Raw genomic sequence first — 144179 nt, 5'->3', positions numbered from 1 at the left:
AATGCTGTATTTTGCTGTGCATACTTGCTTTTGTCCATCCTTGTTGAGCACTGATAACAACAAATAACTTTTAATATATTATTGAGCAGGAAACAAAGTGTACCAATGTTTTTTTTTATTTTTTTTTAAATAGCAAACAGCTTTCCATAGTTAAATTGCACACGTATTGTTGCCGTTTTTCAACATGAGTAGGAACAAACCCCAATCCAAGCCATTAAAATGGAACAGAAAGGAAATAATTATGTTAAGAAAAAGCAAAACCAACCAACGCCCCCCTTCCCTATGTCTGGTTTAATATACAGTAATGGTAAGATTTAATTGCCAGTACCGTAAGTTTCCAAGTTCTTGAGAGATGTGAAGTGCACTTTTCCAGATTTGATAGTTCAACCCACTCCTGGAGCAATTTCACAAGTGAACGATGACTGAAGAAATAACTACAAAGTGGGACAGATTTGAAACCAGACTCAAGTTCTGTCAGCGCTATATTACATCCATTAGTTTTGACAGAACTTAGTAGTAAATTTATGAACCCAAAGCCTAAAACGAAAGCATGCTACCCATTGCAGTGTGAAATCCTGGATGCAATACAATGTGTAACTTGCTATAGAAAACAGTATGTTTACAGCATAAAAGCCCTCTGCATAGAAATTACTCCTTTTCACTCTTCGGTATCCTGTTAGAATTCTCATGGAATTGTAGTTCTGTCAGGTGCAGAGATGTAATTGACAGATTCACTGCCATTCACAGAGTTACAACTTTTAGAGTTCCTTGGTTGGGAATTAAAGAGGCTGAATTATTACAGAGGCTTTACATTTGTACTATAGCCATTCAGAGAAAGCTCTCGACTTGTTCCAATAGCAAACTGGCTTTGCTCCATAGTACTTCACTTAATCTTGACAGCAGCCGGTGGTCCAAAATGCTGACATTATGTTTATTATTACTATTACTTTCCAAAAAGAAGAATGGAAGCAGACTTTTCAGCAACAGTCATTCCAGAAACACCGACCAGTTTCACTGGCCTCTGCTTCTGCTGAAAAGACCTGAAACAAATTCAGGATTCTAAATTTACAAAATAAACACTAGTTCGATTACCTAATTAGAGCATTTAAATTAGAATATACAACTGTCACAGGCTTCTAAATTAGGTTGGAGTCATTGTATATAACCTACAGAAATCAATAGCAAAGCTCCAATTAATTTGAATATAAAGACAGCAAATGTACATAAAGTTGCAGCTTTAAACATCCTGCTAAACTACATTGCTATGCAATTATTGGTAAGGGAAAGGTAAGCTATTATTCAGATGAATTAAATTAGTTGCTTTATGTGGTCATGGGTGGGCCTGCATTTTGAAGTGCCATATCCTATGGTAAAAAGCATTGGGCTGGACCAAGCCAGATCCAATGTGTATTAACTGACATCAGTAGAAAAGTTAGTTAAACCAACAGGATTTTAAAAGACTAAAATCTGTATAGATCACAATTATTATTGAATCAATTTCAAATCTGAATTCATGGAATTACAATATTCCTAATTTTAAATATGACATGCTATTCCTCAATTGTTTGAAAACTGATGCTGTACAGATGGTCCATTTTGCACATAAATTCCATTTTCACATTAGTTTAAAATTCTGTTATTCCATCACTTACTAAAATAGAGGTTTTCCAGCAATTCCATTTTTTAATTTTTAAAAAATTATCTTCTGATATGGTTAAGACTGCTCATATTGTTCACAACAGCAAAGCTTCTTTCTCATTCATATATTCCCCCTTCCCTAATTTTTTTTAAAATTCCAATATTTTAATTATCAGTAAGTTGAGTAAATTTGATTAAGGATGGGGGTTAGAATCTGAAAATAATAGCTTGAATTCCAGATCAGTCCTCCCCCCGCCCCAATAATGGGGATACCTCTGATGCTAAAATATCCTCCAATTTTTCCACAACAAATAAAATTGTGGGCTGGATCTTATTCAATGCCAGGAAGCATAATTGTTTTTACCAACACTATTATTATCAGCGATCCCACATCTGTTATGAAATAATAGGAATGTACTTCACTCTACAGTGACCATACTTTTTCAGTTCCTTAGACCTGTGGAAGCAATATATTTTAGAATTGGCACAGCCAGTTTCTTAAAATTGCCATAATCCTTGATGACCAAACGATCTCGAAAAGTCAGCTACTGGAAGCTACAAAGAATAAATGTAATGCTGAATAGGGTGAAGGAAAATATATATATATTTTTGTACTACCGATTCCATATACAAACCAGGGAAAGTTTATTTCAGGAAATATTTCCAAGCTTTTTCCATATGCTTCAAAGTTGTTCTAGAAGAATCATGAGCATGTACTTTATTTCCTTTAAATAGAGACCTAATTTGGTCTTGCCCAGAAGCGCAGGCCACAAAAACCTGCAGACTCTTGGAGGCTACATCAAATAATCTCTGAGGATGAATGCAGTCTAGAAGTTACCAGTTGGTCATCCATTTTCTTCTAGATTGCTCAGTACACATTGAGGAAAATACTGCATCTCCTCCAAATACAATCTACTGACTCATGCTGCATGATCAGAAACCTCAGGAGAAATTGTGTAAAACAAACTAGAATCACATGCACATTTATTGTGCATGCCTCACTCACACTTACTCTCCAGCTGATTTGAAAAGGCCTTGAAATGTCTAGAGAGAGAGACATTGAGAGAGGGATCACTGTGAAAATAATTGTTTTGTAGTGCTGAAGGTATTACAAAATAATAATACATTTTTCTGTGCAGATTTAAATGTGAGTTCAGATTAAATGTGAGTTGTGGCACAACACAAAGTTCTAAATGTAGATTCTCTGTTTCTGCAGAAGATAATACATGTATCCATGATGTGGGCAATTTCTAAAATTAAGAGCATGCGAAATATTCAAATGTAGCTCTTTCATTCACATAATCTAACGGGCATGTGTTTTTGTTTTCTCTGTACAGATTTGGTCAGAAGAGTGTTTTTATCACACATAAATCATTGTATTTGCTGTAATGTAGCACCATAACCTTTGCCCTGAGGATGTGACACTTTCTACACCAGAGGTTTGTTAGGACAGACTAAGTGTATGAAAATATAAATATTTCAAAATGCATTTTGTAGCACTTAGGTTAACAGCTTTAAAGTAATGTAGGCAAGAAAAAAATGGTGCAAAATTTTTCAGTGCTGTAAATTCTATTTGGACACTGAGCCTTAACCTGAATGGACCCATTGAACAGCTCCTTTAAAAAAAAATAACCTCTGTGAAATACCATTGTGGTGTCTCTAATAAGGCTATGACTTTTCAAGACATATTTTCCAAAACTACCCTAAATATCCTCATTTTACTTTATTTGAATACATTCAAAGGCTGTTATGACAGCTGATTTTAGGTGCAAAGTGCCTAGTTGGATGACAAGAAAGTTCAGTTCTAGATCAAAAGCAAAAGTAATTTCATCAGAGTGAAGTTTTAAGTTGTTCTTTCTTTTGTATTTTCTGCTATACGTATAGTGGTCTATAGTGTTCCGCTTTAGTCTAGAAACCCCAAAGAACATGACAGTTATGAATTGTTTTGGTTTGCTTAATCAGTTCTACATTGCCACTGGTTGGTGAGTCACATAAGACAAGGCATAACTTAAAGCAGAGAAATTAGTTTTAGCAATTCTGAGGGTTGACCAAAAGACAAGAAAATAGAGTCCTACATAATCAGTCAGCTGAGCTGACGATTGAGTTGTTGAAGCATGCCATAAATCCTTGCATAAGCTTCTACTTATAAAAGGGCATAATATTTTTAAAATAAACGTTAACATCCGAGGGTTTACCTACTTTGACTTTTATGTCTAGGTATTACAGCGTACAGAGTCAGTCAAGAAGTATTTTAGATACAAAAATAAGTAAAAAAGGAACATCTAGAATAAATCAAGTCCCGTGTATAGATTTTTTAAAAATCTAGTGGCAGATGTTCCCACTGACGTATTATATTTCCTTCTGAATAACAAGCATTTGATACACTTCAATCTGAATTTCCATTATTACAAATACTCCTCCCTCCCTCCCTCCCTCCCACCCCACCCCAATACTCTACTGATTGTGCCTTCTGTAGCTAAAAATATAACTTCCATTACAGGTCTAGAGATAGATAATAGCTTCTGTTTTAAAAGCTTGAAACAATTTGACTTACTGATTTATTTTAGAGCATGTAAGTTTTAAAATCTAAATTGATCTAGTGTGGTAGACAGGTGGTTGCAACTCCTTGAACAGAGATGGAAATTGTACTTTCCTGTTAGATTGTCCCATGTTTTAACTAGAAATCTTCCCTGGGAAAAACACTTACCCAAGAAAGGAAAGAAAGAAAGAAAGAAGAGGAAACGGTTAGATGATCTAATATACCCTAATCACCAGAAAAGGCCTGCTCTTCCAACCTCTTCAAATAGCCTCCCTTCTCCCACAAAGAAATTATCCCCTTTTCATTTCCCTCTAGCCCCAAATAGAAAAACCTCTATTTCTTTAAAAGAACACAAATAGACAATGTATTATTATTATTTGTTATCTGTTGGGGTGTAGTGTTCCCCATAACAAATGAGTTACTTTTAGATACATCCAGCCCAATTATCCAGATCTTCTTTTTCCCCCATCCTAACTTTTCAGTGAGACAGTGGGTCCCAATACTAAAGCTGTCTCATTTGTTCATGGATTCTTCCTTTTGTCAAGTCCTGCAGCTCTGGGACCATCTTGTTCTTAGAGTTGGTTAATCTTGAACCTTCCAATCAGGGAACTGTCTTTCATTAAAGACAGCCAGCATTGCTCCAGTCATTCATTTCTGTTTGCAAAGAAGGATCATTGAGTTCAAACAGTGGATCCATGTTGACAGAATTTGAGAGGTAATCATTTCTCCCTTCATCCCAGGGATGCTGAAGAAAAGAAGTGGCAATAAATGTTTCATCAAAGTCCAAGCTACTCTGGTTAGATTCTGTGAGCACATAATCTTGCCCAGCTGGGCACCACTCCTGTGGGCAATCAATATGTCTTCCATGCACTGTCAAATCTACATCCCTGGTTATTGGGCTGATTGGAGGAGTAATTTCCAGATCCTCAAAGGTAGAGAAATCACCATTTAAGGTGGTATCAAAGATAGCCTCCCAGTCAAAATCACCTTTGAGAGAGCCAAGCTCTGTCTGTTCTTCCTGAGTAAGCATAGGGGAGCTGGAGAAGCGGGCTGCCTTGTACATTCGTTTTGGCAGCGGCTGCTTGCGTTTATGGCTCATTTTTCCATCGGCTGGGTTCCAGTTCTGGTCGCTGGTCACTTCTTCAAATTCTTTGAGCAGCTGCTGGGATTCTACATTGATCTTCAGAATGCTGCTGGTTTTCCAAGAAGTTGCTGATTGGTGAGCTGAAGAACTGGAACTTGCCTCCTGCTGGATTCTTCCAGTGAAGGCTGGATGTATCTGCACAGGAGGCATCCTGCGTTTTTTGAAAGCTCCATTCATCAGTCTGTCTGCATACTGAGGATCAATCTTCCAGAAACCACCTTTTCCTGGTTCATCTTTCTCTCGTGGTACCTTGATGAAGCACTTATTCAAGGACAGGTTGTGCCTAATGGAATTCTGAAATTTAAAAGGCAAAGCTTAATATGAGTTGCTCTGGAAAGGGTGTTAATTTGTAGTGCAAGTCTCTCTACTGACATGAATGCAGCTGAATAGACCCGTTAGAATTACTATGTTCTGTTCCAAAAGAAAGATGGAACACTGAAATTGTCTACAAACAAAGGCAGATCTTGTGCATCAATTAACAGGTATAATATTCGTACAGTACCAAACTATAAGGATCTGAAGATCATTGTCTTTAAGATTACACAGGATATATTTTAATGTATGCATTAAATTCATACCAACTGTGTTTTTAGTGGGTGCCCTGCAAGTGAACAAGGGTAAAGTCAGAAAAGGCCATTTAGCTGTTGAGTAAAATCTCTTGAATATTGCAGGAGCTGAAATTAAAACATCTCAGGTAGATCCAGAGCTATTTATCCTCTGATTCAACACTAGTGTGACAGGGAGTCCATTATGTCTCTGAGGAATTGGCTCCCCTGTTGAATTGCTCTTCTGCTTAAGACTTTTTTTTTTCAGATGGACTTGACTTTTCTGTAATTTAAATTTCTACAAGCCTTATTAAATGAAAAATAATTGGTATATGATATACCACTAGCAACTGGTGAAAAGTTTAATGTTAAACAAAAGAGAAGTTAAACAGAATATTGGGATCTAGTCTTTGTCTGCTTTCTATTGTACATGTAGGATGGCTTTCCCAGATTGATCCTCTTAAAATGCAAGTTAGTAATGAACTATGGGCAAAAGACATTTTCCACCTGAATTATAAGTTAACTCTTTCAGTAACCTTCAAACCTTCACTAATGTCTCTAATTCTCCAGAGTTTTGAAAACCATTCTTCCTAAATTATAAGTTGTTTAAAAAGATTAAGCAACTAAACAAGCATTGGAATTCAAATTAGTGACTTGAGACAAATACTGAATTATAAAACATAACAAGGATCTCACTCTTCTCAATCTCATCTTTCTAATATTAGACTGGCACTGGTTCTCTTATCATTCATACTGGCAGATATATAACTTTCAGCTAAATAACCCACTCCTACATTCATATTTTCTAAATATAATTATACGGTTGTATGTTTCTGGACTTTATTGAAAAGAGGGTGTGTGTTTCTTTTTTTAAAAAAAACTCCCTATATTTCATTCCTTGCTAAAAAGTAAGAAATGATTTAGTGCACAGACATAGGAATTGCAGCCAGTATTTTTTTTAAAAAAAAATAAATCAAGGTTGTGTTTACATCTTGTAACTTATGGAAAATAAAGCATCAATGAGTTTTTTTTTCCTTTAATGGACCCTAAAATTGCATGCAAAAATAAAACTAAACCACGATTTGTTGAATAAGCCAGTGCCAATCTGGCAGAGAAGTAAAATAATTCTGGTTCGCCTGGCCAATTCTTGTTTTGTTCCCTTTTCTTCTCTTCTGCCAGAACACAGATGCTTCTCTACTTCCCAGCAGCAGTAAAGAACTAGTCTGCCAGTCTGTGTGTGAGAGGTGTTTTCTGTTTTTTGTATAGTGAGCTCTTTGCTTTTGTGTCCCTGGAGGTTTTGTGTGTGGTTCTTCATTTAACCTCTCAATATGTGTGAGAATGCGGCTGCCAGACAGAATGAGAAATTTGGGAGAAAAACAAGAGGGCTTCCTTTATTTTCAGGAGCGGGTTTCTCTGGTGGCTAATACGTACTGCCACGTCCTTCTCTATTTGGATGAGAAACATGGGTAGAAAATTAAAATAATTAAGACAGGATCCGGGGTTTCAGATATTACTTGCTACGGTTAAATTCGGTCAATTTCAAGACCAGCTTTGCTGAAAAAACAAACTATGGTTTGTTTTATCTTCTAAGGTGGAGTCATAAAAATCACATAACGATTATTCCCTCACTAGTGCCATAAAGCATCCTCATAGCATCACCCAACTGTGATTGAAGTTATATAATGCGTGTCCTTGCCTTATTTTGTCCCAATGGGAGACCCTAGAAGATGCTGTAAATTGCCAGGGAGAAAATTACTTTAGTCAAAACAAATCTTAGATTAGTGCCCTGTATGAGTAAGGGCTGTCTGTTTTCTGGAGTCACTAATGAATTCACGGTTCCTGTTTCATTGATTTTAGGTATGTATAATCATAGCAATTTACAATGGAATGGAAAACATAACCTTCATTCCATACCTTCAGCTCTGGCAAAAAGCGACTTCCTTGCTCTTATCACAGTGCTAGAGAGTAGAAAGACTAGCCAAATATCCATTACAATTCCAGGATAGACAGAAAGCTGGCTTTAGCTGATTCTGCCCCCACCCCAAAATACATCTGGGCTGTGGCTGTGGCACTACATATAAGAACTAAGTACTGTTGAATTCACTTTAATCCCAGACAGATACAGATGGGCCCACGTAAAAAACACTTACTTTACCCCTTGCTTGCCTATTGAATTATATCTGCACCCCTCTGTGCTTCATCTCAGACATCCAGATATCATCTGATCATTTTGTTGAGCTTTGCACAAAATGGTGTTCTCGTTCACAATCAAAATGAAAAATCATAATGATCAAGAACATCGATGGAGAGACCGATCCTCAAACGAGACATTTCTAATTTTACAAAAGAAAGAATGTGTCCAGAGTGGTGGAGCCCAATCCCCAAAGAAATTCAGTTATTCAGTAAATAACTTGGTCTTTCAGTACACAAAGCCAGGAGGGTGTTAAGAGATTGGATATGGTGAAGGATTGTGTGTGGATTTTTTTTTAAATGTTGCCTAGATATCTTTATGCTTATTCATCCATAATCCTTATTGCCAAAGAGCAAAAGCAGGACTTGAATCCCTGGAGGGCTAAATAAAAACCTATTCCTCCAGGCTGAATTCCCTGGGTATCTTGGCTCTTTTCCAAAACATACAACTGACTCCCACAGGAATCTCCTTCCATCTTCCCCCCTGCCCTGCTTATGGGAGGCCTGACATTTTACTTGGAGTCTGTATTTACAGGAATGGGAGCTAGTGAGACGGGTGAGAATGTGGACACCAGTGGAGGGAGACAGGGAGAGAGAGAGAGAGAGAGAGAGAGAGAGAGAGAGAGAGAGAGAGAGAGAGAGAGAGAGATTCTTGCAAACAAACTTATCTTGGATGAGTTAGAATTTATTGTATAATGAAATCTTATAAGGGTCAATGAATACTCCCTTCCCCTGCCTTAGAGTCATTTCAAATCTGCTGGGCCGTTGGAAGCTGCTTGTGCCACAGCTAATTAATATTTTTTATAATTTTCCATGCAACTATCAGCCAAACCACCTGCATCTTTGCAAAGAGATACCGAATGTTATCTGAAAGGAAGGAAAGAGAGAGAAACAGGTGTCTAATCTAACAGGTTGCACATACCCATAAAATCAAGCTTTTCTTTCCCTTCTCTCTTAGCGCTCTTAGAGCTCACTTACTTTGTTTATTCTAAAAAAAACAACATAGCATCTCTCTGTTCTATGACAATCTCATGGGGAGCTAGAAAATTTAAACATCTGGCAATATGCTCAAAAACTTGGTACTGTACTTCATGTTCATTAATTTTTAGCTTTGCACCCTTTACTGATATTCTGGTTGCGGTTGCTGTGTAAACAGAATATAAATCCATTATTCTCAATTTTGATTCTGAAAACTTGGGTCAGCCATTAACAAAAATCTGAGTCCCTCATTTAGTCACACACGCAATAACTATGGGTGCTTTAGGGGAGGTTTGCATTATTATGATTTCATTCTGCCGAGTTCATAGCTACTTTATAGGTTGACTTCCAGTTCTCTACATATATTTATTTTTAAATTAAACTGTTGGCATCAATTAAATAATTTTGGAATACTGCAACTGCATATTCCCTTGCTGCAAGCATATTAATGGTGCTTCTTGAATTGAAGTATCTATGCATATTCTCAATCATTCAGGTCATTTGTCCCAAAGGTGCTTTTCCAAAAGGCAACTGGACTTTCTTGGGGTTTTTTTGTTTTTGTTTTTGAAAATGTCTCACTTCTCATCCAAGAAGCTTTTAGAACTGAAGAAACTTCTTGGATGAGAAGCAAAACGTTTTCAAGGGAAAAAACACAAGAAAGTTCATTTGTCTTTTGGAAAAGCACTTTTGAGTCTTGAATTGAGGCTTACTGTGTTACCTAGGAGCAATACCAATGAAATGTCCAAAAGATGTTGTCTTATACTTCAGAAAAGTATAAGAAAAAAGTTATTTTCAAAGATATTTTAGAATTAATTCATATGTGGCATTGCTGGTTGTGAGAGAAAACAGGTTAAATTCTGTATAACTCTGTTGCTTCAACAGAGTGGGATGAAAACTATTTTGGAGTAATAAGGTCCTTGAACATCTTAATCTTTTAAAATTCCTTTTTTTTTGCATTCCTAACCATGATGGGCAATAAAATTAACACATTATCAAAATGATATTAGAATATTGTTAATTTTAAAACAAAGAATGTGAGTGTAAGAGAGAATAAAATAACTGTTTATACTGCAGTTATACTGCATTTATGTATGTATGTATGTATGTATGTATGTATGTATGTATGTGTCTGTTATGTATCTATGTATCTATGTATATCTATCTATCTCTATCTATCTATCATCTATCTATCTATCTGTCTGTCTGTCTATCTGTCTATCTATCATCATCTAATTTACACAGCCAACTAACACGCCAAAAGTGACTATGGGCGACATATAACAAAGCTAAAACAGTGATTAATAATACTTATTATGTGTTACATGCAAGTGTAAATATTCAAAACTGTAATATTATGAAAAGGCTTTTTCAAGAATACACCAGATTTCCTCTAACCCTAAAAATGTATTATCCACAGCATTTATTGTAGTTTTCCAACAAATTACTGAAAAACCAAATTATGTGACTCCAGAAATTTCATCAGATTAACATTTTTATCATTTAAAGATATATAGCATCTGTTCATATTTAATTTAATTTAGGTTTAATTTAGGACAAATAATGGGGAACTGGTATACTCTAGACTTTGGGACCAAAGGGTTAGGGGAGCCAAATGTGGAGGAGGGCCAACATAATCTGGATGTTGGCTGTTAAGATGTAAGATGTAAGAACCTCTGTACTCAAGAGATCATACTTCATTTGATAATGGTATATTTTGTTGAGACAGCAGTATACCTAGAATTAGATAAGTATATATGTTTGCATGTATAATCCAAATGACAGCAATAGGAAGCTGCTTATGGACATATCAGGATATAGAGGGACACAGAGATGAATGAGCAGAAAGTTGTTTTTAAAACTTTCTCAAAGAAATGCATCCTTTCAATAGATCTGAAGTAATGTCAATCAGCCCAAGACATGACATTCCTGTATAAGTAGATAGATAAAACAAATAAATTATTATAGATTTATCTTCTAAAACAAACTTACAGGAACATATATCCCAGTAATATCACTGAATAAGAACAATTTACTGACATAAATGTTTTATATGAGGACTCTCTACATCCTTCCTCCCTAGTGGGAATTATAACATGAAGGAAAACAAGTGCATATATGAAATAGTTATTTTGTGATCAGGGCAGGAATTATTCAGTACATTACAATGAGGTCACTACTGGAAGCGTAGGAGCAACCATGGAATAAAGACTGACTATAGTCAGTTGTTAGCACTTCAGAAATTGGGTTGATTTTCAACTTCTGTGAGGGGGTTGGGGTGAATTGCAAGTGCTGTGTTGGTATCTTTGGACAGGCAATGAAATTGTATTACTTAACTTTGATATCTTCACTATAATATCTAGAAACTGACTTACTACTAATCAGTTACAAAAAGAAAATGTTAGGGTTTTTCTCTGAGATTCTCTGCTATGCTTCAATGGCATTTAATCTCTGAGATTTAACATTACATCCTAATCTGTAATTTTACAAACACAAGGGAAATCAGAAACAAGAATGCCTGAATGAAACACATTTTCTTTTGGTTGAGATTAATTGGGGATGGTATTAAAATTCTTTTTTGCTTGTATGATGTTGGCTTTTAAGTATCCTACTTCAACTGGGAAATGTGGGCAAATCACAGGCAGAGATCATATACACTAAACTAATTTATACGGTATTATCATTTGTTTGGCTTTGCTGTGCATTGTTTGAAGTTAGCGGCTCGGATTTATAAATTATGTCTTAAAGTAATGTGTAAATCCATAATGACTTATTCAACAAACAGTGAGTTTAGTGTGATGCTTGAAACAATCTACACTTTTACAAGCATTGAAATTACAAATAAACATCATGAAATGTACCATTTCTCCTTATACAGCACTCAGCCAAAATTGAATAAGTGCATTAGAAAAGACCTAGTGATTACCCCTTACTTGATCTCCCCTGGTTTTCCTATTCACTTCAATCTTTGGCTCAAATATATTTTAATAAATCACATAGAGCCAAATACAGTATTAGGTGTGCCAGCTATGGTAGTAGATTCAAAAAGAATATGACAGATTCCTGTCTGTTCCTTCTGAGCACTCCTAATTACTGGCTCTTTAATGGAAGTTGCTATGATCAGTACTGACATAAGATTCAACTGTAAGTTCAGTTGGCTTCTACATGGAATGAGGGAGGGTGCCATCTTGTTTTCTGCTTCAGGAAGCAAACCATTTTGGGCTGTTCTTGTGTCTAATAAAATAGCCCGTCACTTCTGTTCGTTTCTTTTCTCCCAGTATCTTTTCTCACTTGCTTATTGCTAATTCTTTCACATCTTTCTTCATCTTCAGTCCTGTGAAACACCAGATGGCATCCAGCTCTTTGCCTTGTATATAACTGATATAGCCAGAGCTTTTGATCTTCCCTTTCCAATGGATTAAAGGAAGCGGAGAGGGGGGGGGGTGTATGAAAAAGAATCTTCCTTAGGTCAGGTTACCAGTTAATGTGTCCTTTCCTTTCGCCTGTTCCATCCCACTCCATAACCGGTAAAGAATGGTTGCTTTAAAGCTTTCTTGACTACAGTGGCATTAACCTGGTTTCTTCTGTTTATGACAAACCAAAATCTGGAGTATAGGAATTGAGCATTAGAACCTGAATATGGACTGCTTTCCATAACAAATTGCCACTTCCAGATTCTTATGGAGAATCAAGATATTTCAAGATAAAGCAGTATGTTAATGGCAAAGCTCACAGCCTTCTCTTTGGGCCAGTGTAGTATCAGCATTCAAAACCCTAAAGGCTCTAAAAGCATTTTAGTTAACATTATGGGTCAATAACCCTTCATAAAAAAATATAAATACCTCTGGAACTGGCCTCTTTTCTCTGTAGATAATTCTCTTATTTTTTGGATCTATATTTGTGACTGAATGAATTAGAGCCATCCAGTGTATGACAGAGAGGTAATAGCCTCCAAGCAATTTTTAGATGCACAGTATCTTTGATCAGGTTGATATGTTGTTCTAAGCTATAATATGTAGGTTTGGGGTTCAGTGTATTGTGTGTACGTGGCCAACATGGCTATAAATAATAATTTATGGTGCAATATCTAGCATGTCTCCAGTAAGCTGTACTTTGTCTACTAATCAAAGACAATTGGAGAAGAAATCCACAAGGTCCCCAAGAACTGTTCCATTGGCTTAAGACCTGCTCCAGTCTTTGCATCTAGTTTGAATGCATTCCAACAGAAAGGGAATCAGAACTGAAGTGTTCAAATTTTGAAACTAATGCTATTAATATTTGCAAGACTTAAAATCTTGGTTTGCCTCCTATCCCAAAATTCAAAACATGCAAAAAAAGTCCTATTTTGGGGGATCCCACCTGCTTTCGGGCCCATAGAAGGAAGGGTGATGGGCCACATTTTTTGTACCCAATGGTAGCTCAATAGGTGGATGGAGTCTAAGACATACTGGCCCATACTATAAATAGATCTGACCACTGTGAAGATTATCTAATTCCTTAGCCTTTTGTAATTTTTTTTAAATAAACCATATTTAATCTACTTAACTTTTGTCTTGTCCACTACATTTCATCTTTCCATTTTTTTCTATTCATCCCTCCTTATTTTCTCTTACACATTTTCCCCATACATTTTGTATACTTCCTACAACAGCCTTCCCAAGTAGATTGTGTATTATGGGAGTTGTAGTTCAAACGTGTGGACAACTTGGGGAAGGTTGTACTTGAACACAATTTTTATACTGGCATTCTAATTGTGATTCTGTTTTCTATAACTACAACAATTAGCTTCTGAATAATCCACAGTGTTTGTCCTTTAGTGGAAAGATAGTAGATAACCTTTAAAGGAAGAACATGCCTGTTTACATTGTTCTGTTTTCTCATTTACACCAATCTCTTGTGCTACTAAGTGCTTACTCCAAGCAAAACACTTCAATAGGAAACACACCAAGTACAGTAATTGTACTCAAGGGAGAAGGAAGCAGAGAAAGGTTCAGCACGAATACTAAGTGCCATTGGTTGCTTTCTAATGTCATGGTGGGTTGTCAACAAATCTATTCTTCTCTCAGAAGAGTGTCCTACAGCCAGAAAACTTAGCAACATGGTTCTCATATAAAATGGCAAAACATGAAAAAAGAAAGATGTTACTTTTTGAGGAAACTTGATCCAAAAAATAAACTGCCTATAGATCTACCATAGTTGTTTCTGAAATCTCTGGACATGTAATTTTAGAAGTTATTCTTAAGCCCCATAAAATGTTAACCTGATTTATCTAGCATGCAAAGGAATTACACTGAAAGTCACAGAGAAATTGTCAAAAGAATTATAATAAGCCATTACTGCTGTTGGATGCATTTTGAGTGAAAAGCTAGTCATTAATTCAAAACTGATATAAGTATGCAGGCACTATAACTTCCCATACATAATTAGGTTCCTTACTCAACAGTTGCCAAAACAGGAATTTTCCTAGTTACCTACCTGCCATGTAGGGTCAGCATGCCGGAAATAGCAGAAATTATCAGTAATCCATTTATAGATGTCTGAGAGGGTGATCTTTGTTTTCTTGCTTGCTTCCATTGCCATACAGATGAGGGTAGCATAAGAGTAAGGAGGCTTCACATGAGGGTTGGTCTTGTAATCTATGTTTTCTAGTGGCTGGCCTTGTAGATGTGCAGTCCTGGATGTGGAGGAGGAAATTGGCTTGCCAGGGGTATGGGGCATTCCCATGCATGCTGGATCACCAGCAAGGGGGGAACATGGTGCAGCCGAGCCAGGTATTTTGTGATAACCATGAGGATCTGTACTGCATAGGGAAGAGGATGACTTGCCCATGTTTGCATTGATGATGGAGAATTCCTGAAGCCACTGTAGGCTGGTCAAGCTGTCGTCCAGGTTGCCCGAATCCATTATGCTATTGTCTTGACTTTTTTCTTCCTCTGACTGCATATTTAGCCAGCTGTCAGTCATTCCAGTGGAAGCCAAAATAGGCAGGTCCAACATTCAGGAATTGTGGGAGAGCAGGAAGGGGGGATTGGAAAAGAATGGGGAGGATGGGTAAGGGAACAATCCTGAAACAATAACATGAAGACGTTCAAGGTCCCTAACCACTACGCAGCACACAGATGTACCCTTGAGCAAGTTACTTCCCAACCAAACATTAAAAAGCACAGGAGCCAAATATATCCTGGATGTAACCCTAGAGAATGGAGTCACATCTATCAAATCAAATCAAATCAAATCAAATCATTCTTCTCAACTATAGCAGCTTGTTTTATGTAGGCCACAGTGGTGATAAATTGGGTGGAATTCGCCCAATCCCATACACACACACACACACACATATATATATGTTAAATGCTTGTTAACTATTTAGATTACCTTGCTAGGCCCCAAACATGGGACAAATCTTTATTATATATATATAAATTGGATGGAGATATGAATACATATATTTAAGACAGCAATTCTAGATACACTTACCTGGTTACAAGCCCTATTAAATGCTGAGATATCTATTTCTAAGTAGATATGAACAGGACTACACTACAATAACAGTAATAATTGATGAACATATCTTCCACTATCCAAATTAATAAGTACTGGGTGTATAAATTCTTTTCACAATGGCTAGAACTGCCAATCCTATCCTGGGCATACATATTCATATGGGAAGTTTTGTTGTTGCTGAAAGTACCTCAATACAGAAAAGTCTGTTGAACAGACTGAAAATTATTTCCACCGATGATATGAAGCTAGACAATTTAAACAAACTAAATCATCTTAGTTGGCTTACAGATTCTTATAGATTTTCTGGGCAATTTTAAGGGGGTACTGATATAGGTTACAATCATACAATAAATTGGGAGGATCAACAACATATAAGAGCAATAAATACTTGTATTTAGGTGTCCAGGGTCCAGAACGAAGAAATGAAAACCGTGCCAAACACCTCCGTGTTAAAGACATACAAACCCAACCCCCCAAATACACTACCAAGATCGTTACCTTAAATTAATGTCTCATCCACTCCCTTGAAATGAAAGTTTTTCCATATGATGACTGGGGACCCGCGATCACAGTTTGATGCGGTGGATGTGGGAAGGAGAATAAGGCTTTCCCAATATAATGGGAGATCGAAACCTAAACGTCCCTCTTCTTAGCCAGCCTAATAAATAAATAATCCCGTCATCTTACCTGCTCCTATGAAGAAACCCCACTGCTGCCAAACGTTTACAGCTAAACGAGAGGGGGGGGGGGCTCTTCGGTGGGGTAACGAAGAAAAAAGGGAGGGGGAGAGGGGGATTTCTACTATTCTCCCGTCGGATAAATTATTAAAGCTGCCAGAGCCCTTTTATCCCAAAGGTACTGTGATTTGTAAGCAACAGAATGACTGTCAATAAGTAGCTGCTCGAAAAGGCTTCTCTGGATGCCATGGAGACGCTCCGCCTCTATAAACAGCTTCTGCCCTTCTCATTGGTCCTCGGGTCTCCATGGAGAGCGCAATCATTGACAGCCCCCCCCCCTTCCCGTTTCTCTGCTCGGTTCTACGACTTTGCACCAACTTTTGATCCCCCGTAAATCTTCCCTTTCTCGCTTTTTATTTTTTTTGGAGGTTGCCGGTTAATTTTTAGTTGCAGGTGGGGGAAGAGGGCCGGACTCCGAAAACCCGGAGACCCGAGTTTGCCCGGGGTCACACGTTACCCTGACACGTGAATGTCGCTCCCCCGTTCGGACGCGCTCGACAAGGCGGAGGCGTGCGTGCGTGCGTTCGTTCGTTCGTTCCCTTGCTGAGAGAGCGAGGGATTAGTCTGTGGTCACTACGCCGAGAAAAGGGGGAGGGGGGCGCGCTTGGAGCTTACTGCTGTGAGTTTCATGAAGACAAATTAAAGTCCACTTGAAACGGCTCCCAGATGCCCATTATTATTCTTTGGGTGGCGGGGGTGAAGGGGCCCGTCTGCCAAGAACAAACAGCCCAACAACCAGAAAGATCCACGCCTTGGAAAGAAAGGGAACCATTTAAATCGCCTGTTCCTTCCTCTCAAAACTTGGCAACCCCAGCCTCTTAACTAGCTGTTGCTTTGCTCAGCCTCCACGGGAAAGGACTGCTGTGGCTTCTCGCTTGGTTTGCTTGTTTATTTATTTAAATCATCATCATCATCGTCACCGTCACCACCACGATCTACTACTAACTAGACCAGGGGTCTTCAAACTTGGCCCTTTTATGACTTGTGGACTTCAACTCCCAGAATTCCTCAGCCAGCAAAGCTGGCTGAGGAATTCTGGGAGTTGAAGTCCACAAGTCATAAAAGGGCCAAGTTTGAAGACCCCTGAGTTACTAGACAGTACTTCTGTCTTGGAAGTTGTCTTTTCCAGAAGAGGCACTGTAGGAAAGGTAGAGGACATTCAGGGGCAAAGGTTTCTCCTGCTCTTGAACTCTCCCCACAGCTGCTTTGACAGTTAGCTTTTCATGATTCCAGGGACCAAATTCTTCCCCTGCCTAGACCTTAAGGGGCAGTTAAGGGGCACTCATGCCCTGGGGCAGAGCCATGGGGAGGAGGGAGGACTATGCCAGCCTCCTTTCTCCTTTCAGACCACTGAGTTGGACCTGCAACTGCCTGCCTGACCTTTGTGTAACCTGATCGGTGGGGAGGGGGAGAGGTGAAACCAGAGCTCAGGTAGAATTGGGGGAGGGAAATGACAGGCCCTCAATCAGAAAGATTGCAGCATCTTTCCCCCTTTTTAATTAAGAGGCAGGGGTAGAAATCCTTCTCTGGGGCCTCCTTCTTTGTCTCTCTCCCCTCCCCCCCCCATCACCTTTCTCTCCTTTGAAAGAAAGCATAATCAGGAAGTATATTAGATATTTATCATGTTCTTCAAGAAACTGCCGTCAGCTTCTAGCACCAGGCCATTTTATTCTCCCAACTTCCCTAGCTAAGGAAGAAAGTTCTCTGCTGGAGCAGCCTTTCCAGCACTGCTTCTACAACACTCTTCTACTTTTCCTGTCCCTCAAGTCTTGTTTAGTCACACAGGCTGCCTTTGATGCAAATGCATTGTCAAAACACATTCCTGCAAGAGACATTGCTCTACAAAGGGAAGAATGAACTTACCTTTTCCAGTTTACCTGTCGCTGTGATGAGTTTTTGATGATGAAGGGCCTTTTTGTGCAGAAAGAGACAGTGGTGACATCATGAAATCCAACTAGTGGGATCCAGGCACTTCTGTTAATCAGTCACCTCTTTTGCATTCTTTGAAAACTCTGTATTGGCATAAGGATGGAAAATGGAGAAACAGAAGCAGTCCTTCTGGGTAACAAAAAATGAAAACGAGAACTCCTTTTTTATTATTAGGTTTTTATCTCACCTTTATTTTTCGTTAAGGTGGCATATATACATAATACTCCTTCTTCCTCCTATTTTCCCCACAACAACAGCCCTGTGAGGAGGGTTAGATTGAGAGAGAGAGGGACTGGTCCAGAATCACCCAGCTGGTTTTCATGCCTAAGGCAAGCCTTAGTGAGGCCTCGAGGTCTTCCAATTTCTAGCTTGCATCTTAGCAAAATCTTTCTTGGCTTCCGATTACCAAAATATGAATTGGGGCATTATAAGTATACAGTAGTTGTGATTCAAACAAAAGTTAGGGGAGCCCAGGGTCAAATTCCTAGATCAGGGCTTTTCAACCAGTGGTACAGGTACCACCTGTGGTACATTGGCACCTGGCAGGTGGTATGTGGCCATCCTAGAAAAGTGATAGCGGGGGGGGGGATGAGCTGAACCGGTGGCAGCACCGCACAAGCCTGAGCGAGAGATGGCTGGAGCTGCAGGGCTATCAGGGCTCAGTGGAAGCACCAGGATCAGCGCCAGGCTCCAGCTGGAGCTCGGCTTTGATCTTGGTGCTTCTGAGCCTAGAAGAAACGCCAATCAGCTGGAATGTTGCAGCATCTCCAGGGTCTTGTGATTTACATTCAGATGCTTGGCAACTGATTCATATTTATGATGGTCACAGTGTCCCAGGGTCATGTGAAGTGACCAAAACCTGCTGCAACCACCTAGCGGGGGGGGGGGGGAAATAAAAACCAAACACCCCTGCACCCCACCCCTGCTGCCAATCCTCAACAGAAATGCTCACAACAATGAAAACCTCGGACAGGAGGAAGAGCACTGCCGGGCAGGTGGGCAGTTGTCTTGCTCGGTTGTGGCTTGGGGGGAATTTTTTTCAGTGCCATTGTAACTTTGAACCGTCACTAAGCGAACTGTTGTAAGTCGAAGACTACCTGTACTTCATCACTATTTTCTTTTTCTTTTTTTTTTTTTTTGGTCATCAGGTTTTCACACCTTGCTAGGCGACTGGTGGTACTCGGATGTTACCATATCCTAAAAGTGGTACAGTGGGCGAAAAGGTTGAAAAGCCCTGTCCTAGAAGTTCTTTCTCAACCGAACCTACCTCACAAATAATACAAATGAAAATTGCACTCTTTTGTGTTCTTGGAGGAAATATAAGGAATGAATCCAAAAGTCAGAATTACAAAGCATTGGGAGGCTTCCCTCTGGTTTGGGTTCTGCTAACACAAAGACACCCTCCTGCACTGATGTAACTTCTCTGCACTACTCCTGGCATTTGCATACCATCCAGCTTACAAAAACTTCAGACAATGCCTCTCTCTGGCGGTTACTCATTTTGGAAGCTGGCCCAGCTCAGCCGGTAAAGAAAGGTTGCAGCCCTGCCATTTGGTCACTCCCCCAAAAAACGATGTAAAATGTGAGGGAAAGCTCACCCTTCTGCCTTCCCCATCTCAAAGTGAAAATTATGTGGACTCAGGTCTTTGTTGTTGTAAGAAATGGTGGGTTTCATCTCTCATGGGCCAGACTTCATGGAAATTTGGGGAGTTAAAACTTGGGAGAGGATTCAGCATCCAGGACGGCTGAGCCACTGTCTCAACTGCCTCCCAGTTAGAACCTGTCTTATGCTAAGGCATTCACGGCTTGAGGTTCAAGCCAGATGAATCTTCTTTTCATTTCATTTATATAAAGGCAATGATTGGCACTTGAATTTTATTTCAGTACTGGGATGGGCTTAGCGCCCTTCAGACCACTTCAGGAGATTAGCTGAAAGAGGATGCAAAGGTCTGTTCATTCAGGTGTCATTTTTTCCCCCTTTGTGCCCCTTCAAAATTTAGTTTTTGCAGTAGCTATCTCATTCTTTTTAATAGTAGGCTAGATTTTTTTAAATGGCAAGAAAACAGATGCTGATAATTTTGTTGTCTTTTGAATTAATAAAGCACAGTTCAGTTTGCAGACGGAGCTAGGGTTGCATGGTAAAAGGAAAAAAGAAAACATGTACTGATAGTCCTTGACTTATGGCTGAGCCCCAAATTTCTGTTAAGTGAAACATGTTAAGTGAGTTTTGCCCCATTTTACGACCTTTCTTGCCACAGTTGTTAAGTGAATCTTTGCTTGTTGAAAGGTCACAAAAGGTGATCACATGACCTTGGAACACAGCAATGGTCAAAAATATGAATCAGTTGCCAAGCATCTGAATTTTAATCATAGGGATGCTGCAAAGGTCGTAACTGTGAAAAACAGTCATAAGTCAATTTTTTCAGTGCCGCTGTAACTTTGAACAGTCACTAAACGAACTGTTGCAAGTCAACTACCTGTACTTTTGATGTTGTGGTAGTGTTAATTTTGCTATCAATATTGCATATAAGAATTAAATCGTTAAGCTGCACTGCTTGCTAATATGCAATTGAAACTGTTTATTTTCAGAATTATGGTTATTCATAAAATGAGAGCAAAATTAGTGTTGGCTTCCTTGCTTCCTTGCAGTTTACATCAGGAGTGTCCAACCGTGGCAACTTTAAGACTTGTGTTCAACTCCCAGAACTCCCCAACAAGCAAGGTTGGACACCCCTGGTCTACATTATTTTAGGTCAGAGAAATATGCACTTGAGATTTAAACATCACCCCTTCTTTATCTTGCATTCTTCAGGAAGACTTTATGATGCAACACATAGGCACACCAGTGAAGCCCCCAGACTTTGTATCTCCCAGCAGCCTCCCTCTCTCTTGGCTATGTTGATTGGGAGAGCTGAGAACTGTAGATCCACTCATCTGGAAGGCTGCATGTTTTGGCTTCCTTTTTGGTCAGGAAACTATGAATCGTGAAGTTGATATCGTCACCATTACCTTCTTCATTTTCTTTTACACTACAACTTTTCAGACTTTGGTCTTCCTGGCTTAACGTAAGAGGTGCTCCTTTTAAAACTTAGCATTATACTTGCAGGGGAAATTAGATTGGAAGAAGGACCATACCATTTGGTTTTTCTCTGTTATCCCCAACTGCAGCAGGAGGGAATAGGGACATTTCACTGGCCTGGCTGAAAGAACAACTCCTGTCACTGAACTGTACCCAGTTAATCATTGTGCAAAAATCACTATAATTGAGGATTACAATTAGGAAGTGATGCTAATTCTTTCCACCTTTTCCCTGTTCCTTTTTCCTTCCATTTCATATTTTTTTAGATTATAAGGCTGCATGAAGGAACTAAGAAAATAGAAAAATGGCATAGAAGTGTTTTAAAGAAATCACTTCAAGTTTCCTTTATCTTTTGCAGTGCTGACAGAGACTTCTGGGAATTGGAGTTTAGCAAAGTTTGGAGGGATTAAAAAGCGCCCACTTCTCAAATATTGTAAATAAGCCTGTATAATGAGAAAAAAAGTTTCCTGAGAACACTGAAAGAAAAGCTGCATTCTTTGCAAAGTACCACTTAATAGTCCATGCTGGCTAGAGACAACTAAAATGGATTGCTTCTGTTAGGGATTGACAATTACCACAACACACAATTCTTAATATATTTGTAACATTAACTGATTAATTCAGCTGGAGGTGGGCAGGGAGCATTTAAAAATACAAGGCATTGTTGGGGGAAAAATTAAGACTTTTAAAAACTTACATATCCTATAGATTGGAAACGCCTAAATTTGGCCCAACTAGCTTTTAAATGTCATCATCACCCACATGAAATAGCATTTTTTTACTTCTCTGTTGTATCTTTCTAAGAATATCATAAGCCTAAGGATGCATAATTCTCTTCCGTATTGCTCTCTATAGGCTAAATTTCCAAGAAAAGATGGCAAGTATTTGGCTAAGAGTTTATTTTTCTTAATCTTTAAATCTCTGTGACCTTAGTTTTGAACGTGTTCCTTCATATTTTATTCCCTAGCAGGTTTTCTGCTAATAAGAACAGTCTCTTAAGTTCCATAGTCTATGGAGAACAAGCTGACTTGTTAAAAACTTATCTCCCTTGCTGCTGTCCTAATTCTGTGCAATTTTTCTTCTGAAGGAGCTTTGTAGTATGTTTTCAGAGCAAATGTTACTGCTTTTTCTCTTAGGGCAACATTCTGATTCTGAAGGAAGCAGTCCAACTATTTTAATTATAGCTTAGACCTGCGAGTCTCTGTGTTGCATTTTATGAATTGTGTAAATAATTTGAATTAATCCCCCCAAAATAGTTCCCTATGTGAAGCTGCATTGCAGCAGCTCCCCAAATCTTTGTTAAAAAGTCCGGTGGACATTGGAAAAAGGGCTGAATACAGCAATTCTCTCTTGCATTTGAATGTCCATGCAACTGTGCCAGCAACAAGGAACTTTTCATTTTGAAAATGCAGAAAGTGTGTACCATTTTGAATGAAAGTTGTTGAATAAACCACGGGATCTCCTCCCTCCCACAATCTTTTATCTTTAAAAAGCTTATTTTTGTCTCTGCAGCCTTTTGTGTAAGTCAAACCTCTTTCTCTGGAGTAGCAACGTTTGGCTCTTGCCTGCCCTCTCCTGGTTTTCAAGCCTTATTATATCTCCTAAATCAGAGGTCCCCAACCTTTTGGGCACCAGGGACCAGTTCCCTGGAGAGGCTTTTCCACCGACCAGAGGATGCATGATTTTGTGTGCTCCCTGTATCCCACAGATGGGGCTTTGATTGTTTGTGCAGACCGGTTGCTGGTAGTTCTAGGTTGCTTCTCTCCTTGATTAGTTTCCATCCATTGCTTCTTGTCCTGCCTTCAGATGCTTTGGAGAATAGCTTGACTCCCTCTTCTTTGTGGCAACCCCTGAGATATTGGAACACTGTTATCATGTCCCCCCCTCTCATCCTTCTCTTCATTAAACTAGACATACCCAATTCAAGCAACCATTCCTTATATGTTTTAGCCTAAAGAGAAGCAGATTACTTGGTATCTGTGCACAGATGTCAGTTGGAAGGATTCAGATTTGTTAGGCACTAGGAAAAGATTTGGGTCAAGCAAACCTGTGCTAGAGAGAGGGGCTTTACTTGAACTGAAATAGAACAAAAACTTACAGATACATAACATCCAAAGGCTGGTAAAATAACCTTTTAAATAAACCATGAAAGAAAAGTCAATTGGTGTTGGGCAATATCTGGCTTGGAAGAGTGTAGTTATGTCCCAAAATACTGTAACAGACAGACCAATGTTAGATATGTTAATTGGTGGACATATTACATGTTTAAAAAGCAAATTATTCACTATTGATTATTTTGAAAGGAGCTGGAAATAAAAATACCAACATTATAATGCCTATGTACAAATCCATAGTACAGTGTGCCTACATCTGGACTACTGAATACTTTCTGGTCACCATGTTTGAAAAAGCAATTAATGGAGTTGAAAGAGAAACAGAATTCAACCAAAATGCTCAGGTTAGTTGCACACCTTTTTTCTACAAAAAATATTGGAATGTTTGGGAATCTTTAGCTAGGGGAAAAAGTCGACTTGGGAGGGAGGTGTATATGATTTGTGGAAATTATTAGTCAACCCGTTGCTATAGCTACTAACTGATGGCTTTAAAAAGAGATTGATAATCTATCAAAGGTTTTTGGTCTTTAAATTTGATGTTACTTCAAGACTGATGATAACATGCTTCAACATAGAGGTAATCCCCAAGTTATGAACGTTCCCTTAGCGAACATTTGAAGTTACGTGATAAGCACCCCTAGTTTATGACAAAGTCCCCAAATTACAAATGTTGCACCACAGCGGTTGTTCACCCTTATGAACGACCGCAGAGGCACTGCAACATTCACCATGGCTATTCCCTTCCCCCCCCCTCCCCTGCTCCAGGTCTCCCTAGGCCTATGGATACTCACCTTGCGAAGATCTAGAGCAGGGGTAGGCCACCTTGGCTCTTTTATGACTCATGGACTTCAACTCCCAGAATTCCTGAGCCAGCTGGCTCAGGAAATCTGGGAGTTGAAGTCCATGAGTCATAAAAGAGCCAAGGTGGCCTACCCCTGATCTAGTCTTCGCTTTCTTGGCTGTTTTGCTGCTCCAGGCCTTCGGTGCATTCGCAGAGGATGGAAGCCTACAGTACTGCAAAATCACGTGAGATCAGTGGTGCGAGATCTCACGCTACTGATCGTGTGTGATCTCAGAGTACTTTGGCCTCTGTTTTCTGTAAATGGAGGCCTGGACGAGATCTGTGACAAAAGGCTTTGCAAATGGAGGTAAGGGCTGAAACATTGAAACCTTCCCTCTGTTTGCAAAACCTTTTGCCATCTTTGCAAAAAGCCTCTGCTGCAGAGTATAGAGCTCTGGGTTGACGCATGTGTCACCCCTGGCCTCCATTTTGCTAGCAGAGGCCTTTAGGAGAGGCCTCTGCCACCCAGAATGGAGGTTAGGAGTGGTGGTCGCGGGCTCCGGAGGTCTGTTCTTGGCAGTGGAGGCCTCTTCCAGGATAAGCACTTTGGGGCCAGTGGACGAAAGCTTCTGGGGGCCATGATCTCATGCTCAGGTACCTATCCGCTATTGCAGAGAATGGGTACCTGACTTCCCACGAGATCAGGGCATCCAGAACCTTTCAGGCTGTATTTGAAAAGTGTTTGCACACCAACAGGTTTGAAGCAACATGATTTCATTGACCCAAACCTCAATGTGCAAACGCTTTTCTGTGCTGAGCCCGGAAGTCTTTGGAAGAGACTCATCAAGGCTGCCCGCCACTCCAGAAGTCAGCCCAGTGAGTCAGAGAAGCCGAGCATGGTGGGCTCATCCTACTCTCCCTCTCCTCTCACGGGGAGCAGACAAAGAAACAGGCTGGAGAGGAGACAGATCTTCACAAGGTCAGTGACCCAGCATGACAGGATGGGGGGTAGAGCAATTGTGGGGATCCCAGGGGAGGGAGAATGAGGTATTTCAGTGGGTAGTTGGCATGTTCCATTACTAGCCCTACCATGGCTTTCCCCACCCTGAGATACCTCATGGTTACTTAACGAGTCACGCATTTGCCCATGCGTTAAATTAGTGAATGTGTGGGCAAAAGCAGGGAGTGATTGCATTCAAGATACGAGATTCACTCCTACAAATCCTCGAGTTACAAATGGAATGGGCAGGCCCCATTACATTTGTAACTCGAGGACTATCTGTATCACCTGCAAAGGAACAACTGCAGTGTGTATATGTGTGTGTGCGTATGTGCGTCTTTTTCCAGCAAGGACTCCTGAGGCATCTGGTTAGCCACTGTGAAGAAACAAAATGCTGGACTAAACTGGGTTTTGTTCTGATTGGGCATATCTGTTCTAATGTTCCTGAATGTGCTCCTTTATATCAAAGCTCATCAAGAAATTCTAGAATGTCTCAGTTATTACACACATGGGAAGAACTGGTCCTGACATGAAAGAACAATCTACAGCAGGGGTCCCCAATCCCCGGTCCGTTTCATGCCAGAAACTGGTCCGTGCAAACAAACGAAGCCCCATCCACGGGATGCAGACAACACGCAAAAACACACCCTCTCTGGTCCGCAGAAAAACCTCTCTCCACAGAACCGATCCCTGGTGCCCCAAAGGTTTGGTTCAGTATGCCTGAACCAAAATGTGTTTTGAATGTTTAGTCTATACAGAAAACAACACAAAACTAGTTCACTCAGGATATAGACTGAAATCTGGTTGCTCCATGCCCAACCATTTGGTAAGGTAAAGATGGGGGGAAATCCAGGAGTGTAGCAGGAGCTGAGGGGAGGCAGGAAAAGTGTTGGAAAGAATATGGGGCAGGTAGGCCAGTAAAATATGGTCTACTGGGCAGGTATTCCTTACTGCTGAGATCATCTAGTATATTGGAGACCACGGCTACAGGAGGGAAGAGAAGGAAAGGCACATGCTGAAAACAGTCACGGCAGCAACACTGTGGTAAATGAGAAGAAAAAGCACTGGGCATACTGGCAAGTAGTATATGTGGTGCTGGGATATTGGCTGTAGCTGAGGAGGAGGAGAAGAGTTTCTGGATGATCAAGGCATGGCAGAAAAGGAAGATGGAAGCGCTGGGAAGATCAGGGCCATGTAGGCTAGTAGACACTGCCATAATGGGAGGTGCTTAAGAGAGGTGGTGTGATCGCATTGACACACATGGCTCATGTTATTATTTACCCTGCAACATTACTTGAAAAGTTTTGCTTTCTTTCTGAAACACAGAACTAAAGTCTTTGGGATTTTGTTTCTGATGAACTGTGATCAACCCAAAATAGTTTGGCAGAACTTTCAGGATGTGGTGGTTTGTTCTGGGTCTGAATCATTATGTCTTTTCGATTCTTTTTCTTTTTAGAACTTTCTAACTCAGAGATCCTGCCAAATCTTAAGTGTTCGAGCTTTTTGAGCTAACATTTCCTGAAATACTATATTAATCAATGTACAGGATTTCCTTTCTGAGTACAAGCTAATAGCCTTGCAATAGCTATCAGAACTTTTCATTTCTTTGAGAATGCTTACTTAGTACATGAAAGTGTGGCTAAAAAAGGCAACAAACTTCAAGCATGACACAGGAAGCAATAGAGAGTACCCTGAGACCAACATACATCTGCTTAACATTAATCTTTAAACCTCTGAGTCTTTTCACAGCTATAGGAGCAACTGTGAGAAATAAAACACTGAAAAAACCTGAAGGTAAAACACTTTCCTTGCCCCCTCCTCAAAACAGACCATTCCACTCAACAGCTTTCTTTCCATTGTAAACAGTTTTATTCACTCTTTAAAAGAGTCATGCAATCCTAAATACATATTGCATCATTGTCATTGAGGTGCACACAAGTGTATCCAGAGGGCTTCATTCTTCATTGCCCAGAGTCAAATATAACTGCAGTCCTGAGTGAGGTTCCACTTGCTTATCTGCTTCCTATTTCAGATGGGCTCAATTTCTGCATGTGACAATTTCTGTTTTCACAAAAACAAAAACTGGCTAGGAGGGGTGCATGAAACACGGCCTTCGTCCCTGAGAGAAAAAGGCTACAAGAGAAAGCTACATTTTAAAATGGCCTTGCTGGGCCACTTCTTTCCCCGCCATTCGATTACCATTATTACAGTCCTTAAGGAGATGCCTGACCACACATTTCAAGAGTATCGGTGAGAACAGAATAAAGTATATACATATCGCCTAAGCCAACCCCATGATCCTTGTCAATATTTGTCCTAATCACAGGCATTGTTTCAGTAAATGGATATTTTACTGGCATACTACATAAAAGGTGAGGTAAGCTTGAGAAAATGCACTTTTGCCTAGTTTTCTAAATGAAGAATGCGAACAGTTGGACAAAGTCATGCTCATAGGACAGAATACTTTTATGGGTGTTCACCAGCTGCACCAAACCATGATCCACTTAGTCATTTCAAGGGACACTATTCTGAATGCCCCTGAAGCTCATTCAAGCTGAAAATAATTATCCAAGGTTTTATGTTAGTTTGTTGCTGCTGTTGTGGGACTTTCAAACTACTATCAATATTGTTCATAAAAATCAAAGAACTAGGAGGGGCCACTGAGTCCATCAAATCCAACCTCCTGCTCATTGCAGCAGTTCTTGACAAGATGGCTGTCTGGCATCCACTTTGCACATGCAGTAAAGGGGAACCCACCACTTCTTCCAAGCTTTTCCTAATGTTCATAATTACAAGTTCTGTATTCTAAAAGGATAATGAACAGAAATCTTCTTCTGGGACATCCTTTCAGGCCTTTGAGGATGCTCTTTTCCTCCTAGTTATCTGTTCTCAAGGTCAATCATTCTCTATTCCTCTTTTCACAGCTCTTCATTTCCAGCTTCCTGGTCATTCTCATTGCTTTCTCTGAACTTATTGCATTTTATTTTAATCATTTAAATGTTCGGTATCAAGAACTGGAATTGATAGTCAAGATAAGATCTGACTATAATAAAATGGAACAATTACTTCCTGCAGTTTAACAATTTGATACTTACTGTATACTTACATAAAATCTAAAATTTATGTTGCCTTTTTTGCAGCAACATCACCTGCTGCATAAAATTTGTGACAACAATATTAAATTTCATTCTATTATTTTGTGATCCATTATTTTTCTTACTTTCTTATTATCTATTATTTTTTATTCATTTCTGTAATCCATCAAGATGGTTCTAAGTCTTATTTCTATCTTTGAAGATGTTGTCAGTAAGTCTGAGAAGCATTGTATGTCCAATCACACTTGGCTAATAAAGAATTCTAATAAAATTTCCACTTCTCGTTCCAGTCATTTACAAAAATTCATTTGATTTGATGTGGAATTATTGCTGGATACTCTTAAATATGATTTTAAAATCAACTGTTTAATTATTATACAATTAAATCCACAACTAACCAGTTGGCTAATCAAAATGTCATGGGGTACATTTTTTTCAAATTCTTTACTGAAATAAAGAATACTAAACTACATCTGTGGCATTTCATGTTGTAGCAAGGTTGCTACGTTAGACTTCTTGACAAATCCAAGCTGGCTTCTGGAAGCATTTTGAAAACAAGGTAATTACTGGACCAGTCATTTTACAATCTGTTGTAGAATCTTCTCAGATACTAGATTGACCTCTAGTTCTCTGGGTCCTTCTTTCTTCTTTTTGAAGAGGCAAACATTTATTTTTCTCTGGATTGCACATTATCTGATCCCCAAGATTTTTCAAAGATTACGCACTATCATCAACCAGTTCCTTTGGTATCCAAGGATAAAATTCAACTCATACTGGATTAGTTTTCTTATTCAAAAATAAGAATGTTTCTTTTGCTCTCAAACCTCAATCCTGTCACTTTGTTCTGTTCTTCACAATTGCTTTTGTAACATCTCCTTGTTGGAGAAGATTTAGTCAAAATAAGAGCTGAGTAGTTTTGCTTTTGTTTCCTTTTACCATTTTTTTCTTTTTATTGTTTAGTTAATACGTATTTAAACTCAATTAGGTATTTTTTCATTAAGTCTTCCAAGGATGCAGTGGAAATGCTGTCCATGTAGCAATGCACACATTGGTTCTTATGTGACTACGCAAAGTAAGGTATGATAGTACCTGAGCAGATTTTCATTTTTAACCTTGAAAAGAGGATGAGGAATGATGCAGAATGTGACGATGTACACTTTGTCTCCTTCCCTTGGAGGCTATGCAAGATCATCATCCAGAAAGTCTCTCTTGGAAAATAACTATGTCCCTATGAAGAATTGTCAGTTACTATAGCTTATTAACAAAAGACCTGGAAGCAAGGATTCAATGTAAAACGAAGCAGTCCACCATCATTATTCCTATGGAAATTATAAATGAATCCTTCTCACTGAATTATTAATGGAACTAGATTGTCTAGCTGTAGGACTTTATGGTTATTTTATGGTTAATCTCCTATAGGTAGGCACCCAAAGATAGGTAAAGCAGCTTTAAAAAAAACCCTAAACATCTACAATTAGTAGTCTTGCTCCTGCCACGTCTTCAAAAATTGCTTGAATGCCATTTATGTCCATAGTTTCAGTAGTCCAGTAGAGATCCTATCTCAAAAACTGTAAAACTTCCATTAGTTTTAATGCATATATTCAAAAATAAATATATTCAAAAACTGTAGGCCCCAAGATACTGGAGATTCACCAGGTTGCTAGTAATATGTTGGGGAGGGAGGAAAGGGAATTGCAGCATGATCATTACATGAACAAGTAAAAGAAATCACATTGCTGCTTTGGTATGATTTTCATATATTCGTCACCAAGGGAAACATGTTAACATGTTAATTAACAAATGCATAATGAAAGACATCTTTAAAGGGTTTTTACCCTTATAAACAGACTTTTAACAACATGCATGAAATTCAAGTGACATCACCATACAAATAATGCATTTAATATATCTCTCAATAAATTGCTATTTTATGCCAGTTCTTTTTATTTTCCCTAGCCACATTTTCACATATAGTTCATTTTCTTTTCCTCAAGGAGAGGGACATCTGTGTGAATTTTCATACAGAGAAATCTCCCTATTGAAAAGTTTCAATTAGAGCTAGCTACACTACCTATTTATCCACTTGGAGAGAGCTGCTAGACACCACTTATTTCTTTACCAAAGTATTGTTTGTACTGAGCATGTTAATTCCCCTGAAACAGCATTGTGTCTCTGTGTTACAGCCCACAATTCAGCCCAGATCTTGAATAATCTATAACTGATATTAGATCTTTGGCATTAACCCCTCAGATGTGGCTCAGAACAGCTAGCTGAGTATGTTTGAAAGGTAACTAAAAGGCTACAGGATGAAACTGGAATAGATAAAAAGGCAGATCATTATGTTTCTTCTCAAGTCAGTAGGCATTAGGTGATATCAAATGCATTTTATCATTCCAGGTGGAGAAAACACGGTGCTCTGCCAATGCATAGGTTTGGAGGTGTGAATTTGTTTCTGCATACATTACATTTTCACAATCACACATTCAGTATGTACATGCTAAGAATTTAACAGATAATCTGGCATTAATTCATAGCTAGCAGAAGGAACCCAGTGTCATGACAATCACCAAACAAGTGTTAGATTAAAAGCATAAAAGAAAACAATGATTACAAAGCGGGTTGAGTTGGCAAGATAAAAATAGGAGAGGGAGAGAGAATTTATGGAGACACCAATCATCAAATCCATCTCAAACTCATTCATCTCAAGTTCATTCATCCATCCTCACTGCAAGTTCATTTTAACACAAACCATCATCACAAACCATTGAATTAGTGATTGTGTATGCTTAGTATTATGTATATATTTAAAATAGGTATCGTATGATCTGCGGTACTTGATGAAGTTTATACCCACAGCTTTGCTGCTCTTCTTTATGTTATTGTGAAGATGTGTTTAATATCATTATTCTCCCTTTGAAACATAGTGATATCAAGGACAAAGAGGTCCCAACATACACTGCATATCTTCAGCAAAATCCCTTTCAGCATTATCAGAGAAGGGGTGTCTCAGCGTTTGGCCGTGGTTCTGACAGTTGTCAGCTGATGATGGAAGATCTATGACAAAAAAAGCAGTGGAAAATATTGTGGATGTGAGCTCAGCCAAGTTCAGAAATAGCGTATCAGCATTCCAGAAGAGGCAATATCCATATTTACACCTTAAATCTCAACAAATATCAGGTCAATTACATTATTTAGTACTGCCAGTAAGATTAGTATCACTCTGTAAAATATTACATATAACTTTGTTTAGGTTTTTGTAGGATTCTACATTCCCCTTCTTATGTTGGCACTTATTACAAAACATTCTATTAAATCAAATGCTTTTTAAAAGGCACATTTACATTTTACTACCCCTAGGACCAACTGCTAATCTTCCATTTTAAAAAAGAGTAAACAGCCTAACATGCTTTCAAGCCTTCCACTTGGTCATGCTTGCCAAGACATATTGACAGGTATGCCAACATAAAATACGGTAGCTGGTTTTAGGAACTTTGCTATGGTTTATAGAAGTTACTTAACTAATACAGAGGAGTTATTAGATGTGAAAGTGGAAGCTGCTATTATTCCGAGGAAAATAAAGTGCTTGCAGATATTCATGCCCAAATATCCTGTACAAAGTGTTTCCAAGCAAAATAGGTGGAAAAGAATATTTATCTATTCTGGCTAAATCTCATTTGCTGCAGCCATTCCTAAGAGGCAGAACTTTGCTTCTGCTTTGGAGAAGAGGAATACTGTTGCAGATCCTTGATAGGACTCACTAATTTAGCCCTTTCCAACTTAGACTCCTCTAGTTGGAATCAAAACTTCTAGTAATTCTACCAAAGATTACCAGGATACTGGCTTGGAATGTGGGGAACTGTATCTGTGCCATATTGAGATTACACCAGTCAGGGAAAGGTGAGCTAGCTGAATAACCCAAATAAAAACAGCACAGCAGCAGCTATATAGATTGATACCAATTTACACAATAGCAGATAGACAAGACTTGAGAATTTGATAATAAAACAGCCAACATTTTCTGCAAGAACATAAATCTGAGATATTTCAAGCACAAAAATGATTACTGTTAAGCTTATGACAGCTATTTTGCTACTAACATGGTACATAAAAAATTGTTTACACAAGTTAGTTTGAATAAAACCCAGGGTTATACGCTGCAAGATATAAATTTGGTTCTTCACTGAATACAAGAAGAAACTAAGGCTGTCTTCTATGTGTATTAGTTTATGTTTGAGGTGTTCAATTTTTATCCCCCAAAACTAGAAAAAAAATATCCTGCATTTCTACATGTTTCCCATGTAATAATGAGACAATTCTGCAAAAAATGTTCTCAGTCTCACACACTTTTCAGGAAATATGTTTGTTGCAGCATAAACGTATGGCTATTACATTCCATCATGGATTAAATTTTGGTTTTTTTTTTAATTTTGATCTCTGATGTATAGTACATATTCATCCTTTCAATTAAAGAATATATCTTGGAAAACATACTTATATACAAGTAATACTACATATAAGAGTTTTACGTTATATGGATTCCTGGCAATTGATGCAATGCTTAATGACAAGGAAGACTGGGGACAAGGGGATGAACACCAATAAAGCCTTCTAGGGAAAAAATGCTTAAAAGAAGTTGCCAAGAAATACTAACCAAGTAGCCATTACAAGTCAAGTAATGTGCAACTATCAAATTCTGAAAATTAAAAAATAAATCACATTACACTGATGACAGCCCACTAAGAACACATGAGGAATGTAAAAAGGAACCTGGCCAAACCACTTTTAGTCAATCTGATGTCTTCTATAATTCTTGTAGAAGTGCGCTGCTATTTCTGACCTGCTTTATCCAGAGGAAACAGCATCTGATCTCATCCGTATCTTATTTTCCCAAATTTAATTTTCTGTAATGCTGCATTTTTTGGATAATAATTTTGTTTCACCCAGTAAATTATCCGTGCAAAAAAACTACTGTCTGATGGTACTTTCAGTATTACTTCATGTTTTTTATACTCCTCTGTGTTCCCACAATTTTATCGCAGAAAAAAAAATCCACTGGAGGCAGGGACAAGGCCTACAGAAGGCTTTTTGACAATCAGTGCTTTTTATTCCCAAACTCAAAGACCCCAGATTCCTATTTTTTTTTTAATGTTTTTAGCCATCTCCCTTTCAATGCATTCTATTTGGGAAACACTTCCCATGGCCAGAAAAAATTGTTTAATGCACATTATGGATTCATTCTAATGCTCTTTTAAATCTACCCATGTTTTAGATGAATAAAAACATAATCACCTTAGCTTTGGTCAATTTTCATTCCATTGTCCTCCTTCTCATCCCATGTGGCTGAACAATCCACCAGACAGATCTTCTAAATGTCCCTTTTATCTCTGGGACAAGCTGTGATAGCAAACTCTTTGATAGCATGTTTATATTTTCGTCTGCCATCTTACTTACATGGATAGGCCTCTATCTTCAGTCTGCATTTCTTTTTATTTGCAAAATGTGCCATTTCCTGAGCCAGCTCTTTTGGGCAGACAGCAGTAACTTCTCAGTAAAATAAGGTCAGGATTGTCCTGAAAAATGGTTTCCCTGCACAGCTGAGATGTCTTCTCCCAGTCCTTTGGGTTCTGCAATGGTTTATTTCCCTTATACAGAAAAAGTAATCTATCATAAGGACGTAGATTGATGTCTAAAGCAAGTGTGGTTTGAAAGTTAAAATTCGACTGTGACCTTAACTAACCCTGTTCTACTGGCTTTTGGATCATGGCTGCAAGCAAAAATAATATCTCTGAACCACAGCAGCAGTTCCTATATTCCTTTTCCTATGTTCTTTACATCACTGAATACAATGAGGGTTCTCTAGGCACATTTCTATCCAAGTGATAAAAGTAACTTCTTGACCCTGGAGAGAAACGACCTTTGGGGTCCCCCCCCCGAAAAGACTGTGCCTGTGATGAGAAGCCTTAAAAAGAGAAAGAACCCTATATTGCAGAATGAGAGCTGTATGTTTTCCAGGTGTGAACAGCAAAGGACTTTATATATCTCATACCTATTCCTCAATGTTTATGGGACAGGATTCCGGAGCTGCAGCTGTTCAGTAAAAAAGAAAGACCAAAAGCAAATGGTAAACCAGAGAACAGACAGACCACACAAATGCACAGACATACAATGCGGGGGAGGAGGGGGTCAAGAAAAGAGAGGGAAAGAGAATGAAACAACAAAAGCTTCCTGCATCACATTTATTGCCCCCCCCCCAAATAATTTTTAAAGATCATTTGCATGATGCCTCTGGGCAATAACATTCCAACTTGGAAATGTGCCAATCGGTGTAAATCCAATCTGCTTTACTGTCCATTTTTCAGGGCACATTTGTCTTCCGATTTTATTTTTAAAAAATACAGAGAAAAAACAATGGCCATTCCATTTACCCAAAAAGGGCAAGAGATTTAGTCCTATTTTTTGAAAATGTATACAATGTAGATGGATTCTAGATTTTTTTATTTTTTTTTCTACCAGCAAAAATGCCTCTTCTGTGTCTAGAGTGGCTGTTTCTCACTAGTGCTACAAAAGATAAGTAGCGTCCACCTTATTGTAAGAGCCTCTTCATACATTTCAAAAAACCTGTTTTCAAAACAGGGATGAAGGACCCTAGACGCAGGGGTAGGGAACGTTGGCTCTTTTATGACTTGTGGATTTCAATTCCCAAAATTCCTGAGTCGGCATGGCTGGTTCAGGAATTCTGGGTATTGAAGTCCACAAGTCATAAAAGCGCTAAGGTTCCCTACCACTGCCCTAGACGGTCCATTCCTGCTAATATTGGAAGCACCAAATTTAAATTTGTTTCAGCAGGATTCATGCCGGGATTGTTTTACCTTCCTAAATTTGAAGGCAGCAGCTCCACATGAAAGATTCCTAGCTTAGTACTGTAGTCTGGTCTTTGCCATTTCTTTATGTTACTATAAAACATTGTGATCCATTCTGTAGCAAGAATTCACTAGAATGTATGGGATGTGTCATGAAGTCCTATAGGATGGGCCAGACTACTTTCTCTCTAGTGAAGGGCTGAACTGAAATATTGAAACACAGAAGCCATGGGGCCTAAAGTTCGCCCTAAGCTTCTCAGCCTCTTTAATTAAATTATCCCAATTTCAACAGAAATGTGCAAACTATCCCACAATAAAAGCACAACTGAAAACATTACCAAGGTTTAAGAAACTAACTTTTTGGCTTTATCCAGAAAACCCAGCAAAAATAGAGGCTAGAAACGTAGGTTACTTTTACTTCTTAAACTGGATACAATTTTACACGTATATTAAATTTATGGTATGAAGTAATGTCTAGAGCAGGCATGTCAAACACACAGCACGTGCAGGCCACATCTATCCCGGCCCCGCAAGGGCAAAAAAATCCCAATACATCACGATACAGCCCACAATACGATGAGTTTGACACCCCTGGTCTAGAGTGTCTCTCTGTCATTATAAAACACAGACTCACTTCAGAAATACTAAAGTAGAAAATACTGTATACCTTAATAAAGTATCATGTGAAAAGGTATCTGAACATGTTACATCAAACAGCCGTGCAAAATCCCACAAGGTTTCCTATACTTCTGGTTGGGAGATAATAACTCAGGAAAGCAAAGTTATTGCTTGAAATGACCCGTAGTTAGTTAGTACATGAACACAGCATTCATTCATCCTTGTTTAATTAAAACTGCCAGATTGATAACTACTTGTGGCACTAAACCATTTCACTTTCCATAAAAACCACTTTGCAAATTGCCATTAAGGATCCTCTTGCTACTTTTTTAATTTAGATAGGCAAAGATGGGAAACCTGAGAATTAAATAGATCTTGTAGACTTCAACATATACACAACTTCCACTATCCACTATCACATATGCTTATGTATTCTGTTCTATAGCATGTACACCTGAGAGAGAAGTGCTTGATTTTTCTTCCCATCCATCTTCTTTCTAAGTGGACCTTCCTAACTCCAACATTCTACTCGGATGTTAGCAGCACTTACCTGTATCTGCTCTTAAAAAAAAGGAAGAGGATCCAGAGACTAAAAAACCCATAAGCCAAGGCGTGAAGTTTACCCAGAAGATGTTAACTGGAATAGGAGTTCAAACTTCGGAGTGAAGAAAATGGAGTGTGAGGGAAACTCAAGGACAACTTCAGAACCTCTCCTTTGCCAACAGATCAGCGCAACCATCTTCAAACCACGTGCTAAAGGGCTTAAAGCCACATGCATCTCTGCACAGCAGATCAAAAAGCCATTCTAAGTTCCGCTTGAGTGTAACTTCTGTGACTCTGAAACAAGTCCATGTTGTTTCTTGAGCAGCTGTGAAGCAGCAGCATAGCTTTGCTCAAAGATTCACAGTCAGTCAGCAGGCGGCAGGGGATAGAACATTTGGCTCTGTACACAGACAGTGAGGGGAAGGGATCAGCAGAAGAATCTTGCAAGCAGCAAAGCCACCCAATGGTATGTAAGCCAGAAAAACTGAAGCTGCTTCTTGTGGCAGCAGAGTCGTTATTAAATTTATTCCACAAGGTCCCAAGGTCCAAGCCTCCCTTTTTGAATCACCACAAATACTTCAGGTGATATTGCAGAAGAAACATTTAAAGTACCTACTGGTACAACCTGGATAATATGAGAGATGGACGTGATCCTTATCCGCTACAGTTCCCAAGTTAAGGTCCTATTTCAAGCTCTGACTAAGGTCAACTGTGCAAAGGAATAAGGAAATTCATGTTTTTCAGAAAATTCCTCCACTCGCTTTCTCATTTCTAGGGTCCTCTGAGGAAAGAAAGGATCAGTAATATTTGATGGAAACATGAACCCAATATATTTAGTTGGTCACACACAAAGCACTCAGAGACCCATGTTTGGCATTTCTGATTATTGTCAGGGATCTTGTTTGGCTTTTGTGGGAGGAAAAAAAGCCCTGACATTCAGTGTTAGGAATATGTATCCACAATTGTAGATTGAAATAATTAAATAATTAGATGAGAATTTTTCTTTAGATTTTTGACAAAGATAGGATTGTCTCAAATGCTATTTGGAAGGTTTGTTCATAATTCCAGAATTTTCTTTTCCTCCAGTTGAAAGCACAATTGCTTTTTTAATCAGTTTGCTCAAAATAAAGTGACAAACTGTTGTTCTCCATCCTTATTTGTTCAGTGTGCTGGTTGGCCAGCTTTCCATGGATCCACTGCCATATTTTGTGAAATAAGACTTATGAGCTTAGTTATCACTGTTTTTCACCCATTCTTTTATAGATCATGGTTAAGCATTTCAAATTTTATTTCAGAGGAGTTATCTTGTGTGTCTAGTATAGAGTTTTCATCTCGGGAAACTAATATCAAGAGGATTTAATCTGATGATCTTATTGAATAAAACAGAAAAGAAACACAAAATACGACACACTTTTCCCTCTAGCATCCAGATTTCTTTTGGCCTCTTCAAGACCTTTAAAAAACTGTAATAAGCAAAAAATTTTCATCTGTTTTTCAGTAAATTTGGTTTGGAGATAGTCTTTGAAAAGCCAAGTACTTTATTACTGATAATTAATAGCTGATATTAATCTGCTGAGCTATCTGTCCAACTCGAGCAGGATTACAACCAGTTTCAAAGATTACAACTGGAAAGGGTCATAAGTTCATCTTAAATTGTATTTACCATGACATTTGGTTAGAATTTACCCAGTTCTGAACTTTTACAAGTTTGTGTATGTGTGAGTGAGTGTGAATGAATGTGTGTGTGAGAGAGAAAGTATGTGTGTGTATGTGTGTGGCTAAGTATGCAGGTATGCAATTAATATATCTATAGAGGTAATATTCCAAAGAACATCTTTTTTTCATCTTGAAACTGAAATGATCTAGCATGCCTGTGTTTAAACAATTCCTGCTCTAGTAGAAATGATATTGTTACTATTGCTGCAGGTCAGCTTATCAGCTGGCACATATGTAGTTGGCACAGCAAAGCTTGGATTACCCAAAGTTTCCCAAATGGAATAAATTAGTAAAAGAGACAAGAAGACAATAGGAGAACAGATTTAGCTTGCTCGTAGCTATGTAAGGAAATCAAGGATGAAAAAAGCACTCCTTTCAACTGCATTGAATTATTATACCAACCATGAAAGAGGCAGCCTTGAAACTTTGGGGAAGGTGAAATAAGCAAGGAATAGGTTGCCATGGCTTTTGAAATGATGGCAATTTTACTGACCTGATTGAAAGGGTCTGGTGCACCTCTGTTTTAAAAATGTGAGGTACACACCAAAGAAAGTGAGGTATATTTATCTAACTGAAATGTAAGGGAGTTACAAATGCAAAATTGGGCAGTGTTAAAAACCAAAAATGCTTTTTTTAAAAAAAAAAATCTAACCAGTCCTTGACAGTGATGTTGTTAATTTGCACATCAATTCAATCCACATTTCAGTTTCCTTCAGACCCATAAAAGGACAGTCAGTAAAGTTTATAATCATTCAACAACATAGAGAAAATGAAGGGATGAGAGCAAGGGCTAAGGAAAAACAAAAGCAGGTAGTGTGTTGGCACAGAGCGAACATGAACTTTCATACTGATGAAATCTGGGGCGGGGGAATCAATGAAAGAGCAAAGAGAAGAAACAAAACATACCCAGAATTAATAACCAACTAAAGTTGGTATTGTGATATTGGGGCGTCATCAAAGGATACCAAACATGTTTCTGAGAAAAATATACTCATGCTTGGTCATTATCTGTCATTATTGAGTTTCCTATGTGTAAGGATTAAAAAAAACTAAGGACTTCTAGACAGACATAAAATAAGCTGGGCAGGTGGCAATAATCAGTTCTTATTATGCTAGGAAATTAAGAATTGGTCATTTCACTGACTGAATGAAATATAGAACTATATGAAACTATATGAACTATATGAAACCTAGAACTAAGGAGAAACTTCCTGACAGAACAATTAATCAGTGGAACAACCTGCCTCCAGAAGTGTTGAATGCTCCAACACTGGAAGTTTTTAAGAAGAGACTGGACAGCCATTTGTCTGAAATGGTATAGGGTTTCCTGCCTTAGCAGGGGGTTGGACTAGATAACCTCCAAGGTCCCTTCCAACTTCTTCTTCTTCTTCTTCTTCTTCTTCTTCTTCTTCTTCTTCTTCTTATTATTATTATTATTATTATTATTATTATTATTATTATTATTATTATTATTATTATTATATATTGTCAAATGGATTTCCCTTATCTTCAGATGTGTTCATCTATAATTCCCTAGCTGGCATGGTTATGGCCTGGGAATTACAGGAGCTGAAATTACTTCCAAAGGATTCCAGGATGGGAAAGCTGAACTAGATCTTCTAGAACAGGGGTCTTCAAACTTGGCCCTTTTTTGACTTGTGGACCTCAACTCCCAGAATTCCTCAGCCAGGCATGCTGGCTGAGGAATTCTGGGAGTTGAAGTCCACAAGTCATAAAAGGGCCAAGTTTGAAGACCCCTGTTCTAGAATAAGAACCCAAGAAGTTCCTTTTCTACCTACTGAAACTATTTGCCTGTCGAAGACTTTGCCTTTTATTTCTATAGGCTAGAAATTCCTAGATGTTGCTTCTTATACTTTAACCTTTAGCCTTTAACACTGTTGGGAAGAATCTTGACTTTGATCAGGTTTGGGCTCAGATCTAACTACCCAACCTATCTCTTATAGCAAATGAGTATAATCATCTTCAAACGACACACTTAAATTGCTTCCAAGTTTGTGGCTTCACTCCAAAGTATTCTGAAAACTGTAACTGTGAAAGTGCCAGGCAAACTGAGACTGAGTAGTTTATAGCTCAATCCCAAACCAGTTGTGCTACCAGTATTATCCTTTTTATTTTCTTGGATTTAAAGAAGTTTAAGAGAAAAGAATGATTGTGAAAAGAGTGAGAGGGGGGAAAAAGCAGGGCAAGGAGAAAAGAAATGTAGGAAGGCAAATAGCAGAAAGTAAAAAAAGGATATAACAAATGATGCACTTTAGGTTAAACATGGCTCCCACAGTCTGCAAAGATTAGAGACTGAAGGGTTAAGGTAATCTAAGCAGTTTCCTAGAAGGTACTGAAACTGCAGTTACCAGCATTGGTTGAAGAAAACCACCTTAGAAATTTGCTTTATATTTAGGAAATCTGACTTTTATCTCTATGATCTAGTGTGACGAAGGTCAAGGTGGGCAGGGGAGGGAGACAACAGAGAGCGGTTTCAAGTATCAGGAAGATGCCACACAAAATAGCATTCTCCTTCCTATCCATTTCCCTAACCTGCATGACTCTGATAAGTATGTACTGTGATTAATGGCTGACAGCTCTCAGGTGGTGGCGGGATTTAAAGCAGAGGAGGGATATATAAGAAACTGTCCTCCCACCTCCCTTCAAAGTTCATGTTCAGCAGACAGCCACTCACCAGGTAAGCGGGCCTCAGAGCACACCTTATTGTCCAGAACTTTCACGCTTGCGTTGCCAATGTCATTGTTATTGTCACACTCCATACCTAGGTATGCGCCTGTCCTTTGGCCTGCAAAGGAGTTAATGCAGTTAGAGAGGGGGTGAGGCTTTGGTTTAACTCTGCTCCTCTTTAAGGTAGCAGAAAACATCACACACTTCAGAAATGAAGAAAACCTCAACAGTGGCCAAAAAGGTAGAACAGCCTTCTCCAACCTGCTACCTCCAGGTCTGTTGACATTTCAAATCCCCAAATTCCCAATTACAGTCTCCACTAGTTGGGAATTCTGAGGACTGAAGTCTCTACATATCTGGAAGACCTCAGGTCAAGGGGGACAAAGGTAGAGAGTGGACAATAAGAGATGGGGATGCAGCGGCCAAAAGCTATTGTGGCTGGTTTCCTCCACCACCTCCATTTTCACTTCCTGTTTCAAAGCTATCCTTGCCAATACAGAAATATAAATGGCACGTAGGAAGAGATTTGATCTTGAACATAAAGGTATCCAATAAACCAGTCATAGCACCATAGAGAAAGTTCAAGGAAAGCAACTATTTTATGGTTTAAGTTGTCTCTGGCTGGCATCTATGGAATATTCTCAGCAATCCAAACACAGTAGAAACTTGATTTGGTTGTGACAAGATGGTAGAGCCAGATAAGATACAATCCATTCCCTAGATAGTCTAGGAAGCTTTGCTCAATGGGCTCTGAGAAATCACACAACTTCCCCAAAGCTATGGGTTTCATTATTCTGGGCAAGATGCCAAGAGAAAAAAAGAAAAATCATGATAAGGGTGTATTTTGTGTACATCAGTCTGCTGTTGCAAGTTTGGACAAATTTTTAAAAGAAAACAAAATCTATATTTAAAAAATAAAAGGGGGAATTGCCATTTGTATAGTGCCCAATAATATTCATCAATGTGAAGCATTTCTGACTTTGCTGACAATGAACAATTAACTAATCAACCATAGCATTTATTTTAATAAAAATTTAGATAATCTAAAAGTGTTTCTTGTTAATATTCAGATCTAATTTAGACTGCAGAATCAAAGCTGAAACATGCAGAGGGGATTGCCTCAAAAGAAAACACAAAATTATTTTTAATAATATTAACAGCAACAATAACTTTCCCAACTTTTAGACAGTCTCAAGAAAATATGAGAATTTAACCATTTAATTTCAAAAAAGCAAGCTGAGACTTTGTAACACCTTCAGTTTGCTCCCTGGAAAAGGGAAACTGACCACATCCCTAAATTTTTACATGAAATCATTCAATGTCAAGAGAACATAAATATATTAAAATATCAAACTCCATTGTTTCCCAGGGGACAAACTGTCTTTTTAATATATATTTTTTTTGGGGGGGGAAATGTAGGGAATGAAAATTACTGTGAAAGAATAAATATTAAAATCAGTAATATGTTTCAGGATTACAGGTTTTCATTTTAATAGAATGTCTTGCCAGCCAGATACAATTTTTTTTTAACTCAAGTGAACATACAGTCAGAATTGCAGAACTCTGAGCATTATGCTCAGGAATCTGGAACTTGGTTCTACAACTAATAAAAGTCCTGTCAGCCAACCCCCCCCCCAAAAAAAAACCTAGTTTTGATTCCTCTCCAAATATCTTTTTCAGCAATGAAATGTTGAATGGGGATATTATTCCAACCCTTGTAACTCTCAGACAATTTGGAGTCAAAAATAATTTGCCCACCTACTGCCTAATAGTTGTTTAACTTCTGCCCATTTTTCCTGAAAATAAATAAGGAAAACTGGCAGATCTCTTTAAACTTTTCGTGTTTTCAAATGCCTTCTACCTGCTCATTTAAGAAAGTCCTGACGCTTCAAATTATAGCAATTCAGTTAGCAATACTGAGCTTGTCCCAAACCAATGTGCCTCAGCCCTGCTCTTTCCTTGCTCATGATGAACTCTGCCTGTGCTAGATGAGAAAGAGAACCAACATGGGGCATGAAGCAATGCTGTATTCTGTGTTACCATCTTCCTGTGTGGGAGAGGCATCCTCTTCTTCCATGACATCATTCCCCTGCCCAAAAAAAAAGATAAGGTGTGAATATACAAATCAATGACTCATCATGTAGTAAGGATGATATTAATATTCCCACAGCATTCCATCCTCCAAAGATGATTGGGGAAGCTATAACTTGGCTAATCTTTTGGCAAGTGCTTGCTTTAAAAAGCATATAGAACTGACATTTTCTGAGTCGTATTTACAATTCCAAATTATAAAATTTGGAATCACAGATCTGAATGCTGGCCTGTAGATTAGGGGTGTTAAACTCGGGACGTCATGTGACGTGTCACGACGTATCGCGACTTTTTTGTCATTGCTGGCAATGGGGTGGGTGCAGTTTTGCTATGACGCATCCAGCCAGCAGTTTGACACCCCTGCTGTAGATAGTCTTTTTTTTTTTGCACAAAGCACACAATGTAAACTTTTAGAAGTGTGTTGCAGTAATTTAGACCGGGACAAAAGGAACAGTTACAATAAAAGACCCACACACAAGAAATTCTCTTGCTTCTTTGAATGAATAAAATATAAAAATAATAAATAGTAAAAAGGAAACAAAAACACTCAAAGGGCAGATTTGATGGGCCACTAGGTCTTTTTCTGCCATCAGTTTTCTATGTTTCTATAACAGGCTCAGCTAATCATTCTAGCCACAGTAATCCAGTTTAAGTATATTGAGTTTTTGCAAACTAGCCTGTTTGCTTGCCTGCCTGCCTGCTTCCTAATTTACCTACACAATTTATACGGCTGCTCATCCTACAACTCTGAGCAGCATACAAAAATTAAAAACAAAAAATTTACTTCAACAATCCAAATGTCCAAGATGGTAAAAATCATTTCCCAGAACAATTATAACTAATCAGCCAGCAGAGTTCACAACTTCCCAGCCTAAATGCTTGGGGGAACAGCCAAGTCTTTAATGCCTAATAAAAAGCTAGCAGGGGCCATCTGGATCTCTAAAGGGATGCTATGTACTTCTTCTAAAGCAGACATGTCAAACACAAGGCCCGGGGGCCGGATCTGGCCCGCGAAGTGGTTTCATGTGGCCCGCAAAGCCATCCTGGAAACAGAGAGGGAACGGCCCCCTCCTTCTGCCAGAGACCCCCAGATCTGTCCCACTCCTGCCCAGGCCCCCATAGGCACCCTTGATGCCAACGATGTAGAGCTGGCCACGCCCACCCAGTAGGCCACACCCACCCGGCCCCCTGAGGGCAACCGCAATTCTGATGCGGCCCTCAATGAAATTGAGTTTGACACCCCTGTTCTAAAGGAACTGAGATGACAACTTCCAGAATTTAAAATCAGTATCAGTAATGGACCTGCTGCTTGCGAATTCCCAGAACTGTAGCCATAACATTTTTTTGGTGGAATGAAATTGAGAATGGCTGAGTCAGGCCAAACTGCTCTTTTGTTGATCCAGAGTATTTCCTGCTTCTTGTTGTTCTGTGAACGACTGCCATTTCTTATATCAACTCCTCATTGCTTTAACCTGGAATATCATTAGACCTCTGGTTCCTGGTCCTAAGAAGGACTCCTAGATATCTAATCTACATTTTTGGGCTTTACTGTTTTGCTTTGCCCTGTGCTTTCCACTTGCTTTGTGTTTTGTCTTGTAGTACTTTGTTAAAAAAAGATTTTGCTTACGAATAAAAACTATGGCTCAGAGCCAGAACTCACTTTCCTTGGGTCCCATATGTTAAACAAGCTTTCAGATTCAGAACTTTACCTCTGCATCTCGCTCCTCTGCTGAGATACTGACAAAATTCCCATCGGGAGACTCAACGGGGGTTGACTAAAAAAGAGAAGAGAAAACTGAAAAAAAGTTGATGGGCAAGTATCCTAAAAGGACAAAATATCATCTGCCAAATCGCATCAGTAGTATTAACCCAAACATAACCAAACATTGTTTGTCTTTCTGAAATGCTGATTTGCTTCTTTACTTCCTCCCTTGAATGAAAAGGAGGCATTTGAAAAGATACAGAGATGATTTGCCAGAAATCAGTTTCTGATGTTCCCAGGACAATGTCATGGTGGCTACAGACACTTTTTTTGGCAACTGTCTTGAATGTTAGATGTGTCCACTTAAGCTCCATTCAAAACATGTACTAGACCAGTGATGGTGAACCTTTTAGAGACCAAGTGCCCAAAAACCACCCTGCCCCTACCCCACCCCACCCCCGCTCCACCCACCCACCCCCGCCCTCACCCTGCCCGCTCTCAGGGCCTTCCACGGACCGCCGCAGATCACCCAGGCGGCCCTGCAGAGCCATGGTGGCCACACCCTCTGCCTGCGCCCCGCAGCATCATCTGCTGCCCAGCTGCCATATGCTTGGCTGCGCTGCTACGCGCGGGCCGCACCCAGGGGTGACTCTCCTCTGGGGGGGGCTGCTGGTGAGGAGGGGGCTATGGGGGAAGGCAGGGCTGGGGCGACGGCATGCGTGCCCATAGAGAGGGCTCCGAGTGCTGCCTCTGGCACTCGTGCCATAGGTTCGCCACCACTGTACTAGACTTTTTTTTTAAGCACTATGTGGGGTTTTGTTTGTTTTTTTAAAGTGACAAGCCTTATATGAAGTAATTTGCCTGAATAAGTTTGCTTGCATCAAATCAGGAGCTACTTTTCTCATCATCTCCCTGCTTCTGCCGATGCCTGCCCCTTGATTGGTCTGGAGTTTGATCTACTTACATCTCCTTCTGAAGGTACCTCACTGATAACAGCAGGGGATGCAGCGATGTCTCCATCTTCTTCAGTGCCAGGGGCTACGTAGGAACCTGACATGGAAGACATGGTATCTGTGCTGATTTCGGAGTGCTGGCTTTGGGAGGAGGCCATAGACATGACTGACTGAGCCAGACTGCTACTAACAGGATCTAAGGGAAGAAGGGAGGTGGCAGACAAGGCATAGTTAGAGAGAGATGTTAGAGGAGCCACCCTTGCGTCCGACCACTGCTACAATAGTATTTGCACTTCACTATGTGCAATCTTGAGCATCATTTGCTGGAGTGGTGGGATGAACTTTAACAACAAGCCAATCAAGCCAAAGTATTTATAAGTGCCCGGGTTTCAGTGGTGGTTTTACTCTGAACAATTACATTTCTTGCGGTGCTGGGCTCAGAATACAGTCAATAAGATCAAATATTATATCTAGCTTCTGGTAAATTGTCTTTGGACAGTTCATAAAAAAGTTTCTCCAGCTCAAAACGTACAGATTAAGTGATGAATCTATAAACCAGCAAACTTGTTCACAAACGCAATAGCTTAGCTTTTCATTAGTTAATGAACATAATATCCTGGAGTATAGGACATATAGCCAGCACACACGCAAAATTATTTATTTGGAACTAGGTTATAGAGTGGATGTAAGTCAGGTCCTTTAGCTGTTTTTTTCTAAAACTGCAAGGACTAGTGAGTCAAAGGCACAAAAATTTAACTTACATTAAGCTGGAGGGCAGAAAAGTGATTAGAAACTCATTTTCTACTATACCTTCTGGAGAAGAAATGGTAGAAGAAAGAGGTGTTCCTGTGCATGAAGATGGATCTATTGCTCCTGAGGAGGATAAAGTGAGATTTTCACTCTCAGGTGTCACACCACAATCCTGAAAAATAGGGAAACCATAATCTGTAATGAAAAACTATTATGAAGCAACTATTAGAAACTGGATCTGACTCAGTCACTCAGTCTGACCAATGGATTAGCTTATGCAACTAGATACCTTCATTATATATGGTTTTCTCTTCTAGAACTAGCCAGCCAACATGGCCATCCCTGAGAATTGTGAAGGGCATAAAGACAAGGGGGAAATGGTTGATTTCCCCAAGATAGCTTTAAATTAAGAAACATGTGAGAATAAAAAGAAAATTGGGAAGATCTTTTTTATTATTATTATTAAAGAGTTTTACAAAAACAAAATTTCACAATATATCCCCAAATCCCTCCCACCCCAAACCCACCCACTTCCCCCCCACTTCCCATAGCTAAATACAGGATTATAGTTACAATAATCATATTCTAAATAAAAATTATGCATAATATACAATTAACCAAATTCATAATGTGCTTTAACTCCCCTTAAACATAACTACAAACAAAGTACCAATAACAATATCCCACTAAAATCTACTCATAAGCTAAATGGAACTTTTTAGTCCCATATTTGTTCTGAATATAATTTATCCATCTCCTCCAAACTGAAATATATCTTTCCTGTGAATGATCTTTCAAATAAGCAGAAATCTTAGACATTTCTGCAAGATTCGAAACTTTAAACACCCATTCTTCTATAGTGGGCAAACTATCCTTCTTCCAATATTGTCCCACCAGTAACCGTGCTTGGGGAAAAATTGGGAAGATCTTGATTCATTTTCCCCAAACCAACTCAAGCACTGGTAAACCTAGCCTTTTCGAGATCAGTCTTATAAAATGCCACACTAACTCAATTCCATTTCATTAGAGTAGATCATTTTAAGAGGCGTGTTATGTGATATTGCCTGTGGGTACAGAGAATTTGGGTAACCAAAGTCCTATCACTTTCAGATAGCAAATCCTCAACACTTCTAGCTACCAAAGATTATATTCAGCATTTTCTAACTGGCAAAGCAATTTTAAGCTGAGGTGAGAGGAATTCCAGAGCTTGTAAAGTTCAGTTCTCTTTCAAGGTAGATATTTGCAAACACCTCTGATTCTTTTCCAAATCTAAATTCACTAACATGCCAGCAAATGCTGATGTCTAACTCCTATATCTGCAAATGGCAAAATCTTTGTTTTGCTAATGTGTCTTCTGTGCCGTACGTCTGCAGGAAGAAAAATGTGAGCAGCAGTTAGGCTTATGTAATATTAAAAAACAAAACAGGAATTTGAAAACAATCACCTCTCCATGAGGACAGGGAGACTTCCTTCGGGAAATCCTGGCTTCAGATTCACTACAAGCCTTATCCTCTTCTTCATGTAATACCGAGGAATTGTGTGAGATTGACCTGGTGAAAACACACAATCTAAAATTGACACCTTTGTAGAAAACACACAAATTAGAATGAGGGAATGGGGATCTCCAAAAATGCTACAGAATACTCCAGTGGCCATTGAGGGCTAGCTAGATACATTAAGAAAGCTGGTGGTCGACACAGCGTTCACAGCTACCTGTGAGTAATAATTGCACCTATGACAATACTCAATGACGTTCATGGGTCCTCACCATTTTCAAAATTATTACTTCTTTAAGAAAATTGAAATGCCTAGAAATTCTTATGACCTATGTTCTCTTAGGAGGACCTGGCCATTTTTTAATTGCAGTAATAATTAAATAACTGTCTGAACGACACCAAGCAAAATCATCTGAATCTGAAAAGACTGCTGACCAAAGGATTGTATTAGAGGCACTAGACTTAAGGAACAGGATATCATCCATAAGGATTTACTGCCTGGAGCGCATCTATTGCTGTGCAAGCAAGAGGGAGATAACAGGAGGGTCACTTACTTGGACAGGCTCTTCTTTAATTTATGTCCTTGATTGCCACAATCTGATAAGCGTTCAAGGGAAGGCAGTGTCTGGATGGGAGGCAAGTGGCTGTCACTGCCATATGTGGGTAGCATGCCTGACACATGGCTGTCCCCAAGCACACGGACTGGAAGGGCTGCTGGGGATGGAGTGAGAGGCCCATTAAGGGCTTCCAGCAAAGAGACCACCTCATAGCCAGGGGGGATGTTTTCTGAAGACTGGAGGAACAGAGAAAGGTATGAAAAAGAGAGGTTATTCTTAAAAACAGCAGGAACTATTACCAGGAAGCTCAAGACAGAACAGAAACCTCCAACAACTGTTAAAGAACACACAAAAAAGAAAGAGAGACCAGGATCCCTTGATGGAAGAGTGGCCTTGCAACTTTAGAACAGAGTTGTCTTCAACTCTGTGGAAATTGGATTGCTCTTAAAGGGAGGTTAAAAACTTTTGTTTTGCATAACTGGGTTACTACATACTTCAGTTTTTCCACATTCTTTTTTTAGCTGAGAGTTCTCTGTTAATATCTGGAATATGTACACACACACACACACACACACACACCTCTATCCCAAGAGTTTGTTTTAAGGTAGTGTTATTACTGGTTACTGGGGCCCGAGCTAGCCTTACTGAATTGATTTGCAACTATTACCTTTTTCACTGTTTTGTTTTAAGCTATGCCTTAGTCATGGCATGTAATAATTAATTAACAGTTGCTTAAGTTAAACTCTTTATTCTAAGCCAAGTAATTTGGATTTCTTAGCTTGAAATGTTTTAGCTGGTAGAGAAAATTATGGTAGTTTTATGACCTGAAAAAGAATAAGCAGCATGAAGAAAAACACGTGCACACCAAGAGCGAGTCTTTCTGGACATAACTGGAAAAGACCTTTGTGGTTACACTCTTCTATACTTTCATCATAAAAATAGACTTAGCTCACTCCTTCTGCAGAGGAATTCTGGACTCATATTTCTACAGATGACATATGCCACTTCTGTAGAAATGAGAGGAAAAATGTTTGATAAATTCTCCAAAAAGTAGATTGAAAAAGTTTAGGTTAAAATTGTCTTTCCTACCATTACGTTTTCTAAGAACACATTTGTTTAAAGACTAATCAATAAATAAGGAGTATCATTGAACAATAAGGTCTTCCATCTGCAGGATGAAGCACAATAGTTCAAAATGCCTTACAGGCTTTGAATACAGCAACTTAGTTACTGAGATATTCTATTTCTCTCCTAAACATACTAGATCTATGTTTAACTGTGGATGCACATTAAAATATGGCACTAGCAACTGCCTTAATCATCTTGTCTGCCAAGATGCCAGCAAGTTCTCTAGCTCCTGGTATCCAGCTTCTGAGACATCATGATTATTTGCCTGATTCTGCTTGGGAAATGACTGCTATACTCGCTGAGCAACCTGGCAGAAAAATGGTAATTTTTCATATTAATTTTTAGAAAATATATTTTGCCTTTTCACTGTTTTTAAAAATCCCAAAGAGGATCTTTTCTTCTTCTTTCTTCTTTGACACTTGTACATTTAAATGTTCAAACACAGTACATATTATTTTTTCCTCTGCGGTTGGGAAAATTACTATACCTCTGAAAATTACTACCACTGTATCGTCTCTTTCTCGCTTTGGTATAATTAATTTGATAAGATAGTGTGCAATTGGTTCTTTTTCATAGTAATAGTAATAGTAATAGCAGTAGCAATAATAATAATAGTAATAAATAATAATAATAATAATAATAATAATAATAATAATAATAATAATAAGAAGAAGAAGAAGAAGAAGAAGAAGAAGAAGAAGAAGAAGAAGAAGAAGAAGAAGAAGAAGAAGAAGAAGAAGAAGAAGAAATTGGAAGGGTCCTTGGAGGTCTTCTAGTCCAACCCCCTACTCAGGCAGGAACCCTACGCCATTTAGACAAATGGTTGTCTAATCTCTTTTTAAAAATTTCCAGTGCTGGAGCATTCACAGCTTCTGGAGGCAAGTCATTCCACTGATTAAGGAATTTTCTCCTTATTCCTAGGTTGCTTCTCCATCCCAGCTCTAATTTCATTACCACTTCATTGTCAGTGGCATTTCTTTCTGGATAACTCCGTTACAGAAAAGTTGGGAGCGAAAAGAAAGCCTTGTGGTGCTCAACTCTTCTCTCAAAAAGAATGAATAGCCCAGAAGAGCAAGAGAAGAGCAACTAAGATAATCAAAAGTCTGGAGACTAAAACATGAAGAATGGCTGCAGGACCTGGGTTTGGCTAGTTTAAAGAAAAGAAGAAACAGGAGCGACATGATAGCAGTATTCCAGTATTTGAGGGGCTGCCATAAAGAAGAGGGGGGTCAAATTATTCTCCAAAGCACCAGAGGGCAGAACAAGAAACAATGGTTTGAAAGTGACTAAAGAGAGAAGTGACCTGGAATTAAGGAGAAACTTCCTGACAGTGAGGACAATTGACCAGTGGAACAGCTTGCCCCCAGAAATCATGGGTGCTCCATCACTGGAGGTTTTTAAGAGACTGGACAGTCACTTATCTGAAATAGTATAGGTTCTCCTGTTTGAGCAGGGAACTGGACTAGAAGACCTCCAAGGTCCCTTCCAGCTCCTATCCTATCCTATCCTATCCTATCTATCCTATCCTATCCCATCCTATTCTATTGTATTCAGAAGACCATCTCAGCCTAGACAGAGTAAGATCAGCATCTGAACAATCAATCCACCAATACTCACTGAGTGTTCCTCTGAATCTGATGTCTGGGATGCAATGATAGGGTTGAAGTTGGTGGGGGAGAGAGGTCCCATTTTTTTTCTCATGGCTCTGATCTGTAGCAAGGCCCGAAATGCTATGAGGAAGAGAGGGACGGAGGAAGAAATAAAACAAATTTCAAATTCTGCTAGAAATTACTCTAAAAACCAACCAGGGTAATAGATGACTGTGACCACCAAAATACAAATAAAATATGATCACAGTTGGCTCTACTATCCTTTCTCCTCTGATAGTTGGTTGTTAAAAATTAAATACTTAGCCTATCTTAGGTGCAGGCGTTTATTCATTTCTCAAAGTGAGAGGATCAAACAAGTTAAGCATATGATCTTCCAGAGAGGACCCAATCTCAAAAATTTTTTAAAAAAATCAGGACTTACGCAATCTGCAGATGGGACAATTGTTAGCTTGATAGCGCAAGGTGTCAGCACAAGTGTTGCAGAGACAGAGATGGCGGCAAGGTAAGATCAAGGTGTCTCGGACATCGGAAAGGCAGACTACACACTCTGCACTATTGTCGCTCACCTCATCCTCTGCCACCTGGATTAGAAAAGCTTGCTAGTCTGCAAGTCTTTATAAACATGTGTCCATAATGAATGGAAGGAAGGAAGGAAGGAAGGAAGGAAGGAAGGAAGGAAGGAAGGAAGGAAGGAAGATAGGAAGGAAGGTTGAGATTGTACATTTCCATAATGAATTTGAAGAGGAAGGAAGGAAGGAAGGAAGGAAGGAAGGAAGGAAGGAAGGAAGGAAGGAAGGAAGGAAGGAAGGAAGGAAGGAAGGAAGGAAGTTTTTAACATAGAAATGTCCAGACAATCTGGTTGAGACTGTGTACAATGTGTACATTATTCTCCACCATTAGCTCTAGTTCTCACCTTTGAATCCTGTGTGTTATATTTGTTTTCTATCCCATAAATTTCCTGAAGGAGATAGCTCACTCCATCCACCTAGAAAAAGCACCAACACTGAAATTACGTGGGAAAGTAGGGATCAAAAGGGAATATGAAACTCCAGAAATAAAGACTGCAAAAACAACTTTCTTCTTAACGTTTTTTTTTTCAGTGAAAAAACCACGTTATCTAACCTGAACAGGCATTTTTCCATAATACGAGGACAGTGACTTCATGCTTACAATGAATGGGTGACCACCTTTCTTTTTATCCAGTGGTTGGTTACAAGCTCTTTGCAACCAGTACTTTTGGAAAAGGGCTGGATGGCCATCAAATTCCTTGGCATTGAGCAATCAGCTTTTCCTAAAAAGTAACAGGAAGTAGTATGTGCGGAAAAGGAGAGAACCTGATCCCCCCCCCGCCACACACTCACCACTTGCTTTTGTTTGAGGGGTTTCACACAAAAGCCGCCATCCGCATGCTGAGAGGAAGAAATACAAATGTTCAGGTGGACTCTTCAACGTCACAGTCCATCAAAAGAAATTCTAGAGGATAGGTGTGATGAAACAGAACTCACTCCCTAAAACACAACTGTACCCCACACCGAACAAAGAAAATCTATCCTATTCACGTCATGCCTGTTTTATGCTTCAGAAATTTAACGATCACTCTCCTTTTAACTCAGACCATTTTTACCCACCCAGCATTACTCTACGTAACTCCACTGCTCAAAAAAGACTGCTGTAATTTTGCTATATTTCTGTTCTCTGTTATATATATTTTTAACCTTGTAGCTATATATTTTATTTATTTATTACATTAGTTCAACCTGCATACATTCAACATGGGAGTTTGGGTTCATGCGTATTGCACATTGGATCAGCAAGAACGCAATGTTTACCTTCTCAAAAGTTGCCAGCAATACATGGCAGTGACCCATATGCTCTGCAAGACAAGATCAAATTTGAGGTTCAGGATGATACATAATTTTGCAGAAATTGAGGCAGACTGCTATATTTTTTCTCCTGCGGTTGTCCTTAATAGCAGGAGTCTTAATTGACCACAATTACTGTATAATCAGGGTAATTAAATATACACGTATGATTCGTTACAGATGCCTTCCTAAGAGTTTCAGTTACTAATGATATTCAACAGGACACAGAATCAATTTAATTTAATTTTTAGAGTGTATAGTGGCAACTTGCAAGAAATGTCAATTCAGCTTCCTATCACAATGTGATCACCATCTGAAGGATGCTGATTATTTGCACCCATTCCAATTTAGCTTTCAGTGTGGAAATGAGATTGCTTTGCTCGCCATAATGAAAAGCCTATACTGTACTTGAAACAGGCTAAGAAGAGTAATCCCATTAATTCTCCTGGATCTGTAACCAATTTTTGATACATTGACCATGGTATTCTTCTGAATTTTCAGAGAAGATTGGGCTCTATAATGGTTCCAGTCCTTGTGGGCACACGTCTAGAAAGTGATGCTGAGCGTCTATTGTCTTGTACTTTGATTGATAGGATGGCAGCATCTTACAGGATCCAATTTTGAGCCCATCCTATTCAACAACTATACTGCTCAAAAAAATAAAGGGAACACAAGATAAGACATCCTACTATTAAATACAGTACATTGTGTTGTTTAAGTGTTCCCTTTATTTTTTTTGAGCAGTATACATGAAACCAGTGGAGGAAGTCATCTGCAGCTCTACAAATGGGTGTCATTAGCACACTTAGCCATTTTATCAGTGAGAGGGACAGCATATAAGTTTAATAAATTTAATAATTTGACACTTAGTTTTATTGCTCCTTCCAGCAAACTCCAAGTAAGCAATTGGTAGCTGGTTCAGTTCAGTAACAGGCTGGTGAAGGAGAACCTCCTAAAATTAAATCCAGACAAAACGGAGGTATTACTGGTAAATTTTGAAATTGAATAAGGAATTGTGATACACCCTATTTTGAATAGGAATGCAAGCCCTCTGATAGAGTAGGTTCACAGTTTGGGAGAACTTCTTGATCTTCACTGGACTTGTGGGTGATGTCTATGGCAGGGAGCACATTTGCACAGCCAAGTTTAGTGTGCTAGCACAATCTTTCTTAAGCCAGAGATTCAGCAATGTTATTACATGCTTTGACTGACTCCTATTCTGATGATTGCAACCTACTGTGCATGGGGGCTTTCTTTGAAAAATGCCTAAATGTGCAATTGATGCCAAGTGCAAGAGCTAAACTGCTAGCCTGCAGAAAATACAGAAATCCTATCATGCCCATACTTTACAAATTCCACTGAATATCAATTTCTTATCAAATGCAACTATCACAAGTTGTGATAAATTTAAAAGCCCAAAATGATCCTCTCATCGTTAAGACCCTCAAGAGAAGACCATCTATCTGGCACATGGGGGTGGGGGATGTACTCTAGTGGAATATAATCTTCTACCCCAAATCTTCTGACACATTCCAGGGATTGCAGAGATCCCATATGCTGCAACAGGCAGATTAGTAGATGGAGCACCTCCAGAACATGAGGAATGGGCAGAAAGTTCTGGGATAAAAGACTGCATTCTTTGGCCTTTTTAACCATGCTCCCAGGCAATGAAATACATCCATAGGAAATGCATCCCTTTCCAATATCTCTCAAAATTAAGACAGTGTGCAAAGATGTATCTTCTTTATCAGGCTTTAGCTCAAGGATTACATTTTCAATTTTAATTTAAAACTTTTTTTAAAAAAAACCTGTTTGTCACCATTTCTTTGAACAGAAAAGTAAACTATATACTGAATAGAATAAACAAATAAATAAAGCATGAATATGAACCACAAGAACATCCTTACCATCTCCCTCATCTACCACTGCAAGAACCACCATGGGATAAATTTCACGGTCCAGATCAAAGCTCAGCTGCAAAGAATAAAAGGCCTGAGGTAAAAAGGCAAGCGGTCTTAGAGAGTAAAATACCGGTAACATCATTAGAATTATAGTAATCCATTCGTGTGGCAAGCAAGCATTACCAGAGGTATGCAGTACTATAAATGCTGGCACCTAGGAAATCCTCATTTAGAAAGCAATGTCTGGAAACACTCTGCTTTTTAAAAAGACAAACATACAGTATATTCTGTTCCCAGATAAGATCTCTATTATGTGCAGGGTGCACAGGCCATGATGAAATATAAATCTAATGTTTAACGAAGAGAAGGGCGAGGGCTGACATGACAGCAGTGTTCCAATATCTCAGGGGCTGCCACAAAGAAGAGGGAGTCAAGCTATTCTCCAAAGCACCTGAAAGCAGGACAAGAAGCAACGGATGGAAACTAGTCAAGGAGAGAAGCAACCTAGAACTAAGGAGAAACTTCCTGACAGTTAGTACAATTAACCAGTGGAACAACCTGCCTCCAGAAGTGGTGAATGCTCCAACACTGGAGGTTTTTAAGAAGGGACTGGACAGCCATTTGTCTGAAATGGTATAGGGTTTCCTGCCTGAACAGGGGGTTGGACTAGATGACCTCCAAGGTCCCTTCCAACTTACTACTACTACTACTACTACTACTACTACTACTATTATTATTATTATTATTATTATTATTATTATTATTATTATTATTGCACAAAAATTGCTTCAGTTTCTTTGAGGCATGCTTCTTCCTTACCTCTTCTTCAGTCCATTCTGAGGGATCAATACAATGAGAAGGCAAACAGAACTGCTGGCTTACACCTCGCTTATAATGGATAGTTTCGGAGTGTAAACTGCTCTCTTTGGGGATATAACTGTAAGAAGAAAATGGATAACCCAGAATAAACAACCCCACACTATGGTCTTATCTTCCCAACCTAGTAGGGAATCTTCCAAGATATGGAACATCATCTTCAGGCAGCTTTTAAAACCACCTTCTGACTGGCTCAAAGTTTTTTTTTGCTCTAGCAATAAAGTTAGATATCATTTCTGCTTGCCTGTAATATATTTTATTGATACAGTTGTTTTATCATTTTTATCATTTTAATTGCAATGCTGCTCTGAAGAATCCCTTTAGCCCCTGAAAGATGTGGAAAAAATTCACTCCTAAGAAATTACTATTCTTTGAGTTAATCTTGATTCTTGGTGGTTACCAAAACAAGTCTCTGGAATTTTCTTACCAACATTTTTCAAAAATGGCTTGCCAATTCTTTCTTGGTAGTGCTGAGAGAGAATGACTGGCCCAAAGACACCAAGCTGTCTTCTGGGCCTAAAATGAGATTAGAACTCACAGACGTATAATTTCTAACCAGCACTCCACCGAACTGGTTCTCCTAAACCAATATAACTAATGCAGATATCACCCAGAAAAGAGCTCTTCTTTCTTATCATATTACATTTTCATTTTTGTGTTACTCCCCCTGCTACTATCCTGTTTACTGGAATATCAATTTCTCAAATGAAAAATAGAAATCAGAGGTCCTATTTTCAGAGCCACCCAACCTGCAGCATTCATTCATTTCCAGCTATGCTGATTGATTAGGAGGCCCTTATTTGCATCTTTGTAACATCAGCATATTTCAGTTTAAGATGGCTTTCATGAACACTTCCACAATAGTGCTGTTTTTGGAATCTGCAGGGATATATCACAAACCAATTCACGGTGCATATGGCCCTCAAAAGCCATTCTAGGCTAAATTCTGCCATGCCACAAGTCAGGAAAGCATGAAGCTACGATTCAGGCACGTATTTGTTGCAAGAACCTTGGAGATCACCTTTTCAAATAGGGTCATTAACCTCTGCTTAGCTGATTTCTTCTCCAACATTCAAACATTCCAAAGAGATAGACAATAGGCAATAACTAGGGTATCTGCAGTTGTCCCTTCAGCTGTATAATCTTTTCTATGTCTGAGACTGATGCCTGTCTCCCCTTTCTACATGGACTCATCTTAGCTGCCCAAGTGAGTCATTGTGTGAATTTTCTGTCCAGTTACCCATCAAAGATCCAAGGAGGGTGATACCAAGTCCCTTGCTAAAGCCCTTAATTATAGTAAAAGTAACAAGTAACAACACAGAAAAACACAATATAGAACAAAAAAAGAGAGATAAACTGACTTAATTTTTTTGTAGGATTTTTTTTAAAAAGACAAATCTAAATACAGTATGAAGTCTTTTTGAGGCTGGACTTCCTAGCCTCATTCTCTCCCTTATTTCATTTCTTCACTCAATACTGGAACACAGTGTTAATGCCCCAAGCCTTGTTAGACAGTTACCTACCAGCTTTATGCAAGTGGTAATTAACTTACCAGTGGTAGAATGTTTTGGTTACTGTACACAGGATTTTGTATACTATCACTGCCTTCATTTTTCACATTGTAATTTTCAGTAGCTTTCGGGAGGATGAGTTTTCTTAAAAATATTATTTTCCTTCTGAAATTATTTTCATTTTTCTTTATGATATACATGGTGTGCATATTACATGTACGTATAGGTATGTGCACAGATACTCACAAGTAAACGCACACTTGCCACTCAGATTAGGTAAAGTTAATTTTAATTTTTCTATATATAATTGTTGATTTAAGATATTATAGAACTGCTTTACTCTATAGTATATACCATATATTCAAAACATATTGGGACATTTTTAAACCTTCTGTAGTCTGGTTCTTGGCACATGGATTCATTTTACCTAATGCTGAGTTACTTGTCATGAGTTAAAATGTGTTTCTCAAAGGAATGCTCTTGGAAAATAATATCGTTTTCACTTTTACTCAATCTGCAGTATTTTAGTGCTGGGAAAAATGTAATTTCTTTACAAGATAATGCCATCATTGTGATTGGAAGTGCTAGGCTTCATAGAGTGACAGATTCCACTGACACCTATAATTTTATGTTATATTAAAGCAAGGCTTTTTTCCCCAATGATCAGCAGACTAGAGAGAACTTACTTCTCCAAACTCTATAAGAGAATATTCTTCAAAGGGATTAAAGACAAGGAGTGTTCAAGCTACTTCCATGCATTTAGCCAGTGCATACATTTAAGAGGATGATAGTGCCAATCCATTCTGTTGCCAATTTTTACATTTTTCAAACTCCATTCATTCAACACAATTTCTGAACCTAGACTCTCCCTATAAATATGGTCAAAAGAAAAAAACATGTTGTGATTACACGTAAGATAGTCTTTTCAAATATTACACATCAAAATGGGAGTTAATGGGACCAGGCTTCTTACCTCACATATCTCAATCTCCTTGAGCTGAATTTGGTGGAAAGCTACGTAGACGGTGAACCCAACAGGTGTGATCAAATTCTATTGCATATTAGGAGGAAGCTGCTTGAAGCAGCTAATTGCCCTCAATCAACACAAGGGTACAGTCCTTCCTTATATCCAATGAAGTTTTAATCTGGTACCCTCTATCCCCACCTTTCCTATAACTTGATGCTAGGAGGCAATCAGCTGTGGAGTTACCTGGATTCCTACAATAGAAACTCTAACCCTCAACTTACTGGATATAAAGGTTACAAATCTGCAGTTCCATGAACAGACAGCCCTGTCCACTTTTCCTCCTAACAATGAGCAAAATAGCAATCAGGTCATCCCTTTCCCCAGCTCTCCTTTAATTTACCTCACTACTCCATTCTGAAATTCTTCAGTGGCTTGATAATAAATGGTTATGGCCACCCGTGCATCTGTATCAAATGTGAACTCCACGTTGTACTGGACTTTCGCTTTGCTGACTTCTTCACCTGGAGTCTTCACTTCCTCTGTGCATCTAACAGAGCAGAAGACAGTAATAGTAAATTTTGTACAAATGCTGGAGATCCAACTTTTTAATTGGGGACTTCTGGGAGTAGATATCCCAATAAATCTGGAAGGTGCCAGGTTGGAAGTTGCTATGGTATGATTTTGCATGTTAGAATGCAGTATTACAGGCTAATTCTGCTGACTGCCAACTGCCAGCTGTATGGCAATCTCACCGGCTCACGGTTGACTCAGCCTTCCATCCTTCTCAGGTCGGTAAAATGAGGACGCAGATTGTTGGGGGTAATATGCTGACTCCGTAAACCACTTAGAGACAGCTATAAAGCACTCTGAAGTGTTATATAAGTGCTATTGCTACTGTCAACAATTACCTTTGATTTCTTAAAAATTCTAGACCAGCATTTTTTACAACTATGTTCCTTGGAACCCATGAGAACTTGATGAGGTTCCGTGAGAGACTGAAGTTCATTCAAATCTAGCCAATTTTCCCTAACTAGAGCTACAAGTTCCATGTCATGAAACTGTCTTAACCCTGGCTCTAGACTAGGGGTCCCCAACCCCTGGCCCATGGGCCGTGGCATGCCAGCAACTGGTCCGCACAAAGAAGCAAAGCACCATCCATGGTAAACAGGCAGCACACAAACCCATGCACTCTCCGGTCCACAGAAAAACCTCTCTCCATGGAACTGGCCCCTGGTGCCCAAAAGGTTGGGGACCTCTGCTCTAGAACATAAACATAAGAAAAGGTATTGTCTTTTCTTGTACTGTTTCACTATCTTCACTGGGACAGAATAACGGGTTCTTAAATCCAGGATTCGCACAGGTTTTGGGTGACTACACCAAGAGTTTCTGTACCCGAAGCTTTTGTAGGGACTTCCCCCAATAAACATAACAGAATTTCTCCATTTTTTTTATTACAGAAGAAATGTCTAGTGGCAGGTTAAGAGGCTGCTCTCTGACCGTGAGCTCACAGATCAGCAGCAGAGCATATTATCTTGTATGCAGAAAGTACAGTTCAGCATCTCCTAGTAGACTTTTTTTTTAATTGAAAAGTTTTACAATACATTTTTAAGATAAAAAAGGAAAAAAAAGAAAAAACCCCTCTTCTCCCTCCCCTCTCCCCAACCCACCCCTCCCCACCCCTCCCCCCTCCCCAACTTCCACTCTTCTATAGTCGGCAGTTCTTCCTTCTTCCAATATTGCGCTACTAAAATTCTCGCTGCCGTGATTAGATTCAACATCAATTTAGTGTCTATAACAGTAGTATCTGTAATAATACCCAACAAAAACAACTGCGGAGAAAACTTTATCCTTTTCTTAAATATCTTTTGCATATTCCACCAGATTTTAATCCAAAAAGCTTTGACTTTTTTACAAGTCCACCATATATGAAAATACGTTGTGTCCTCACAACCACACCTCCAGCATTTGGGCTGACAGTTCAGGTACATACTTGCTAGTTTTTTAGGATCTAAATGCCACCTATAAAACATTTTATTAAAATTCTCTCTTAAATTTTGGGCCTGTGTAAATTTTACATTTCTAACCCAAATCTTTTCCCAAGTATCCATTGTTATAACCTCCTGAAAATTCTGGGCCCACTTTATCATACAATCTTTAACAAGTTCCGTTTCTGAGTCAATTTCTATCAATGTGTTATATATCCTTCTTATATGTGCTTGACCTTGATCTCGAATTTGTTTTACCAAATTTTCATCGGTTATCGAGAAACCAACTTTCTGATCCTCTTTCCATCTTGCCTGTAACTGCCCATACTGGAACCAAGTTTGTACAATCTTTTCTTCTTTTAAAATATTATATGGCTTTAATTGCCACACATTCCTTTCTAACCTTAAAATTTCCTTATACGTAGTCTCATCATGTTTAAATCCAACGTTTATATTTTCTATTGCATGTTTAGGTATTGTCCAAATTGGTATCTTATAATTTAACTTATGTCTATATTTTTTCCAAACTCGCAACAGAGCATACCTTAATATATGTATCTTAAACACATTATCCACCTTCTTGTCATACAATAGATATGCATGCCAGTCAAATAACAAGTCATAACCCTCAAGATTTAATAATCTCCCTTGTGTTAAATTAAACCAGTCACTTATCGATGATAAAGCAGCAGCCTCATAATATAATTTAAAATTAGGCATTTTAAGACCACCTCTTTCGCGCGTGTCTTGCATTATCTTAAATTTAACTCGTGGCTTTTTACCTGCCCAAACAAATTTATTAATGCCTTTTTGCCATTCCTCCAAATTTAAATCCTTTTTAAGTATACGTATCATTTGAAACAAAAATAAAAACTTTGGCAAAACATTCATTTTCACTGCTGCAATTCTTCCCAGTAAAAATAATTGTAATTTTTTCCAATTATCTAATTCTTTTTGTGTTTTTGCCCATAACAGTTCATAATTATTCTTATATAACTTCACATTTGAAGCTGACAAATAAACCCCCAAATATTTAGTCTTTTTAACTATTTCAAATCCCGTTAACTCTTCTAGAACAACCTTTTGTTCTATAGTCATGTTCTTAGACAGTATTTTAATTTTTTGTGTATTTATCTTAAATCTAGAAACTTTCCCATATAACATTATTATCTCCATCAACTCTACAAGTGAGTAAGTCGGTTGACTTACTGTAATAACCAGGTCATCCGCAAACGCTCTCAATCTATAATCCTGATCTCTTATTTTAATTCCCTTAATTTTATTTGAATCTCGTATTTTAATTAATAATATTTCCAATGTTAACACAAACAGTAAGGGTGATAACGGACACCCCTGTCTTGTACCCTTTTCAATATTACATGTTTCTGTCAAACTGCGCTGCGGAGACCTGATTATTCCTTTCCAAGAATTCCAGTAAATCTACAATATGTCTCACATTATTCTTCATTTGTCTACCGCTTATAAATCCAGTTTGATCACTATGAATCACTTGCTGCATTACCTTCATTAAGCTATTAGCTAAAATTTTTGCAAATATCTTATAATCAGTATTTAAAAGCGATATTGGTCTATAGTTTTTGGCTTGGGTAACATCTTGATCTTCCTTCGGAATCAACAAAATAAAAGCTGTTTTCCACGATGGTGGCACTTCTCCTCCCAATTGAATTGTCCTAAACAATTCTCTTAAAGGTTCCACCATTTCTGACTGTAAATTTTTATAATAGACGGCAGTCAAACCGTCAGTTCCCAGTGCCTTACCCACCTTTAATTGCTTAATTGCTAAAAAAATTTCTTCATCACTTATCAATTGATTCAACCCTTCCTTTTGTTCTTGTGTAAGAACAGGGATATTAGCTTCCTGCAAATATCCATCTATGTCTGCATCTCGAATCTTATCTCTAACATACAACTTAGAATAAAAATCAACAAAAGCCTTTTTAATAAGATTCTGCTGGTACACTACTTTACCCTTGTATTCTATTCTATCTATATTGCATGCTCTCTGTTTCTTCCTTAACAAATAAGCTAACCACCTACCCGGTTTATTAGCATTACAAAAAGTATTATGTCTAGCATAACGTAAGTTAGTTGCCACTTGATCTGCCATCAACATATCAAACTGACCTCTTAGTAAAGTAATTACCTCTTTAGTCTTCCCATCAGATGGATTCAGAATTAAAGCCTTTTCTTTTTTCTTAATTTCCTCCTCTAATTCTTTCCTCCAAAATTCCAATTTATGTCTATGTTTATTGTTCAAATATATTAACACTCCTCTCATATAAGCTTTACTTGCATCCCAAACCATCTCCATAGGAGTACCTTTATGCATATTAATTTTAAAAAATTCTTTCATCTGTTTTTTACACTCTTCCACATTTTCCTGATATCTACCATATTTTCCGGCATATAAGACAACCCGTCGTATAAGACGAACCCTGACATTTAAGAAGATTTTCAAGGTTTTTCGTCTTATACGCTGGAAAACACTTACATGCCAGTTGCCAAGTGTCCGACACAAGCCCGATTCAGCCCCGTCTGATGCAGATGGTGCAAAGCCTCCCTTTTGAAGCCCAAAGGGGCTTTTCCTTCCACCCACCCATTTGAGAGCACATTTGCAGACGGAGCAGCCGCGCGTCTGGAGCCAAGCCCCGCCCAGGAGACGGTCAGCCAGGTGGGCTCGGAAGACGCGCTGGAGAGGCGGGCTTGGGGCGGCCATGCCGAGGCCGGCTGGTGAGGGCCGCTGCGTGGTCTGCGGGCAAGAGGGGCGCCAGGCCCGCCCAAAGTCCCCAGAAGTTCCTGGAACGGGCTGGCAAGCACGCTCTTCCCCGGCCCGCCGGAAGTCCCCAGAAGTTCCTGGAACGGGCTGGCAGGCACGCTCTTCCCCGGCCCGCCCGAAGTCCCTGGAAGTTCCCCAAACTTGGAACGGCCTGGCGGCGGGCGGGCGCTCCCTCCCCGATCCGCCGGGGAGCGTCTCCCAAAGTGCAGCGTCTGGCGGCCGGGAGTCCGTCGGCCTGGTGGCTGGTGAGCTGGCCCGCGGCTAGGGCTGGGGCCCAGGAACAGGTAGCCAGGTGCGGGTGGGGGGAAGGAAAGCCGGGCGCGGGCTTCTGCGGCTGGTTGCGAGGCCGGATGCGGGCGTCTGCCAGGAGAGATAGCGGGTAGCAGTTGAGCATCTGCTTATGCTCAGATGCCGCTTGGGGGAGGGGGAGGGGCTTCCTGCCGCTCCCGGGGTCTGGCGTTTGCAAGGGGGAGGGGAAGGGGCTTAGAGGCTCTTGGGGGTGGGAAGGGAGAGTCACAATGGAGGGGGGACTGGACTAAGGAGGCTTGAAGTTGCTTTGCAAGAACGGGGACGCTCGACTGTTTTGTTTTTTTCCCGGCGTATAAGACGACCCCCCAACTTTTGAGAAGATTTTCATGGGTTCAAAAGTCGTCTTATACACCGGAAAATACGGTAAACAAGTTTTCATTTAATCGCCAAGACCGTCTGTCTCCATTATCTTTTTCTATCTCCAACCATACTGGACTATGATCAGATATAGTTCTTGGACAAATCTTGATCTTCTTAATCCTAGAAAAAAAGTCATTAGTAATTAATACAAAATCAATCCTTGAAAAAGATTGATGCCTATCAGAGAAAAAAGTAAAGTCTTTTTCTTGCAAGTTCCTTTCTCTCCACACATCTCTCAATTCCAAGTCATCCTTCATCTCAAAAAATGATTTAGGCAGTCTAGCATGACTTGGCGTACTTCTAAAAAAGCCTCTTTTATCCATTTGTACATCCAAAATGCCATTCCAATCTCCCATAAAAATACAAGATTTGTAATCCCACTGGATAATCTTACTGTGTAATAATTTGTAAAAATCTCCTTGCTGTTGGTTAGGAGCATATAATCCAACCAAAAGTATTTTCTTGCCTTCTGTTAATAGTTCAATTATAACATATCTTCCTTGTTTATCTGCTTCAAGTAAAGTAGCTGTTAAAGTATTCTTAACGTAAATAACAACTCCGTTTTTCTTGTCAGGAGCAGAGGCAATAAACTGTGTGCCCAACCTAAAGTTTGTCAGGTACTTTTGATCAGCTGCTCGAATATGTGTTTCCTGTAAGCAAATAACATCATTTTTAAATTGCTTTAGATATTGAAATACTTTCTTTCTTTTATGTGGTGAATTTAAGCCATTAACATTCCAGGTTAGAAGCTTTGTCGCCATCTTTTGAGACCTGAAGCTTTTGGAGCGCCTCTTCCAAAATCACCTGCATTCTCTTCGGCTTCACTCCTCCCACTGCTTCACTATAAGTAAGTTTTTGAGATGTAGTCATGACTCTCTGTTGTTCTTGCTCTTGTCTCATTCGTCTGGCTGCAGCCCGTGTCATTCTTTGGTCTCTGACCTCCTCCATTGTTACTGAAATCTGATCCACTCCTGTAGTTTGCTGGGATTCTCCATCTTTCAGCTGCGTAGCTCCTTCAGCACCTTGTATACTCTCCCTTCGTAGCTGATGCTCTCCTTCACCATTCCTCCTTTTAAATTCTGTGGATGGTGGGGGGCCTGCCTTCAAAATATTAGCATAAAAATCTCGTGCCTGTAAAACTGTGTTAAGGCGGTATCTCGTGCCTGCGTGCATCACCACCATGCCTACTGGAATCTCCCATCTGAACTGGATATCCCGTTTCCTTAATTCTTCTGCCAAAAAAGCAAATTCTTTCCTTCTCCTTAAAATTCTTGGAGGGATCTCTTTCAAAATTAAAACTTCTTGCTCTGCAACTGTAAATTTGTTATTATAAAAAGCTTGAATAACCTCATTTCTAATTGCTCTTTTCGTAAAATAAACCACCACATCTCTAGGTAGCTTCCTTTGTCTTGCAATCCAGGAATTAACACGGAATATTTTATCTATATCCACCATAATATCTTCTGCTGAACGCCCCAGAATCTGTTCAAGAGCTTCTGAGAGTACTTTTTTCAAATTTTCCTTAAGATCTTCTTTCAAACCTCTGATTCTCACAGCGAACTCCATCTCGCGGTACTGCACCAATGTTAAATCATCATCAATCTTATCCATCACAGTTTCAGTATCCATCATTTTGGCATCTAATCTCATATTATTTTGGCTAAGTTCTTCCACTCTCTCATCCAAACGTTCAATGCAAACAGCAAGCCCTTGAAATGCAACCAAAATATCTGCCCGTAGACTTAAGAAGCCTCCTAATAAACACTGAAAAGAGCTTGGTGGGCCTGTAATTGTTGCAAATATAAGGAGGCCTTTAATATTCCATACTTCAGTGTTAAAATATTGAGATTTGGTAGGGAAATGTGTTGTTATGGCTTATTATTATTATTATAAATAATTCAAGGTGGCAAATATACCTAGTACTCTTTTCTCCTTCTCTTTTCCCTACAACTACAATCTTGTCAGATGGATTGGGCTGAGAGAGAATGATTGGCCCAAAGTCACCCAGCCAGCTTTTATGCCCCTCTGCCTTCTAGCGAAGTATGCATCCCTTTTCCATTTTTTTTCCAATATTTCTTCTCAATAAATAATCCAAATATTTGTATGATATATTTCTTATATACACATTAATCCGCTATTTGTCGGTATGAGAGAACACCAGCATTACCTATTATTACCTGTTTATCTGCCAGTAGTTTTCCAAATTTCCCTTTCTTCTCTTTAGGACAACAATATATGATCTCCTCCCATGCTGGGCTCTACTGTGATTAGGGTAGGTGGGAGTGAGGAACATCAACACATTAGTCATTTTCCGTAAAGACTGAACTACCTTCAGCCAGACTTTTCATATTGCCACCAATGATTATAAGGGAACGGAATAAGACTGTAAGTACTCAACCAACTCTGCAAAAGCATTCAAGCCTCAGGTTATTACAGGGAGAGCAGAGCTTTTGCCCAGAATCACTGACTCTGAGTACGAGTATGAGAACAGAAGAGATAAAGGATAAGAATATGACACCAGAAAGCTAGTCCATTAGCATAATAAAATTCTTCCAGGTCGTTGCCGAGAAAGTGGCAATTGAAGATTATCTACCTGATTTAATGAAAACTGACATTGCTGAATTGCAGGATGAAAACAACAAGTACCAACTAAGGCCCTGCTTGCATGTTTTACATCTTTACCTATTGTTTGGATTCTCTGGAGACAAACACAGACTTGTTACCTTTACAAAAACAGAGCAAACCCAAAGGAATACATGGCAGCACATTTACAGAGAACCATTATAAATAGCTTCCATTGCAAGGATGTCTGTTTTAAGCCACACTTAATTTCTGAACGCGCTTGTAGAACCATATGCAAGTTCTAGATCGGGGGGGGGGGGGAAAGGTTGTAGAGAGCAGTTAGCAATAAAATTCAAGGCTTATTAACTTGGTAAAAAATATCTTATGCTGAGACCTGTTCATAATTGCTGTTATGCCATCCAGAATCCAACAATTCAGTTCTCAGGACTGAAGAAAGGGGCATGGGCCACTAAGGAAGTTCTCCCCTCCTCCACACAGAACTAAACTGTTAGCACTGATTCCCCTCTTATCCCAGCCTAGCAACAAAAATGAATTTAACTTTATTTAAATCCTATTGTCACCTGTAGTTATCATGAAAGCCAGACGGGGAAGATAAAGACCAAAAAGAGACAGAAACTGATCAAATCATCTTACACAACACTTGCAGAAATTCTTCCCCAGAATTGTTCACACTTAATCTCCGTGTTAATCTTGAGGAGCTGCACACGGATACGCCCTGCTGCACAGGAGCGGATGGACTGTTTCCAACAGGCAACATCTGTACATAATCGTTCTTCGGAGCTAATTCTCACTTTACCCTCTGAAGTCAAGTTCAAAAAAAAAAATACCACCCAGCTTTTCAAGAGTCCTAGAGGACATGACACTGTCAATAAGCAGCTGGCCTATGAGATTGAATAGTTAGACCTCCCAATTAAAGGAATCCATAAAGATGGGGACTTCTGGTCATTGATTTTCATGTCTGATGAGAGCTAGGAAGTGTCAACATTTAAATCACAAATACAATCAGAAGGGGACAAGAACTGCTTCACATAAATACGTGTCAGAGGGAAGCTTGCCTCTTCTGATATATTTGTGTTTTGCGCAATTGATGTCACTGCATCTAAAAGCTGCAAACATGTTGTTGCTGCATTGCATGTAAAGAATTACTATATTTCTAGAGAAATACACAATACCAAGGATGAAAGGCTTCTTGAAAATATTTGAGGAAATATTGGAAGGAAAAAAATGACATTGCTGTAAGTATATACTACAGTTGGCTAAATATGCAAGCAACACACCACTGTCGTAATGGGGGACTTTAACTATCTTGATATCAAACAAGCTCTGCAGCAGCGAGTGGGAGATCAAAGAGGTTCCTGAAATGTTAGCTGACAACTTTGTCATCCAAAAGGTGGAGGAGGGAACTAGAGGGTCAGCTATATTAGAGTTAATTCTTATTAATAGGGATGAAGTTGTAGAGTTGTAGGAACTTTGGGGTAGAGTGACCACAGCATGCTAGAATTCACCATGATGCTGGCATAGGCAACTGAACAAATTCAGACTCTTGGGAAACTGCCAGAGGACTGGAAACGTTGTGGTCCCAATATTCCAAAAAGGGGTGGGGGGAGTGGATCCAGGAAACTAGACCAATCAGCTTGACATCAACACCTGGAAAAATCCTGGAAAAGATAATCAAGCAGTGGATGAACAGGACAAGAAAGAACTAGAAATAAATAAGGTGATTACTAGAAGCCAGCATGGGTTGGTTAAAAGCATATCATGCCAAACAAACGTTACTGCCTTCTTTGATAAAGTGATTAAATTAGTGGACCAAGGAAATGCTGTGGATACAGTATACTTAGACTTCAGTAAGGCATATGATAAAAGTCGATCATAGTGTACTTCTTAGACAGAACAAAGTGGCATAGACAGTACCACCAGCAGATGAATTTGCAGTTGGCTCACCAACTGCACTCAATGTAAAGTCCTCAATGGAACTACAGCTCATGGAAGGAAGCATGCAGTGGCGTAGCTCAAGGTTCTGCCTTCGGCTCAGTGCTCTTCAACATTTTCATAAATGACCAAAATGAAGGGATTGAAGGGGTGTTCATCAAATTTGCAGATGGCATCAAGCTGGGGGAAATTACTAACACTTTGGAAGATGAGTCAAGATTCAGAAGGATCTTGACATATTTGAGTATTAGGTCCTATCCAACAAAATGCTATTCAGTGGTGAGAAAAGTAAGATCCTGTACTTAGGCTGGAAAAACCAAACGCACAGGTACAAAATAGGCAATACTTGGCTCAACAGTAGTACCTGTGAGAGGGATCTACGTGTCCTAGAGGACCACCACTTAAGTATGAGCCAACAGTGTGATGCAGCTGGCAAAAAAGACAACACAATCCTAGACTTCATCAACAGAAGGTTAGCATCAAGATGACAAAAAGTGACAGTACTGCTCTATATTGCACTAATAAGGGCACACTTGGAATACTTCATCCAGTTCTGGTCACCACAATCCAAAAAAAAAGGGGGGGTACAGAAAAGAGCAACAAAGATGACAATAGGATGTGGGGTTTAAATCATACAATGAACATCTGAGGGAATTAGATACGCGGTGGCTCAGTGGGTTAGGATGCTGAGCTCGTCGATCATATGGTCGGCAGTTTGGCGGGTCGAATCCTGAGTGCCGCGTAGCAGAGTGAGCGCCTGTTACTCGTCCCAGCTTTTGCCAACCTAGCAGTTCGAAAGCACGTAAAAATGCAAGTAGAAAAATAGGGAGCACTACGGTGGGAAGGTAACAGCGTTCCGTGCGCCTTTGGCGTCTAGTCATGCCGGCCACATGACCACGGAGTCGTCCTCGGACAAGCGCTGCCTCTTTGGCTTTGAAACGGAGATCAGCACCAGCCCCTAGAGTTGGAAACAACTAGCATGCGTGTGCGGGGGAACCTTTACCTAGCTTAACAAAGACAAGGCTTTGAGGTGACATGATCGACATTTAGTTGAAGGCTTGTAACAGGGAAGAAGGAACTGATTTATTCTCCAAAACACCCGAGGTTTTTGTCTTAACCCAAATTTGGAAAATAAAAATATCCCCAAGTCATCTAAATAGGGGAGGAGCAGCACTGTTCCAGAGAAATAGCTAAAACAGCATGCCATATACTATGCACCATCCATGCTATTGTACTAGACAAGGGAATTTGGTCCACAATGTATTTACATTTATACATATATCAAAGTTTCCAGTTAATTAGGCCAAGAAATATTTGCCAATTTATGTTCTGCTTTTCCTGTAGAAGGTCCCAGGTCATTTCCTTGTGATTCTACCCACAGAGGCTATAGAAAGCTGAGTTGGGAAGATAAAATCCTTGCAAAGCCAATCTTGACCTGGATTAGCTTTTCCAGCTTGGGCCTTTGAAAAGTACGGAGATAATAATTCTTTGAATTCCCAGCTAGCACAACCAAGGTGGCTTGGAATTATGGGATTTACATCTGGAAAAAACAAGGTTGAGAAAGGCTGGACTGGAAAGTAGCAAATCTGTAGTTACCACATCACAGCCCTGTCTGGTCTAACTTTGTATTCTCTTTTACAGCTCCTAGGCAAACCCACTCAAGCAAACAAGTTCCCTTCAAAAAGCCTTAAGCCACAGGAAGTCCCATTCACTAAGTCATTTTAATGCTAGGCATTCTTCTTTGTTGGGGTACTCTTTCCTGCTTTGATTGAGTTAAAGGTTCAAAGTGCAGAACAAATCCCTGTTCTGAAATCACCGACTTACTTGACTAAACGCAGTGTGTCTTTGCGGATGTTGATCAGGCTCCTCAAAGTTTTCACTGGCTCCTGGGGTGGAGGCGCTGCATATGGAAACTAAACAGAACACAAGAGGAAATACAAGGTTTAGATGTTGGAATATAAGTCAGACAATGAGATTTGAACTGTAGCGAATAAATTAACCTTCACGCATAAGCAATACAGGTAGTCCTCAACTTACAACAGTTTGTTTAGCAATTGTTTGAAGTTACAACGGCACTGAAAAAAGTGACTTATGATCATTTTTGACTCTTACAACCATTGCAGCATCCCTATGGTCACGTGATCAAAATTCAGATCAGCTTGATAACTCATATTTATGACGGTGTCCCGGGGTTATGTCATCGCTTTTTGCAAGCTTTTGACGAGCAAAATCAATGGGGAAGCCCAATTCATTTAACAACTGTGTTACTAACTTAACAACTGTAATGACTCACTTAACAACTGTGGCAAGAAAGGTCACAAAATGGGGCAAAACCAAATGTACCATTTAAAAACAGAAATTTTGGGCTCAATTGTGACTGTAAGTCAAGGACTACCTGTACAGCCTAGACATACGACAGATGAGACCTCCCAAAAGCTATCAATATGCACTGCATTATGACCCAAAGCACAATTAGCCTTGGGGTTTTTTTCCTGAATTCTGCAATTCAGTATGCAGGTAGGATCAGGTAAAATGACAAAAACAGCACTGCACCATCATAACATAACTTCTACCCGTAAGGGCTGTTTTCCAAGAACTAGACAGAAATACAATCCTTGGTTGTATAAAGAGAATCAAAACCACGTGAAGTACAGGTAGCTCTCGAGTTACAAACGTAATGGATCCTGCCCATTCCATTCGTAATTCGAGAATTTGTACGAGTGAATGGCATACCTTGAATGTGATCACCCCTTTCACCCACGCATTTGCTAATCGAATGCGCAGTTTGTTAAGTGCACATGAGGTATTCCAGGGTGGGGAAGGCCAAAGGGAGCCTAGTGATGGAACCAGCCACCTAATTCAGACCACCCAAAGTCTCCCCTGACCCACTGAGATACCTCATTCTCCTCACAATTGCTTTCCCAACCCCAACCCCATTCTGCCATGCCAGGCCACTTACCTTGTGAAACTTTAGCAAGCTGTCTCCTCTCCAGTCACTCTGCTGCACAAGATCACGGTGGCCAGAACTCTCTGCGCGAAGTGTTTGCAAGCTGATGGGAGGCTTTGAGTCAGTGAAATCACTGACTCAAAGCATCCGGCCAGCTTGCAAACACTTTGGGTGTGGAGACTGGAAGTTCCTCGAGGGGGGGCGGGGGGGCGTGATATCACTTGACTTCAGTCTTCCAGTTGCCACACAAAATGTGCTTGAAGAAAGGCCTTTGCCGACAAAAACAGAGGCCAGAAGCAATGCACACATCATTCTGGGGCTCCGTTTTCATTGGCAAAGCCTTTTTTGGAAAGATGGCAAAAGGCTTTGCAAATGGAGGGAAGACTTAGATGTTTCAGGCCTTCCCTCCATTTGGAAAGCCTTTTGTCACAGTTCTTATCCAGGCCTCCATTTTCAGAGAACAGAGGCTTAAAGTCAGGGCTTTTTTTCTCATAGAACGCTCAGAACGGCATTCCGGCACAAAAATTCCTTTTTTTGCACACAAAAAAAAAGGGGGGGGGAAAGCTTTTGCACAAGCTGTGCTACTACCTCTATAGGAATTGCTGCTGAGCGGGCCAAAAGACCCAGCCGGCAAATGTTGCACAGGCAAGTTGTCTACAGAGAAGGCGAGTTGGCAGGAACTTTGCACCCCTCCCTGCTCCCCAACTTTCACCATCTCAACTAAGTAAGTGGGGACCAGGAGGCAGGGGTGGTGGCACTGTTGGGGGCAGGGGCACGGGGGGTGTTGTTGGCGCGCTGCCCCCTGGGGTTGAAGCGGCTGGTGCTGTGGGAGCAGCGGGGCCCGCTCTACACAAGGCTGCGGGGGGCGGGGGCGTCGCTACCAGGCTGGCTGCGGGTGGAGGCGTGGAGGGTGGTGGTGGTGGGCTGCCCCACAAGGCCGGAGTCAGCACCAGAGCAACTAGTATTGTGGCAGCCGGAGGGCCCGCTCTACACAGTGGGGTAGGCGGCGCTGGTGGGGTGGCTGCGGGTGCTGGGCGTGGAGGTGATGGACGTGGGGCACTGCAGGTGGCTGACCTTCCACAGGCCATGCCAGATGGTGGCCTACCCGGTGCTGGACACCTGCCGCTACCTCAGCTGCCCGCCCCGCCACCTGACTCTGGTCTCAGGGGGCAGCCCACTGCCACCACCCCCCGCGCCCCTGCCTGCAGCTGCCCCACCAGCAACACCGCCCACCACATGCAGCCCTGTGTAGAGCAGGCCCCGCAATTCCCACAGCACCAGCCACTCCAACTCCAGGGGATTCCACCAGCGACGCCCGGCCCAGCCACATCAGCAGATTCGTCAGACATCAGAAAGCAAGACAAAAAAGCGTTTCCTTGCAAGCAGAAGGGGAGGATATTCTAAATAAGTTCACACATCATATTATTAGACCATAGTTTCTTGACTATGCCCCAAACTAACTTATTTAGGATATACACTGTGTCATAAATGTTGCTTTGCAATGACTGGATTCAAACATCACTTTAAGCAGCAAATGATTGATCCACTTTAGCATGTTTGCCGAATCCAGATTAGATGCACAATTTATGGTATATATAAAGTATGAATAAATATAGTATACCTAGACTGTGGGTCTATATGTATGAATCCTGCCAATGGTGATTTATTACAGTTAAACAATAGGGCTCAGCATAATGTGTGAATCCATAAAAAAACAGCATTATTTCAGACAAGGATTTGCCTATTTTCAAAAATAATCTACAGTACTCAGTTCCAGAATACAGTAATAATACAATACAATAAAACTACCACAATACAAGCTTCCCCCTTTTGTACTGGTGTTGTGATGTAAGGGGTGGAATTTGTGTCATATTTTAATACATCCCGCTTCCCAGTGATTGTGCAGCTAAGGTTGAGTGACAAAAATCCAGATAACCAGTAAATATATATATATTCGAATCTCAGAAGGGTATGGCTGACTGATGAGAACAAATGAGTTTGAAATGGCCATATCAGCCTCCCTTTAATTCTTTGTTAGCAATCCAAAAAATTTACACAAATATGAGCTGTCACTGTTGTGACTACAGCCTGCGGATGGCCTTAGGTCAGGCTGAAACAGGAAATAAGATTTGCCCCGTGTTTGGGGCCTAGCAAGGTATTCAAAATACTTAACAAACACTTAACGCACACATATATATATGTATATATGTGTATATGTGTATATGTATATGTATATAAATAAAATGAAGGGACGTGGTGGCTCAGTGGGTTAGGACGCTGAGCTTGTCGATCAGAAGGTTGGCAGTTTGGCGGGTCGAATCCCAAGTGCCGCGTAACAGAGTGAGCGCCTGTTACTCATCCCAGCTTCTGCCAACCTAGCAGTTTGAAAGCACGTAAAAATGCAAGTAGAAAAATAGGGACCACTACAGTGGGAAGGTAACAGCATTCCGTGCACCTTTGGCATCTAGTCATGCCGGCCACATGACCACAGAGATGTCCTCGGACAAGTGCTGGCTCTTCGGCTTTGAAACGGAGATGACCACTGGCCCCTAGAGTCGGAAATGACTAGCACGCATGTGCAGGGTAACCTTTACCTTTTACCTTATAAATAAAAGATTAACAAGATGAGTGTTCTGGCACCTTTTTTTAAGAGAAAAAGCACTGCCTAAAGTACTATGAGATCACAAAAGATCAGTATTGTGAGATCTTGCACTACTGATCTTGTGTGATCTTGCGGTACTTTAGGCCTCCATTCTCTATGAATGCACCGATGGCCTGAAGCAGTGAAAGGCCAAGAAACAAAGGCTCTCTAGATCTTCGCAAGGGTGAACGACTGCTGTGGTGCTGCAAAATTTGTAATTTCCAGACTTGTTCGTAAATACTAGGGAATGCTTGTCACATAACTTCGAAAGTTCGCTTAGGGAACATTCATAACTCGGGGATTACCTATATTGGTACTGCTTTATAAAGCCTTAATAATACCACACTTTGACTACTGCATCCAGTTTTGGTCATCACATTACAAAAAAGGTGTTGAGACTTTGGAAAAGTACAGAGAAGAGCAACAAAGATTAAAGGCCTGCTGACTAAAATATATGAAGAACGGTTGCAGGATTTGGATTTGGCTAGTCTAGAGAAAAGAAGAAATAGGGGTGACATGATAGCAGTATTCCAGTATTTGAGATGGTGCCACAAAGAGGAAGGGGTCAATTTATTTTCCAAAGCATCAGAGGGTAGGACAAGAAACAATGGATAGATACTAATCAAGGAGAGGAACAACCTGGAATTAAAAAGAAATTTCCTAATCGTGACAACAATTAACCAGTGGAACAGCTTGCCTTCAGAAGTTGTGGGTGCTTTATCACTGGATATTTTAAAGAAGAGACTGGACGGTCACTTGTCTGAAATGATATACGGCATGGGTGTCAAACTCGCCGTGTCATGTGACATGTTGTGACGTATCACGCCTTCTGCATTGCCAGAGCTGGGGTGGATGCGGCCTCTACATGATGCATACAGCCCACAGGCCAGCAATTTGACACCCCTTGTATAGTAGGGTCTTCTGCTTGAGCAGGGGGTTGGACTAGAAGACCTCCAAGGTCCCTTCCAGCTCTATTCTGATTGATTGGCACAACATAGCATAGCAAACCTGTACACAATATTTTATTGCAGCATACATCTTCCCCAGCAATAAGCTATTGCTCTGGGTCAATTCCACCTTTCTAGGACTTTACAAGGTGATGTTGCCACATAAATATATTTCCAGTACCCAGTCCTCTGTACTCAGAATAACAGTATAACAGAGTTGGAAGAGATCTTCCAAATGAACTGTTCTTTGAAGTACTCTTTCTGGGATGCCTTTTCTCCCACCTGTCTTTTGACTTATTCTCAACAAATCAAAGATAATATAATATTGTGAAGGATGCCGAAGTCAGTAACAGCCCTTCTTTTGCAACTATATGAAACATTCTGACTTGAAATTCAAATTTGTATATACCCAAGGATCTGTAATAGAAATGCACTATATAAGGTAAGGCCAAACCTTTACACACACCTTCTTGTTGCTTGGGGGTGTGTGTACATATCTGTCCATATAGATTTACCTCCATGAACACACTCATCATCTCCCAGTCTAAAGATCTTAAAGCACAGATTTACCACTAGCTTCTCCCCAGATCATACACAGCATCCAAAGCTTCTGATGTAACTCTCAGAGATTTCCAAAAGTTGCTACTGAATTTTATTTTTTTAAATATTTCTGAACAGGACAATTATAAAAGTTAAGCCTGGTTTGAAATATAATTAAATTTAATCACAAGTAAATATAAATTGAATGGAATTCCTGTACTGGCCCCATCGCCTTTTTATGGTTCATCTCAGCATCCAAAGGCCAAGAGTGACCCCAAGCTTTACAGAATTGTGCTCTTCCTATTCTAGGAAGCACCTCCCAGTGCAGTATTTTCTCTGGTTGTTGCTAAGGATCCTGGAGCAAGGACTGAGATTGTGTACAATGAGTTGCACTTTTAGTTCCACTTGCGATTGCTGGATACATCAGGCCCTTTGTAGAGAAGAAAGCCCACAAAGGAAGAAGGACAGAAGAGATTTACTTCCACTAATAAAGCTAGAACACAGTAGAGTCAAGGAGGTCAAGACAGTGGTCACTCTATAGAGATTTAGAAGTCAAGATAAAATGCAGGATTAAGGGCAAACTAAGGGCAAAATTTCAAACCTAAACATCAAAATAATTATCAGCAGCAGATTAGCTATTAAAGTAAGGAAGCATTTATTTCTCTGGAAGCCCAATACTCTAAAGTATGTCTTGCAAGATGGAATGGTAAAAACAAGTAGAAAACTTATTTTTAGATGAGACTATCATTTTCTTCATATTCTCTGTGACTTTGCAGATATGCATTTTGGGGCACATTAAAGCAGACTTGGGAATCTCCATCCCCATTTGTGGGTACACGTATGCCTATCCAGGATGCTTCCACGACAGCCTGTAACTGAGAGTAATGCAAACCCCATCTGTACCTGGATGCAATATATTGTGAAGAGAAAGGGCAAGTTGCCAGCAATCCTTTTATGTTCTTATATTCCCCCCACCAACCCCTTGACAATTGCTCTTATAATAGTCTAAAGTGCCCAGCAGAGCGAGAGGGAGTATTTTTAGCTTGCTGATCCAGCAAATGTTAATTTCCATCAGTATCTGGCAGTGCATCCTGTGATGATTCTTTGCTGGCTGTCTCAGAACTCCCTAATTAACCAGCTGTACTCCAGAGGCAAAAAAGAAAGTCATTTCTGCTTAGTACTGGTCACTTGTAGTATACCGGTAGTGTAACAAAAAACAGAGTTTTGTTTTTTTTCAGGTATACACTTTGCCTGGAAGGAAAGCAAGCAAGCAAGCAAGTCTTGGTGCAATCTATACAGAATCCAGGCTAAGGAGTCAGAGGGGTGTGAAGACTTTAGTCATTTGTAAGACCTTCTGATTTTTTCGACTGACTTTACTAAAACCCACACTAAGTCAAAACTAAGAATATCTGCCTTTTATCCATCGCCTTTTCTTACCATGTTTGTGGCTTGCTCTGTTCTCACCTATCTGCAGCACATCAGAAAAGAACCCTTGCTCATGAAAGCTTAAGGTGGGTTGCAAAGTGATTTCTTTTTCCTCCTGACCACCTCCCCCCCCCCCGCCCCTCACACTCTATCTTTCAGGTGAGTTTAGGTAAGCTTATATATTTTTTATTACTCCATCTTCTAGAATGTAAGTTTATTTTTAGTTTTTATTTTCTATTGCTTTATTATTGGGATGATTCTTTTTATTATATAAATTACATATGACTTATATAACACACACATATGTATAATATAATAATTGTATAATATGTAACAATAACATAATACACGCTGTATAATTATTACTGCATTTTGTTATATACATTATAAATTGCTTAGACTCCGATGGGGTTGAAGTGGTTTATAAATGCCTTAATTTAGTATTTAGCAGAATAAATTTATTCCTTTAGAAAGTTAAAAGTCACAGAGGATCTAACAAGCCCAGTTCTACACGATTGGGAAGAAAAAGGCCACACATATCCAGAAGTCACCCAATGGCAGCAACAAGTTAGGTGTTTTTTTTGTACCCCACTCTAATACCTCTAGTGGCCATTCTGCATTTCTCCAATTCAGATATAGTAGCCTTAAGAAAGTCCCTCCAGAAACACAGGAGTCTCTTTTCTGCAACCACAGAACACAGCGAGATTTTTTTAAACATAGTGAAAACTTGATCTGCATTTTCCAAGTATTGCAGTTACTCAACAGACAGAGAAAAAGCTCAAACTTGTAAAATGGGACTACTAATTCAGAACTGGATTTCTCCTTGAGTCACACGGTCTTATTAAACTCTAACTGGCATTCTCACCTATAGCTTTGTTATGTTACCATCACTTATCTTATACGAGCAAGAAGCTGAATATTACTGTCAGCTTGCCAACAAACTAATCTGGCATTTACCAATTCATATGAAGATTAGGGTGTAGTCAAACTGACTTCTTTGATTAGAGAAAGGAAGATGACTGGAAACCTCTTATAGATTTTTTCTGTAAAAATAAAAAAATGAACTTGTGATTTATGGCTTTGATGATAGGAAGATTATACAGAAAGATTATATTATAGAAAAAGATATGCAACTTTGAAGAGAGAGGTTAAAGTATAATTGTATTTATAACTGCTGTCAAGAATATCAGAAGTCTTATCTTTATAAATTTTTTACCTTTTTTCTACTTATTTTTCTTATTCCACTTTTAGCTTTTTTTTCTTCTCTTCACTTTCTCCATTCTATTTTAGTGTGTATTGGTTCTTATTGCTCTTAAAACTTTCAAGAACAATTGTTTCAAAAAAGAAATAGTTGCTACCCCATATGTCAAGTGTTTTAGTGCCTCCAAGTGGTAACACACTGAAAGACTTTAACCCAACACACAGAAGGTAATCAGTATAATTATTAAACTAGGACAAGATTATCTAACAGCTGCTTTCATTTCTGAAGTATAACTGCAATGGTTATTATACTGGGTCTGATGGTACATATTAACAAATCCATTGCAGAATCTGCTTATTATTTTTGATATCAGGGTTTTTGATACACAGCAGCAGCAAAAGTATGTAGGAAGTTTAAAGTGATTACAATCTGCCTTTGCAGTCAAATTATTTCTGTAGGATTACATCACAGATACTCCAATAGATTCATTAATATATGCCACCAGACCAACCTCTGCATCTGAAAAATATAAAAGCCCTCCTCCAGGTGTATTTAAAAGACAATCTAACCAGGATATGATCCAACCGCAAATGTAGAAAGGTTTTAGAAAGTTGGGTGACTCATTCATTTGTGTTTATCACTTGAACATGGTGCAGTTCAAGTTTCTTAAATTCACTAAGTGCAGTTGTTGCAAAATACACATTTTGCTCCATGGACATAGTTTAGAGTTTATTCAAATCTAAAAACTGCAAGGTTCATTTCCCCCAAGTTGCTGATTTCCCTTTGCAAGTTGGACAAATAGATGCAGGACTTTTTTCCTCATAGAACGCTCAGAACAGCGTTCCGGCACTTTTTTGCACCAAAAAAAAAAAAGCTTTTGCACAAGTTGTGCTACTCCCTCTATTGGCTTTTGAAAGCCAATAGGAATTGCTGCTGAGCCCGCCAAAAGATCTAGCCAAAAAACGTTGCACAGGCAAGTTGTCTGCAGTGAAGGCTAGTTGTCAGGAACTTTGCACCTCTCCCTGCTGCCCAACTACACCATCTCAACTAGTTAAGTAAGAGAGGGCAAGGAGTGGGAGGTGGGTTCTGCGGAATGCATGTGCAGTCCTTCCTTGTGCTCACCCGTGTCAGCCAGGCTGGTAGCCTACCCGGTGCTGGACCTGGGGGGTGGTTAGCGTGCGTCTGCGAACTACATCCACATTAGTCTTTCCCGGCTATGCCTTCCTTGCCTGATGAAACCCAGACACGGAGCTGCAGCTGGCATCGTTGCTAGAGGGGGGCTCGGGGAGGCAGCCTGGGGTGGCTGCGTCAGACACCTTGCAGCCCTGCAGCCCATAAATAGCCACAATGTCTGGGAAGTCCCCCCAGTGGGTGCTGAAGGCTAGTGTCCAGCTTCCTTGGCATGGTGGCAAAGGCAGGGGGCTTGGCATGCTGTAGACCAGGCTGTTGCAGGGCACCGCCGTGGCCCCCATCATGTAGCCGCTGGCATGCAATGGCACCGCTGTGATGATGGGATGTAAAAGTGAAGTGAAAAAATTGCTGTCAGAACGTTTTCTTTCTATTATACTTTGGCATTGTGCTAATCACAGACTAGAATTATCAGTAGGTGGTGCTGTCAAGGAAACTTCAGGAATAGATTCCAATCATTTATTGATAAACTGTATGTCATACAGTATACCATGCTTCAGCAAAGAATAGTAGAGAGTTGTATTCATGTGCAGAATTACTGGGGGCTGAGCTGCTGAAAATTGGAAGAATGTTAAGTACCCGATAGGTGTCATCTAATTTGCGTACAGTTTTGGCTGTATGGAATAATTTTGAATCCATTGTGCATCATTTTGAACAAGCAATGCATGATCCTGCAAGAGATACAAATGATAAATGCACTTATGATGGCTTGAAAAAAAAAATAACATCTACAGAATTTTTATTGGACCTAGGATTGACACTCTCCAAGAATTGTCAAATTTAAGTTTGGATCTACAGGACTGCAACATGGACCTATATAAGGCAAATAAGAAAATAAAAATACTGGTTCAAGTTTTTGAAGAAAGAAGACAGAACTTTGGGCCCTATTATAAATGTGCTGTTGCTGTTGTAAGTGATCTTCGCTTTCATAGAGTTTTACTTCATGAAAGAGATTCAAGAAAGGATCCTCCCATTGACCCAAGTATATTTTATACAAAATTGAAAGAGTCAACTGAAAAAAGATTGCTTGATAGCAAAGACCAGACATGTCAAACACAAGGCCCGGGGGCCGGATGCGGCCCACAAAGTGGTTTCATGCGGCCCGCAAAGCCATCCTGGAAACAGTGAGGGAACGGCCCCCACTGCCTTGGCCCTGGCCCAGAGACCCTCCTCCTGCCAGAGACCCCAAGATCTGTCCCACTCCTGCCCAGGCCCCCATAGGCACCCTTGATGCGAACGAGGTAGAGCTGGCCACGCCCACCCAGTAGGCCATACGCACTCTAGCCATGCCCACCCAGTAGGCCACGCCCACCCGGCCCCCTGAGGGCAACCGCAATGCTGATGCGGCCCTCAATGGAATTGAGTTTGACACCCCTGGCAAAGACGATGAGTTGGCGTATTGGTCTCATGTACTTGATCAAAAACATTGGCCTGAAGATGTTAATACTCAACTGACATTTGGAGAAGTGGAAATTAGAAACTTGTCAATCAGACTCCAACTAAATGAAAGAGAAATGATTCATGGATCCCATGAATACATTCTCGAAAAGACATATCCAGAAAAACTGTTGCATTTGATATGGACTCTGAATCCCATTCCCATTTCTTCAAGTGAATATGAATGTGGGTTTTCACAGATGAATCTAATTGCCACCCCAACAAGAGCTTTGTTAAAGACTAAGACAGTTTCAGCACTTTTGTTCATCAAACTTGTCGGACCACCTCTGAGACTTTTTGATCCTTCAAAGTACGTTGATCTGTGGTTACTCAGAGGACAACATTCGGCCATAGATACCAAGAGCAAGGAAAGGAGTCGAGAAGATTTGCCGGATGAGAATTGGACAAAACTTTGGAATTTACTATGAACATTTGCCTTAAATACAATAAATTAAATGTATGTTAAGAATTGAATATATAATTGTTTAATTATATAAATGAATATATAAATAAAATTATATAAATAAAAGATTAACAAGATGAGAGTTCCGGCACCTTTTTTTTTTAGAAAAAAAGCAGTGAATAGATATACACCTGCTTTGTATAATTGTAGTTTTAAAAATAAATGCTGTGATTATTCACAACTAAGTAGCTATGCTAAAAAGAGCCTTTAAAAGATCATTGCAAATCTCACTCCCTGCTTCTGTCCAACCAGACCAAAAGTGAAAACAAAGAGAAAGGGTGTAAAAACTTACATGCTACAACTTTGAAGCCAGACCCACAATAGGAGTTATAACACAAATTAAAGAGACAGACACTGTCAAAGTGCAGAACCCATCTTAAAATTCAACAATAATTGTGCAGGTAACTAGTGTTAGTTGGAGCAAGACTACTGAGAAAAAGCATCTATGACAGAGTCTTCAAACTTGGCCCTTTTATGACTTGTGGACTTCAACTCCCAGAATTCCTCAGCCAGGCCCACAGGCTGAGGAATTCTGAGAGTTGAAGTCCACAACTCATAAAAGGGCCAAGTTTGAAGACCCCTGATCTATGAGAACTGGCTCCAATTAAAATCAAGCAAGAGGTACACAATTTCACCAAAGCTAATGGAGACACATTTGTACCAAACCTTGCAGAAAGAATATGCCTTTAAACCCAAGATTTAAGACTTTTAATCTTCCCAATTTCCTTTCCTGGGTGATCTATACTATAAATCCTCATACCAAAAATAACAGTGATGTAATAATTGTTCACATGATTTCTTCCAAGATTCTTTTATTGGTGTTTGACACACTCCTTTCAATTTATTCCAATTTCACAAGGCATATGCTCTGTAACACTTCACAATTATATTGTAACCCAATGAGGATGAGAAATGGGCAGCACAATGGGATGATATACTGGGATGATGCAAAAGTAATCCTGGAAGCCCACAAGAATTTTGGGATAGAGAACAAAATGCCCATTGGGACAGAGTCACCGTGGGGCTTTTCTCTGAACATTCATTCTTGGTTGGTACCTTTTGTTAGTTTTAAAGAAACGGCTCTAACTTGTCTGCCTCCTCACTTTATGGCAAGTAACAACACAATCCCTGCAACCCACGTAAGTGGCTTCTGCAACATCCCCAAATAAGAATAACAGAATAACACTGCTGGAAAGGACCTTGGAAGTCTTCTAGTCCAAGCCCACTGCTCAAGCTGGAGATTCTATAGTATATACCATTAAAAAAACCAAAAACCTTAAATCTTAAAACTGAGCAAGGTTGGAATCTCAAATGATTTCAGTGTTCAAGCATGAAGATAAAATGTTGAGGAGGCTGGCCACTTAAATGATTTATAAACTATTTTAGGGTACCTACCACTGTAAAACAGTACTGTTCCCCACTTTAAACTTTCCTGCTCAGAAAAATGTTCAAGTTGCTTCCATGTAAGGATCTGTAGTAAAGTTGAAGTACCTCTTTTCTGCGTACATACAGCACTTAATATAGAAGTACATTATCAGGTGATACTGTCCCCAAACTATCTTCTTTAATGTTTTTTTCAGAAATAAGCCCCTGGTTAAAAATTCCTTGTAAATTTAATTAGAAGCTTTTCCCTTAGAGCTTCTGTTTCCAACCATTCTCATTCATGCAGCAATAGCATTATGCACAAACTGTCTGTTTTAATTATTGCAAACCAGGCTAATAGTACCAAGTGATTTTTTAAAAATAAAAAATACTCTTGAGCATGACTCAACAAAATGACTAGCAGTTAGCAAAAATAGAAAACCCATTAAGAGATTTACAACTGTTACTGATTTGATTTGTACTTGATAAGGGTGAGTCATATGTGATTGAAGTGACACTGCCCTGGAACAAGAATTAAGAGTTCTTAAACTATAGGCTTCCGGTTCCAGAATTTCAGTGCTCCCAGACATGCAAGGGATTTGCTCCTCGTGTTGCCTGGATTTCTTCATTGGGGGCCCCCTGTGAAGGGGTCCAAAGTCACCCTGGAGAGGCGATGAGTGGGGGAGAGGTCTCTCCAATCGGTGGTAGAAGGGCGGCGGCCCTCCCGTCGGCTTGGAGCTACTCTCCGAACCGAAGAAGAAAGGATAGGCCACTCCCATGGCCTATCATTTAGCCGTTTCCTGCCGAAGCCAAAAGCACAACAAAGCACTTGAAAGCATTTGAAAACTGGGTGAGAATTGCCTTCTTGTTTTCCTAATTGTCTACTTTCCCTGTCAAAAGCTTCTTGAATTTGCTTCCCCCTGCGAGGAGAGAGGGAAGGGACTTTTTTTTTCCCACCCTCCTCAAGAGCTTTTGTCTACATTGGGAGAGAAAAGAAACAGCCTTTACTAAATTATACTGATTTATTGGACTTACTCCCTTTCTACTTTTGGCCCAGAAATGGACTATTCTACCTATTAGTCTAAAAAAGGGGACAAAAAAAAGAAATAAATAAAAAGATATTGTCTTTTGAAGTACTCTGAGGATATTTAGTGAATACTATTGGCAAACAAGCTTGCTTACATTTTGGACTGATTTTGGCATTAAGATAAAAACCTGAAACAGCTGGAGATGAATTTGGCTTAGACTTGTGGAGGTGAACTCTTACTGATTTTTTTTTTTTTGAAAAACAGCCTCCACCAAGGACTATTTATAATTATTACAAAATGGAGAAGGATCAGCCACAAATCTTGCTTGATTATAACCTCATACTTGAAACAATCTACAGAGTCACTGAGATGTCTATCTCCAGATTTAATAATTTACATGCCAACCTTAAGTCACAAATTGAAACCCAGACTGCAACTAAAGAATTTACACTTCAGAATATAATAAAATTGGAAGATATTACTATTGAGACAGAGGAATATAAGCAACAACTATCCAAAGAACCGACAACTTTAAAAGTATAAGGAACTATCATTATGGCAAATAACCTTAAGGACCAACAACATACTATGGGAAAACTTAATGTGCAAGATAGTGATGTTAACATAGAGGACATGGAAGATCAACAAAGACAGTTTCCTGAAAGCCTGGATAGCCAAGCATTAATTACAAAATTGGATAAGACTTTCTATTTAAAGCAGATGAACCCAGACGGAAGAGGAATCCGGACCGAACTGAAGATAAAGTTTTTAGAGCAAATACAGAGACTAGAACTAACAGGGAAACAACATAATGATTACAAATGGTTTGGTTTTTGTGGACCACTGATGGCTAGATGGCCTCCTTCGATTCAAATAATATGTATTGGAGCGAAGGGAGACCTATCTGGCAATTCAAAGGCCTTGGTCTGGAAACCTGATTGGCAAAAAACGAAAGCCCGAGTTAGATTTAAAAAGTGAGTTCTTAGACAACCATTAAAGGTTATCCTTTTAGTAATCAGTAATCTATCAGGATCTAAAATAGAAAATGTTTATAAGATAGAACTAAAATGTGTTTATGTATTTATTAGACTTATTTTAGACATTATAATTATAATTTGTGCACTGACATAATGGAAATTTGGTTTATAGATCCCACGTTTGATGTTAAAAGATGTTTGATTATTCTATTCAAGAATTAAGAATTAGCTAAAATTTAAAACAGAATCTGTTTGTGTACAAATAGTTCTAGATTGATAAACATAGGCTGTGGTCCTGTCAGTAACGTGTGATGTATTAGGATGTGAAACAGGCGATGTTTATTAGGTAGAACATAGCTACTCAGCCACTGTGTACATGTTAGATGCTATAGTATTTGCTGTAATGAAATAAGGGTGTTTGGTTCAGGTAGACAATGACTCAGAGTGGTTCACAATGAAAGAGTTTTATTCAATACACATAAGTCAACTGTCAACTGTCAAATGTTTCAAGCTTTTATAGTAGAACTGTTTAAACTGTAACCAATCATCAACCTCCTCTTTCCCGCTTCTTTGCTACTTTAACCAATGGTTGCACCAGAATCTCCCGCTGCAAGAACCTACTTTTGCAACCTTGCTATTTTACATGTATGCAACTATTTACAGACACAACAAAGGGAATCTACAAAATTGTATATCATGTTCCAAATCAAAGCAGCCCAAAACTCTATTCCAATTTCCTAGGAACTATACTGTTAGTAACCTGTCCCTACTTTGGCAGATTGTAAGAAGACCACGAGATATCATTTACATTTTCTTGTGTCACAGGAAAACTTACAGAATGATACTGATCTTCAAATACTACTTCAAATAGAACTCAAAAGCATTTTGACAGCAAGGGCAAAAGTGGGTTTATTACAATTCTACAAAAAGGCACATAACTATGACCAAAATATTTCAATACTAGAGCGCAGATTTTGATGCTGTAGTCCAGGGGTCGGCAACCTGAAAAAGGAAAAGAGCCACTGGGAACCGGTTCCATCACACATAAAAAAAAGTGGGAGCCGCGTGCGTGTGTCCATGCACGCGCATGCGCAAAAAATCATTTTGCGCATGCGCAAAATGGTTTTTTGTTGCGCATGCGCGGATGCGCGCGATTGCCATTTTTTATGTGTGATGGAACCGGTTCCCGGTTGCGCGACGGCGACGGCCCATCTGCAAAGCTACCGCCTTCGGCAGCCTGCAAACGTGCCGCGACAGCTTTCCCAAAGAGCGGCGCCGCTGCCCGTTCGCACGGAGGTGTGCGCGCACCTCTCCAAAGGTTTGGGGAGGTGTGCGCACACCTACGCTCGTTCGGAGAGGTGCGCGCGCACCTCTCGGAATGGCAGCGGCGCCGCTTGTTGGGAAAGCTGCCGCGGCCCATCTGCAAACCTGCCGCCTTCGGCAGCCTGCAAACGTGCCGCGGCAGCTTTCTCAAAGAGCGGCGCTGCTGCCTGTTCGCGCGGAGGTACGCGCGCACCTCTCCAAAGGTTTGGGGAGTTGCGCGCGCACCTACGGTCGTTCGGAGAGGTGCGCGCGCACCTCTCAGAATGGGCAGCGGCGGCGCTTGTTGGGAAAGCTGCCGCAGCCCGTCTACAGAGCTGCCGCTTTTGGCAGCTTGCAAACATGCCGCGGCAGCTTTCCCAAAGAGCGGCACCACTGCCCGTTCGCACGGAGGTGCGCGCGCACCTTTCCAAAGGTTTGGGGAGGTGCGCGCGCACGTGCACCTCTCCCAACAGGCGGTGCCACTCTCCATTTGGAGAGGTGCGCGCGCACCACTGCCCGTTCGAAGAGGTGCGCGCGCACCGGGTGGCTGGGAGCCGCAGGAGACGGCTCAAAGAGCCGCATGCGGCTCCGGAGCCACGGGTTGCCGACCCGTGTTGTAGTCTGTAATACCAGGTTGGATGGAGAAGATTTGAAAAGGAATCTTCAAGATGCTCATTCTAAGTAAAAAAAGAAAGTCAAACCTTACAAAGATTACATTAAGCTGCACCCAAAGTCATTCTTATTGAGATCCAGTTTAAGTCATTAAGAAATCAGAAATAATTCAAGAAACAAAGCTAGTAAGTTAAATTCTGATTCACATAAGATAAATTATACATAAAATTGTTAGGCATATGGTGATAGCCTACATAGTTGGGTTGAAAATATATAAACCATGATGTTGTGACTTTAAGATGTTAATTGGCCACTGGGTGTGTAAGTGTTCTCATGGCCATAAGAGGGAGCTAGGAACGTAGCTTCTCTCTCTCTGAATTCAGTGCTCTCTACTATTACTGTTTTTGCTCTGTTTTGCTGTACTGTTGGTTTACTACTGTGATAAACCTGAACTGTGTATTTGACCTCTGGACCGGTAAGAAGACTTTGTATTTTGGATTACTCCTTGGACTGTTGCTATTGTGTATGACCTGGACTGTTTATTTTTGACTGTTCATTTTTGTTCTTACACCACCTCAAAAGTAAAATACTTTTTGTTTTCACAACTCAGTGTACTCTTGTGGTTACTGTGTGACTCTTACTGCTCTCAGTACCCTTCCTTTTCTGTGCAACTCTTTGGTAGCACAAGGAGACCTCTGCACAACAATCCTTAACAAAAATCCAAACACTTCAGCAGCCCTTTCCCAAACTGGACCCTTCTAGAAGTTTTGACTGCCAATCCCATCAGCTCATGACCAATGGTCAGAAACTATTTAGCTTGTAAAACCAAATATCTGAAGGAATGAGTGTGGGAGAACTGATCTATAATAATCCCAAAGTATAGATAGGTTTCTTTTCTTTCTTCCCTTTATATCCCCTTTCATACTTTTCTTCCTTTTTATCATTTTTTCTTTAATCTTATATTAAAAGGTAAAGGTTCCCCCGCACATGTGTGCTAGTCGTTTCCGACTCTAGGGGCCGGTGCTCATCTCCGTTTCAAAGCCAAAGAGCCAGAGCTTGTCCCAGGACATCTCCATGGTCATGTGGCCGGCATGACTAGACACCAAAGGTGCACGGAACACTGTTCCGTAGTGGTCCCTATTTTTCTACTTGCATTTTTACATGCTTTCGAACTGCTAGGTTGGCAGAAGCTGGGACGAGTAACAGGCGCTCAGTCTGTTATGCGGCACTCGGGATTCGACCCGCCAAACTGCCGACCTTCTGATCGATAAGCTCAGCGTCCTAACCCACTGAGCCATGTTTAACTGTTATCTTGAAATAATTTAATAAAATATTTTAAAAAGCTCTTCAGCTCTGTGCTAAACTGTAACATGCTTGATTTTGACTCAGAGTGACATTTGAATTCAGCTCTTATAGGCCAGGTATGAATCTAACCAATTGTTTTTGTTGTTCAGTCATAATCATAATAGTAAAGTTGGAAGGGACCTTGGAGGTCATCTAGTCCAACCCCCTGCTCAGGCAGGAAACCCTATACCATTTCAGACAAATGGCTGTCCAGTCTCTTCTTAAAAACTTCCAGTGTTGGAGCATTCACAGCTTCTGGAAGCAGGTTGTTCCACTGGTTAATTGTTCTAACTGTCAGGAAGTTTCTCCTTAGTTCTAGGTTGCTTCTCTCCTTGATTAGTTTCCATCCATTGCTGATTAGTTTCCATCTGTTGCTGATTAGTTTCCATCCGCTGCACTCGCTAAGTCCTGTCCAACTCTTCGCGACCCCATGGACCATAGCACACTGAATTCCCCTGTCCTTCACTGTCTCCCTGAGCTTGTTCCAATTAACTGATTCTAGTTTATTTCAAAGATTATGGTTAAGCCAACCATGGCTTAGCATAATAGAGCAACCATTAGTTGCTATTAAATACTCTGCTACTGATTAAACATTTACTTCTGAACCATTTTCCCCCCAGCTTAAATTCAAATCTTAGTTCAAATGTTGCTTTGGATCATAAAAGCTGCAGAATCCTTTTGAAAAATAGAACAGAGCTGCTGATATGTTGCAATGCTATGCTGTTTTCCTGGTTCTGGGATTTATTTATTTATTTAAAAAGTACCAATACAAACAGAACAGAGGGGCTCTGAATAAGAATGGGATAGCTACAGCTACAGCTACAGCTTGAGAAAGGAAGACAGTACTTAGTTATTCCTTATTGGTCCCAAAGGCTCCATTATGCCCTTTAGAAATTGCTGCACTTTTTCTAGTACTCATAAAAAAAGACAAATTAGCAGGTATCTTGTCTAGATCAGCAAATAAAAGGAATTAGCCCACCTCCCTGTGGGAACTGAACTCAGATAAAGATACGATCTCTCTCAATGGAGAAGAAATACATACAGGCCACATATTGTAGGACCGGCCAAGTGTCGCAGAAAGATAAAATTAAGCTGTATTTCAGAAACGCTACATGGTTCCTTTCCTCCTCTTGCCTAAATGCGTTTCCACATGTCTTTGAATGGTGTACATCTATTCTGGTTTCCTGTAAATTAAGCTAAATGAAATAACAAAGAAATAAACCAGGCTACATTCAGAAATAATATTCATTTCACTGTTTTATATTTATAGCCTGCCACAGTCCTAACGGACTCTAGGCAGGAAATAATATCAAAAATAAACCTATCTGGTACATCCAAGGCACAATTCACTAAACTCCTGGGAAAATGCTATTTTGACCTGTTTTGAAATGCCTGTAAGGTAGGGCCTTCAATATCTCTGGAGTAAACTTTTCTATGAACAGGGGCTGCCAATGAGAATGGCTATCACCAGGCTAAAATGCCATGGAACTCATGAGGAAAGTAGATCCACAACTTTATAAAGGAGAGAAATAGATGGGAAGGCTCTTTTAAACTGTCATTAGTTTGCATTTGTTTGTGTAGAGTTGCTATTATGGATCTACCATTCCTGCTCCCCAGAGCATCAACATTTGATGACCTTGACTTGCTAACAGGAAGCAAAACTCATTTCTCTATATCCCAATTCCCTCACTCCATGCAAAAGAAAATAAATTACACCTCATTCACACCCTTATTTCACTTTGTGTGGATTTGTTTAGCTTGCTGAATGAATGAATAAATAATCAGCAATAAAGTTTGGGTTAGGAAGTATGTTGAATGGCAGGTGCTCATGTGCCTGTGTGCCTGTGTGTTCCTTCGAGTCAGTATTGATTCCTGGTGGCTGCCTGCATTTTTCTTGGCAAGATTTGCCAAATGGTTTACCGTTGTCTCCTTCCTAAGGCTGACAGAGGCTGGCCTAAGATCACCCAGCTGACTTCATACTTAAAGCAGGGCTAGAACTCAGTCTCTCAGTCTTAAGCCTGGTACCTTAACTCCTACACCAAAGTGGATCTCTTAACACAGGAAAGCAGTCTAGCAAAAATACTAGCTACAACTGAACATCTATAGATATAGAGGCAGCATTCCTTCAAATGCCAGAGAGGCAGAGCAAAGATCACAGAAAGTTGTTGTCTACCTACTCTGCTTTAGGCTGGGCTTTTCACTGTTTGAAAATGGTTTCCAGATTAGACAGATCTGCTCAGGGGATGATCCAACATGGATTCTACTCTTACAGCTCCACCGTTTCCTAACAATCTATCCAGTTGTCAAAAATCAAGCATCTTTTTGCACTATAAAACATTTGCACGTTTTTAAAAAAGAAACAAGAGCACATTTACAACACAGCTAGTGTTGGGCATTCAGGTCTGGAGAGAAACTTTTCAAATATTTCCCTAAGTTATAATTAAATGAATCACTCCATGCTCAAGAACTGAGGCCACATAGAGGGGGCTGTTTCTTCACAAGCGAATGAACTTCAAACACCTTTCTTGAAGGAAATGCCCAATTACAGAATAAATATGGGACCCTCAGAATATAAACAAGCAATGGTGTTTAGGCAGGAAACCAGAATCCAATTTCCCTGTCTCTTTGATGTTTAAAGAAGAAGTGACTGCTCTCTTGAGCAGAACCAACATGTGTGGTGCTTCTGCTGCCCTTGTCCTGATATATAAAAATGAATCTTCTGTATTCTGCTGGATACTGCAAATTCAATGTGCCAGAATCTTAAAAAAATGGGAAAAAGAAATATGAATAAAAGGCACACAGCATGGCAAAAGAACAAAGAATGCTGTGATGTTTGCCAGCTTTATTTCTTAATACTTGCTTATTAACATTTATCCCAATACAGAGACAGCAGCATAAATGATAATTTCCACTTTCCCTGAAGGATGAAGAGTGTCTTAGTTTAAAAAAAAAAAGCAGTTCCTTTCTGAACATGGGTTGAAGAGATCCCAAGAACGTCTTCTGGGAGAAGTCCTCCAAGACTACTAGCTTTCCAGCCTAGAGGTTCATCTGCTCCAGGCATTATTAATTCGTCTATTTTATTTGGGCAACTCCACAGCCTCAGACAAGTAGAAGAGAATGTTTTATAGCTCTCAAGCTCTGATTTTCCCCCACCACCAACACATTTTCCACACTAATATAATAAGACTGGTGGAGACAGCTTGATTAATAAAAAGGAAAAGATGTAGAAGCAAATTTTGCAGACAGCAGCAGAACGTGATAGCCATCAAGAAGTATCTTGAAGTAAGTCTAGCTGCACCAAGTAAGCTGGCACGATTATCTTAGTCTTTGTCTGATCAAAACCAGGCATTATCTGCTCTCAACATAAAAATGTTTATGCAATATGAAGATGTAAGAAATCTTCTTGAAGAACAAATGTACACATTTATGGTGTAACCTTGCTTGATTATTTTTATTAATTTACATGAAAATCACTTTCAGGATGGGTACGGGAAATATATTCTTTTCTTGCTTTTACTCTGGAGATATGTCCAACAAATATCTTCTTTCATTGAATACAGGTGCATTTACAGGTAGTCCTCTACTTACAACAGTTTGTTTAGTGACCGTTTGAAGTTACAACTTCACTGAAAAAAGTGACTTATGACTTCTTCACATTTACGACCATTGCAGCATCGCTGTGGTCACGTGATCAAAATTCACATGGACACATGGAAACTGGTTCATATTTATGACAGTTGCAGTGCCTTAGGGTCATTGTGATCTCCTTTTGTGATCTTCTGACAAGCAAAGTCAATGAGAAAACCATGTTACTAAATTAACAACTGCAGTGATTCACTTAACAACTCTGGCAGGAAAGGTCATAAAATGGGGCAAAACTCACTTAACTACTGTCTCACTTAGCAGCAGAAATTTTAGGCTCAATTGTGGTCATATGTTGAGGACTACCTGTATTAACTCTCTTCAGCTTGTTGATTTTTCATTAGACATATTTTCCAACAAGCTACAAGTCAATGATAGCAATAGCATTTAGACTTCTATACCTGGATCCTCATTTTATTGACCTTGGAAAGATGGAAGGCTGAGTCATCTGGAGCCCCAAGTCCAGGCCTGCAGTATTGCATTTTAACCACCAGTATTGCATTTTAACCACTATTATTGGTCTGTGCTGCAACGTCTCCATGTTTACTGCCAGTTATCTGGCCAAACCAGAGTCATATTCACCATCTCAACCCCTGCCTCCCCATGGTCAACACCAGTTAGCTGCTTCAGGACAACGAATCCTTGTTTCACTAAAGTAGTAATACCAGGAATAACAGGAGTATTAGAATTCAAAAACCTGGCCATTGTGAGCAAATATGTCATAATCATCAACTGTAAATCCACATGTCTATGCTAAGTGAAACTGTTTTTGCACAAACCACCTTCAAAGGAAAGTGGAAATATCACAACGTATGGGGCTTCATGGGTTGGAGACTGTCTTGTCTGCAGCTCTTTAGGAGAACTCTTTAATAGTAGTCTTATTCTATTATGCTCTTGAGCAGCAGGTGTGTGCTAAGAGTTATTGTAAAGGCCTGGGTTGATAAAGTGGTAAAGAAATAGTTAAAAATTTGCAACAAAAAATAGTTGAAAAAGAAAAATGAAGAGGATGATAAGGCATATACCTTGAACTATGACTCCTATGCTCATAAAAAGTGGAGAGAGGATGTTTTGCTTGACTGAGTAGTCATTGCATTTTATTTGGTGGTCAACAACTGTGGAAACGTTTGAGAAATATGTGTATGCCAAACCAAAAACCAAAAAAGAAAAGTCACAGACTATTTTCATGGGCACTCTGATGATCCCAGATAGATTTCTTGTAGGACTTGCTCTGTTGTCCTCTGTCAAAGTCATAGCTGTCTTTTGTTCAAAAAAATTCAACAGAGCTCCTAGGGCAGAAATGAAAAGAAACTTTTAAAATGCTGTAGAAGTGAAGTTTTCACTAAAGAAGGGCAGGAAAAGCATCCAGGCGGACTAAGCTATCAAAAAACCTGAGCTATCCAATCTGTCTAGCTAATGCTTATATGGTCAATGCTTAATACAAGGAGCTTCATGTATGTTGGGTCTTCTCTGCTGCTCTTCTCTGCTGACTAATCAATAATTTTGATCTTTCCCCTCACAAGGACAAGCATTTTCAGAATCAGCTTCTCTCTTTCTCAGAATCTGAAATATTGCAGTCTCTTCCAACCAGACTGAAACCTTCTCTCTCATTCTGCTCTAGTTGGCAAGTATGCCTGCACCTTGCTAGACTCCTTCTGCATGGCATTAATTGAGAAACATTGGGTTATTTGGGGTACTATCTTGAAGCATCTCTTCAAACAGTATAATTATGACAGGATCACAGCTACCCATAAACTTCAAGGTAACTTCAGGGCTGTAGAAATCATCCAGTCCTCTCAAAGAGGTTTCAAATATTCCCTCTACTCAATCAACCAATCCCTGAATATCATAAGGCTCAGATATACATGAGGTCATGTCGATCTTTCCAAGAACCTAATTCACATCATGCTGCAATCAATCTCGATTTCTTATCAACTCTGGTTCTTGGACCTTTCAGACTACAGAAGAATATAATGAGGGCTGTCTATCGAATGACAACTAAGTTTGTATTCATTTCTTCCTAGTCCCGTCCCTGATCCGCTGCCAATTCTACTGAACCTTCATCAAGGTTCATTGGAGTCTGAAAGTGGAAAAATCAAGCAAAGTGCCTGAGAATGTCAAGTCCAATCGTGCAGGGGAGTGAGAGCTGGCCACCCTACCGATAGTGTCTGCGTCTTTTATGATCTCACAAGGTAACGCTCACAAATCAATCCCTCTCAGCTTGAGTTTCTTCCTTCTGCAATGCAGGGCATATCAATCGGTTATTTTGAGGGAGTTTGATGATAAAATACTTTGAGCATGAAAGTGCTAGAGAAAAGTATTATGAATTACTGCTACAATAGGCTTTTAAAGTGAGTGCCCCAATCCCTCACACTGGAAGCAAAACAGTTCTTAAAAACAGGGAGTTATAAAGCCTTGAGCATGTCAGGGAGCTTTGGATAAACTCCTCATAAAATGCTTTATCATCTAAGATGAATGATGAAGGTAATGGACAACCATGAAACTATGTCATTGCTCTTTCTCTGATATCGATGTTGACCATGATCAGAGACATCAAAGCGGGCCCAGCATACTTTATGTTTGACTGCATGATGCCATTATATTTTCTTCCTTCTATACCCACAGCTTCCTCCGGTATTGAATTATTATTTTTTTTCCTTTTTCTTATTACTGAATGAAAAGGCTCCTTCACATCCATCACGCACAGAACGCTTCAGGAGTCTGCAGAAACTCATCTTGTGTTCTTTATTCCACCCCAAGGACACTGTTCTGAATGCGGCAGAGAAGGAGGAGGAGGAGGAGGAGAAAAAAGGCTTTCTGTCCATAATTAACATCTTACACATCCCAGAGGTCTTTAGCAGGGCCTGGCATTTAATGCTTTGCTGCAGCTAATAGGCAATCAAGCGAACTTTCACTTGAGGATGGAGTCAGGGTCTTTCCTTGATGCTCTTTAAACCAACAAATCCAGACACAAAGAATCTACAAAAAGAATGATGGAAGATGAGGATAGGGGAGAAAACTGTTTCTCTGGAATGCCCTATATTAAAATATCTGCCTTCCCTTAAAAGGCAAGGTGGTCCTCATTTAGTGACTGCTCCGTTTAGTAATTGTTCACAGTTAGGATAGTGATAAAAAATAACTTTGTGTTCAATCGTTGCATTTACAACCTTTGCAAGTCTATAAAACGAAGACAAGGTAAGATCATAAGCACCATGAAGGTTTCACTTAATGATTGCTTCCCTTAACAACCAAGCTGCTCGTCCCAATTGTGGTTGTTTGAAGTAGCCGAAGGACCACTCGGGACGACAGGCTAGTAACAACAGGTTTATTTAAGAGCAAGGCAAACATAGAATAACTTGTCTGGCTTTTATAGCCGGCAGCTGGTAGCGAGGACCAATCAGAGGTGTTTATTTTGGCGCCGTGTCAGGCAGGGACCAATCCGCATCGTCTTTCGTTGACAGCTCCGGCTTCCGCGTGGCTTGGTGTTTTGACAGCCGCGAGCTGTCAGTGGTCGCGCCTGCGCTGTGCGGTGGATGCTTTGACAGCTCAGGCTTCCCCGTAGTCCGGAGTTTGACAGCCGCGAGCTGTCAGTGGTGGCGCCTGCGCTGTGCGGGGAACTTTGACAGCTGTCAAAGTTCCCGCGTGTTTTTCTGTCAGGAGGCTTTTAGTTTATACACTTTGCTGCTGCAGTATTATTTGAACTGTTAACATATATACATCTCTATTACGGGACTGTTTACATATATAACACACCCCTTACCCCTCCCCTGGTGCGTTTCTTTCCTCTTGGGTGTTTGAACCTGCCCACTGATAGTCTTTTAGGTAGGTGGGTGGTCTCCGATTCCTGGTTGAGCGGCGAAGGGGTGGAGGGTGGTCTGGTTCTGGATCCTCGTTTTGGTGTTCTTCTTCCTGGTTTGGCATAGGCAGTATTTCCGGTGGGGGTTGTATGTCGGGATTGGTTGGTTGCTCAGAATTGTGTGGTGGTTGTCTGGGTCTGAGCTGATCAATATGGCGGCGTATGATGCCCTGTGTTTGCGTAGCTATAAGGTATGAGATGGGCCCTGTTTGTTTTATTACTGTCCCTTGGACCCACTTATTTTTATCTGTGTATGATCGTGCCCAAATCAATTGCCCTGGATTGAGTGTGCGGGCGGGGTGGGGGTGCTGTTTTTCTTCTGGATATGTATCGGGGTGTAGTCTGTCCAGACGTGTTATTAGCCTTCTCCCCCATCTCAATTCCGCCGGTGATTTGCTGGTTGTAGAGCATGGAGTTGTGTGTTGTGCTAAGAGGAACTGGCTGAGGCGCCTCTGCCAGTTCCCTTTAACGAATTTTTTTAACGCTTCTTTTGTGGATCGTACCATAATTTCAGCCATTCCGTTCGACGATGGGTGGAACGGCGCCGACGTGACCAGCCTAATACAATTCTTCATAGCGAAGATCTGAAATTCACGAGAGGTGAATTGAGGTCCGTTGTCAGAAACTATGGTATCAGGTAGGCCGTGCGTAGCGAATATTTTTCGTAAAGCTTGAATAGTGGCTTGGGACGTTGTTTTTCTAAGGGGTGTGACTTCCAGCCATTTAGAGTGGCTGTCTACTACAATTAAGAAACTTTGGCCCTGGATGGGTCCAGCAAAATCTATATGTATACGTGACCAAGGGTTCCTTGTAGTCTCCCATTTATGGATTGGTGCCTGGGGTGGTTCATTTCTGGTCTCTTGACAGGTATAACACCCACCCACATACTTTTCTATTTGTTTATCTATGCCTGGCCACCACACATAACTTCTAGCCATCGCCTTCATTTTTACAATTCCAGGGTGACCTTCGTGTAATATTTGTAATGTTTGGTCAATGTTTTTCTCGGGTATGATGACCCTATTTCCCCACAGTAGGCATCCTCTATGTGTTGAGATCTCATTTTTCCTGTTATAGTAAGGTTGGAATTGAGGTTGTGGATTTTGAGCTGGCCATCCTGTTGTGGCCCATTTGAGGATTCTGGCAAGTATTTTATCTTTAGCTGAATTCTTAGCTATAATGTTTGCAGTCAGGGGGCATTCTGGAAGTTGGGAGATTGCTAAAATCTGGCTGGCTGGGGCTGGGTCTGAGTCCCTGGTTTGTATGGGTAGCCTACTGAGGCAGTCAGCATGTCCCAATTCTTTACCTGGTTTATGTATTAGTTGATAGGAATAGGCTGCTAAGAAGGTTGACCATCTTAGCATTCTCGGGGAGAGAATTTGTGGAGTAGTTTTGTTCCACGTGAATATGCCTAGCAGGGGTTTGTGATCTGTAATTATAGTAAATGGTCTTCCATATAGGTAATCATGAAATTTTTTGACCCCTGCTACTATTGCTAGGGCTTCCCTGTCAATTTGTGCATAGTTTCTTTCAGCTTTGGTTAGAGTGCGTGAATAGAAGGCTATGGGTCTTTGTGTGCCGTCCTTGAATATGTGACTTAAGACAGCCCCGATTCCATAGGGAGAGGCATCGCAAGCGATGCATATTGGGGTGTCCTCCCTGAAAAGGGTGATAGTTGAACTGTGACAGATAATCTTTTTTAACGATTGGAAGCTACTCTCATGTTCTTTGGTCCAGGACCAAGTTGTACCCTTGTCTAGGAGTCTATGCAGAGGCTCCGCAATAGTGGCTTTATGGGGGATGAAGGCGTGGTAAAAGTTTAACAATCCTAAAAAGGATTGAAGCTCTTGTTTATTCCTAGGGCTGGGTGCGGTCTGAATAGCCTGAAGTTTTTCTGAGGTGGGGTGAATGCCCTGGCTATCTATTTTGTACCCTAGGAATTCAGTGGATGTGACTCCAATAGAGCACTTTTCCCGCTTAAGTTTGAGGCCGGCTTCTCTGAGCCGGCTCAGCACAGCTGACAGCCTGTCAGCTAAGTTCGCTTCGTTTTCTCCGGCGATGAGAACATCGTCGAAATAGGGGCAGACCCCGGGTATTCCCTTCAGGGTCTTCTCCATGATACCCTGAAATATACCCGGGGCCGCCGATATGCCAAATTGGAGCCTCTTTACCTTAAAGGCACCGCGGTGGGTGACAATTGTCTGGGCCTCCGCAGTGTCCTCAGTGACAGGCAGCTGCAAATACGCCTGTGTGAGATCAAGCTTGGCGAAAAGGGCGCCAGAGCGGATGGAAGCAAATACGTCCCTTACCGCTGGCACCGGGTAGGCATGGGGGCTGAGGGCTAGGTTGACTGTCGCCTTATAATCAGCGCACAGTCTCACTTCACCATTAGGTTTGATTGGGGTGACGATAGGGGTCTCCCAGGTTCCCCCTTCTGTTGGCTCAAGCACCCCTAGTCCTACGAGGCGATCAAGTTCGTTTTCGATTTTTTCTTTAAGGGCAAAAGGTACCCTCCTGGCTCTTATCTTAATTGGTTGGATTGCAGGGTTTAGCTGTAAGGAGATGGGGGGGACCCGTGTATTTCCCTAAAGTGCCATCGAAAACGTCGGCGAACTTATCGCAAACGGCTTCTAGGCTGGGTGTTAGTATGGTGTTAACCCCAGTTAAAGCGATGCCTAGTGGACTGAACCAGTTTAGTCCTATCAAATTGGTGCGGTTCCCTGGTGTAACTAAAACCTCCAGGGGACCCTTGAACCCCTTGTACTGCACTACGACCTCGGCTTTCCCTTCCAACGGAATGGGGGTTTTCTGGAAGTCAGCTAGGTGTACCTGAGTTTGTTTCAGGGGAATTTGTCCTCGGCCTTTCTGACAGATCTCCTGATAGGTTGTCAGCGAAATTAAGGAAACTGCCGACCCAGAATCTACTTCCATGTGGCAGGGCACCCCCTGAATTCTGACCCAGATCTTAACCTTGGAGCTTATGCTGTTTACCCTGTCCACTGTCTCTACCAGGGGGCCTGGGTGGGGTTCTCTGCTGGCCTGGGCAGCTGGCCTACCTGGGGGGTTTGCCTCCACCTCATTGATGTTGTCCCGGCCCTTGCTGCGGCACACCGGCTTGATGTGGCCAGTCTTCCCGCAATTGTGGCATTTCGCGTTCCTAAAGCGGCAACTTCCTCGGGCATGATTGCCCCCGCAGCTGGCACAGGCGGCTCGTTGTTCGTAACGCGGTGGTGGCGGTGGAGGGTTCCTGGACCCCCGGCGGTCCGACGTTTTTCCCCTTCTCGGCTGTCAGTGCTCCATTCGGCGCTGTAGGGCTTCTCCGTCGGTGAAATCTACCGACTCTCCGCTGTCGCTGAAGGCTGCGCTTTCCTGGTAGACGGTCGCGGGGGTCTCTGGGGTCGTGTTGGTCGGCTTCTTCTTGTGGCTGTGTTCGTATGCCATGATCTCCCTGGTCAGCTCGGCCAGGTTCATGTCAGGTTTGGACGTCAGTTTTTTCTGTAGCTTCTCGTCCCTCAGACCGATCACCACCTGGTCTCTGATGCGGTCTTCCAGGTCGGGGAAGCAGCAGTTCCTTGCGGCGTGTCTGACCCCGGCGATGAATTCGTTGGCGGGCTCGTCCTGCCGTTGTTTCTTTTGTGCGAATTGCACCCGCCAGTACAGTTCTGATCGAGCCGGCATGTAGTATTTGCTCAGCTGGTCCACCAAGTCCGCGTAGGAGACTTCAGTGATGGGCACTGGGCTGAACAACCCGACGGCTGCATCGTACACCGGGGGCCCGCTGATGTACAGCAGAGCGGCGGCCTTTGCTCGGTCGTCAGTGATTTTACTGACGAGGAGGAATCCCTCGACTTGGCCGAGGTGTGATTGCCATCTCTCGGGATGGCGGGTATCAAACTCCCTCACACGGCCGAAGTTTGCCATGTCGTCCGGTCCTGGGTTGCTCTGATGGAAGTTAGAACTTCCGTGACAGCTCTTGCCGGGAACTTCCTTCCTCGGCCGTGACTTCAGCTCCGGAGCGATCCCATCCTCGTCGCCAGTGAAGTAGCCGAAGGACCACTCGGGACGACAGGCTAGTAACAACAGGTTTATTTAAGAGCAAGGCAAACATAGAATAACTTGTCTGGCTTTTATAGCCGGCAGCTGGTAGCGAGGACCAATCAGAGGTGTTTATTTTGGCGCCGTGTCAGGCAGGGACCAATCCGCGTCGTCTTTCGTTGACAGCTCCGGCTTCCGCGTGGCTTGGTGTTTTGACAGCCGCGAGCTGTCAGTGGTCGCGCCTGCGCTGTGCGGTGGATGCTTTGACAGCTCAGGCTTCCCCGTAGTCCGGAGTTTGACAGCCGCGAGCTGTCAGTGGTGGCGCCTGCGCTGTGCGGGGAACTTTGACAGCTGTCAAAGTTCCCGCGTGTTTTTCTGTCAGGAGGCTTTTAGTTTATACACTTTGCTGCTGCAGTATTATTTGAACTGTTAACATATATACATCTCTATTACGGGACTGTTTACATATATAACACACCCCTTACCCCTCCCCTGGTGCGTTTCTTTCCTCTTGGGTGTTTGAACCTGCCCACTGATAGTCTTTTAGGTAGGTGGGTGGTCTCCGATTCCCAGAGGTCTTTAGCAGGGCCTGGCATTTAATGCTTTGCTGCAGCTAATAGGCAATCAAGCGAACTTTCACTTGAGGATGGAGTCAGGGTCTTTCCTTGATGCTCTTTAAACCAACAAATCCAGACACAAAGAATCTACAAAAAGAATGATGGAAGATGAGGATAGGGGAGAAAACTGTTTCTCTGGAATGCCCTATATTAAAATATCTGCCTTCCCTTAAAAGGCAAGGTGGTCCTCATTTAGTGACTGCTCCGTTTAGTAATTGTTCACAGTTAGGATAGTGATAAAAAATAACTTTGTGTTCAATCGTTGCATTTACAACCTTTGCAAGTCTATAAAACGAAGACAAGGTAAGATCATAAGCACCATGAAGGTTTCACTTAATGATTGCTTCCCTTAACAACCAAGCTGCTCGTCCCAATTGTGGTTGTTAAATGAGAATTCTCTGTATTTAAACCAAGGAGGTTATAATTTTGTGATACAAGCGGCACCAAATTGCTTGGCACTTCTTTTGTGAAGATGGGAGCAGGGATGCATTTTTGACTCCTGGTGACTGCCTGGACAGGTCCTTGAATTTTTATCAGCAAGGCTTTTCAGAAGTGGTTTGCCATTGCCTGCTTCCTAAAGTTGAGAAAGAGGAACTGGTCCAAGGTCACCCACCTAGCTTCATGTTTAATATGGGACTAGAATTCACAGTCTCTAGACTGATGCCTTAACCACTATACTAAGCTGGCTTTAACTGAATAAGTAAAGGCACTCAGATTCTGTAAAATCATGGAGGCTCTAAGGTTTTAGGTGTAATTCTGAATTACCTCCTCTGATTCATCCAACCACAATTTTCTCAATCTCCCCTCACCTTTCAACCCCCTTTCATTCTTCTTTATATATATTTTGTAGGCAAATTTTCTTTCTAGTCACATTCTATATGACCAAACCATTTCATTGTATGTCTTTCATACTGGTTCTTCTCTTGTGTATTCAGTTTATAATCCAGACATGTCAAAGACAAGGTCGCAGTCGGCTGCAACCACCCGGCCACACTCATTCTGGCCACGCCCACCCAGTCAGCTGTGACCATCCTGGGCCCCCCCACACACACACACACCGAGGGCTGATGCGGCCCTTAATAAACCTTTTCTTGGTTTATCATGTACATATCCAAAGTAGCCCATTCTGACTGCAAGCGATATTCTTTTAGGTTCTGTCAGACATACTTTAACTATCAAGTACATGTAATGAATAAGCAGAAGCACACCCTTATACACAGCCATTTTCACTTCTTTTGACAAAACACTCATTGCTCACAACAGTCCAAGACTTACAATCACAATTGATTCCAAAATTTATGTTGCTAAGTGAGACATTTGTTAATGCCCCATTTTATGACTCTTCTTGCCACAGTTGTTAAGTGAATCACTGCAGCTATTAAATTACTAACCCGGTTGTTAAATGAATCTAGCTTCCCCACTGACTCTGCTTGTCAGAAAGTTGCAAGATGGGATCACATGGCCTCTAATCCCTGCAACAGTCATAAATATAGACTTGTTGCCAAGCATCCAAATTTTGATCATGTGACCACAGGGATCCTGCAATGGTTGTTAAGTGTGAAAAACGGTCATAAGTAATTTTTTTCCAATGTTGTAGCTTTGAACGGTCACTAAATGAACTGTTGTAAGTTGAGGACTACTATCAGCAGTTGCACATCTTTAAATCCTTCCATTTCTTCCATTAACAAAAAGGAATAGTGTATTCCAGGATTGTACAAAAAGTTCAAATCTGAAACAAATAGAGCTTGAAACAGGATGTTAAAGCCATTCCAGATATGTTCTGAGACAGAAACAGCCTTGTTTTAAGCCTGAAAGGGGATCAGTTTGAATTCAGAACCCTTTTGATGTGTTCAGAAAAACATCAAAGCATTTCTAGTAAGATTGGAACATCCAGTTTCAAGCTTTAAGTGGCTGTTTCACAGCTCCAAACCAAGCGCGTATGTGTGTACATGGGAACACATGCCCACAAACCCAAACATACACACACAAATATAAGCACAAGCCAGAGCTTTCCTTACTGGTACAGGTCTGTTCCCAAGAAAGTTGAGGTCACTGTTCTCCCCAAAGAGGTAGCCTTCAGGATGTGTAGAGTCAAACTTCTCACCTCCCATGATGAAGTGACTGGCAAAGTAGCTACCTGAAAGAGAGAGCACGAAGTCTGTCAGAATCAAGCTGAGAAGCCAAGGTAGTGATTTATAGGACCAAAAAAAAGCACTTCAGAGAAACAGGGAATCAAGCATGGCCAAAAGCAAGTCGGTAGAGCGTAGAGTAGTTCATAAAAATAAAGTGTTTAATTTCACACACAGCTGGCCCTTAGAATTGTGGAGAAGTATTTCAGGAATGTCCTGCTCAAAGATTTGGGAGCCAAAAAGGGTAATCAGGAAAATAAGGTACAGAAAGCCTACAGATCATGCTTTCTGCAATTCTTTCCAACAGCCCCCTTGACTAGCCGCGGCCACAGGAAGCTTTGGTATTTTCTTCTGTGTAAAGAATGTTGTATCTATATGTGAAGTCGTATGGTTCTGCTTTCTCCCATTTAATCTATGAGATCATCTGCATGTCCCAGGTGACCTGGCTTGAAGACATCCCATAGCCATTTGCCAGGGACACAGATGCATAACATTGTCCTCCACCCACTTCCAGCCCACTGCAGTTCTCATCCATCTTCCTCTTGCTTCCATGTCAAAAGTTGTGCTTTTCCATCCTTAGCCAGCAGAAACAGTGTTGGGTAGGCGGTTGGTAGTACTTCATTTCAAGTGTAAGCACTGCCTCCTCTCCCAACTGGGAGAGGAGACAGGTCACTCTCTCCCCTGCAGTTAGGGTCATTTGTCTTAGACTGCTGGGCAGCCTGCTGTTCTTCAAAGGGAACTTTCTCACTTAAGGCCTGACTGCCCTGCACTTTGCTCGGCATGTTTCATGGAGTCCTTATATACCTGAAAACATTGATGTTTAGAACACCATTATATGAAGAACAATTAAAGAATTTCAGCAAGTGTGAGAATGCAATCTGCTTACACCTGATTCTCCCTGCCTATCATCTTGCAAAGAAATGTTTTACATGAATGCAATGAGGCAGGGCTATTTTTTTATATTTTAATCCCATTTTCCATATTTTGTAATAATGAAATATTTTACATTTCATTTTAACTATAAAATAGGAAATATTTTAGAGTTAAAATATAAAAAAAATTCAATATGGACCAGCATTTTCTGATATTACTTACGGATTTGGATTATTTGGTTGTTCTGATGAAATTAACCAGTGTTCTGTTATTTTCCCCTTTTAATCCAAATGACAGGAAGGATAGCAAAACTGTCTACCATACCACTCTTCTGTAAGATTACTATAAACCTCTGTCCAAAATTAGTACACAGGATGTCAGGCTGGAAGACAACCAAGTACTTCACTCCGCACCCCTTCTCTGTCCCACTACCTATCAGCTGGGCTATTTTTTTTAGCAGAGGCTTAACATCTTCTAAATAGGATTTTTAAAAAAGCTAGAATGCTACATGAGCTTTATATTATGACCTTCACATAATATGTATTTTCATAAATCTTACAGCCACAGTCTAGGTAGGTTAATATTCTCATCTCCAAATTCTGCAAGAGGACCTGGGATAGATGGATAGAAGACCCATCAACATGATGAAGATGAGAATCAAAACTCAATTTCCAGATTCATTCCAATGCCACTATGCTTCACTTTACATTTTAAACCCTATATTCAAGTCATGAATTATTGGCACACAATTATTATTTTCTGGGCCACATTCTTTCTGTAGTGCTTGGATCTTTCAGCAGATCACAGAGAAATGTGTGTGGTGGTGAAAATAAATGCAGCATATAAAATGGCAACTGCACCCGTTTTCCTCCCTGTCTTTTGGACATGACCAGGTTAAATCCAGCTCCTCTCTTTATCTAATCCTATCAGACCCAAACTGACCCCCAAAGTCGACTGTAAATCCATCTAAACAAAATAGAAGCCTCCTCATTACCTCACAGTATGGCCAAAGACAAGCCTTAAAAAAGGAATTGCAACATAGTGGAACCAACAGTCCATCCTCAATCAAGGATACTCCTCTGACTATCTTAAGATTCCATGTCTCCAGCTCTGCTGCTCTCCCAAAAGAGCTACTTTGGCTAACAGCAATAATCTCACTTCCTCAGAAGCTGCCAACAAATCCTTAGGATTTCCCATCTGCAGTCCTCAAATTTCTATAAAATCCTTTGCTTTTCTATCATACATTTCTTGTAAAACAGGCGCACAACAATAAACATGGTTCTTTCTCCCCAGTGTTGTGCTCTATACTTCTGAATTTTCCATAACAATGTGAATCCAGCAGAGCCTTCCTCAGGTATGTATCTCTCTCCTATTGCAGCCAGGTTTGCTTAAAATTTTTTGACAGAGAGCTTAGAGACTATGAGACAACATTCAAAGGAGTTTGTTCTTTCAGCTCCAGGGTTTAGCTTTGTTGTTCAGGTTAACAGTTTATAGTCAGAAAGCACATCTCAGCAAATGGCTGTATAGCCTATTCCCAGGTTGGGATTCACCTCAAAACTATGCTAAATTTATCTGAAGACAACCATTGTTAGCCTTGAAAAGAAAAAGCTGCAATTACATGTCTTCTCACACAAAATGGTTTCTCTTTTCACAAATGTCTTGATATCCTTGAAAAATTGCAGAAGATACCAACCATCTCTCTCTCTCTCTCCCTCTCTCTCTCTCTCCCTCTCCCTCTCTCTCTCTCTCTCTCTCTCTCTCTCCCTGTGTGTGTGTGTGTGTGTGTGTGTGTGTGTGTGTGTGTGTGTGTACACAACAGAAGGTAGCCATTGGGCAAATATGTAAATTTCATGCAAATATTTACCATCTAAAATGCTTAACTCTTAGACTTGCTTTCTCCCTAAATGCCACTGAAATTTCTGCATCATGCATTGTCCCAAGGAGAATGATAAAAAGAGTCTTACTGGAATTCACAAGCTGCTTCCCTTTTAAAGCCCCAATGAACTCAGCAGTCTGCAAGGGGTTTAAACAAGGGGACTTAAGTTCATCTAGGGACACGACACATGTTCAGCTTTTGCAATTGGATATTTATTTGGAATTTAGTTTCAACTTCCTAGAAATACCAAGGTAGAATAAATTTTTAAAAGCTACCATATCATGGTAAAATATCTTGTGATCTGCATATTTAAAAACAGAGAAATATCGATCACATACAAGAAAGATATTTTGCACAGAATAGACATTACCATATTTCTTTTATCTGAACTACTATATTGTTATCTATGTCTTTTATAGATTACACTGAAGCAACTCTTCTAAAACTTATCTTTAGCAATGGATTATCTAGGGGTACCTAAGGAACCACTGGGCATATGTTCTAAGCCAGAGGTCCCCACAAACCCTGGTCCACAGCCTGCTACCAGGCTGCAGCCCATTGGGAACCAGGCAGCGTAAGCAGTGGGCAAGCACATGAGCACACAAAGCTCCATTTCTGCAAGCATGGCGCAGGCATATGAAGCCATCCCTTTCCCCACCACCGCTGCTGGTCCAGAGCTGGAAAAGTTGGGGACCGCTATTCTAAGCCATTACAACTCACTCCGCATGTTCTAGTATTTACTAGAAACAGAATTTGTTATGAGCTCTTTAACGTTTCATATAAAGTACATTCTTAGCCACTTAATATGCTTTTTCTAAACTGGTGACGATTTCATCTGAATTGATAAACTCAATAAAAGGAGATATGGTGTATTCCTTTTGTGATGTGGTTTTAAAATCTTAAGTACCAATAATTAAATGTGGGCGAGTTGAAACACCTGGTTTAAGAAAATGTTTCAAGTTTCAAGCTTTCCTTGGGAAATTTTACCAAAGTAAAATATTGCGTGATGGATAATGCAGATCATAATCTAATACACTCTTTAAAAGGTACAAATAAAAGAACTCCTCTCCCTGTAATCTAAAGTCTTTATCTATTTGCAATCCAGAAATCACCATCTTTTCAATCCCAGCTCAACAAAAGTCCATTGGGAGTTATCAGAAATATCAAACAAATAGTTTATCCTGATCAAATACACCAACTTTATATTTCTCGCTTTGGTTCTTCACAATCTTGATTTTTAAATCATTCCAATGGTAGTCTTTGGCATTCAAGAGGAGTTTTCAAAGCTTTTACTAACCTAGTCTGCAAATCCTTTAAAAGGGCATTGTCCAGAATTCGTCTCAGGTATTCCATGTCTAGACCCTTTTCTTGATTTGTTTTTTGAAATCTCATTTTGGTAATCTCAACTTCATTGTCTTCCATGTCTTCAAACTAGATAAACATTTTTTAAAGTTTTCTCTAAAAAAAATTCTAAAAGTTTATCTACTGAACTCTGAATCCTTCAGAGATATTATTAATATCTCAGTCCAGTTTTCGAAAACCTCTTTAAGGTAAGAAAAAGTTATAGCTCGCTTAGCTATTTTAACTCTTTTCTGCCTGGTCTGTTGGTTCCCTCTAGTAGCCATCTGAACCTTCAGTAAACATCAGTTCCTAATATGGGTTTAGTTCCATTTTAGACATTTCCCAAGATTATTTAATTTTCCCCACAACAACAAATCTGTGAGGTGGGTTTAGCTGAGGGAGTAACTAGCCCCAAATCACCCAGCCAGCTTTCATGGCTAAGGCAGGATTAAAATTCACTAACTCCTGGTTTCTAGCCTTAACCACTAGACCAAACTGTCTTTTCACTGTATATCCATAAAGTGGCTAAAATGAGTTTTTCTGAATGTGACTAATTATTAAAGCTTTGCTGCTGCTGACAGCAAAGATGTCATCTCCCTTGACTGCTGACTCCCAAACCTAAGGGAGATGGCTGTTTTATGGTCTCCTCACTAAGAACTGCCATTCAGAGCACTTGTAGGTGTTCTCTCAATTTCTCCTTCTCTAGAGAAATTCAAAAGACCACTTTGTCATTCTTCACAGCGAACGTTGTCTCTACTCATTTGCAGAGATGTATTCAGTCAGCCATAACTCATACCAGAAGCCAAGATAATATTATTTTAAAATGAAACAATATCTTAAATATGGCAAAAAATATCTTGCCATATTAACTTAAGATAACATATTGTTTAAAAATAATATTAATTGTATATTAATATGTATCTGTCTTTGCAGGCAGCCAACCCAAATAAAAGTTACAATATTAATTCCTTCTAATTACAAAGAGAATGCATACAATTTATTTTTGTATGAAAGAATGAGATTCTTTTAAAAAATAAACAAATGTTTGTATATATACATTTGCCAGTGTATGTTCCACATATGTCTTACATGTTCAACCACAATTATATTCTAGTCAAAGGATTTAATAGTAAGAACATCACACCTTTAACAATCTAATTTTAATGAAAGACAGGCCTGTTTTAATGTAATATGTCAATTCATTAGGAGGTAGACCCTGACTACCTGCATCTCCATTCGGAAGCATACAGTAGCAAAGTTGGATTTTATTACTACTTATGGTAGATAGGAAGTGACCAGGTTTTTTATCATTTATTTCAGCCAAGGAAAATAGAGGGCACAACCTTAAATCTCTGCCACAGTAGCATTTTCACTAACCAAGCAATTCAGAAGTTATATACTTTGTTAGAGAAGAAATATATGGATACCATACACACAAACACACACACATTTTATTTCCCAAGCAATTTTCTGGCTGAGTGAATTGAGCAGATTGAAGGACATTATTAAAAATGGCTCCATTAATTCAGCATGCTCTCTTGGCTCTGTTTTTGTCCTTCATCCAACAAGGATTCACAGGTAATAGAAGCGCACAAGGATTATTCTAGTATTCCCTTTCCACAGCACAGTATACCGGTAATCTGTAAAAGTAAAAACAAGAAACAAAGACACCCCATTTTATTTTGTTTAATAAATCTGTCATCTGCTTTTCATTGTAAAACTTCCAAAGGCAAGCCTGTTACGTTTGCCTGCATCCCTGCGCTTCAGCAGATTACGGTTGTACAAGATGTAGAGATGGCGAGCCAGTTTCTGAGAAACAGTGATTTCAATTTGCTAGCACCACACAGCATGGAAACGCTTCCTCTAAAACAATGTTTGAGGATGCTTCCAGATGAGGCTTTTATTGTGTTATCTTCCTGTTATTTCATAAGATTCTATAAAGGGATTGGATTCCTGTATTGTCAGTATAAAGACTCTGGTGATTGCGGCAGGGACAAATTGACTACATAAATAATGCTCCATTTTCCCCCATAATTTTTATTTCCAGAAAAACTGTGCTTGGAAAAAGAGGGGGAGGGAGGAAGACAAGCCAGAATCACCCCAGAAATCCATTCTAAGCAGATTCTTCCTTTACTCCAACCATCGGCCATTTCCCTGCAGGAAGAATCATCAATGTTTATTTACTATTTATTTATCATCTTTTCCACTTCTATCTTTTCCACTTCTAGTTAAACCAACTCATAGTGGTTTATTGTAACTTTATTTAAAATTGTTTACACCTCGTAAGGATTGTACTATTGCCCGAAAAAACAGTTATCAATAGTAATAATGAATAAAGAAACAAATAGACAAAACAGCAGCATCTAATATCTTTATTATCGTGTATCATTAGTACATTGCCCTTAATTTAGAAGCATGCTTTCTTGTACTATCCCAAGTAACTCTTTTATGTAGATTTGAAATATGTACTAAGCCCATCTTGTGAATATTCCCAGTTGGATTCTTTGTAACAGTCTACTGGAACATTTACAAATCCTTTTTAACTTTCTCTCGTCATAAAAAAAACACAACCCCTGTGTTTCACATACTGTCCATTGCAGAAAGAGATTATACATTTTTAAAATAAGTCACAGGTATGATTTACTATCTACAAATAATTAGCATTGATATTAATACAGCATCTCCTCTATTCCCAAACTTTAGACAAGCTAGAATAGAAAAAAAACATTTTCTTTCATCTGAAATGGGCGACTATACAAATATGATACATTAACAAAATAAACATTTAAAAGAAGTTATTTTAACATTTCCCAAATAAGAAAAAACACCAGGTATCTTAAACACAGATGTTGCTAGTGTTTTCAACTATTCTGCAATCAATTATTGATGACTGCTGCTTTTTGCCCCTATTTTTCCATGTGCATAATTTATAGAGAAACAGAGATGCACAGGAAAGATGGAGAGAGAAATTGCTGCCTAGAAATACATCATGAATTCCTTCAGATCGCACCAAAAACAATATAGGTACAACATTTTGGGCCAGTATATAGAAAAGAAATAGAATTATTCAATACACTGTCTTCCACTAAAAGACTGAAGGTGGAGGGGGAAAGGAACAGAACTGTATTTAAATAGCAACATTATTTCATCTATTAACATTTAGGGAGCATAGTATCATAAAGATATCAGTAACTTTGATTTAGTCCAATAGCCACAAACTTCCTGGAAGTCTCTTTTACTATATTCTCTCAAAATAATTACAAATCATTCTGCTCACTTAGAGACATTTATCCCTTTGGGGTTTTTTGTTGTTGTTGTTGTGTTATGAGTACATATTTTAACCATGGAATTTTGCATGGAAATTTTCAAGATTTTTTTTTTAAATTCCATTTATATCCCGCCCTTCTCCGAAGACTCAGGCGGCTTACAAGCTTAGCAGTAGCCTTCATTCTATGTATATGCCTGCTTATTAGGGCTTTCACACACACACCCCCCCAAGCGGCATTATTACAAAGTCAGCTTAATTGCCCCCAACAATCTGGGTCCTCATTTTACCTACCTCGGAAGGATGGAAGGCTGAGTCAACCTTGAGCCTGGTGGGATGTGAACCTGCACTAATTGCAGGCAGCTGGTGTTACTTAAGGAGGCATTAGCCCACTGCTCCACCAAGGCTATTAACAGTGTGCATAGGGTACCTTTCTACACTGGTGCCTAATCTATACTTTTAATTCCAGAACTGTAATTGTTTTTCAGTTAGTTCATGCTCTAGTGTTTATGTACTATGCTATAGTGTACACTGTAGGCCATCCATTAGGTTCTCTGGCTATGATATGTGATCTTCTCATCATTTACATGATCCCTCAAATCTGGCAATTTTATTTTTCTAGATAACCTAAAACTCTAAAGTCCTTAAATCCTAGGCAAAAGTACCATGATTACAATTTTGAATCAATGCAATCTAGTAAGTGATCCACTATATTTCCTTTACTTTAGAACAATATAAATACAGCTGCTGTATTTATCTAACTTCTGTTGTATTTATCTTTTGATACTGCTATGCAATACCTACTGGTCAAAGTACAAAGGGGCTGTTCCACTAAGTTAAGCAACTGTTTCTGCTGTGAAGTGCGTTATAGTGAAATAAATTTTGATTAGAGAAACTCAGTTGAAAAACAACAGAGTGGTTACTACCCAACTCCCATTTGGTTTTACCTTGATTGGAGCACTGTGAAAGAGGATTTGTGGCAACAAAACAAAACTGCTAAGTGGAATAATATTAACAATGCCTAGAAGAAATTAATATGTTCACTGGTGAACTGGCAGTTTAACAAACTACTAATTATATTCGTAAGTGTCCAAGATCAAATACACTCGGGAAAGTAAAAATACTCTTTTGAAAAAAGCAACTAATAAGTCAGCATCCAAAGCTTATATTTTATACATAATGTGCAGTGAGCCTGAGCTTTATATTTATGTCTTTACAAAAGAAATTAATGCTTTAATTGTTGTCTCTCAAGATTCTGGATCTCCTTTGGACCACTGTACAGCAGGTGATTATTAGCAAGATGTAATCCTCAGAATTTACATCTTCCGAGCAGCAGCAGGATTGATGGGTGGAAGGTACAATTGGAAGCAGAGAAAAATGAGGCTTCTATTATTATAAAGCAACATTACATAACATTAAGGAAGATCTATGACCTGATTTTGCTCACAATATTTATTTCAACTTGGCAATCTTAGAGGCAGCCATCCTCTCAGAAACTGTGCTGGAAGTGAAAACTCTCTGTTTTAGCCTCTAACAAAACTCCACTTAGAGAATCATGGTTTGGGAAAAGGCATTTGCCTGAATGCTTGGAGCATTATTGGGCAGTTAAATGTGATGATGCCAGACTAGGGGAAATAGCCACCTGTTTCACAATGCAGAACTGGCTTTTATATTTTGGATCTCACCCAGCTTGTTTCTCCTTTGGCCACCCTCCAAATTAACATTCTGCAATAAAAGACCTGATTGGGTTGAGACCAAGGCCTTTAGGGATTGCTTTTATCCTGGAGCTGATTGTTGTTCAAGTGCCATCTAGATAACAGTCATTCTGCAGTCTGACACTTTTCATCCAAATTGTGATAAGCACTCCAAGAATCACCACTAAAGCTTGCTTTTTTTTTCTTCCTCTTCTCAACAATCCTTTCTTGCATGTGTCATGTTTTAGTCTGTAAGTCTGAGTTGAGAGACACTCTCACTACTAAGCTGCCTTAGGAGTATCTTGGACTAAAAATGTTATAACATCCCTGAAATAATAATGCACACCACCATCTAGAATGCCAGCATGTGGAATGAATTGCTAAAAGAATGCCAATAAAACAATTATGTCAATAAACTAATTTCAACCCACAAGGATCTCTTTCTGCAAAACACTACAAGTTTGGAAAACTTAAGCTTCAGCCCTTTGAAAACTCCATAATATCTACCAATAAGCAACAAAGTAATTTTTCATTACCGACAAATATTGGTAGATTCGTTTAATATGCAATCAATTGATGAAATTCAACATGCAATGGTTCCTACTGGAGGTCGGGACATTTTGTATGTGAGCATTCCTGAGATCAATGAGTGAAGCAGATTTTATAACATAATAGAAATGAGACTTATTTAGAAATTACATTATAAATATAGGCAAAACCTAGCACCTAGTTAGCTACATCTTTCCAGATACACCTGCTCTGTTTGCAGCTGGGGAAAAAAGGCAGAAGGAAGTGACCTCCAATTGACAATCTTTTAAAACAAAGAACAGGTCAGTGACAGACAAAGAGACGATGCAATCTCTCTACATCCTACTGCCCTCATGTGGTGAATAGTGATTTGGTACTCAATGCCACTGGATTGGATCTCCCACAGTTCAGTCCTTGTAGAAGAAAAGTTGGGTGAATAATGCTATAAATACAACCTAAACTAGCCTGGAATTGAATAATTGAAATTCCATTAAAGACTTACTTAGTAATATGCACTGTGGGAAGTTGCCCCCCCCCCGAGAAGGAAATATTAAAAGGGCAGAATATTATATTTCCTCAAAGGATCTTAAAGGGGCAGAAAAGCATGCCCAGTTTTTCTTAATAGCCCCAGGTCTCCCTCCCCCAAGCAGAAACCAGCTCTGTAGAAATGCAGATTAATAATCCATTCAGGAAGGTTGGAGGTCTCTAGCTGGAATCTTAGGAAGACAAAGAACCTTAAAATATACATACCCCACCCAAACTCTAAGACAGGACATAATAGGATTAACCCACAGATGCCAAAGGGGCACACTCAGACTCAGGTCAAAGTACATGACACAGGAAATACAAAGCCTCAAACAGGAACAGGAAACAACTCCAAACAAAAGCCCAAGAGGGTATAAAACCCACTGCCTACATGTGCTCTCTCTTTTCTTCCAGAACCCTCTTTCTGTCTGGTTCTCCTCTTCAATAAACTACAACCTTCTTTCTAAAGCAGTTGCTATGTTGTTTATTCCCAACTTGGACTGAACCCTGATGAAGACTTTTCCTTCTACAGCACATAAACACAACATCAGTTCTGTCTTCTTACTCTTATTCAGAATAAAACTAAATCAGAACACACAATCTACGACTGAAGCATGCAGTATCTGAAAATGATTCAGCTATGAAATATTTTGTACTATTCCTCAAGCAATATCGAATGAGTTCACACATGACACAATTTATTTATTTATATATTTATTCATACCCCGCCTTTATTATTTTTATAAATAACTCAACGTAGTGAACACACCCAATACTCCTTCCTCTTCCTATTTTCTCCGAAACCCATCCTGTCAGGCAAGCTGGGCTGAGAGAGAGAAATTAGTTCAAAATTACCCAGATGGTTTTCATGGCTAAGGCAGAACTGGAATTCAGAGTCTCCTGGTTTCTAGCCCCTTGCCTTAAGCACTAGACCAAACTGGTCTTATATCTATTTTTATAACAATAATTGTATCTTTTTATATTTATATAATTCATTCATATAATTAGAATTTGCTTTAAACTAGAAAAAGAATCTGTATTGCTTTCAAGGGAATAGTATACCATAAAACAGAAAGGGAGAAGAAGAAGCTAAAAGGCTGTGTTATAGTGTAAAATATTTGCTGTGCTGTATCAATGACAAAATAGGTTAGAAAGGAATGCCAAGAGCAAAAGAAGAGAGAGTAGGAATGGGTGAATGAAGCAATGACTGGGCTGATCCCAAAGGTGCTTTTTTTCACGAGGCAACGGGGCTTTCTTGTTTTTCTTTGAAGACGTTTCGCTTCTCACCCATAGGCTGGGTTGATCCACCACACTAAAGCCATGATATGGCTTTGAATAAGCAGAGTTCTGTCTCAAAAACTGCTGTGCAATCTGAACTGGATTCAATGTTAAAAACAAGCCCCACTGTTTCTTCGCTGGAGCCAGTCAATAACATTGATATTTGCTGAAAGAGAAAGCAGCCTGGGTGTCTTTTGTCTTCCAGTATGGCATGAATCATTCAAGTATCAGTGACTTGAGAGATAAATTGCTACCTCCTTGGATTTGTAAGGGACAATTCCCTTCAGAGATACATAAAAACTAAAAAGGCAAGTTATATTCAAACTGCCCACCCACCACTGTTCACCTGTGGGGGGAAAATGGCCGCTGGAAGTGTTAATACATTAATTGTTGATTAAAAACAGGGCTTTCAATTTAAGATTTTGATCTGCCTGGTGAGAGATATTTAGCACTTGCAACAGCATAGCGTTTCCATTTATAAGCTGGACTTCCTTCTGAAATACCAGCCTCGGAACAGATGGGCTATAATTTATGGACAGGGGAAGAAAATCTAAAATGCAATTGTTAGCAGATTAAATCATCCAGGGCCAGGGAAATACCAGTTGGCATCCAAAACAATATTATAAGAGAGGTCCATAGAAAAAAAGAAAAAGGTGCAACATGAAGGTTTCAGCATGATGTGACACCTGGGTACCACTTGTTTGCAAAAAAAATCACATTTTAGAGAAGGTTACAAAATCTTCTTAAGGTTAAAATAAAAAAACTATGTACCACAAATAGGTATGTGTTTTCATACCATTAGAATGTAACATTCATTCTATTGGAACGTAAGATATACACACTTTCTCTCTGCCTCTGCCTTTCTGTCTCTGTCTGTCTGTCTCTCATGCCCCATTGTAATCATACATAGACCTTTGATGACTTATCTATACTGTGTCTTTCTTTCTTAAACCATGGAAATCAAAGCTCATTGGGATGTTGTGTGTTCTCTCACCAAGGCACAGTGCACCCAAGCATACTTTGCTTCAGTGTACTAGTTCCCGACCAAGTCCTTCTATTAGAAGGCATAATAGATCAAATATTGCTTACTCCAAAAAAATTAAATCAGGCTTAAGTGTTTCCTGAAACATTTGTTCCAAGACAATGCTGTGGGGAAGACATTAAAACAAGCACATGCTGTAAAAAAAATACATAAATTCTTCGTTATTCTTTCCTAGCATAGGTCTGTGTAAAAGTTTGGGAGGTCATCTGGTTGGGAAGAAAGGCCTTTTCAAGAGAATTCTCATGATCACAGCAGAATTTGTTTGAAGAGGCCATCTTGAGGAACGTTCAGAAGCTTCATCCAATCAAAACGTGGCAGCCAAGTCGCCAACTAATGCAAAATATCAAGAGAATTTTTTGTGGAAAAACCAGTGCTGGTTGCCAATTGTTTCCCAAGCACAAATTAAGATACAGGCTTCTACCTTTACAGTCCTCAGCAGCTTGAAATCTGATTACCATTAAGACCACTATCTTGACCTGAATGTTTAGACATTAAGGCTGCCCTCCCTTTCAAATGTCCCATTTGCCAGGTTTAGAGAGACTTTTTCCTTGTTGCTCCCAAGCTATAGAATGCTTCCTTGGGAGCTGTGTACAGCCCCCATTCTTTCTACTTATAGAAAGTGAGTCAAGACCTTCCTCTTTAGCCAAGTGTTTTCAATAAGATTGGTTCATTCTTTATTATTATTATTATTATTATTATTATTATTATTATTATTATTAGCCATATTTAATCACACCTGGGTAAATGTATGTGATAAAAATGGAATAAACATCATAATTGTGTTTAAAACTCTCAATTTGGAACTTTTTTTAATCTGCCAGTTTCAAACTACCTGGTGCAAGAGCACAAGCATCGAATGCTTTTCCTAAGAAAGGCTGCTTTGTTATGCCAGATTTTATTGACCATCACAACCTTAGACAAAAATAGGTACAGGAAAGAGAACAGTCTGGGTGTGCTACCAAAATATACTTTGTGAGAGACTAAAAGCACTGAAGCAGGGTAGTATTCAGCTGGGCACTTGGAATCCAGGCATAATACAAACTGAATTGGGCACAATTAAAATGCAGCTTATGCCTGCAGGTATCAGACAAAAAAGACAAAATGAAGAGGATTAGGACTAGGGGAATTGTTTCCCCACCTCCCAAGATGCCATCGACTTAGCTTAAAGGCCATGATGGCAGAGTTGGGAGCCTCTCTCTCCAAGAGTCTAAACATTATAAAACTGTCAAACTCTAGATTAAAGCCATGCATACCTTTCTCAAAGTATTACTCTTATGCATTACTACTGATGCTGTACTCCTTGAATATTTCCAAAGCATCCTCATTATTAGCATATTGCAGTATTTGCTTTGCATTATTTAATTTATTTGATAGCAGCCACAGCCCAAAGTTGTTCTATTAAAGACAAGCAAATAACAATAATATCAATCCATATTTTCGGATGGCATTGACAACAGGGCCGGCCTGAAGCTGTCTGTGGCAAATGACAAGCTAATATTCCCCACTGTTGTAAGAAAAATCAACAACTCAGTCATTAAGCAAAGTGGTCACTATATGAAATCACAACTCGGCTTTTGTTTGGTTCAGGTAGACAATGACTCAGAGAGGTTAGCAACGAAAAGAGTTTATTCAATACACATATGTCAACTGTCAACTGTCAAAATGTCTCAGGCTTTTATACTAGGGCTGTTTTAACTGTATCCAATCAGAAGTCTCTATTTTCCCGCTTTTACAACTTTAACCAATAGTTGCACCAGAATCTCCCGCTTTAAGGAACCTTCTTTGCAACCTGCTATTTATATGTTTGCAACTATCTACTGACATAACACCCCTTACGCCCCAGTTGTTGTTATTATTTGACGAAATCTCTTAAGTATTTGGGTGGCCTATGGACCCTTGATGGATATCTATTGGTTTGATTACCAGAGTCATCGCTATCAGATTGTCTGCTTGGCTGGCTTACATTTGTGGGTCTGGCCTCATGGATTGCTGGCTCAGATGCTTCTCTACTGACAATTGGTGATTGTTGTTGTGTTTGCTGTTGATGCTCAGCTAATGTGGGCCTGCTCAACGGGGACAGCTCCCAGTCAATTTGATCGTGTTGTGGGTTAGCTGTGGATACTCTGTTTTGAATTTCTGCTTCTCCACTAACTGGCAGGTTGTTATGATAAAACCCAGATGCTATATTCCCCCCAAGTTCACTTTGACCCCCATCTACTGGCATGCTACCGATAGTTCTCTTCCTTAGCTGATCTATATGTCTTTTGCTTAACCTATTCCCTTCCCCCTCAATGGTGTAGGACAAAGGCCCCATAATGTCAGTGACCACCCCTGGAACCCATTTGTCCCCTTGTGCATAATTCCTGGCCCAGACTAAGTCTCCAATTTTGAATGATCTGTTTGGAATGTCCAGTTCAGCACTTGCGGGTAGTCTGTCAGGGTGTAACCTGTCCAATTTGGTGGTCAGCCTTTTCCCCCACCTCATTTCCGCCGGGCTTTTTCCGGTAGCCGTGCAAGGGGTTGTATTTTGGGTCAGTAAAAAGTCTGCCAGTCTTTGGTGCCAGTCGCCACGGATAATTCGCTTCAACGCGTCTTTGGTGGTTCTCACGTTGCGTTCAGCCAAGCCATTGGTGGACGGGTGGAAGGGTGCTGATGTTGCATGTCTAATCGAGTTGGCCCTGAGGAAATCCTGGAATTCAACAGAGGTGAATTGGGGCCCATTGTCTGACACAATTACATCAGGTAACCCATGAGTGGCAAAGAGGCCCCTTAAGACCTGTATTGTTCTACCAGAAGTCATAGAACTGACAGGTACTACCTCTAGCCACCTAGAGAAACTGTCCACCACTACTAGAAAGGTTAACCCTTGAAAGGGTCCAGCAAAATCAATATGAATCCTAGACCAAGGATTCCTGGCCAATTCCCACTTATGAGTGTGTGTGTGAGGCAGCTCTGGTCTGGATCGTTGACACAAATAACATCCAGAAACACATTCTTCAATGTCTTTATCAAGTCCTGGCCACCATAAGTGACTTCTAGCTAAAGCCTTCATACGTACTATTCCAGGGTGACCCTCATGTAATTCTAATAAAATTGTAGATCTGTGGATTTCAGGAATGACAACACGGTTGCCCCACAAAATACATCCCAGATGGGATGATAGTTCATCCTTCCTTCTAAAATATGGGATGTACCTTGCATCCGGGTTCGTACTTGGCCACCCACTAAGGACCCAGGCCATGATTCTTTTTAGGATATGGTCTTTATTGGTAGCTTCAGCTATTTCTTTAGCAGTTAAGGGGCATTCCGGAATGTCCTGTAGAGACATAATTTGTCCCGCAGGAGCAGGGTCTTCCTCAATGTTGTTCAAGGGCAGTCTGCTAAGGGCATCAGCATGTCCCATTTCCTTACCTGGTCTATGTTGAAGTGAAAATGAATATGCTGAGAGGAAAATTGACCACCTCAGCATTCTGGGAGACATTATTTGGGGTGTCTGTTTATCAGTGGTAAACAGTCCCAATAATGGTTTGTGGTCAGTGAGTATGGTAAAGTTCCTACCATAAAGGTAATCGTGGAACTTTTTTACTCCTGCCATGATTGCTAATGCTTCCCTATCAATCTGTGCATAATTCCGCTCTGCTTTAGTAAGCGTCTTGGAATAGTATGCAATTGGCTTTTGGATACCCTGACTATCCAAGTGGCTGATAACAGCCCCCACACCATAAGGTGAAGCATCGCAAGCTAAATAAATTGGTTTATTCTCAATAAAATGGGTTACAGTGGATTGGCTTGAAAGAATATTTTTTAATGTTTGGAAGCTGACTCTATGTTTATTAAGCCACTGCCATGGGGTTTTTTTATCCAAAAGTCTATGTAGTGGTTCTGCTATGGCAGCTTTGTGTGGCACGAATGTGTGGTAAAAGTTAACTAATCCTAGAAAGGCTTGTAATTCAGCCTTGTTTTTTGGTTCTGGTGCCAATTTAATTGCCTTGATTTTATCAGGGGTAGGATGAATCCCATTTTTATCAATCCTAAATCCTAAAAATTCAGTAGATTTAACCCCAATACAGCATTTTTCCTTTTTTAATTTAAGTCCAGCCCTCCTAAACCTTTCCAATACCTGTTCCAGACGCTCAGCTAATATCTCTTCATTTTTTCCAGCTATTAGGACATCATCAAAGTAAGGGCATACACCAGGTATGCCCTTTAAGGTCCTCTCCATCACTTCTTGGAAGATGCCAGGAGCTGCTGCAATACCAAATTGCAGTCTGTGGACTCGGAACGCCCCCTTGTGGGTAACTATAGTTTGGGCTTCAGCAGCCTCTTTAGAAACAGTTAATTGCAAATACGCCTGCGCCAAGTCTAACTTGGCAAATATGGCGCCGTCCTGTATCGTGGCGAGGACCTGCTTCACCGTCGGGACCGGGTAAGCATGTTTTTTCATTCCAATGTTCAGGGTGGCTTTGTAGTCAGCGCAGATCCTCACATCCCCATTTGGTTTAAGGGGTGTGACGATCGGCGTTTCCCACAAACCACCCTCGACTGGTTCTAGGACGCCTTGGCCTACAAGCTTATCGAGCTCGGCCTCGATTTTTTGCTTGAGGGCGAAAGGCACTCTTCGGGCCTTAAGCCTGATGGGTTTAACCGACGGGTCTAAATTAAAATTAATTGGGGGCCCTTTGTATTTACCCAAAGACCCATCGAATACGTCTGCGAATTCATCGCAGACTGATTCGAGGGTCTTGTTTTTAATAACTGTGTTTATTCCCCCTATCCAAATTCCCAGGGCCGGGAACCAGTTAAGGCCTATTAAACTAGTTCTCTGGCCTACAGTAACTATTAAATCTAATGCTCCCTTAAACCCCTTATATTTAACACTAAGGGTAATTTTTCCTTTAATTTTTATTGGGGTTTTTTGGAAGTCGGTCAATTGGATTTTGGTTGAATTAAGGGGAATCTTCCTGCCACTTTTCTGTTCGATCATTTTAAGGGTTTCACTGGAAATTATGGACACTGAGGCCCCAGAATCAATTTCCATTTTGCAAGGAATTCCTTGCAATTGGACTGTAATTTTTAATTTTTCTCCCGCAATATTGTTAATTTTTCCCTTTGTACGGTGATTGACTCGCGCCACCTCCCCGCGGTTCGGGAATTTGGCCCTCGGTCTAGGGGTCCCTTTGCCACTGAAATAAGGGGTTACCTTACCTTCGGGCCAAACGTCGACTTCATGTAAGCGATTGTCGCGTGCACGACCCCTACAAATGGCTTGAATGTGGCCGGTTTTTCCACATAATCTGCATCTGGCGGTACGAAATCTGCACGTTGCTCGGGGATGATTGCCCCTGCAGCTGCCGCATCTATTGTCGTTGTTGCGCGGTCTAGTTGCAGTGTCTCTCAGTTGTCGTTGGGTTGAAGTTGTTTGTCGTTGCGGTGTTGTGGTTTGGAATCGGCGACTTGGTTCAGGCCCGTCGCTTCGGGATGGTTTTGCCGCCATTTTTCCAAACCGTCTGGTGACTTCGGCGATGTCGGCTTCCCATTGCTGGTCCACCTCCCCGCAGTCCACAAGGCCCTCTTGGTTAATTTCTGTAGACGCAGCCATGCTATTACGGGGGGGTCGTGATACCCGGTGGATTCATAAGTCAGTAGTTCGTCCAGTACTTCTTGCAAATCGCCGGTGGGCTTAGCGATAATTCTGTTTTGTAGTTGCTCATCTCGCAAGCCCAGCACCACTCTGTCCCGGATTCTTATCTCTAAGTTGTCATACTTGCAACGTACTGCTGCTTCTCTGACTGCAGCGACGAATCTTTGGATCGACTCGCCCGGTCTCTGATTCCTTTTTTCGAAAATGCGACGCCAAAAGAGTTCTGACCTCCTTGGCGTGAAATGTACTTTAAGTTTGGCCAATAGATCGGCATACGGAACGCTTGAGACCGGCTGTGGTTGACAGAGTCCGACAGCGATCCGATACACCGGTGTGCCGCATATGGTTAGTAAAGCAGCTACCTTTTTTCGGTCATCAGTTATACCGTTGACAAGTAAAAACCCTTCGACCTGTCCCACATATTCTTCCCAGTCCTCTGGGAAGTTTGGGTCGAATTCCTTTAAAGACCCGATTTGCGCCATTCGGAGAATTGTTGATTCCGCCGCGGCCGCTTGTGGTTGACTGTGACTTCTTTTCAAATTTGCCGCCTACGCGCAGCTGTTCCGCCGACCCTTCTCTGGTCCGCCGTCTATCCCACCTTCGTCGCCAGTTGTTTGGTTCAGGTAGACAATGACTCAGAGAGGTTAGCAACGAAAAGAGTTTATTCAATACACATATGTCAACTGTCAACTGTCAAAATGTCTCAGGCTTTTATACTAGGGCTGTTTTAACTGTATCCAATCAGAAGTCTCTATTTTCCCGCTTTTACAACTTTAACCAATAGTTGCACCAGAATCTCCCGCTTTAAGGAACCTTCTTTGCAACCTGCTATTTATATGTTTGCAACTATCTACTGACATAACAGCTTTTCTTTGCTTTACAGACCTTTGGAAGTCATAAATGCAAGGATTGGTCATAACATTTTTTCATCACTCTCATAAATACAAATGGTTGCTAAACAAGGCAGTTTCTAAACAAGAACTACAGAACTTCCCACCCAGAAATAATTTCTTTATAAGAATATTTCTAGTGGTTCAGAGATTCTTTTTAAAAATATTGCTCTTAACACTGTACCTATTGCTGGTGGTTCTTTTCACTTCCCTTTCCAGCTGCTCCTTTGTCATGATTTTTAGTAGTTAAATACACTTCCCACCCAATTATCATCTCACCATCCAGTCAGATGTATGAGATCAGTAGGTGGGTCTACTGTTATATAGAACCCAAGTCAGTAAGTCCTGGTTAGAATGTCAGTCCAGAGCAGACCAAGGATTCCTAGTTTGTCACCCCAGGAACTAAGATCAGAAATTAGAAACAGACAAAAATCTTTATCTTGAAATTGTAATTTATTAGGAAAGGGAAAAATCAGAAATCCAGTTTGTACGTAACATAAAGATAATAACATAAACATATTTTCCCCAGTTTGTTCAGCTATTCCCTTCCCCAGGAAGACCACATGGGAACAATCAAACGTTTGCTTGATCCAAATTCTGGATTGTCACAACATCTGAACCAGACTAGATCTCTTGATGTCAGAACAAATGTATCCCTTCCTTTTTTAAAATTTGTTTAAAAACAAAGGTAAAGTTAGAGGACAAGTTGCCTTTAATAGCTGCATAGTGGCTGGATTTAATAAGATATAAGGAAATCCTCATTTGTTCCTTAAGAACAAAGGTAGACAAACCTATAGCTTCTAGGTTGTAAAAAAGGAAAATATGAGTGTTATTTAGGTACTAAACATACAGTATCTATTTGCTTTAATGCCACGAAAACAAAACAAAACAACCTAGAAATATTGGATGTAACATCTCTGAGGCCCTGGGAGAAAACAGGAAGATAAACATGGATGGTTTGAAAAAATCAGAATCACAGTTAAAAATGGATTTAAGTCTCAGAAAAAGTGAATAGCATACAGTAAATAGCTTCAAGCCAGTCTTTCCAAGCCTGAGCATGCTCTAGACCACAGGTCTGCAACCCGCGGCTCCGGAGCCGCATGCGGCTCTTTCAGCCATCTCCTGCGGCTCCCAGTCATCTGCCATGTGCAGTCCCCCCCCAAAAAAAGTGGGACTAAAAAAGTTCAACCAATCAATTCAAATATGCAGGGTAGGTGCATATCTCGCCTTGGCTCCACTCTCCAGTCAAACCCTGTTCTGCGCATGCGTGCATGTATGCACATGTGCACACATTTTTTTGCGGCTCCCAGTTTTTTCCTTTTGTGAGGGAACCGGTTCCGAGTGGCTCTTTCACTGTTTCAGGTTGCTGACCCCTGCTCTAGACAGATGCATGGAACCAGCATGGCCATTGCTAAGCTTGTAAGATGCCCTGAGTCTTCAGAGAAGGGCGGGATATAAATAGAATTAAAATAAAAATAAAAAATAAAAAAAAATGCTGAGGATTCTGGAAGCTGAAGTTAATTGGTTTGGAGCACCATTGCCTCTTCCTCTCTGTGTTTTTCTGCAAATGGGTCAACCCTGGATAATGTAATAGATAGCTGCAACTATCACTAAGGTAAGGGATGCAAAATGCTTCGGATTCCCAAAGAAACAGACTCTACTTGCTAATTAGTGGTATTATTAGCACACCAATGGCATTGACGAGACAGAAGCAGCAGCTTTTTTTTTTACTTCTAAAAGTCTCTGTCCTGGATAATATTATTGTCCATATATTATTAGAAAGAGAGGCTGGTAGAAGAGGTACCTCCCACAGAAGCTGGGGGAGAGGGAAAAGCCAGTTGATGCGGTCTGACAAAGAGCTGCCTCAAGAGGAGCAAAGCCTAATTAAAGACATTGAAATTATTGCGCCAGACGTAATCCCTGAAGAAATTTACAAGTTTTGAGGTTAGTGATCGGTAGCAGGAAAATGTAACTAGAAACAATAAAAAAATAGAATGAAAAGGACAAATTTGTATGCCTATAATGACAATAAAAGCGTGAGAAGCCAGATTCAGTAAGAGATAGCGAAGCTAGCACAGTCCTTCTGGATATGATCCCAGGGATATTTTTGTGGGTGTTAGCATACTGCCCAATTCCCACAAGGTGCAAAGTCTGTAGGAGAATCTGGGTTGAGCCCCATAGAGAGAAGCAGCCTAGTGGCCTGCCACTGTTTACCTGGCTTTAAAAATAGGATTGGGACAAAAATACAAAGAAAGTGGAGGGTGAAGGCAAATATATGTGTCTCGAGATGATGTTGCAGGATCCAATCTGCAGAGGTTTAATCTTCCGAGCTTTCAGACTCGTGCTGGGCCCAACCTCAAGGAACTTCTCTCTTACCAGATTCTGTTAGAGAGAGGTTTCCTGAGGATGGGCTCCAGCAGACGTCTGAAAGCTCGGAAGATTAAACCTCTGGTTCCGGTGACCAACTCATATTGGATCCTGCAAAGTGGAGGACGGGCAACTGACAAGCAGAAGGCAGCATTATCCAAATGCTACTTATTCATCAACAAGGAAAAGATGCTCCAGGTGCTGACAGTAGTTCAACTAATCCACTGAAGTGGGAAATCATCTTTTCCAAGACATCTATCATAGTACAGATCTGCCTTCCTTTAGCAAATCCAGGAAATCCAGGATGAGGCAAAATCTAACTGCATACCTTGTATTTTCATTGTTTTTGAGATCTGTATGTAGTGGTGTGCTCAATCTAAGAGCAATCCTGCTGAATCAAATCACGTTAGTTGAGTTTAGTTCTTTATTTTTAATACTGGCTGGGCCTCAAGGCCCATCATCTATCATCTGGTATTCAGATACACTACTTTTGGAGATTATTAAATATTTATCATGAATTTGAATCTCTTTTAAAGGCCAATCTAAAATAGTAGTGGCTGTATCTTACTGTACTGAATTGTAGACCTTTTATACAGTATTTGGGGGTGTATATTCAACATCATATAGCACCCTTTAATTATGTTGTAACCCACAAAATTTCCAGGCCATGCTGCCAATCATGATTTCTCAAAATAATAGGAGCCATAGCTCAACACACAGTACAGTATAGTATTCTATTTTGTATTAAAGAGTTCCTCAATCTTATGGTGCTGGAAGATTTCAATTTAGTTTCTGAGGGGAATGCTTGGAGACAGTCAAGACATCAATGAAGACCACTGTCTGCACTTTGAGGTAGGGCAAGTCAAGTAACAAGCACAGCAGGGATTCTAGGAATGCTCTTTATTGCTGTAGGATTGCCAGGCCCAGCCCAAGAACAATATGGAACAACCCAGCCAAAGTTCAATTCATGCTTTCATTACAACCAATAGACAGAATATTGCTAGATTAAATTTTAGTATTCTCGTACCAGTAAATATACTTTGGAGGAATCTAGGGAGTGGCTATCGAAGCTCTTCTGACTCCTATCCAGCCCTTATTGTTTCCTCTCCCCTCCCCACCCCTTGAAATGTGCTCCCTCTTCCCTGGGAAACTACAACTTCACTGTAGTCCATCACAAAGACAAAATAACAAGATCTAGAAAGTCTGTCAGAATTTCTTCCTACTCCAACCTTTTGTTGTTATTGTTCCTTCAAATTAGGTTTGTTGGCTCCTGGTGACTGCCTGGACTAATCCCTGAAGTTTTCATATCAAGATTTTGGGTTGCCATTGCCTCCTTCCTAACAGCTGAGAAAGAGGGCTAGCCCAAAGTCATTAGCTGGCTTTGTGCCTAAGATGAGACCACAACTCAACATCTCCCAGTTTGTAGCATCATGCCTTAACTAGTACAAGAAACTGGCTCCAATGTGTAGCAAACAAAACTAAACTGGGGTCATTCTGAGTTCAAGCTGTCTTTTTGCTCAAGACTGACTAACCTTTTTGGAAACCTTTCACGTAATTATTCAATCACCCCTTTTCCCTACCCAAGGCCTGGTTTACAGTCTTTCGCAGCTATTTAGATACAATTTTCTTTCAGGCAGAGGCGATGTGATCTGAGGATGGGGAACATTACAATCTGGTCCTTGTCACACTTTCCAATTGCTATGGAGTTGTCTGGTGCCACCACCACCACCATTCTCAGTAGGGAGAATGGACCTATTTGATCAGTCCCACAAAGAATCTAATGCAACACTTAATTTCAATAGGCACTTGATGAATTTCCTCAGGCTCTGTGGGGTGGTTCTACCCACCAATCCAGGGAGCTCTTTATTTTGCCTAGAAGCTCTGGGAGATTAAATGAAAGAGGAGATGCCTAGAGGATTGCTGGAAAGAATAGAATAGAACAGAACAGAATAGAAAAAACAGAAAACAGAGTTGGAAGGGACCTTGTAGGTCATCTAGTCCAACCCCACCCCTCACCCCCACCCAAGCAGGAGACCCTACACCATTTCTGACAGATGGCAGTCCAGTCTCTTCTTGAAAGCTTCCAATAATGAAGCTCCCACAACTTCTGAAAGCAATCTGTTTCATTGGTTGATTGTTCTCACTGTCTGAAAATTTCTCCTTATTTCTAGGTTGAATCTCTCCTTCATCAATTTCAATCCGTTATTCCTTGTCTGGCCTTCAGGTGGTTTGGAAAATAGGTTACTCCCCTCCTCTCTGTGACAGAACCTCAAATATTGGAACACTGCTATCATGTCTCCCCTGGTCCTTCTCTTCACTAGACTAGCCATGCCCAATTCCTGTAACCGTTTTTCATATTTTTTATCCCCCAGTCCCCTAATCAATCAACTTTGTTGCTCTTCTCTGCACTTTTTCTAGTGTCTCAACACGAATAAGAACTCATGTTCAAGCCTACATTGTGGTAATTAGAATAGGACAACATCAATATTTAATCTGCTCTTCTTACTGAATCCTACCTTGCAACTCTTTTTAAATGGCCCAGAACCTATTACAGAGGGATGACTCAGAAGAATATTTGTAGAGCTAATAGGAGAAACGCTCTAGTCATCTGGAGGAGAAAACTGCTGTGAATCATTTGCAGCTGAATGCCAGTTAGGCACATCATGATGAAGTGACAGAGATCTGTTTTGGAAGGATTTAAACCTGTTAGTTCTCAGGAAGTAGGCAGGATTTTCTTTGGCATCAACTTTGTTACCTGTAGCTGATCACCTGCCAGCAATAATAATACAAAGGTAATATGCTACCACAAATTCCAAAGTATTTCTTCAAAACCATATTTTTTTACATGAGGTCATCTGGTCTCTGCTCCTCCTGAGTCACACCATGACAAGTCTTGTCTTCCACTTTTATTAATCCTCTTGCATCTGGAAAAGGTAATACCTTTGTAATTTGTCATGGAATAAGCAACATATTGTAGGAATATTAAATTGCTGGTTAAGTAACTATATTCCCATTAAAATTGAAATTAAAGGCAGCAGATTATGAATATTATCTCTTAGTACTGTGTAGCTTCATAATGGCCACTCTTTACTATAATTCATTCTTTCTACATCTGCTTTGATACAGTAAGCATACAGGCTTAAAAGAAGTCACTACCTCTTCTCACAGACAGTGTTTTAAACTGGACTAAAGAAGATCTATTTTTTAAGAACTTCCTCTCCATTTTAGGATGCCAAATAGTTCAGCGTGGTCATTGAGCAGACTGAAAATTTATCATCTGTCTTAGACTGGTATTTAATTATAGCTCCAAGCCTACTTCTTTTTGCATAGATTCTAAACCACATTCTTTCCAGAATGTATTTTAGCCAACTTCTCCTCCTCTAATAAAATGCAATCTTATCTTGTTTAACTATATTATTTTAAATGATACAATCTGCAAATCTAAATCAGCAAAATACGCTACATCTGCAGAGTTGTGTTTGACTGACTTGTTAACCCTGACTTTCATATTCTACTTCAGTAGATTTTTAACAGCCCCATTACCAGGGACAGTTTTAGCATTCTTCTCATAAAAATACTATGCTACTGAGGATTCCATATGCTTCACTAACAAGACTTTATCCATTCCCCTTCATGAGAAAAATCGAGCTGCCCAATCATTCTTCTGGAATGATCTTGTCCTGACATACACTTGGCCCCAACAATGGGGACCTTAGAAAAACATTAAGAACTTGGTTCTTCCGCAGGCATTGGGGCCCATGTGACCGAAGATCCTGAGATGTAGTAAATGTTAAAGGTTCCCAAATGTCTATTAATTTTTGCTGCCATAATTTCATTGTACTTGAATGTTTATTTTATACTGATGTATCCTGCCAAAAGTTTCATTTGTGTGAGTTGGACAGCCATATAAATTTCTTAAATAAATAAATATTTTAAAGAGGAATTCCAATGTTAGATACTTCACCACACAGATGAGAAAAAAAAATTACAACAGTCTAAAATCCCTTGAGTATCCTTGGCCAAAATATTTTACAATGATGTAGTTTCAACCTACCAGGTCTTCAATTATAACATTGGGTGTTATATCATCTTAATACATACAGCATATTCTTTTGGAATGAGACCTGCAGTGAATATTGCCTATTTGGAAAGTATATGTGTAACATCTCTGTAATTTTGTCAGGTTTTAGGGGTCACATATATTAAACAAAATAGGGACTCGGTGGCTCAGTGGGTTAGGACGCTGAGCTTGTCGATCAGAAGGTCGGCAGTTTGGTGGGTCAAATCCCGAGTGCCGCGTAACAGAGTGAGCGCCTGTTACTCATCCCAGCTTTTGTCAACCTAGCAGTTCGAAAGCACGTAAAAATGCAAGTAGGAAAATAGGGACCACTATGGTGGGAAGGTAATACTGTTCCATGCACCTTTGGCATCTAGTCATGCCGGCCACATGATCACGGAGACGTCCTCGGACAAGCGCTGGCTCTTCGGCTTTGAAACGGAGATGAGCACCGGCCCCCAGAGTTGGAAACGACTAGCACGCATGTGCGGGGGAACCTTTACCTTTACCTTATATTAAACAAAAATCTTCATTTCCCACTTTAAAACTACCAGACACATTGGGTTATTACTAAGTAAGGAGATACATTTTGATATTGAATCACATAAGAAATTGATTTTGTGGAATAAATTAAGTTTAAAAACAGCAGGTAAGAATTTTTACTGGAATGCTTAGACTATAGAGAGATCAAGACTTTAAATCAGTTGTTTCCCAATGGTTGTTTTAAAGAGTTTGACACAGTGTGTGTTGAACCATTAGTCACAATGTTAACAATATAGACCAGATCTATTAATTTTTGCTCCAAAAGACACATTATGGCTTATTTTCCAGTTAGGTCTTAATTTTTGTGAAAATATGGCACTAAATGTGTCCATCTAGCTAATGGACTGGGGCTTAACTGGAGCTTCTTTTGGGGGTAGGGCTTATATTACGAACATCCTGAAAAATCATGCTAGGGCTTACTTTCTGGTTGGGTCTTATTTTGGGGTAAACACGGTACGGTGTATATACCTTGAACAGCCACCAAGGCACTTGCAATTTTAGGCTCCTTAAGAGATGCAGCATTAAAAGAAACCAACAATTCAACTCTGTAAGGAATTTTAAAAAGAAAATTAATAATAGTTTTTAATATATATAGTTATATGCCTGAATTGTGGAACTAAAAATTAGAATATCCAATTTTAGAAAATCCATATGTGGATTTTGGCCTGTTAATATTTTTTAAAATATTAATATTAGATTTCTTGTGTTGGTGTGGCAAAAAATGAGAAGATTCTTTAACTTATAAGATCTGATGTTGTCCAGCTGTAACCTTGTATGGTTTGAAATTACTACATATCTCAACACATTTTGGGGAAGAAATGTTATAATTAAGGAACTTATATTTCAATATAGCATAGTGATTTTGAACTATATTCCTACAACACACAATATGTTATTTTAGGAGACCCGGAGTATGGCAAAGGGGATGCTTTTATATCACTAGAAGGAAACTTTCCCATTCCTCTTCACCTGATTTTAAGAAGTAGAGTTGTGTCACAAACTTCTCACTCTAACCAATGTCTGGTTAGATAACAATAAATATCTGGTGTACTATTTACTATTTTACTAGATTGTTTACACTGCCTACAGTCATTTTCTGCAAGATGGGCAGTCATATACCATAAATTTGAATGAATGGATGGATGAATGAATGAATGAACGAATATACAATATGTCACAAATCCTATTATGGCTTAACATGCTGAATGAACTTTAAAAAATGGACACGTATCCCCATATCAGTTTCACTAAAGTTATCCTTTTTATATCATAAATCCATAAGGATTCTTTTTCCTGATTTCTAACTGATGCAAGCAATCGTTTGGTTCACACATCATATAATTATTATTTACAAGACCATATTTATAAGACCATTATTTATAAGACCATAATTTATTTACACTGCTAAATAAACCACCTTTAGCACACAATGGTTTAGTGTGCATTAAACATTATTTGGTTTTGGCTTTAGTATACAATATGAACTTAGTCCCTAGCTTAGGGACTATGAACTTAGTCCCTAGCTTAGTCCCTTAGTCCCTAACTCATATTTCAGAAGACAAAAATTATTTAATAACAATGTTATCCATTAGCATAACCCATGTTAAAATACAACTGCAGATAGTTCTCAACTTGAAATTATAACTGAGACCAAAATTATGGCTGTAAGTCATTATGGTTGTAAGCTCAGGCAGCACATGATTGGACCTGATTTTTTTTTTGACATACAGTAGTTTGCAGCAGTTATTAAGCAAACATAGTGGATGTTAAGCAAATCCATTTTTCCTATTAGACCAGAAATCTTTTGCTCTAGAAGTCAGAAGCAAATACTGGAAACCAGCAAAAATGTCACAAATTGGCCACTGGATGCTGCAAATTACTGTAAAGGTGAACTGGCTCCAAGTTCTCAAGATGGAATCATGTGAATGTGAGGGCAGTTGGTTGTTGTAACTTCCAAGACAAGTCATAGTTAGCTCAGGGGAGGTCTGTTGTAATGTGAAATGGTTGTTAAGCAATGATCGTAAGTTGAGGACTACTTGCACAAAGAAGAACTGAATCCCTGCCTGGGGACAGATTGTTGAGCTTTTAGAAATAGGAGACAGTACAACATTAATAAGGGACGCGGTGGCTCAGTGGGTTAGGACGCTGAGCTTGTCGATCAGAAGGTCGGCAGGTTGGCGGGTCGAATCCCGAGTGCCGCGTAGCAGAGTGAGCGCCTGTTACTCGTCCCAGCTTCTGCCAACCTAGCAGTTCGAAAGCACGTAAAAAATGCAAGTAGAAAAATAGGGACCACTCCGGTGGGAAGGTAACAGCATTCCGTGCGCCTTTGGCGTCTAGTCATGCCGGCCACATGACCACGGAGACGTCCTCGGACAAGCGCTGGCTCTTCGGCTTTGAAACGGAGATGAGCACCGGCCCCTAGAGTCGGAAACGACTAGCACGCATGTGCGGGGGAACCTTTACCTTTACCTTTACAACATTAATAAGCTTTATTTTTTAATTCATTGATTGTGTGAACTGTAAGACAACCATATTTCAAGTAGAGGGATGGATCCAAAGAGTTTCTTGAACTGAAGGAAGCAATGGTTGTTCATAGCACAAATTTTCCTTCCTCTGTACGTTTTTCTCAATTCTGTTCTGGAGGGTCTTTGAGGAGGCACTAGGAGGAGAAAAGTTGACACTGCACAGAGAATTCCGCTCACATAGGTAAGATTCATGAATTAAACTAAACCATAAATTGTTGAAAAAATTACAATAGCTAGCTTCTTTCATAATATCTAGCTATAGTTTACATGCAATGAATGTTTGCACCTAACACTAAACCAAATATAAAATACATTACATCTTTGTGCCATGCATGAAAACAGTTATTACAGGCAGTTTTCTTTATTCTTTCATCAACAACAGAAATTTGAAACAAGGAACTAAAAAAAAACTAAAAAAAGTAATGCCTTTTATACCCTAATAATTCCTTCATCATATTTATTTGGATTTATACTTAGCTCCATTCGGGATGCTCAGAGCTGTTAGCAAATGCAAGGGTCAGCAAAAACAGTAAGATTTATCTAAGTCATTTACATTTCTCCAGTTTAACTCACAGCCCTATAAATCAATGCAGTAAAAAGGAATGAGTCATAATGCCCCCATGGCAATGCCAAGAATAACACGACTGTCTTATTAGGGTGGCCATCCATCCTATTTTAGCTCTCTTACCTCCTCCGACTCCCTTATGCCCTCTAACATGGCAAATCTGTCACATCCTGTCAGTTAAGTCTCTAACACTTCAGGATTAAGCTAATACTGATGTCCATGTCCAATCCACTTACAGACATTTTAGATGCTCCAAAAGCAGCAAAGTTTAAAGCCCTGTGAGGTGGTAGCATTTTGGATCATAACAATCAACTATACAACCATCAGAATAAAATGTTGGCTCATCACATATGGTAGGGTAAAAGCTAAATGTGGATTGCCATCTATGAAGATATAAGCAGCTCAGAGCCAGATTGTGCTTTACATAATCTTCCTATATAAACAATTTATCTATATTTTAGGAACTCCATTGGGAGCTCTATTTTACATTTGACTATTGACACTATATTGGTGGGTTCTGTGGCAGCATCCTGCCTGATGAACTGGTTTGCCTGAAGACCACAATCTTCCTATATAAACAATTTATCTATATTTTAGGAACTCCATTGGGAGCTCTATTTTACATTTGACTATTGACACTATATTGGTGGGTTCTGTGGCAGCATCCTGCCTGATGAACTGGTTTGCCTGAAGACCACAATTCTGCGCCTTTGCAATTAACAAGTGCCTGTTTTAGGATTACAGCAGGTGTCAAACTCAATTTCATTGAGAGCCGCATCAGCATTGCGGTTACCCTCGGGGGGGCGGGTGTGTGTGGCCAGGGGGGGCCCGCCCTATGGGGTGGACATGGCTGGAGTGCATGTGACCTACTGGGTGGGCATGGCCAGCTCTACACCGTTCACGTCAAGGGTGCCTATGGGGGCCTGGGTAGGAGTGGGACAGATCTGAGGGTCTCTGGCAAGAGGAGATGGGACCGGAGCAAGTGCCAAGGCATGGTCCACTGGAGAAGCCTCACTGTTCCCTCTCAGGCCATGCAGGGGGGGCTGGATGGTGGCGCGGAGGTCAAATGCCCAGCCCAGCCCTCAAGCACCCGCGCACTTCCCCAAGGGGGCGCCCAGCTGCACCTACCTCCTCCTCAAGGCTGCTGCTGCTGTGCTTGCTCTCCTTAGCCAGGTTACTCATGATGGGTACAAGGGCAGTCAAGAGGGAGGCCCATTCCCTCTATGAGGAGACCTGGCTTTGTATCCAAAGCTTCCTTAGCAATAGGATGGGAAACCCCCCAGGATAGGCCAGGAGGAGGGGGCAAGGGGATGGTGAAAGGGCAGCAGGGAAGGATTAAGGCAGGACTTCCCTCAGACTCTCCCCTTCCTTCCTTCCTTCCTTCCTTCCTTCCTTCCTTCCTTCCTTCCTTCCTTAGAGTGGTAGGAAAATATTTGAGATGAGGGAGGGAGAAAAACAGGCAAGAAACGCAGCTAAGGAAGTGTCATCCTTCATGAGGAATGAAGAAATGCACCATCGCCTGGAATTGGCCAGCACATGGCCCTCATCTACTTCATATACCCAGCTTGGTGGGCTCTGGGGGAGGGGATGCCATGAGCAGCATGAGTTGATGTTACCTGTGCAGTGCTGCCCAGCCCCCAGCCTGCCCGGTTTTGGCAGGCAGCAGGGTGCTCTCCTCACATAGCCGAGAGGCTGAGCCGGGGGCCATGAATCTGAAGAGAACCGCAACGCTGCCCAGCCCCTAGCCTTCCCGAAGTATGGAGGACTATGTGCTGGCCACTTCCAGGCGATGGTGTATTTCTTCATTCCTCACAAAGGGTGATACCTCCCCAGCACACACCCAGGGGGCAGGGCCGACACGGCAGGGGCTGGTCCCTAGCTGTTTCCAGACGGCCTTGTGGAGCTAAGACTGAATGCATTTCAGCATAGATGGCCACCACAAAATTGTACATTGACTCCCGGCTGGCCTGGGGCCAAGGAAGCGGGAGCTGTTCCCTCACTGTTTCCAGGATGGCTTCACGGGCCACATGAAATCACTTTGCGGGCCGGATCTGGACCCCGGGCCTTGTGTTTGACAAGTCTGGACTACAGCCTTCATCTCAAAGGACTCCAAGATCAACAGAACAGCTGAAATAGCATTGCTAACAATCCATAAAGAAATATTCTGCTCCACATTGAAAAGCATGACGATATCTGTGAAGACCACATACAACAGCAGACCACTCATTGGCCCAAAATGTTCACAACTCTGACAGAAAGACGTTGCAGATATCACAATAAATTCCAATGCTTTCTGGATTTCCCTAACTTCCAAGTGGTTCCAATTAACTGTGCCTCCATTTCTTATTTGACTTTTCCCCCTCCTGTTACAATACAGTGACTTCAGCACAATTGTCAACAGTTGCTTAGAATATCTCATATGGGCATGCACGATCATTCATAATGTCTGTTCATAACAGAATCAACACATTCAGAATCTATATGATTGTAGAACATTGTCCCTTTAAGTGATTAAACCACCATTTCCAATAGGAAGAGAAGGCAGGACTGAGACGAGATTTTTTGACAAAGATCACCAGCTGATTTGGAACAAGGACACTGCTAGCAAGAAAAGGGTCAAGCATCCCTTCTCCCAATCACCTTTCCCATAGAACAGGGGTAGGCAACCTCGGCTCTTTTATGACTCATGGACTTCAACTCCCAGAATTCCGGAGTCAGCTGGCTCAGGAATTCTGGGAGTTGAAGTCCATGAGTCATAAAAGAGCCGAGGTTGCCTACACCTGCCATAGAAGCTTAGGCATAATATGTAATATAGGCTCAAGTGATAGGATACAGCGGACATTGCCTGATTCTGCAAGATTTATTTTTCCAGGCCCACATACTTCAAAGATATTCTGCTTGTATGTGTACCGACCACGTCTTGGTTTTAGATTTTTTTCTCAAGATATGATTTGAGGTTTACCTTTTTGGTCACTGTGCTAAATGTTTTGCATAACTAGCAACTGTTACAATATCTAAAAGGGTAATTAAATAAAGGCATACAACTTTTATCCAGGAAAATGGTCTCTGGGCAGGAACATTATCATGTATTATGTTTTGAATGTCACACACAGCACCCTGCAAGTATTTCCTTATGACTTATAAAGGTGTAAAAGAGGGGTTTTTTTAAAAAAAAATTAATTTATTCATCAAATGTATACACTGCCCATCTTGCCGGAGTGATTCTGGACGGTTTACAAAAAGAAGCCATACAACCACACAAAGACACATAGTTCAAAGCCAAGTCAGAATGAAAACAAAGGTTAAAAGGTAAAAAAAAAAAGGCCTGCCTGGCTGCATCTTGTACTTAGCTTCCAACCTTTTTGCCTTTTGAGATAAGAAATACTCCATACCAGTGGTGGGATTCAAATATGTGAACAATCGGTTCTCTGTGTGGATGCCGCTTCCGGAAGTCTGTTCTGGGCCTGGGCAACAAAAGAAGTGGTGCAAACCCGCTGAATCCCACCACTGCTCTATACTATGCTTCTGCTTAGCATTTGTGAGGAGGGATATCTGGATAGAAGGGAAAGGCTTCCCTTAAATTTAGGGATCAGTAGAAGATCCCTTGTTCTCTGATTAGCCACGACGCTCATTTCTGCACAATCAACTCCCAAGCCATCTGTCCTTCTTCTTGCCCATTTCTTAGATCAAGGATGCACTTTTAAAATAAGGAGGAAGAGAACTGAACACAGAAACAGCAGGAAGAGAAAGACACAAACTATGTTCACGCAACACACCCATAGCTCAATTAACCTAATTTTTGTGATTGCACATGAGGGTTTCTTTGTTTGCTTGTTTTGCCTTCACGCCATTCTTGACCTCCGGTGATTGGACTGACATATTCTTGGCAGAAATGGTTTGCCATTGCCTCCTCCCTTGGACCAACAGAAAACAACTGGCTGAAAGTAACACAAATTTTGCATTTTGTGCTCTTTCTTTGTTACCACTTCCCTCCTCTTTGAAGTATCGTATTGTTTTTAATTTAAAGAGGTAACATTGGAACTGAATTACCTGTTTTTGCCCAATATACAGTTAGTTCCAACAGCAATCTCTGGGCAGGAATATTATCAAATTTATATTTTGAACATCACACCCAATACTCTCCAAGTATTTCCTTACCACTATTTTATTTTTTTTATTTTATTTTAATTCCATTTATATCCCGCCCTTCTCCGGAGACTCAGGGCAGCTTACAAGCTTAGCAGTAGCCTTCATTCTATGTATATGCCTGCTTATTAGGGCTTTCACACACACCCCAAGCGGCATTATTACAAAGTCAGCTTAATTGCCCCCAACAATCTGGGTCCTCATTTTACCTACCTCGGAAGGATGGAAGGCTGAGTCAACCTTGAGCCTGGTGGGATGCCAACCTGCACTAATTGCAGGCAGCTGGTGTTACTTAAGGAGGCATTAGCCCACTGCTCCACCAAGGCTCCATATCTCTCACACAAACCCATTCTTTTGTGATAAAGTCACTCCTGTGTGACTATAAAGGTGCACAAGGGTTTATTTATTAATTTATAAATTTATTTATTTTACAGTATTATTATTAATTTTATTAATAAATTTATTTATTATTTATTATGGGTCATAGATCAGCATAAGAAGGATGAAAAACAATTAGTTTAAAAGCTAAAAATATAAAATACACAAAATTAAAAGCTTATTTTAAAAAATTTATATATATATATATATATATATATATATATATATATATATATATATATATATATATATATATATATATATATATGTAGGTCTAGAGTCTCGGGTTTCTTCCCACGTTCCTTTCATCTTTAGAAAGTTGTGGCGACGTTTCGACGAAATCCCATCCGTCATCATCAGGCCGGAGTGTTCCTCCTGCTGCTTTCAGGAGCAATGCGTGGTCTGTCTGTTCCTTTCCTTCCAACTGCCGGTGGGGCGGTTTTCCGACTGGGTGGAGGCGTGGTTGTCTTCTGATTGAGTGGAGGCGTGAAAGGAACGCGGGAAGAAACCCGAGACTCTAGACCTACACATACAGACACCCGCGAGAATCTACGAAAACATGTATATATATATATATATATATATATATATATATATATATATATATATATATATATATATATATATATACACACACACACACATATATATATATATATACAAACAAAAATAAATAAATAAAAACTTATAAAGAATTATTTTTGAGTGACTCTTGGTGGTTTACAAATAAAAGCCATACAGCCATAAGAGTTATAGTTAAAAGCAAAGTTCAAAAACAAAACAAAGGTAAAAATCTAAAAAAAGTTGGAGGGGGCATTCTCAATTCACCAATCATCCCCACAGTTTCGTTAAATAAATACACGGTGCATGAACGAAACAGCCCTGCATCTTTCAGGCTGTAGCTCCTATAACAAGTGTTTCATTATTAAAAAAAAATCACAGAAAAATGCAAGGGTAAAGAGATTCAAAAGGCCACTCCTACAGGTACTATTAAGCCCATCAATGGCACTTGTTTGCTATGCTACTTCCACATGGAAAGCCTTCTTTTGAGCGCGATACTGAAGATTTTTTTTTCTTTTTAAGAAATGCAGGCATCATCTGTTTAAGATTATAGTCCCTAAGAAAGCACCTTCTATCCCAGTTGGTGGAAGAGAAGTTGCTAAATGCTAACAGCCAGGCAGATACTGCAAACTGATTCCAGCTGTTCTGCCTGCTGAAAAGGCAAGCGCGTATTTTCAGTACAAAAACTGAATTCATGTTAGCATTGACTTTGCAATGTTCTTTGGGAGCAATTAGTAAGTAATTTGGGGAACAGAGACATCATTACAGGCTTTTTTTATTCCCTTTTTCCTTTAGTTTCCAATCTGCTTAACAAGAGCTTCACCCTATCTTCAATGACCAGCATATATATCATGGGAAGACCAAGTGGCTAGAGATACATGGACCAACCTGTTCTGGAGACCTACCGACAAGCTTTGAACGAGGTTGCAGACAGTTCCAGTGTGCAATTGTGGGGTGGGGGGATTTTTTTGCACTCACAACTTCTGCTTGAGGAAAGAGGATCACTGCGGTCAAAATGTCTTTGCACAGATTCACCCTCCTACATTGAGAGGCCCTATTCACAATCGGTCATATCTTATATCAGCTACAATACTACAATAATAGGGCTGCTCTTGAGGACCACTCAAAAGGTACAACTGGTCCACAATGCAACAGTATGCCCCTTGTGCAACTATGCAAGTTATATTAGTTATCAGTATACATGTAAGTACAATTCTAGGTCCTGGTTATTATCTATAAATGACACAGAGCCTAGATATTTGCAGGATTGCCTATCTCCCATTGTATCTGCTCCTCCAGTAAGCTCAGACTACTAAGTTGATATACCACAGGTCCCATCTATTAAGCAGCAACATCTTATGGGGCCTAGATTCTCTATTCTTCTGCCTCCCTCGGAAGCAACATGCTCCCTTCAAATTCACACAGCCCCATTCTTGGCTGCCTGCAAGAGAGGGCTGAAGACCTGGCTCTTTACACAGGCACCCAGTGCACATGTTAATTCACGGGTGTCCAACCTTGGCAACTTTAAGACTTGTGGACCTCAACTGTCAGAATCCGTCAGCCAGCATGGATTGCCGTGGTTGGATCCCATGTCTTAGGGATATGTTCAAGGGTTGTTTTTCCCTTTGCCATGGCTGTTGGAACCTTATTTTAAATATTATTTTGCTTTTAACCCATTAGTCAAGCAAAACTATGCATGAACAGGTGACTACACAATTTGAAATTATAAAATAAATAAAGTTATAAATAAAGTTATATAAATATAGTTTGGAAATATGGGATTTTACTTTCACGTACATGGGACTTCCAAGTTATTCTGTGACATAAATATACTTCTGATGAACATTAGGCAAAAGGCTTCAGAATGTTTAATGAGAGCAGTATCCTCCTATTTAGTATTTTTCAAATTCATTGAAATTGAGTCAGTCTATAGTTAGCCTACAGCCTACAGTTCCAACAGCTGAACTAAAGTTACTAGCAAGAAAATGGTAACCATACATCCCAGTAAACATTACTCTGCTCAGTCCTGTTAACATACAAGAGGGGACTTCTGCAATAGAAGATCAAAAAAGGATAGTTGTTTTCAATTATAGGTGGAGCCAGCATCTTGACTTTTCTGACTGCCAACAACCCTACTTCGTGTTAATATAAAGAAATTAGGTGCATACGACTTCATACTGAATTCAAATTGACTCACAATCTTGTATGTGTGCATATACATACATACAAACACAGTATATCATATACAATATAGCACTAAGAAAATTCTACCTCTTACCACTCATATACTTGGTTCCTACATTTATCTAAGTTCCTGTTAATTTTTGTAATTTTATATTGCTGTTTGTGTTGTGTTGTGTTGTGTTGTATTGTATGCCATCCAGTAAGATGGATAGTAAGATGAGCAGCATATAAATTTAATAAATAACATTCATTGATTTACCATATCTATCTATAGATAAAATAAAAAAGCAATTAAACAAGCATCTTTAAGAAAAGAAACTACCCTGATTTTAAAAGATGACATCTTGGGATTAGTCACAAAAGGTTTGAATGTTCTGCCAGTTCCCTTTTGTTTTGAATTATGCTATCCTGATGGGAAATAGTCTTCAAAACATGTAATTAAATATAATGAACAGAAATAGGATTTTAGATACTGTTCTAAAGATAGAAAAATATATGGCTCCTGAAAATCTCTTTATAAATTGTTTATTGTCACTAAAGTAGCTGTAGTTTCACAGCAAGTAAACTGAAAACTTTATTTCATATTTTATTGAAACTGAAACTGTTCCCAAGTAAGCAAGCAAAACAGAAATATACATTATTCTAATAAAAGTAAACCTGAATGAACTCAATGGAAATTGTTTGTAACTAGTGAACAGAAGATTGGTCCCATTAACCAAAATCATGAATTTGGAATACACAGTACAGAATTCATATTCTGTATTGTGGCATACAGAACTACTCCTGTCAGCCATGTCAATGTTACAAGGCTAGCATACTGTGGACACTTCCCCCACCCCCACCCCCGTTTGCTTCCATAGGTCCTTCTGCTATGCATTTCCAGGATGAACAGAGGCTAAAGAAAACAGGGATGTCATACATCATTGCAGGATACACACATAATATCAGCTGCTCAACATCTCTTTGCATCTGCTCCCCAATATTTTTTCAATACGCTGATAACAAAAAGTGCTTTTTCCAAGGTTAACCAGTAAATGGTCAGAAAAGATCCAGCTAGATTAGCAAAAATGTTTAAAAATGTATCAGGTAAATGTTGGAAATGTAAACATAATTTAGGTACATATTATCATATTTGGTGGACATGTGACAAAGTAAAGGCTTATTGGAAAAAAATACATGCTTGGTTAGAAAAAACGTTAGGAGAACGTGTAGCATTTAATCCTGATTTTTTTTAATTAGGTATTGTACCAGAAAAGACTAGCAAACAAAATTTATATTTGGTTTTACATATTGTAACTGCAGCAAGAATAAAGTTATCCACAATGCTGGAAAAATGAACAAATACCGTCAGAAGAAGAGGTAATAAAGAAGATATTGGAATGCGCAGAGATGGAGAGATTAACTATGAGATTAAAAGACAAAGAAGAAACAGAATACTATAAAAGCTGGAATCTATTTTATAAATGGTTAGAAGAGAGAGCCAAAGAGTAGAATTTGTATATGTATGAACCCAGCTCACATGCTGTTTGAAAAACTAACATATGTATGTAGAGAATAAAAAATAACAATAAAAACTTTATATATATAAAAAGATCCTTCTGCCTTAACCCAGCTAATTGTTGCAGGCACAAAAGTACGTTACACATATTAACAACAGGTATGCAAGATCTTTATTCCATTTTAATTGCCTTTATTAAGGTTTGCTTTCTTAAACTACTATTAGTACTATTACTACAATTAATAGTAAAAGAAGACGAGCTCCACCTTTGGAAGAATATATGCCAATGAAACCATCTATCAGCAGTCGATGATGGATTAAAGAGAGAAGGATAGTCATAAGTCTTGCCTGCATCCAATACAGCATTTGTGGTTTTAGAAATGAAATTCCCCCTCCCATCAATACCGGAGCTCATCTCATTAGCAGCGGGGATGGTTAAATGTTACATCAGAAGACTGATGGGGTGTTTTAGAATGCAATTAGCGCACTCACAAGAGTATGCAACTATATGGGCAGGCATGCCAAGTGGCACAGGACAGACAAGAATTTACCAGGAGGCTTCTTAAGGGGGGGGTAGAGAGGGAGAGAGAGGAGGATCTCAATTTAGGACCGCGCGAGAGTCCTGTTCTTTTCAAGCAAGAATTCCCCAAGAGCGGTTGCCCGAACGAAAAGCAGCTTCAGCAGCAACAAGCGCGACGCCACGAATGTCACTATTTCAACCCAGCCGCTGCTGCCGCCGCCGCAATCCTCGCACGGGAAAAAGAGGAGGCGTAAAAAAAAAAAAAACCCACTCTCCCAGCAGCCAGAGCTTTGCAATAGGCGACGGGCAGGAGGGTCATTCTCCTGACCCTCCAAACTCTCGGGGAAACTCCTCGGCAGCCCCGGAAAACACCGTCACGGGCGCAGCCCCACTGGCGCAGAAGGACGGGGAAAAGGGCGCAAGAAGGGGGGTGGGAAATCACAGCAAGGGTCCCGCCGCTCGCTTAGCCCAGCTAGCCCAGCTTCGGGTTGCAGCCGCCGCTCGCGCTTCGCTCGCCCGGAGTTGGAGCGCGCGCAGCCCTGCCGTGCGGACTCCCCTCAAACCCACCCCCGCAAACCCCCCCGCGCTCGCTCCGCCTTACCGGATTTCGGGGGATATCTGTAGAGGGAATTGGACGGGACGTCCACCTCTTCCACTCCGGCATTCTGCCGGCTGGTGAGCGCTCCCATGCTTCAGGCGGAGTGGCAACGGGCATCCGGGGTTGCGGGGGTGGGGGGGGAAGGAGGAGGCGGGGGGGCGGCCCCCGGCGGCTTCCCAGCTGGCCCCTTCGCCCGCTGAGCTGGAGTCGGCGGTGGGATAGGCGGGTCAGCCTTTCGCTCCTCCCGCCACGGCGCTGCTCTCTCACTGAGGCGGCTGCCGCATTGACTTGCCTCCTGCTGCTGTCGTCCCCAGGGGGGCGGCGGTGCCTACTGCTCCCCAGCCGGGGAGGGAGGCGGCCATTTCGCCCCTCTCCCGGTCCACCACTTTCGCCAAGGAGCCGCCACCGGGTTGAGGAGAGCCGGTCCTTACTGGCGGTCCTTTGCGGAACACCGCAGCCGCCAAGCCGGGGGGAGAAAAGGCGCGCGCGGGCTTCCCCGCGCAGCAGCAACGAGCTCCGGTCGAGGGGCGGGCGCCGCTGCTACAAGTGCAAGAGGCAACCCCAGGAGCGGCGGCGGCGGCGGCATCTCCGCTCACTGCAGTAGCTTTTGCAAGGAGCTGGGCGCCGCCTTGACGTTGGCGGTGGCGGCTCCGTCCTCCAGCCAATGGGGGCAGCCACGAAAGGAGGCTGCCTGCTCAGCGGCCAGCCCGGCGGCTCTGGTTTCGCGCTCCCCACCCCACCCCCGGTTCCTTGACCCCCTCAGTTTCTTTCAGCTAACATTCCAAGTTCACCTTGGAACGATGTTTTGAGGGGAAAAAAAGCTCTGTTGGAAAGGCGGCGGAGAAATGCTTCGAGGAACAGCTTATCAATGAAAGCAGAGGAAAAGTTTGAAGAGACTGTTAACACCGGAAGCTTCCCGTCACCTCACCGGTTCTCCGGCGCCTGCCTGGAATTACCTTGCTTCGTCTCATTAAAAAAAATGAAATGTGCCAGCCGCAAGACGGGAAGAGAGGCCCGCTAGTCCGGCTGTGCCAAGACAGGAAGGAGCCTTTTTGAACAGAATGTCGTTGTTTTTCCCCGTTTCGTACAGTTATGGAGTTGCTGCACGAGCCTCTCGCGTTTCTACTAGTGATTTTCTTGCAAAGACATCCAGAATACTGTGCCCATGCGGGCAGATCAGTCGTAATTGGGATGTCATCGCTGACTCACATCTCTCAGTCTTTCTCCCCGCCAAATCTTACACTATCCCCAAATACAATAGAAGTGTTGTTGTTTTTTAAATGCAAGGTTTGTGCCTATTTCCATCCTGTAAATTGAGGGGAATGTATTCTCAAGTGGGCCGTGACCCTGTGGGTCACAACATATTGTGAAGTGAGTCACTGGCATTCATTGTTCAATCCTCCTATCATGTTCTATTCCTGAATTTTGTAATACTGAAATATGCCCATTATTGTAATATCAGCAACCTACTGTTTATAACAGACATGTCAAACACAAGGCCCGGGGGCCAGATTCACCCCGCAAAGTGGTTTCATGTGGCCCGTGAAGCCATCCTGGAAACAGTGAGGGAACGGCCCCCACTGCCTTGAGATGAAAAATGGGCAGCGGGGAAGCAAGGAGCACAGGAGGGAGGGGAGGTTTGCTATCAGTCTAGTGGCCACCACCACCACCATCCCCGTTGGGTCCCCCATATCTTTTAGATCAGGGCTTTTCAACCTTTTCATCCATTGTACCACTTTTAGGATATGGCAACATCCGCGTACCACCAGTCACCTAGCAAGGTGTCAAAAACTTGATGACTCAAAAAAGAAAAAAGGAAAAAAAGTGATGAAGTACAGGTAGCCCTCAACTTACAACAGTTTGCTTAGTGACTGTTCAAAGTTACAATGGCACTGAAAAAAGTGCCCCCCAAGCCACAGCCGAGCAAGACACCTGCCTGCCCGCCCGGTGGCGCTCTTCCTCCTGTCCGAGGTTTTCATTGTTGTAAGCATTTCTGTTGAAGATTGGCAGTGGGGTGGGGTGGGGGGTGTTTGGTTTTTATTTTCCCCCCCCCATCTACTGGGTGGTTGCAGCAGGTTTTGGTCACTTCACATGACCCTGGGACACTGTGACCGTCATAAATATGAATCAATTGCCAAGCATCTGAATGTAAATCACAAGACCCTGGAGATGCTGCAACATTCCAGCTGATCGGCGCTTCTGGTCTCAGCAGAAGCGCCAGGATCAGCGCTGAGCTCCAGCTGGAGCCTGGTGCTGATCCTGGTGCTTCCACTGAGGCCTGACAGCCCTGAAGAAGCACTGATCCTGGTGCTTCTGCTGAGCCCTGAGAGCCCTGCAGCTCCAGCCATCTCTCGCTCAGGCTTGTGCCATGCTGCCACCAGTTCAGCTCATTCCCCTCCCCCGCTACCACTTTTCTAGGATGATCATGTACCACCTGCCAAGTGCCAATGTACCACAGGTGGTACCTGTACCACTGGTTGAAAAGCCCTGTTTTAGATGTACCATGAAATAATTGTATGGAGCAGTGCATTGGAAACCAGCCTTTACAGTAGATCTAAAACCTATCTAAGCTGAAAATGTTTACTTGAAAATATGTGCCATTTAGTTCAGTGGGATAGTCAGTCAGTAGTAATAGTGTATACCTTTTTTTAATGAAAATTATCAGCACTTTTGATCAGTGACATCATCAAAGTAAACAAACGCACGTGGTGGTGATTACGCCAGCAGGTCATGGCCCTATGCGGAAGTAACCGCCCTATTTACAGATAAGGTGAGCGGACGTGTTGGCCTAAGACCATCAAGATAAGGAAGAGTAACCCTAGCAGACCTGAAAAGGTAAGGCGTGTTGAATCTGACCCCCATCAATAAGTCAAGGCAGTCAAGCCTCTGGGTACATGATTAGCTTAACCCTAGACTAATTCTATGGACATTCAAAACAAACAGAATAAGCTAAATAAAGTAAATAATTAACAGAAGCCTGTGTTTTTGGGAAACAAGCCCTACTTTGGGGAGCTGTGAAATTAAAAAAATGCTTTTTATTTCTAATCATTCTAGCCTAATGATGCTTTTAATTTTTGTGCAGTTTTAAAAATCAGCACCTCAAAAGCAGGGAACAAAGGAGGCCCTAAAAGGCAGCCAGGGCTTGCATTTAACCCCCTTTTTTCTAAAAGGTATTTATTTCTAGGAGGTTTTAAAATCATTTTCTCGAATGCAGTGGGGGGAAAAAAAACATTTAAAACCCGCAGCTGGTTTTTACCTTTGTAAAAATCTAAAGACACATATTTTGTCAATTGAGCCTTCAAATCCACATGTACATGTAACTGCACGAAGCATGGCCTTAATAAAATTTATTCTGCCCCCCCTACAGCAAAAAGACAAAGAATATTAACAGGAATTAAAATGCTCACAAGAGGCAACCAGCCAGGTGGCAAGTAGACTTGTTTGGGCATGTCAGGGCTGCGAATCCGGGGCATGGGTGTTTGTGTCTGATAGTAAAAAAGGGGTTTAGGCCTTGTTCGGGACATGCCTG

The 144179-nt window shown here is 40.5% G+C and overlaps 2 protein-coding genes across 11 annotated transcripts; both read right to left on the bottom strand.

Annotated features, from left to right (window-relative positions):
- Nucleotides 1–4796: 4796 nt before the first annotated feature.
- Nucleotides 4797–15028, bottom strand: FOXJ1 (forkhead box J1; the record flags this gene model as incomplete). The annotated part of the gene is made up of 2 exons (XM_083356944.1): nt 4797–5615; nt 14507–15028. The coding sequence occupies 2 exons, from the start codon at nt 15026–15028 to the stop codon at nt 4797–4799; spliced, it is 1341 nt and encodes a 446-aa protein (XP_083213070.1).
- A 12064-nt stretch (nt 15029–27092) lies between these two features.
- Nucleotides 27093–141174, bottom strand: RNF157 (ring finger protein 157). Of its 10 annotated transcripts, none has more exons than XR_014491758.1 (21): nt 140654–141174; nt 101645–101763; nt 69890–69978; nt 58500–58646; nt 57174–57297; nt 54752–54818; nt 52812–52855; nt 52344–52391; nt 51896–51967; nt 51404–51563; nt 50990–51102; nt 48242–48480; nt 47636–47741; nt 46252–46363; nt 45453–45637; nt 44496–44561; nt 42736–42784; nt 40703–40813; nt 34317–34357; nt 33560–33912; nt 27093–31324 (listed from the first exon to the last, which is right to left on the bottom strand). XR_014491758.1 is itself a non-coding variant. In XM_083356643.1 (20 exons), the coding sequence occupies exons 1-19, from the start codon at nt 140739–140741 to the stop codon at nt 34317–34319; spliced, it is 1980 nt and encodes a 659-aa protein (XP_083212769.1). In that variant the 5' UTR covers nt 140742–141174; the 3' UTR covers nt 27093–31324. The 10 variants fall into 10 exon arrangements, 8 of the variants coding, with proteins under 8 accessions (XP_083212769.1, XP_083212773.1, XP_083212774.1 ...); XR_014491759.1 differs by having other exon boundaries at nt 33722–33912; XM_083356643.1 differs by lacking the exon at nt 33560–33912.
- Between the last annotated feature and the right edge of the window lie 3005 nt (nt 141175–144179).

This window comes from Vipera ursinii (genome assembly GCF_947247035.1).
Source record: "Vipera ursinii genome assembly, chromosome: 2".
In the NCBI taxonomy this organism is placed as follows: domain Eukaryota; kingdom Metazoa; phylum Chordata; class Lepidosauria; order Squamata; family Viperidae; genus Vipera; species Vipera ursinii.
The sequence above is the reverse complement of the archived record's forward strand: the minus strand, read 5'-3'. Positions and strand labels throughout refer to the sequence as shown.

Bases quoted from the DNA above. Each gene is read 5' to 3' on its own strand.
- RNF157 (XM_083356643.1), bottom strand. From the start codon at position 140,741: ATGGGAGCGCTCACCAGCCGGCAGAATGCCGGAGTGGAAGAGGTGGAC. The intron at 58,647-69,889 runs GTAAGTCGGTGA...CTGCTCTGTTAG, and splicing joins GACACACTGCGTTTAGTCAA to ATGCACAGAGGAAGTGAAGA. The intron at 51,968-52,343 runs GTGAGTGTGTGG...TGCTTTTTCTAG, and splicing joins CCCTCAAACAAAAGCAAGTG to GTGGATGGAGTGAGCTATCT.